General features: G+C 41.2%; 10 protein-coding genes and 1 long non-coding RNA gene across 12 annotated transcripts; 4 read left to right on the forward strand and 7 right to left on the reverse strand.

Annotated features, from left to right (window-relative positions):
- Positions 1-1072: 1072 nt before the first annotated feature.
- LOC103279558 (C-type lectin) lies at positions 1073-8687 on the reverse strand. The gene is made up of 6 exons (XM_008115379.3): positions 8557-8687; positions 7329-7409; positions 5211-5302; positions 4066-4206; positions 2374-2488; positions 1073-1383 (listed from the first exon to the last, which is right to left on the reverse strand). Exons 2-6 carry the CDS (start codon positions 7396-7398, stop codon positions 1316-1318), a joined length of 486 nt encoding a protein of 161 aa, XP_008113586.1. The 5' UTR covers positions 7399-7409; positions 8557-8687; the 3' UTR covers positions 1073-1315.
- A 3119-nt stretch (positions 8688-11806) lies between these two features.
- Positions 11807-18981, reverse strand: LOC103279580 (C-type lectin). 2 transcript variants are annotated; one of them, XM_062956998.1, is made up of 7 exons: positions 18914-18981; positions 18592-18707; positions 17628-17692; positions 16127-16221; positions 15894-16037; positions 15455-15569; positions 11807-12776 (listed from the first exon to the last, which is right to left on the reverse strand). In XM_062956998.1, exons 3-7 carry the CDS (start codon positions 17677-17679, stop codon positions 12709-12711), a joined length of 474 nt encoding a protein of 157 aa, XP_062813068.1. In that variant the 5' UTR covers positions 17680-17692; positions 18592-18707; positions 18914-18981; the 3' UTR covers positions 11807-12708. The 2 variants fall into 2 exon arrangements, with proteins under 2 accessions (XP_062813068.1, XP_062813069.1); XM_062956999.1 differs by lacking the exon at positions 18914-18981 and having other exon boundaries at positions 18592-18873.
- A 3125-nt stretch (positions 18982-22106) lies between these two features.
- Positions 22107-24358, reverse strand: LOC107983147 (C-type lectin Cal). Its single transcript, XM_016995401.2, has 3 exons — positions 24160-24358; positions 23005-23119; positions 22107-22334 (listed from the first exon to the last, which is right to left on the reverse strand). The coding sequence occupies exons 1-3, from the start codon at positions 24334-24336 to the stop codon at positions 22267-22269; spliced, it is 360 nt and encodes a 119-aa protein (XP_016850890.2). The 5' UTR covers positions 24337-24358; the 3' UTR covers positions 22107-22266.
- Positions 24359-31064: 6706 nt separating this feature from the next.
- Positions 31065-34812, forward strand: LOC100568058 (C-type lectin Cal). Its single transcript, XM_016995402.2, has 5 exons — positions 31065-31422; positions 31649-31740; positions 32334-32474; positions 33371-33485; positions 34600-34812. The coding sequence occupies exons 1-5, from the start codon at positions 31293-31295 to the stop codon at positions 34665-34667; spliced, it is 546 nt and encodes a 181-aa protein (XP_016850891.2). The 5' UTR covers positions 31065-31292; the 3' UTR covers positions 34668-34812.
- A 5621-nt stretch (positions 34813-40433) lies between these two features.
- Positions 40434-47970, reverse strand: LOC100568256 (C-type lectin Cal). The gene is made up of 6 exons (XM_008115469.3): positions 47965-47970; positions 42874-42952; positions 42617-42708; positions 41767-41907; positions 40990-41104; positions 40434-40501 (listed from the first exon to the last, which is right to left on the reverse strand). The coding sequence occupies exons 1-6, from the start codon at positions 47968-47970 to the stop codon at positions 40434-40436; spliced, it is 501 nt and encodes a 166-aa protein (XP_008113676.2).
- Positions 47971-50969: 2999 nt separating this feature from the next.
- Positions 50970-54130, reverse strand: LOC100551685 (C-type lectin BpLec-like). The gene is made up of 5 exons (XM_016995361.2): positions 53776-54130; positions 53420-53511; positions 52952-53092; positions 52685-52799; positions 50970-51566 (listed from the first exon to the last, which is right to left on the reverse strand). Exons 1-5 carry the CDS (start codon positions 53828-53830, stop codon positions 51499-51501), a joined length of 471 nt encoding a protein of 156 aa, XP_016850850.2. The 5' UTR covers positions 53831-54130; the 3' UTR covers positions 50970-51498.
- A 19285-nt stretch (positions 54131-73415) lies between these two features.
- Positions 73416-76452, forward strand: LOC100552082 (C-type lectin-like). Its single transcript, XM_003223877.2, has 5 exons — positions 73416-73482; positions 73734-73825; positions 74102-74242; positions 74862-75093; positions 76385-76452. The coding sequence occupies exons 1-5, from the start codon at positions 73416-73418 to the stop codon at positions 76450-76452; spliced, it is 600 nt and encodes a 199-aa protein (XP_003223925.2).
- Positions 76453-97741: 21289 nt separating this feature from the next.
- LOC134292445 (uncharacterized) lies at positions 97742-102008 on the reverse strand. The gene is made up of 3 exons (XR_009999695.1): positions 101796-102008; positions 100123-100168; positions 97742-99557 (listed from the first exon to the last, which is right to left on the reverse strand). It is a non-coding gene; the product is annotated as an uncharacterized LOC134292445 (long non-coding RNA).
- A 6911-nt stretch (positions 102009-108919) lies between these two features.
- On the reverse strand, positions 108920-113442 carry LOC100552276 (angiogenin). Its single transcript, XM_008115380.3, has 2 exons — positions 112051-113442; positions 108920-110272 (listed from the first exon to the last, which is right to left on the reverse strand). Exon 2 carries the CDS (start codon positions 110258-110260, stop codon positions 109817-109819), a length of 444 nt encoding a protein of 147 aa, XP_008113587.1. The 5' UTR covers positions 110261-110272; positions 112051-113442; the 3' UTR covers positions 108920-109816.
- A 2713-nt stretch (positions 113443-116155) lies between these two features.
- Positions 116156-116959, forward strand: LOC103279582 (ribonuclease-like). The gene has a single exon (XM_016995367.2). It carries the CDS (start codon positions 116203-116205, stop codon positions 116641-116643), a length of 441 nt encoding a protein of 146 aa, XP_016850856.1. The 5' UTR covers positions 116156-116202; the 3' UTR covers positions 116644-116959.
- A 4631-nt stretch (positions 116960-121590) lies between these two features.
- LOC103279559 (ribonuclease) lies at positions 121591-123923 on the forward strand. Its single transcript, XM_008115381.2, has 2 exons — positions 121591-121797; positions 123136-123923. The coding sequence occupies exon 2, from the start codon at positions 123165-123167 to the stop codon at positions 123576-123578; it is 414 nt and encodes a 137-aa protein (XP_008113588.1). The 5' UTR covers positions 121591-121797; positions 123136-123164; the 3' UTR covers positions 123579-123923.
- Positions 123924-142808: the final 18885 nt, after the last annotated feature.

The raw sequence follows: 142808 nt of genomic DNA on the forward strand, positions 1-142808 counted from the left end.
GAGGGCTTGCATGTTCCAATGAATCTGAGGGCACAACCACGGGAGTCATACACTCCCAGGAGGGACCGTGGGAGAGGTTCCAGACCAAGCCCAATCCGAAGACCCGAAGACCTCCACAGCGGATCAGGCGAAGGATAACATGGTAATGTTACAATGGCTGTGAAGGCAGAAGAAGGCTTCAACAGACTGGGAAGCCACTGTTGTCGTGTCAACCACGCCCTGGTTGGGACCTCACTCTGTGAAGACTGTGTGTTGATCAGCTGTGCACTGACCTCCACACGTTAAAAAAACTCACACACAGGTGTCTTCAGGTGTCAACTGAAAGAAACAGTTGCTCCATGTGAGGAGGAATCCTGACCCAATTATTGGGGAAAAGTGCGTAAACTAGTGAAATCCTCCACATTGCTTGAGGGATTCAATATCTGAAGATGCCATCTGATCTTGGTAGTTAAACAGGGTCAGGCCTAGATCATACTTGCATGGAAGTGCAGCAAGAGATACCAGGTACTCAGGACAAAATTCCAGGTGATGGCAAACCATGAGGAACTGTATGTCTATCTGTCATTCTGTAAAGGGCTAGAGACACTTCCCATATCAAAAGTACTCCATTCTTCTATATCTGTAGGCCAAAAGGTCCTCCTTGGTCACTGAGTTAAATTTCCCAAGGGACCTTCTAGGAAAAAAAAAACATGGTTAAAAAGGAACACATTGATCACTCTTCAGACTCTGTGGCTGAATTGCCTGAGGAAAATGTAGCTTGCCTGCTGAAGAGGACTAGAGGTTGGGAAAGTTAGTTCTTTGGATGCCAACCCATAGAATCCCCTAGATAGCAAGGCCAGTTAAAAACAACAACAACAAAACAACAACAACAACAACAAAGACAACTTTCCCAAGCTCTGATTCTGACTCCTTGTGTAACTCAGGAGAGACAGCATATGGGGCCTTTGTGGAATTTGAGTGATTGTGCCCATCTTCAGCTGCATTGTGGTTAATGTTTTTTCCAGAAGGCACCAAATCCTGCCAAACCAAAGCTAAGCATAGTCAGATTTGGGTAGGAAAAAGAGACAGGACCTTGTGTGGATATAGCTGTTTATTTAGGGATTCATTAACATTCAGTTGTGCTCTCTGTAGCCATGAAAAAAAAATGAAGGGAAGATGGGAACCAAGTAGGAAGTTGCTTCAGGAAAGAATATGGAGCTCTATGTGGACGATGAGACAATGGCATCAGGAGGGATCTGCTATTTAGCTCATCTCTTGTTTTTTTTTTAAATTTCATTTGCATTCAGGAAGGCATAGCAGGAAGTTGCAGTCTTCTCTAGAGCTGGTACTTGCAAATGTAGGTATTGGGTTTCCGGCACAAAGCATTTTTCCATTTTTTAAATCCTAAAATGGAAAAGGCAAGATAAAATGTAGTTCGCAAGATGGCTTTTTGCAATTATTTCTTCTGGTCTCAATAGGTGTGACATATAACACAACAACAGTGTTTGAAAAATTTCAGGCTTCATTTTCCTTTTTTAAAAGGAAAAAGTAGATATAAACAATGTTAAGTTTCAAAGACAAAACTTTCATGACACATTTTGAGTTTTTATTATCTTAATGATTTTATTAATTTAAGTATATATCAATGCTTCCGTAGTGTCCATGGATAGTTCAATAAGTGTTCAGTTACTGGTTAAAAGGGACCAGGAGAGGACTTGATCTTGTTTGTTTACTTTCCAATGCTGCCCAATTGAATCCACAAAACTTACTCTCTCTCTCTCTCTCTGTGTGTGTGTGTGTGTGTGTATGTATGTATGTGTATTTTAACGCTGATATTAGAAATAATAATAAATAAATAAAAGTCATCAACTGAAACGAACAATTTCCCCTTAAATAGACCCGTAAAGGTGTTAACGTTCCAGCATAATTGTATGTAAAATTGTGGCAATCACATGAAATCAAATTCCAAAGTGTAGCTGTAGGTTACTTGATTATGAAATAGTTTGAAAGTTGTTGTTGAATCTGAAAAATGTTGCATTGGCCTTAATCCTGTTGTTAGTCCTAAACAGATTCAATCTACTGAATCCATAGCTTCAATCAGTCGATTTAAGTTGAGATTAACTAAGGGGATTCAGCAATTGCCTGTAAATTCTTTGGAGGGTTGGGAGCAGATGAGTATTATGCAGCTATCCACATGCTGTTGGATGTCAACTCACTGTGGAACAGTTAAGAGTGAGGAATGTTGGGAGTTGTAGTCCAACAGTATTAGGACAGTGGCATATTCTCACCCTTGCACTTAAGAAATTAATATTAGATTCAGAATTCTAGATTCAGAATGATGGTTTGGAGCATGATGTTTGTAGATAGATGCCATACCCTTTCTTGGTTGTTTACCTGTGGATAAAAGCAATTCTACACAATATTTGCTCCTTCTGGATATATTCGGTTGGGACTGATTCCAGGCCTGGAAGTTGTAGACAGATTCATCAGACCACCTCCATCGTCTATTCTGCAGCAATGGAAGATTTTGGTTAGAATCCTATTGGAGTCCTTCACAAATGTAAGTAAGTTTCTGAGTGAAGCGGTTGGACATGTTTATCTGGTGTGACATGACTACATTGAATTCAAAATTGTGGAAACAAAGCTGTGGTCCCATTGTGCATGTCGGTATGCAACTGCATTCAGTTGTCTATCAGCTATGCATTCAATAGTATAATGTATGTGGAGATGTTTGCTATGCAACCCTAATGCAGGATCTCACCTTTTGTGATTAGTCGGGATATAGGACAGTGCTGTGGATTTTGAAACGTTATGAATAGAGGGTTTTTTTTTTCATGTCAGGAACAACCGGAGTTGCTTCTGGAGTGAGAGAATTGGCCGTCTGCAAGGACGTTGCCCAGGGGACACTGGATGTTTTGATGTTTTTGACCTTCCTTGTGGGAGGCTTCTCTCATGTCCCTGCACGGAGCTGGAGCTGATAGAGGGAGCTCATCCGTGCTCTCCCCGGGTGGGATTCAAACCTGGCAGCCTTCAGGTCAGCAACCCAACCTTCAAGTCACAAGGCTTTTATCCCCTAGGCCACCGGAGGCTCCGCATGAATAGAGGGTGAAAGGGAGAAATGTGCCAAGAGGAAGGCGCCCTAAACAAATCCTTGTCAGAACCACATTCTTTCTAGAAATGTATGTCTGCACTGCGAAAGACTATAAGGATCCAGAATAGGTCTTTGCAATCACTTGCAGGCCTACTTACAACCCATGTAAGATGATCATACACGGGCACAAGTGATCGCCTATGAGGACAGATTTATTAAATTCAAATTACAGAATTATAGGACTGGAAGGGCCCTATAATTTCAGTATTCCTGAAAGACGCCCATCCAACTTCTTTTTAGAAACCTCCAAAGAAAGAGAGTCTACTGCCAACTGAGGAAGTCTATTCCATTGCTGAACACTTCCTTCATTAGTAGTTCTTTCTAAATTTTAGGTGAAATCTCCTTTCTTGTAATTTGTATCTCATGGTTTTCATTCTGCTCTTTCAGTCTGCAGAAAACTAGCTTCTTCAATCTTCTACACAATATTAGGTCCAGATATTTAAAGATGGCTAGCATGTCACCTCTTGGTCAATCAGCCCACTAGATTGTTCCTCAAGACCAGTTGTTCTCAACCTGTGAGTCCCCAGATGTTTTGACCTTCAGCTCCCAGAAATCCTAACAGCTGGTAAACTGGCTGGGATTTCTGGGAGTTGTAGGCCAGAATACCTGGGGACCCACAAGTTGAGAACCACTGCTCAAGAGGCTTTCCTTCTAGAGCTTTGATCAGCTTGGTCACTCTTCTCTGGACACATTCCAGTTTAGTCTTTATGAATTGTGATGCCGAGAACCAGAAACAATATTTTGGATGAGGTCTGATCAACACATAATAGAGTGGGACTATAATCTCAGTTTGGACATTATATTCTGTTGATGCAGCTCCCCAAAAGTATTGGGTTATGGTTAGGGTTTAGGCTTAGGGTTTAGGCTAGAAAACAATGAAATCATTCAGGTGCTTCCACCAATAAGAGGATACGTCCAGGTCTCTTAGAGCTCACCCCACGGGGATCATGCAGTCCAATCCAGACATTATTTGGTATTTGTTGGTGAGAGGAGATGTGATGGGCCAGCAGGTTTGCCTCTGCCTCACTGAGGATGGAGGCAAGATGTGCCCCACGGCCATAGCTCTGGCATTCAATCTGGAAGAGGAGAAAGGAAGAGCGGAAGAGTTTTATTCACAAAAATGTATTCCAACTATGGGAATATTGCAGACCTGAAGCCTCTTGAGTTCTACTTTGTGAAATGTAAAGCTTCTTTGTGATTGTACTTTGCATTCCCATGGAGGTGAAATATCTGAGCCACTTAAATCTATTTAATGTTAGAAAAAAGTGAAGATCTCAAAGGATGGTGACTAATGGGCAGAATCAAGGGAAGTTCCTTTTTTTTGGATTACAGTTTCCATAGGTCCTCCATCATGCTGATTGTGTCTTCCTGGGAACTTGAGAATGAAAGGAGTAACTTTCTCCAATTTTCCCAATGGAAAAGAAATTCTAGGAATAGCAAAAAAGGAAATTTGTGGGGTTGACAGGAGTAGGCTGCAAGATCAAGTGGTAAATTCATAAATGGCATTCTCAATGGCCATGTGACCTTTAACCTCTTTGTTCAATAATCATAAGTAACCGACACCATGTTTCTTTACATACCTACTCAAAAGTAATTACTGTTAGTAATAGTAGAATCTATTCCTAGGAAACTGGGTATTGTATTTGAGGTTATTTGCTGTTTTTGGTTGGCAATAGCAGCAGAAAGCCGGTATTTCTTACTGTCCTTCCTCCCTTCTCTAATTCTGGAATTTAAAATATATCAAATGAGGAGGATGTAAATACATTTTTGTAAAAAACTTAGGCCTTGGTGAAGATGGCTGAAACTTTAAATTCATCATTGTTTGAGCCGAGAGATGAGCTTTCCAGCCAGACTCCTTGTTTTGAATCTTATTGTTTGTCTCAACTAGAATGGAATCCATGGGTCCATCAGGAATCAATTGACACACCATTCACAGTTTATTCAATGGGTCTATCTAAGTTAGAAGTACTAAAAAGAAGTCAGGTATCCTCTTCTATACACCACAAACCAAAATGTAGGCCTGCCATATCAGATTTGGGTTGATGAGCATGCTTTCTTTTTTCTTTTTTCTTTTTTTTACCTCTGCTTGGTGCCATGTCATTTTTGTATCAAAATATGCAGAGCAGTTCCTCTGGTTTTGCAACCAGTTCCTTGCGCAGATACTAGCCTCAGCTGCATGGAAAGAGAAGAATAAGAAAGGAAAAAGTATAGGACAAGATGTTCAGAAGATAATTAAAAATGTTCTGTTGTAAGTAAGGGTATAAATTGGGGTGGCTATTAGCCTCAAACGACTGTCCTTGACCTCTAGCCATGCTGGCCACAATGAACACTCCAGTTGCCAGTTGGTTACTTTCTGGAGGGATAATGAGAGGAGATGTAAATATGTCCTCTCTCTCAAGCATCAAATATCTTTGAATGGCCTGATTTTGGGGCAGACCCTTGTCTAACACTAACCACAACACTTTTCCAGTGGTGCACTGTTGGAACCTGAGTTGGATCAAGATGTTTCATTTCCGAATTTAAAAAAAAAGACTTAGTATGAGCTCATCTACATCATATAGGTTAACCTGGTGTAAATCTGACCCTTCCATTGTGTTGCTGCTATTGCTGCTCCTAGTCAACCATGAAGCTCCATCTGAGCGCCTGGCTGATGTGGTCTCCTCTACTGATGTCCCCTCCTTTTTCCTGCTCACACGGATCCTCCATTCTAACATTAGAAGGGGCAAGCACGACGGCCAGAGCAAAGAATAGTGGTGGCGGTGATATGGGCATGATCCATCCCTTTTCCTTCTACTGATCTGAGCAGGGTAAGGCTAATAATGTCTGTCTGGACAATGGTTTGGACCAAATTGGATCCAATCCTGTTGTCCAGACTGCTTCAAAGCCCCTACATACCAAAAGTAAGGCACAATCAGAGTACAATCAAAAAGGAGATACTCCCCAGAGGCCTCTATACATTGTAAAGACTTCTAAAGATACATTTACAGTGAGCTTGATTTTTTTTGTTGGTGTAGGACAAGCCATTAGTTTACTAGAGGTAGACATCTGTTACTTATCCAGGTCACCTCACTAATTGTGAACATAATCTAAATATTTTTAAGAAGACTGCCCTTCTGGGAAATGACTGAAGATCAGTGTCCCTCTAGTCAAAAGATCTGAATGAATCAGACCTGATCCTACTATAGACTGCTTCAAAGCTCCAATAATTCTGCAGAATATACCCCAGTTTTGACGCAAGTGATCTAAAAGTGGTTTAATCTGAAAATTCCATGATCTTCACTGGAAGCTGCGGTGTGTCATGATAACAAGTATAATTCATTCGTGAGTCTGAGGTTTTTCATTAATGAGTGTGCTGGTACGGCTGTACCAGAAGCTCCGACTTAATTTTCTTGCTGCTAATGTTTGCAATCATAGGACAGGCCGCTTGTCAATCATCATTAAGTTTGGTTCCACCCCTTGTTCAGGGCTCTGGGAGGGAAGGAGCCATTTTTAAGTCAGTCTCACTTAGGAAGCTAAGCTATAGGACATAGACCAGCTCGTCCCATAGAAAAGCTTCATATCTCAAGCATATCCGGGGATATAGAACATCCGAGAAACCAGAAACAGAAATTCCAGGGGAAAATTCCCAAAAGCTTTGGCTGAGAGCTCACAGCCTCTCAGCCTCACACATCCTGAGAGAAACAGCCCTGAAGTTTCCAAAGAAACCTCGGAGAGGGAACAGCATCACAGATCCATGGAACCCCAGCTGAAACATCTGCAAGCCTTGGTTAGTAGGTCCACTCGATACCCAGACGCACTTGGAATCGGTAGTGGGTCCCACATCAGCTAAGCCCACATAATAGACAGCCTGGGAGAGGTTATAAGAGGGTTTTCACAGTTATCCAAAGCCAATTGCCTGTCCCCTGGGGACAAGACTGGAAGGGCCAACAGTTTATTAAGGAAACTTTGAAGTGTTATTTGACTCCTTGACGATTTATTATTTGTTCATCAATAAAGACTTTGTTATCTCATTAAAGACCTACAGGACTATCCTTGTTCAGGAAAATTCTCAACAACCTTTCTTTTGAGGTGCCCTGGACATAAAGTGTATGTCCTATACCAAGACAATAGTGACAGGCCCAGTGTGTGACAGAACAATGAGACTAATGGTACCTGAAAACAGATGTTACCTGTCCAGGTGTTTATTATGAGAACTCACCTTCTGGGAAAGTACTGAAGAGCAGGATGTCAAAAAGACATAGGCTGAAGTAGGCGACACGTCCCATCATCTGGCTAAAATCTAGGGGAGACAGAAAAACAGGAAATTCAAGCTGTCCATTTGGTAGTTATATATTTACGCAAAGTATTTGTCTTTAGTAGACTTAACCTGATGGTAAATAAGGTATCTGGGCTTGGTCCCTTTTTTCAAGTTTTCAGGGCAAAGGGAGAAATCTCAGGGTGAGGGTGCTGCCTTGAAAAATGTGTGAATGGCATTATCCATGCAAATGTGATTGGTGCTTAATGGCATCACTAGGGGCCTCATTACAAAGGCTAGATAAAGCAGGATGAAAGCAGGGGAGAAAAGAGAGGAGCAGCGGGGCAAATCTGTCACCCTGACTGCAGCTCCCTTTCAGCGATGCTTTCCCCATTACAAAGGGGAAGCATCACTCTTCTATGGAGGACCTTTTTGATACAAAAATGACATGGCTCCAATGGAGCCAGCACAACACAGAAAACCTCCTTTGGTGATGCTTTCACCAGGGTTAGGAGCGGGGTCACGGCCAGAAGTCACACAACATCATGTGATGGCTGGTCTGGGGCTTCATCCAGAAGACAGGGTGAAAGTGTCCTAGGATGCTTTTTTAAGATGAGTGTGATAAGGTCATAGGACCTGTCCCTGTGAGATCATCCTTGTAACATCATTATGGGTCATCTCTACTGTGGGGTTTTCAGCCCTGAATTCCCAGATCCTGGGATCGTCCTGATTTGGAAGTCCTCATTGTGCGTATGTTACATTTGGATTTTTTTTAATCTGAATTGCCAATGTTTGACTGTTTTTTTATTTCATTTTAGGAATTCTTGCTTCTGATAGATAAGTCCTTGTCTATTACTTCTATATGGCATTCATCCAATGTAAAATCAGTGCAAAGTAAGTCAACCATTGAGCAATATGCCCTTGGTCTGCCTCAATTCCTTCCTATCAGAAGGAAACCAACAACAAATATGAAGTCAACTTGTTTGAGATATAACACATGGAAAAGCCCACAGAAAATGTAGTTTTAATCTAATAATTATGGTAATTTTGTTTTGAAACTTTTAGTAAACATTTCCACTAGACTTTGATTAATAATCTTTGATTGCTCTAAAAGCTGTTGGAAATACGTCTTTCTGCATCCTGGATGAACCTCTCTTGCTCATATATAGAAGATGTCTCTTCATCCACTTACCTTGCACTGAAGTTCTCCAGGGTGGAGATGTGGTGGGCAGCAGAGATGGGCGTTTCTTTTTCTGAGTGACTGTTATACATTTGCTGGGCAAACATCAATGATGCAATACTAAGCTGAGCTAACTGCTTCAAAGAACCAGGAAATCATGACCCAGATTTGCATAAATGTTGAGACAAGCAGATTAAAAACCATCTGATGGCCCAGCCAAGAAACTGGTAATTTTTAACTCTTTATTTATTTAAGGTAGAAACGGGGAAAGTTCAGATTGCTGGTGGATGTGGCCCTTGAACTCTACTTGTGCTGTCCCTGAAATTGCCCGAAACATTCTCCAAGCTCCCAGAGGCACATTTTGGGTGGGAGAAGGGTAAATTTTAGGAGAGTAAGGTTGAATTGGAGACATCTTTCTCCCCCAGCTGTATCTAAGATGGGGAGGCTCAGTACTGGAATCCTCTTGCTCATCCCAAAGAGGAAATGGATCCCAGTTGGAAGTTGTGGGTTTTTGGGGGTGCTACTCTTCATTGGTGTCCAAAATAGGGTCAATAGATAGCATACAGCTTCTCCACCTATGATTAGGTAAAGGTTTTCCCCTGACATTAAGTCTAGTTGTATCCGATTCTGGGGGTTGGTGCTCCATTTCTAAGCCAAAGAGCCGGCATTGTCTGGAGACACCTCCAAGGTCATGTGGCCAGCATGACTGCATGGAGCACTGTTACCTTTCAGCAGGAGCGGTGCCTATTGATCTATTCACATTTGAATGTTTCCGAATGGCTAGGTTGGCAGAAGCTGGGGCTAACAGTGGGAACTCACTCAGCTCCCCAGATTTGAACCACCAACCTTTTGGTCAACAAGTTCAGCAGCTCTGCAGTTTGACCCACTGCACCACCTATGATTAACTCAAGTTAATCATAGTTCTTTTCCTCGAAAAAGGAGCCCTTGTACATATTCCCTTCCAAGGAATTCAGATTAGACCATATGATGCCCTCTTATCTGTATGTTATTTGTATAGTTTAGATTGTAAAAATAACATGCAGGAATAGTAATAAGCGATAAGATAGGCACCCAGCGTCACACCTTTCTCCATTAATGTAGGGGAAATATTTTTCTGTACTTGAGGTTATTTCTGTGCCAGTTTTTGTGTTCTGCGTCATCTGAATCTCCTCTGCCAAAAAGGGGACGCAGAGGCCAAAGTGTAGAAATGACTCAGGAGGATTCTAATGGATTGATGGCCATTTTAGAATCACAGAAGGACAAGAAAAATGATGCCTGAGAGACCTCCAAAAGATTTTGTTATTAACAGTCCTGCTCTGGTCTTGCAAATGCAGAGTTATAGCTTTGTTTATTGGGTCAACTCCATGCTCCTATTACTATGCAGCTTCAGCCTTTCCTTTTGCAGCTGATGGCATCAGTAGCTGAACACTCACCTACAGTTGCATCATTAGACATATCATTATTTATACTTATCCTTTGCTCTTCCTCAGTGGCTGGTTGAGTACCTTCTAACCCAAGAGGTCTTGTCTTCTAGCAGTGCCTCTTGCTTTATTTTGACGTGTCTCTGCTTTCATAAGATTTGAGGTACTGTTCTGCACAGTACTAACAAAATCTCCACTCTGACAGCCAGCATGGTCCTATGGTGAAGTGATTTGAGTGTTGGGCTGGGACACCAGGAGACAAGGGTCAGACTGCCAAAGGGGGGAAAGGAGCGATTTTGCTCCTGCCCCGGCCCTGCCTCCTTTCTATTCTTCTATAAGAACTGTTGAAACACTTAATGGCAGCCTGACAAATTAATAAAATTAAGGTTAATTTTGAGGGTTTTTGGGGGAGGGCATGGGTGCCATCTCACACTTTTAAGCTCCAAGAGCACAAAAGTGCGAGATGGCTGTGGGGACTGACCCCCGGATAGTCTCAGGACTACCCAGGAGTTCGTCCTCACAAGCCCAACATCACGATTATTCCAAATTAATTTGTGATTATTGGAATTACTCCGGTAAAAGTCAAACAGGTACTGTATTTTGGGGCCTGTCTGGAAGGGCTCTTAGTTGTCATCTGTGAAAAGTTGGAGGGATAACCGAAATGTGGCTGAATTTCCCTCCTGTGAATATTATTTATTATTTATTATTTATTATTTATTTGCAGCATTTATATTCTGCCCTTCTCACCCCGAAGGGGACTCAGGGCGGATCACATTACACATATAGGCAAACATTCAATGCCTTTTAACATAGAACAAAGACAAGCAGAGCCGGCCCTAGGTACTTTTCAAGTGTAGGCGAACAGAATTTTGCCCCCTCCCCCCCGAAAAAAATCACTGAAAAATAAAAGTGTTGGATAAGCGAAAATGTTGGATAATAAGGAGGGATTAAGGAAAAGCCTACTAAACATCAAATTACATTAATATTTTTACAAATTAAGCACCAAAACATAATGTTTTACAACAAATCAACAGAAAAAGCAGTCTTGACTGCGCCCCCGTATGTTTGGCGCCTGAAGCGACCGCTTAATTCGCCTCATTGTTGGACCGGCTCTGAAGACAAGACAAACATAGGCTCTGAGCGGGCCTCGAACTCATGACCTCCTGGTCAGAGTGATTCATTGCAGCTGGTTGCAGCTGGCTTGCTCTCCCACCTGCGCCACAGCTCAGGAGTATTGGGAGACATTTTCGGAGAATTTGGTTCAGACGGCATTTATATAAACTGTTTTGGGGTGTTACTCTCCTTTAGATTCAAAAGACGGCATTAGTAGCAAGCTTCATTTTTCCCACCCCTGATATATAGAGACAGGAACCCATATTAACCACAATTCCTTTCCCCAAAGGCCCTATGTGTATGTCTTTGCCGAATAATTCAAGATAGACCATGTGGTTCTCTGCTTTTTGTGTGGATTAGCACATATAAATAATATGCCTCAATACAAATGCAGTAAGGTAAGCAGAGCAGCTCACACACTTTCCCCTTTAACGTATCGGCAGTGTTTACATGAAATGTCATTCTGTACACAAGGCCACTTGCTCTCTGTGCCAATGTTTGTGTTCTGTGTCGTCAGGCTTTGCTTTGCCAAGAAGGGGACACAGAGGCCAAAGTGTGGGAATGCTTTTAATCATGCAAATCAACAAAATATCTCAGGCTACTTTTAGGTAAATGCTAACAAGAAGCCAAGATCTCATATACCATATTTTTTTAAAACTGAAATAATGACTGAATAGTTAATCAATTTCTTATTGAGAATTTTGATTAAAAATACTTCAAACATAGGAAATCAATCATCGCCTTTAATTTTAGCAGTCTGAAGAAGGGAGAACAACAGTTCCCTTAAGTCCAGTTTTTCTAAAGCATGTTAATCTGAACAGGACTTTATAACCTTGTGTATTTATCTAAAACTCTTGTGACTGGCTATGAAAAACAATGTGAAGACAGCATCACATAATATAGAACAAACTGCACTATGCATACTCATCAGAACAATTTCCAGATAGCAAGAAATTAACATAAAATTACATGTCACTATTACTACATAAAATATGCTCTTTCATTTAGATATTATTATATTTTTGTAATCTTCTGGCAGTGTGTTTTTAAGATGGTTTCTATCAGTCTTGGAGAAAGGAATTCCAATTCTATCTAAAATGTATATTTTTCTTTTTAGTTTTTTTTTTATCATAAGCAGCTGCTTGTCCTAGGTTTTAAATTTGGGTCTCTCAAATAACATAACGTATAACATGCCTCTCTGTGTGTATGTTATGCTTTCAAATCTCTAAAGTATTCTCCAGAAGCACACCCAAAGGATCCTCTAGTTCAGCTCCCATTTTTCCAAGCACAATGCTATCAAATCTGTTAATTGTTACTAGTACGTAGCACTATGTATTTCTCTGTTCCAAACAACACTGTTGTGAATGTTATATATGCCAATTTGCATGTTATGCACAGGACAGAAATTTTATCCTTGTGGTTGAATATTGAAGCTATTTTGAGAGATGAGCTAAAGTTTCTTACAAGGTTGTGGGGAAACGTGTGCTCCTTCCTGTTTTTATTGTAGCTTCAGGGTGAATGAGAACCTCTTTGCAGGTTGATCCCAAACTACTAGGCCACCTTGCCTTGTTTAGGAAAGTTTGGGGTTTTGTGATGTGTGCAAAATGGCCTTTTAAAACTACATCTCTCTCTAGAGTTCATGTTTGCACATGTATGCTTTCGGTTTCTTGCAAACAGCGTCAATCCATCCTTTGTGTTCTGCGATGGGAAAGAAAACACAGGTTCCAATCAAACATCTCAACATATTTCAAGCCATTGTTTGATTCAAAAATTCATTTCTACTTTATAACAGGGTTTCTGTTCATTTTAAAGTAGAATTTTCCAGCTGTCATGGATTTTGTTGTCTTCATTGGAATCCTATGGAAGTGGAATCAAGAAGCTAGGATCTCTAACCTGGTGTGACTCTTGACTGGGTTGTCATATAACCCAGAATATCGGTAGAAAATCCCACATTATCTGCTTTGAACTGGAATATATGTCAGTATGGACTCAGATAACACAAAGCAAATATTGTGGGATTTCCTGCCTTGAAATTCTGGGTTATATGACTGTGTGGAAGGGCCCTAAGAATCAAAGCAATATGGTAGATTAAAAGCATATTAAACAAATTGACAAGTGAAGACACATTTGTTTAAAATCAATATGAACAGTTTAATTCCGTTTACATCAACTGGATCTACAACCTGTAGCAAAATTGGAAGGGCCCTAAGACTCCACCAATTGTAAGATGCATACTTATGTCAGTACCACAAGCAGAAAAAATTGCTTTGTTTGTATATATAACACACGATTCTAAGACGTATCCTGGTTTTACAGGTGTTTGGCGGGGGGTGCATCTTAGAACTGAAGAGATGTAGCATTGATATGATAGTTTTGAATTGTTTTAAACTTTTGCAAATAGAGAGAAACACACACACACACACACATATATAGAGAGAGATAGGACAGAGACAGACAGACCAACTGATTTGGATGTCGTAATAAGCCAAATAAGAACAGAAATACAGTTTAATCGTATTTCTCCTCCTCTTGATCCCAGCCCCATCCCAAGCACGGCTGGTGGGCACGAGAGAGGGCCTTCTCTGTGGTCGCTCCGGCTCTCTGGAACGCCCTCCCTATTGAAGTGAGAACAGCCCCTTTCCTCCCCTCCTTAAAAAAAATATATTAAAGCTCTTCTTTGCTCCATAGCCTATGGAGGAACAGATGAATATTGGGGAAAAAACCTTCCCCTTTCTAACTGCTACTAAGGCATACCTATTTGTTATATCTTTAGATTCCATCTGAACAGTACTTGGTTATTGCACTTTAGGAGGTCCAAAGGTCACCTCTCCCATAGAGTTTATTTTATATGTGCTTTAAATTATGATCTGTATTTTATCTTTTTATCTTGTTAGGTTTTATGTGTATTTGCTTCTGTTTTTATGATTGTATACGGCATCAAATATTTGCCTTTTGTATGTGTAAACCGCCCTAAGTCCTTTTGGGGAGAGAGAGCGGGTTAGAAATAAAAATTCATGTTTATATTATTATTATCCATCATGGGAGAGCACATGTAGCTGCATACTGGGTAAATGTTTACAACAGATTTTTGCAGCTAGGCAAACAGACATGGCAAATGCCATGATAAGCTAAGTAATGCCTAAACAAGCAGTACCCTGATGCATGTTGGCTAATTCCTCCTGCTTGTATTGTGAGTGGCTGAAAAAACTGCAGACCCTCAGGGCCCTTCCACACAGCCATATAACCCAAAATATCAAGGCAGGAAATCCCACAATACCTGCTTTGAACTGGGTTATTTGAGTCCACTTCTATATATCCCAGTTCAAAGCAGAAAATATGGGATTTTATTCAACTGTGTGGAAGAGGCCTCCATTCATGATTTTTGGGACATAGTAACCCAGAAGGCTGCTAGCTCAAAAAGCTGTTTCTTTTCCCATAGCACTATGCAACACATTTTTGTTTCTGGATTATAAATGTTAAGTTTTAATTGGTTCTATCATAAAAACATTGAAAAAGTTTATTAAACCCCAAAAACTTTGTTTTTGCAGGACATCCTGCAAGACATATCATTTTTCAATAAATATCTCATAGAGTCTCAACAAATTCAATAAAGTTTGTGGCAGCCACAAAAACAAAGTTTCTGGAGTATAACAACTACTTTCAAAGTACCACTCAATTAAACAGGAAATAACACTTTCAAACCAGGAACAGATTTTTTTTGAAATTTTGTAACATAGTGTAATCCAGAGAATTAACCATAAAACAAACCCTGCATTAATATCTCAGGGGACACACCAGACAGAGAAGAGTTTCATACCAGGGTGACAAATCAGAAAAACCAGACTCTCTCTTTATTTGCTCAGCTGTTCCAATAGAAATGGGAACATTGCCTGCTTTGCACCAGCATTTTGCTCTATACTTGACAAGACAGCATCCTCTTGAATTCTGGCTTGTTGTGATGTTGGATGTGGCTATAGTAGGCATGTGTACACATCCAGATAATTGTTCACTTCCTTAAAAGATTGGTGCCTTTTGCAAGAGGAAACCCTGGCAGCCACTGCCCCTAATATCAGTTGGGTGCTGTATTTTCTCCTGATTTTAGTCTGAACTTTAAAGAAGTTATCCAGGGTATTTGATCCTACCAATAGACTATATTCAGCACCTTGGACAGATGCTTCATAATTCAGATTAAGTTCCACTAACATTTGCACCATCAATTTATTCTGGGGTGGGGTGGGGGGCAATATTCTTGCAAAATAAATCACTCCCCATTTGGTTTCAACTCTGTCCTTCTCTTTCACCTCTTCTCTTTGCAGAGAATGTCATTGCTATTACTGAATTCCTTAAGACTATGCAGTTTCCTATCAGTGGCTCACCTGTTGAGGCTCTCAGGGCTACACAGTATTCAGATTTCCACAGATTGTTGGGTTCCCGCCGCATCCAGTTGTTGTAGTTATATGTTGATTCATCGGACCACCTCCAGATCCCAGTCTATAATAACCGGGGGAAATAGATTGAAACACAAGATCCATTGAGTGAAGTGTTCTGCTTCCAATGCTACATGCTTTTGATCTTCACACAATTATGAAGATAGCACCATTTTCCTCATTTGCCTCCAAAGTTATTATGCTATATAGAGGCAGACTTTCTTGGGTGCCCACATTCGCTAGTTTCTCTTCCATGGATTTGATTATTTCATGTTTGTAGCTGTTCCTTAATTAACTGGCTTGCCCCATGGCTTCTGCTGTCCCCCTGCCTGTCCTTCCATGTCCTGCCTGGTGCTTGATTTCAATAGCCAGGGAGGGCAAAACTTACATGGCGAGTGTCATGGAGTCCAATCCAGACATCCACGTGTTTTTCTTTCTTGTAAGCAGAGATGTACTTGGACACAATGAGGGTTTCTGTCGGAGTGAGTATAGATGCAAGGTGAGTCCCACGGCCATAGCTTTGGCAGTCAATCTGGGGAAAACAGGAAAAATGTAATACTATCCTTGACTATTCCATTTCACACAAGCCATTAATTCTGGAAGAAAGGAAAACAATCTTACTTCAGCTTCGTGCCAACTCAACAACTTGTGGAAAAACCCATAGCAGTTGCCCTGGTATTGTAGCCATTCCCTTGGGCAAGTATCGGCTTCTGTGGCTATTAGATAGGGAGAAAAGATAGAAAGAAAGAGGGCATCAGGGAGGGTGATATATTTTGGGCAAAGGTTGGGAAAAAAGCATTGTCTCTGGAACCTCTAATAGCTCACAAAGCCGGGCTAGATGTCCTGGCTTGTTAAGTGTAAGTCATGGCAAACTGTAACAAGAGAAATGCTCTTGCTTTCTCTTTCTCTTTTCTCCTCTACTTATCTTCTTCGTTTATTATTTCTGCATCTTACCTTTCCATTTCTTGTAGAGAAAAATAAGGAGACTCAATGGGGGGGGGGGGGAGGGATTACATAGGGGGTTTCCCATTCTTTTCCCTAACCACCATCTGGTCTCTTTTAAACCCTTACCTTTACATCCCTAAAAAAGGTAAGTTTTCTTCTGGCCCAGAAATGCAACAAGAAAACACACTACAGCTATTGGTTTTCTAATTGTTTTGTACAGGAAGCCTGGGCTTATCTGAGGGTTGGGGACTTGACTTAAGTCAGAAAAAGGAATTGGTTGAAAAGTGAAACCCAGGGGTTTTGTTAGCTTGCAAATGCAAAAATAAACACTGGATGGCACCAAGCTGACAAGCACCGTGACAAAGAAGCAACTGAAATGCTTCCTAGAGGACTAAAGGGTGGAACATGGCTATAATACAAATCTGTCAAAAAAGTGGAACACCCAAAAACAAATTGTGAAAAAGAAGGGGATCGCTGTAGTTTAGTAGGAATCATATTGCACACAGTTTCTGTGTGATCTTTCAAGCAAGAAATTAATATTCCATTATTTTATTCTTCTTCGATATCACCACCATTTATAAATGTGAGATCAGTGAAAAGTAACTGAGCTCAGAACCCAGAAATCTGAATAAAACCACTGAGCATTGCATAGCTCACCAAGGTTTTAGACAGAGTACTCTCCTACCAGGTAATGGAGAGGATAAAGGTGGAAGCTGGACCCTTCTGCACACAGAACATGTGTAGTGCTACTGAACTCTGGTCCTTGACAACCTATCGTTTGCATGAGGAATGTTGCATTCAGTAATCACGTACTACTTAGCAGGATATTTTTATGTGCTCTTGTTGCTGATGTGTGCCTTCAAGTCATTTCTGATTTTTGCAGCCCCAAGGTAATGCTCTCATGGTGTATTTTTTGGAAAGATTTGTTTAGAGCAAATTTATCATAGCCTTCCTTTGAGGCTGAGAAAGTGGGATTTGCCCATGATCTCCCATTGAGTTATCATGGCTGAACAGGGGTTCAAACCTTGGTTTCTGAGAGTCTAAGCCCAACACTCATACTATTACACTGCATTGACACTCTTTTATCTGCTTGGCATTTCTGTTTCATATCTGTCTCTATACCAAGGAGGTAAACCATCAGATGAATGCCTTTCCAAAAATCCCAGTGAAAACTCACCTCTCATGAAGATGCCAAGCAGGCAAAGACTGACAGAAATCAAAGCTCTCATTTTCTTTCTTCACCTAAAGAGGCAGAAAAAGAAGAAAAGAAATCAAGTGACGCCATGAAAAGATAGGGAAGTTAACAAGAGTGCTTGGAGCCAAGACAAACATCTTAGATCCTAGAAAGTGAATCAGGCATTCAAAAAATGATGTTCCCATTTCTCTTGTTCAGGGACCAGTACCTACCCAAATACAACAAAAATAGTGTTATCTGTGCACAAGATGGGAGATAATGGCAAGTATATTGCAAACTTTTGGTATAAAAAGCCTTTGTGTGGGGGAAGGAGATATAAAATAGCCTTACTGAGGACTGAATATGTTCACAAGATATTATTCTGACCGTGATAGGGTTGCGAAAAATATGCCAGCACCATCAACATTCTGCCTTTTGCCCAAGATTGGGATTCAAGGCTGCTTACAAACTAAAGTAAATGTAAAAGTTTCCCCTGACGTTAAGTCCAGTCGTATTTGACTCTGGGGGTTGGTACTCATCTCCATTTCTAAGCCGAAGAGCCAGCGTTGTCCGTAGACGCCTCCAAAGTCATGTGGCCGGCATGACTGCATGGAGCACTGTTACCTTCTTGCCAGAGAGGTACCTATTTATCTACTCACATTTGTATGTTTTCGAACAGCTAGGTTGGCAGAAGCTGGGGCTAACATCAGGAGCTCACCCCATCCCATGGATCTGAACCGCCGACCTTCTGGTCAGCAAGTTCTGCAGCTTACCGGTTTAACCCACTGTGCCACTGCGGCCCCTTACAAACTAAAGGCAAACTAAAAATCAACATCAACACAAAATTAAACTCAGAATATGAAAATGTATTCTATTGGCATGGGTTTATAAACCATGTAGAAAGATGAATAATAAGCTCTCTGACCTGTACATTGCATGAAAGCAAACAAATATATTTTGTACTCACCTAAGTCCCAACTACGAAACTTGTCATTTGTTGCTGGCTCTCTTCACTGTGTCCTGCTGAAGATGTCTCTGACAGAACTACATTTATCTGGACTCTGCTTGGATTGTGGCTGAAATCTGGGAAAAGGCAAAGACAGACTGTGATAGATTAGTTCCCTCATTGCACAAGGTAAGGGCAAGTTACAGTTAGCCAGAGGGTGTTTAAAAATAAAACAGAGGGCATGAGAGCAGGCAAATCTGGTTTTAAAAAATATCCCTCAGAATAAGTTTTCAAAAACAACATGAAAATGCTTAAAATGATCCCAAATTGTGGTTTATTTCACTTTAGTACTTTACAAGGACATCCTGAAAATGGCAGATGTGACCCATCTCAACCTTGGGCTTTTCTCCTTGACTAGGTGGGAGGTGTCAACATCACAAGGCATTCTTGTTATGACAGATAACAATCCAGTGCCTCAAAATGTCATTCGGCGCAAGTGTCTCCTTTGGCCTAGTCTGCATCAAGTGGCAAGAGACTGCAGATACAACAAATAGATATAGCCAAGTAAAAAGATGTGTCTGCTGAAAGTCATATGAAATTAAGCCTGTAGTTGTACTGGGACATGATAGCTGAGGAGAAGAACTCTAAACTGGTTTGGAGAGTCCACATTCGCATTCCACAAAGTCACAAGCTTCAACTCCTTTTCAAAGTTCATTGGTGAGCTCTCAAACTGGCCCACCTCACAGAGCTGTTGTAAGAATAAAGCAGGATGGTGGAAGACAGCCAAGGTGATATATAAATGCAATGTGCAAAGAAAGCAATAAATAGCAAGGATGGTGGACACGGCTGTCTCATCCTTCATATGAATGCCTGCAGTCTTGCAAGATCAGGAAGTTTAGGGATGGCTTTACCATTAGACAGTGTGAGGCATGATGACAGGTGCTGGAAAGAAACCTCCTAAAGATCCCGCTGTTAACAGCCCTGCTCTGGTCCTGCAGATTCAAGGCTCTTGCTTCATTTATTGAGTCAACGCCATATTTCTATTATAAGTGTTGTATATCTTCAGTAGCCACAGTAAGAACAGACCACGAAACAACAGACTGGTTCAAAATTGGAAAAGGAGTACGGCAGGGCTGTATACTATCGTCCTACCTATTCAACTTGTATGCAGAACACATCATGTGACATGCAGGGCTTGACGAATCCAAGGCTGGAGTTAAAATTTCTGGAAGAAACATTAACAGCCTTAGGTATGCAGATGATACCACTCTGATGGCTGAAAGTGAGGAAGAGCCTTATCACCAAAGTGAAAGAAGAAAGTGCAAAAGCTGGGTTGCAGTTAAACATCAAGAAAACCAAGATCATGGCAACCAGACCAATTGACAACTGGCAAATAGAGGGAGAAAACGTGGAGGCAGTGACAGACTTTTTATTTCTAGGTGCGAAGATCACTGCAGATGCAGACTGCAGCCAGGAAATCAGAAGACGTCTACTTCTTGAGAGGAGAGCAATGGCCAACCTTGACAAAATAGTGAAGAGCAGAGACATCACACTGGCAACGAAGGTCCTCATAGTGAAAGCAATGGTATTCCTCATAGTAACCTATGGATGTGAGAGCTGGACCATAAGGAAGGCTGAGCGAAGGAAGATAGACGCTTTTGAACTTTGGTTCTGGAGGAAAATCCTGAGAGTGCCTTGGACCGCAAGAAGATCCAACCAGTCCATCCTCCAGGAAATAATGCCCGGCTGCTCACTGGAGGGAAGGATATTAGAAGCAAAGCTGAAGTATTTTGGCCACATCATGAGGAAACAGGAAAGCTTGGAGAAGATCACGATGCTGGGGAAAATGGAAGGAAAAAGGAAGAGAGGCCGACCAAGGGCGAGATGGATGGACGGTATCCTTGAAGTGACGGGCTCGACCTTGAAGGAATTGGGGGCGGTGGCGGCCGACAGGGAGCTCTGGCGTGGACTGGTCCATGAGGTCACGAAGAGTCGGAGATGACTGAATGAGTGAGATGACAATATCTTCAGACCTTCCTTTTGCATATGGTCACATCAGCAGCTGAAAACTCACTTCCATCTTTAGTCCAGTTGCATCCTTGGACATAACACAATAGTTTTGCTTAGCTTTTCACCAGTGACTGGTTTAGTGCCTTCTGACACAGGCATTTTGTCTTCCAGCAGTACCCCTTGCTCTATTTTGGATTGTCTCTTCATAGGCTTTTCGTTATTTGAGGTAATCAAAGGTGGTTTACCAGTGTTACAAGAGTTAGTAGCTAACAAGAATTGTGCTATGAGAGCCATCAGGGTGCAATTTCAAAGTGGCCCTATGGTGTACTGGTTTGAGTGTTGGAATGGGATGCCAGGAGACAGGGGTCTCAATGCCAATTCAGCCATGGAAATCCACTGAGTGCCCCTGGCCAAGTTATATCTTCTTAGGCTAAAAGGAAGGAAATTACCATTTCCTAGTAATTTACTTCACTCTTCAAGACTAGGTTGATAACTATCAACCAAAAGATGTTTCTTTCTTCTACCCTCAATGAAATGACATTGCTGGAACAGATTTGACAGCTGAACACACAGTCTGAATTTAAAACAGTATTCAAAACCACCAGTCCTATCCATATGATTTTTAAAATATGAATTTTAAAGTATGGACTGATTTTTATAATGTTTATTGGTGTTATACATTCTTTTGAACTGATATTTTGTTTTCAGCTGAAGCTATGTCTTGTTTAATAATTTGTTGTTATTCCCAGCCTTGATCCAAGTGAAAGACACTCATGAAATAATGAGTTAATGTTAATAATGTTAATAATAGTCAATGGAAGTGAAAGAAGGTAAAATTTCAATTCCTCTTTCTTCATTTCACTCTTTCTCTTGCAGGTGTGAGTGGATGAATTGATATTATTCATGGTTATGAGTTGGATATGTTATATGTTCTAAATCAGTGTGATGGAGTTGTTTGAATGCTGAACTCCCGGAGAATAGGGTCAAATATCACTCTGTGATCTTGGGCTAGTCCAATTTTCTGAGCATCAGAGGAAGGCAATGGCAAGCCCTCTCTGAACAAATCTTACCAAGAAAATTCTATGATAGTTTTGCCTTAAGCTTGCCCTAAGTCAGATACAACTTGGTGGTACCCAACAATTGTGTGGATATATATGAATGAATGTGCATGTGTGTGTATGGATATATGGGTGTGGGAATGAATGCGGCAGATGGTCCCATCCTCTTTTTACAAAGCTCTGCCCACCTCTGGCATGTGGCCTCTAAAACATTTTCCATAAAAGACTGCAGGCTTTCAGGCCAAGAAAGATTCTGTTCAGCCTTACGGAGATGCATGAAGGCTGGGCAGAAGGAGCAGCTTTTCTTGCAGGGTTAAAAGAGGTTGCAGTTGATGAAAATCCCTTTTGCACTACTATTCACAACAAGCAGCCCCTCCTGGTAACCCTTGTAGGGGTGGATTGATATTTTTAGAATGAGAAAAAGAGAAACAGAATATATGCATAAACAAGAGTTTATTAACTTCACATTGTAGTGTAGTCATTAACAAGGGTCAGAAAATAGAGCAGATGCAAATGGGACATGGTCATCTTTTATAGATTCAGATGGGGGAAAAGCCATAGTGAATTATCAGCCAAAGAACTATCCATCCAGTTTGTCATGGTCGGGTCCAGTTTAATCCAGGTTGCTCTACAGCTCATGTTTGCAGATGTAGGCATTGCGAGTGCTGCACTGGATATCATTCCATTGCTTGAAACCTAAAAAATATGAGACAAAACAGATGCTATTTTGTGTTCATTTTTTTTTGGTGGGGGGACCTTCAGGATATTGTCAACTCGTTACCAATATCAGAGTAAGAGGAGTAAAGCCTCTAGCCCTCAGACTTGTCAATCCTTTTCAGTAGTTGAATGAGAGAAAATATTATAGGGTCCAGAACTTCATGGGGAGGTGACAAGGATATCCTTATATAGATAAGAATATGATATGCACCTGGACCTGCATGACAAATGAAGCTAGAGAGGATGGGGCACTTTTCCTGGCCTCCATGGATAGAGGCCAGAGTCTACTGCATATGATGCAGAGCACCAGAAAGTTGAACATGATAGAGATGAAGCTAGAGGTTGTTTAAGGTTTGACTGCTCCTTTGCAATCCTGGTTTTACTTTCTAGAAAATGGGTGGCCAGGTAGAAACCCAATTCTTGGACTGTTTTTGTGAATCAGGGATTTCACCTAAGGGAAGATTGAGGAGGTAGTCAAATGTTGCCACCTGGCCTCAGCTGAACCGCCATCAGCTCGTGTTACCTCTGCAAGCTGAAAAAATTGGCCATTGCTGGTTTGACTCTTGCTAAAACTGCAACTGATAAAACACTAGGCACCATGGAAGCCAAGTACTCTGGATCTTTCTGAGTTCTTTCTTGGTTTGCTTACCTGTGGAAAGTCGGAGTTCTACACAGTGCTCAGAGTTAAAGTAGTTGTCGGGCTGGTTGGGCATCCATGCATTGTAGTTGAAGACTGATTCATCAGCCCACCTCCATTTCCTGGACTGTAGAAAGGAGATAGTTGATTGAGGAAGTGAAGGGACAATTGGGACTGTGTGGATAGGATACACAGTTCAGTGACATTTCTTTAGATCCATGAAATATTGTCTGGTGGCTAAGAACTCCCCGTCTTTGTAGGTGAATTCTGCCATGTGCGGGTCATCATCAAAACATACATATCAGCAGTGTATATGGAAGTATCCAATTTGTTATTAGATATAGTATAGTTGCTTAGCGGTAAGTACTTTTGACATTAATAAAGATAAAGGTTTTCCCTGACGTTAAGTCCAGTCATATTTGACTCTGGGGGTTGGTGCTCATCTCCATTTCTAAGCCGAAGAGCCGGCATTGTTCGTAGACACCTCCAAGGTCATGCGGCTGGCATGACTGCATGGAGCGCCATTGCTTTCCTGCCGGAGCGGTACCTATTAATCTACTCACATTTGTATGTTTTTCAAACTGCTAGGTTGGCAGAAGCTGGGGCTGACAGCAGGCGCTCATTCCGCTCTCTGGATTTGAACCTGCGACCTTTTGGTCCACAAGTTCAGCAGCTCAGCGCTTTAACACACTTAGCTTGCTTCTAATGTTATATCTAGGGTTAGCAAAGGCTCAGCAGCTATCTGTAAGCTAAACTCTTAGTTAGAAATGGAAAGCTTCTTGCAAATAAAGGTTTCCACTAAATTACTGAGGTGGAAAGCCATCCTTTCGAATGATAAAAAACCAGAAGCATGCACTTTCCATGGGTGACTCCAGTCTAGTTTCTCCAGAAAAGGAATTCCAAAGCCTGGGAGCAGCCACCAAGAAGCCCTGTGTCCCTCAAGACATGGCCCATAGGAGTGCTAAGGTGAGAGGGAGGGCTCTATAGCAAATGCTGAAAAATGGTTACAAAATCTGCCGCACCTCTTCTGTTGCTCACATTGAAAACAGTGGATTTTATCGATATAGGACTCAATCTATGAAATTGCTAAAATGCAGATGAAATACCATCAAGCTGGGGTCTCTACAGAGTGATGAATGCTTGGTATGGTAGAAGAAAGAGACTTACCTGACGAGCAACATGGAGCCCAATCCAGACATTACTTGGTTCTTGTTGGTAAGTGGAGATGTGTTCGGCCACCAGAAGGGTCTCTGCTTTGGTGAGGACAGAGGCAAGATGGGCCCCACGGCCATAGCTCTGGCATTCAATCTGAGAAGGGAAAAGAAGAGTGTCTCCCATTGTCATATTTTACCACCAGGACTGGTGTGGGACCATCTTTTAAAATCATTGAATCCATTAATTGCTATGGGAACATAGTCCATTGGAAATGATCAAGAATCAAGAGATGACTCACACATGTATAACTCCAGCCTGGCTCCCCCAACCCACTTTTCAACCTCCCCAAGTGGCCAGTGGGTAGTCAGAGAAGAGGCCACGGAGAATGGGAAATAGGTGGATACTTCTCCAATGACCAAAAGAGTGTCTTACAATGGAGTAAGCCCAATATATGCCATAGAAACTCAAATATTTAATTATTCTGAAAGGCTTACACCATTGTAACTCACTGTCAGCCCTCATTTAGACTTGTGGTTTTCAACCTTCAGATTATTTGGACTTTGATTTCCTCAAATTCCTTCCCATAAGACCAATGGTGAAAAATTCTGGGAAATGAAGTCCTGAACATTTAGAGGACCAAAGATTGAGAACTACTCTTATGGATGATACATTCATTCATGCCTTGGCTGAACAGAAACACTTCTTACCTCAGCTTCTTGCCATGTCAACTTGTTATCAAAATAGGCATAGCAGTTGCCCTGGTTTTGCAGCCACTCCCTGGCACAAGTGTCAGCTTTGGCTGCATAGAAGCAAGAGGTCAGAAAGGGAAAGAAAAAAGAACCAGGAGTTTAGCAGAATTAATAACAATATCCCTTAGAAGAAAACCCAATCTGACCTGGTAGTATAGACTTGCAGAGTTTCTCCCCAAATTATCCAATTTTGTGAAACAAAAGGATCAGCAACAGTTTGTCCTTATTAAATGTATGGATGCCAGCAATATTTTCTAATGGACTCACTTTCTGGGAAAGAGATGGAGATCAGGAAGCCAAGAATGCAAAGGCTAAAGAATTTGAGGAACCTCATCTTCTCGTTGGCCTTAAAAGTTGAAACAAAAAAAAATTCTATGAAGTTCAAGAGGTATATTCATTGAATCCTTCATCTTATTTCACAGTGTAAAGGAAATAGGTGAGTTAGATTTTGAGTGTCATGATTCAATCATATATGCCATTGAGTGTGTACTTGACAGAACGAGCTGTATTTTGAGCTTTCTAAATTTACCAAGGCTGGATAATTCAGACCTAGAATCTGTTAATCATACAGTTGGAAGAGAATCCAACAGGCATTCAGTCCAAATGCCTGTCTTGCAGGAATACTCATTCAAAGCACTCCTAAAATTTTTACTCTACAAGGCTTTCTATTTCACTGTCTAACAGCTCTTACCATTGGGACAGTCTTCCTAATGTTGCAGTGGAGTTTCTTATCCTATAGTTTGTGTTTCTTTATGTTCTGAAACAGGAGAAAACAAGCTTGTTCCCTCCTTAGTGTGAGATCCTTTCAAATATTTCAACATAGCTAGCATGTCTTTTCTTAACCTTCTCTTCTCCAGGTTAAACATACACAACTCTCAAAGCCGCTTCTTATAAGGCTTCTAGGCTGTTAACCATTTGGGTTACCCTTATCTATTTCTCTGCTCCAGAGACCTTTTTCTTGGCATCAGTTTTAGTTTGAATCCATGCTCCTTATTAGTCCTAGCATATCTTTTCTGGTAACCGTGGGTATAAAACACCATTGCTGGTCTCAAATTCAGATAGCTGTATCAAACCACAAAGATTTCATTCTATAAACTATAGTCTGAACTAACTCCTCATAACAAAACTTGTGGCTCATCCCCTACCCATGGTTCTCCAATACTCATTTTAAGGATCATCATCTTAGCTACTCACCTGGTGGCAGTGTTTTCCTGAGTGGAGAGGTGTGGTGGATACCAGTACTGGAACCTTTTCTCCTGATGGTCTTTCCCTTTCTGGGTGCTTCTTATATACTGTAGTCTCCAGATAGACATGGTGCAATTCAAGGATGCTTCAAGGAAATCCTGGTTCTCGCTCTTCATTTTTTGCACAATCTGAGGTCAAAGTGATTGAACACAGTTTACAACACTGACTATTTTCATTACAGAAAAGAATATCATGTGGTTCTTTACTTCATTGATGAAAGTCATGTCAAACTCTTCTCCTTGTATCCTTGAGTGTGATTGAATGTGGACCAATATTTGATGGTCATTTGCTCTAAAGATATAAAGGGTGATTGGATTCTAGGTGGGAAAACTTTGTCCCTTTGTACAGGCTGTCCCTGAGTTACAAACATCCAATTTACAAATGATTCATAGTTACAACAGGAAGGTGAGAGAAATCTACCCCTCGGAAGGGAAATTCACTCCTGAAAGAGTTATCATGGGAAAAAGGTGTCTCCACTGAAGCTTTAGCACCAATCCTTGTTTTCACAAGAAGCGATTTTTTTTTTAAAAAAAAAATCCATTTATCACAGGGACAGAAAGTGAGGTGGAATCTTCTCAACAAGGGCACAGAAAGCAAACAAACATCACAAGGTGTTAATTCTTCTCTATGCTATACAAAACACATGCGTGCGCACACACATATATCTTGAGTTACACTCAAAAATGTACCTTTTCCAACAAATTCAGCTTAAGAAGAAACCTACAGAATCTTTTTTTGTAACCTGGGAACAACCTGTACATTTTGATACTGCATCACCCATGATCTTTCAACTTTGCTTTTTGCTGGTTGAGGCTTTTGCAAGTTGCAGTTCAACCACGTTTGACGGCACACCAAGGTTGCCCGGACAAAAGCATCCCATGCTCTGAGATTTTGTGGCCAACACTTGAGTCCGAGGGTGCTTCTACATTGTACAATGAATACAGTTTTACCATATTTAATTGTTGTGGTTTAAACCTAATGTAAACTCCCTACCAAAAAGTGCTAGTGCTCTACTAAACTACAACTTCTGGGATTCGCCAAGCCATGGCAGTTTTAGTGATGACAGATGGCATTAATTCTACAGTGTAGATCAGTGGTTCCCACCCTTTGGGCTTCCAGGTGTTTTGGACTCCAATTCCCACAGTTCCTAACAGCTGGTAAGCTGGCTGGGATTTCTGGGAGTTGAAGTCATCATCATCATCATCATCATCATCATCATCATCATCATCATCATCATTTAATTACTTATTAATCGCCCTCCATCCACGATGGAGTCCAAAACACCTGGAGATGCAGCTCAACTGATATCACATTAGCGTTTTAAAGTGGTTGCATCTAATTTGCTATCATATGGCTGCTTTCTGCAGGATCCTGGGAAATATAATTCAGGGAAGCCAAGGCTGAGAGAGAGTGCCAGGATTAAAACACCAATGTGATATTGTCCCAACAGACAGTATCTGATGATGCTATGAAGGCCAATACTCATGATATCATTAAATGTGACACCTTAATTATCAGCTGCAGTTGCTTAGGGCATTGTTTTCAAATGAGGGTCAATTGTAATTGTTTTCCATTTGTAATTTTCCCACGTTTGCAGGGGTCCTGTGCCCCTAATCCCTACAAAAACGAAGTGTCTACGGCTATGAATTTCATTAAAGACTCAACTGTTTTCTGCACAAAAGGTGACCGCATGAACAGGAAAGCAGGGGCAGAATAGGGCACAATTTAGACAGAATGAAAGATGCAATAGAAGATGTTCTCACAAATGTAGGACTTGACATTTCCTCTTAGTTTGTTCTTGAAAAGATGGCATTAGAAGATGTGTGTGATATTTCCTTCTTCTTGAGATCAAGAGTATGCAAAGTACATTAGCACAGCACCGTGATGTAAAGCATACAAATCTAATTTCACTTTTGATTGATTAATCTTTGACGCTGACTTTCAAGAGAGAGCTTTGGGCAATTTGAACCCAGTTCCAGCTGCATGGGCTCAGATCTTTCTAGCTCCAGCCAAATTCTCTTAACTGGGGAAGAGTTCATCGGTGTAACTCACTGAGGAATTCCCTTTATTGCTACTGTCAGGCCATGAAGATTTAGCAATACAGTAGGTAAAGGTAGGTAAAGGTTTTCCCCTGACATTAAGTCTAATCGTGTCCAACTTTTGGAGTTGGTGCTCATCTCCATTTCTAAGCTGAAGAGCCGACGTTGTCCGTAGACACCCCCAAGGTCATGTGGTCAGTATGACTGCATGGAGTGTCGTTACCTTCCCACTGGAGCGGTACCTATTGATCTACTTACATTTGCATGTTTTCGAACTGCTAGGTTGGCAGAAGCTGGAGCTAACAGTGGGAGATCACCCCGCTCCCTTGATTTGAACCACAACTTTTAGTCAGCAAGTTCAGCAGCTCAGCGGTTTAACCCACTGTGCTACCGAGGGCTCCAATATAGTAGCAGCTCCAAAATAGGACACCTTCTCATTTAGGAATGCTGCTGTCCTACTGAATTTTAATGACATGGCAGTGACAGTGAAAATACTTGAATATTGCTTTCATGATGGAAAGGACCAGACGCAGAGCTTTTTCTATTTCTGCCCCTGCCTTATGGAATGCCTTGCCGCCCTACATGAGAGCCATGCGTGAGTTAGGGCCTTTTACCCTAGCACTCAAGACCTGGCTCTTTACTAGAGCTTTTAATCTATGTTAATTTTATTAATATTTGTATGTATGTATTTTTATCTTTTACAATTTTATCTTGTAAATCGCCTAGAGCATCGTGGATGGAGGGCGATTAATAAGTAATTAGATGATGATGATGATGATGTATATTTTGTGCCATAGTACCAAGATCATTAAAAAAAATAATATCCCACATTTGTTTTCTCTGCCAATAACAAAGATAGAAAGTACACTTGTGAATGCTTGAAATCTGATGTTTCTCCCATGTGTGTACCAAATTTCAAGTCATCCCAACAGATAGTGAACTGGCAAAATTATGTTTGTTGCAGACTCCCATTAGAAGCAATGAGCTGTAATTGAATTCTTGGCTAACAAAAATGAAAGTGTGGTGAACATCTCCGAAAGTTTGTGTGCAATGTGTAGGAGTTGTGCAGTCAATAGGAGCATTATTGGGCAGGAGACTAAGAGAGCTTAAACATCAGGAAGTGCAGAAACCGAGTTCTGTGATGTGCTGTGTGCTGGATGTCCTGCCACAGTCAACTCTCCAGACATGTTGAACCATGTGGATGCCATTATTTGTGAAGATTGGCGTATGACAACATTTTGGTAGTCACTGGTGTATGTTCAATTATTGAGGCTCTTGAATATTGGCGCAAAAGATCAACACAACATGGGTTTCACAAATTATCATAGCAGACTACAATATTCAGAGGAAGATTATCACTTCTGTATTGTGAGGGGATTTTGATACTGAGAGGAAGGGCCAAAGTGTCCCCATCTAGAATCAAACCACTCTTTAGATCTAAAATCAAATGGATTATGGAAAAGGAACATTTTCACAGATGACCATCAATAATTGGTCCACATCCAAACACAGAGATGTAGAGTGGGGAGAGTTTGACATTACTTTCTCTAGCGAAGAGAGGAACAAGGTGACCTTTCTGCAATGAAAATGGTTAGTAAGTTTAATCACTTTGACCCCAGATTGTGTAAAAATTGAAGAGAGAGAACCGGGATTTCCTTGAAGCATCCTTGTATTACATCATGTCTATCTGGAAACTACTGTATATAAGAGGCAACCAGAAAGGGAGAGACCACCATCAGAGAAGGTCCCAAGGCTGGTATCCACCACACCTGTCCACTCAGGAGAACATTGCCACCAGGTGAGTAGAACCACAGAGAGTTGACTGACAAGTCTTGAGAATAAGGAGTTACTTCAGGCAATGGTTTGTAGGATGGAAACTCTCTAGTTTGATAAAGCCATCTCAATTTGAGAAAATGAATTATATTTTATACCCAAATTGTCAAGATTACCAGAAAAGATATACTAGCACTAATAAGGAGCATGGATTCAAACTAACCTTCATGCCGAGAAACAAGCCCCTGGAACTCTCTGGAATAGATGGCAATCAAAATTTATTTATTTATTTATTTACAGTATTTATGTTCCACCCTTCACACCCTGAAGGGGACTCAGGCGGATTACAATGAACACATATATGGCAAACATTCAATGCCAACAGACAAACAACATACAGTATAGACAGACACAGAGGCATTTAACATTTTTCCAGCTTCACGATTCCGGCCACAGGGGGAGCTGTTGCTTCACCGTCCACTAGTGGCTGTACTTCCTCATTCCTTTCCTCATGTTTTGCTGGCAGTTTTATAGTGTTGTAAATTAGTTAAATTAGCCTCCCGCATAAAGCGTACCTAAATTTCCCTACTTGACAGATGCAACTGTCTTTCGGGGCTGCATAGGTCAACAGCAAGCTGAGCTATTTAATGGTCGGGGGCTTAACCCGACCCGGGCTTTGAACTCATGACCTTTCAGTCAGTAGTGATTTATTGCAGCTGGTTACTAGCCAGCTGCGCCACAGCCCGGCTACAAAAGGGACATAGTAGCCATGCTGAAATATTTGAAATGATCTTAAAATAAAGTGGGAGCAAGCTTGTTTTCTGCTGCTCCCAGGACTTAGAGCAACATATTCAAACTCAGAGTAAGAGATTCCATTGCAACATTAGGAAGGAAGAACTATTTACGGTAGAATACAAAGTCTTGTAGGGTATTGAAGTCTCTTTCGTTGTAGTTTTTAAATCAGAGCCTGGATTGCCATCTGTGAGGAATGCATCAAGTATGTTTTCCTGCAAGGCATGGTTGGAATGGATATCTCCTGTGGTGTCATCCAATTCTATGATTCATTGATTCTAAGTCTGACTTACCCAGCCTGGGTAAAATTAGAAAATTGCTCAAAATACAGCAATACAGGTTTCTTGAGAATTTAATGGGTGAAGGATCCATAAAGGAACTTGTTGTTGAACTGGACGAAACCAAAATATGGAGAAGGGTTTCTATTACTCGTAGCACAAAATTTGCATTTATTATAGTTTTCCATCCAATAGGAGGTGTTTGAGGTGACTGACATATATGATGCTCAGAATCTAACTCACCTATTGTCTTTACATTGTGAAATAAGATGAAGGATTCAATGAACTTAATAAAACTTCTTTTTCTCTCCACTTTTAAGGCCAACGAGAAGATGAGGTCCCTCAAATTATTAAGTCTTTGCTTTCTTGGCTTCCTGATCTCCAGTTCTTTCCCAGAAAGTGAGTCCCTTTAAACAATATTGCTAACACCATGCATACCTTTAATAAGGATGAATCATTGCTGATCACAAAAAAGGATAATTTGTGGAGAAAAATTAATAATTTGAGTCTATACTATTAGGGGATGGGTCAGATCGGGTTTTCTATTAGATGTTGTTATTAATTCTGGTAAACCCCTGGTTCTTTTTTCTTTCCTTTTTCTTTCTGACCTCTTGCTTCTATGCAGCCAAAGCTGACACCTGTGCCAGGGAATGGCTTCAAAACCAGGGCAACTGCTATGCCTATTTCGATAACAAGTTGACATGGCAAGAGGCTGAGGTAAGAAGTGTTTCTGTTCAGCCAAGGCATGAATGAATGTATCATCCACAACAGTAGTTCTCAATCTTTGATCCTTTAAATGTTCAGGACTATAATTCTCATTGTCCTTTCTGTAAGAAACCCCAGGGAATCGTAGTCCAAAACATCTGAAGGTTGAGACCTAAAAATATTTATTAGGGCTGGCACCTTATTAGGTAGTAACAATTGTGTAAGCCCTTCAGAATTACTAAATATTTGAGTTTCAATGGCATTTGTTGGGCTTACTCCATTACTCTTTTGGTCATTGCAGAAGTATCCACCTATTTACTTATTGGTGGGGCCAAAGCAAATATAATGTTCTCTAGGACCCCTTCTCTCACTCTCCACTAGCCATGGAATAGCTATTTGAGGAGTTTGAAAAGTGGGTTGGGGGAGTTGGATAGGAGATGAGTTTGAGATATACATGTATGAAGCATCTCTTGAGCCTTGACCTTTTCCATTAGACTATGCTCCACACAGAAATTCGTGGATTCAATGAGTTTAAAAGATGGTTCTGTAGTAGTCCTGAAATATGACAATGGTGGACACTTTTGATTTTTTTTCTTCCTCCTCAGATTGAGTGCCAGAGCTATGGCCGTGGGGCCCATCTTGCCTCTGTCCTCACCAAAGCAGAGACCCTTCTGGTGGCTGAACACATCTCCACTTACCAACAAGAACCAAGCAATGTCTGGATTGGGCTCCATGTTGTTCGTCAGGTAAGCCTCTTTCTTCTACTTTTCTGAGGTTTCATTAATGTGTAGCAACCCCCTCATTGATGGAATTCCATTTGCATTTTATAAAGTCCCACATTGATCATCTCCACTGTTTTCAATGAAAGTCTCAGTGTATTAAAGGAGAGATACCAGGATTAGATTCCTGCTCCTCACCCTAGTCCTCCCATGGGTCACATCTTGAGGAACGTAGGGTTATTCCCATGCTTTGGAATTCCTCTACTGGAAAAGCTATACTGGAGCCACCCATAGAAGTTGGATGCTTCTGTTTTTCTCTCCTTTAGCAGGATTCCCCTTCTACACTAGCAATTTTGTGGTGACAGTTCTTTGAAAGAAGATTTCTAACTAAAAGCCTACCTTACTGGTGGCTGCAGAATCAAAAGTGATGGGAATTGTCATACAGTAATGTCTGAGGCACCAAACTGGATAATAATTTTTAAAAAATACAGTTGGCCCTCTGTATCCATGGATTTGACAACCCTTTGAAGACAACCATAAGGCTGATGTGGTCCTCAATGGAAGTGAGTTTGACATCCCTGTTGTAGGTAGTCACACTGAACCAAACAAATGGGAGACTACCATATATTGATATTTATGTTATCATGATGACCTCACACATTACAGAATCCATCTGCACTGCTGGGGAGTTCTTATCCACCAGACAATGTTTCATGCGTCTAAGGAAGTTGTATGTAGTCATGGATTCTACTGCAATATGTGTGATAGTCTTTTAAGATATTACAAATCACTTGACTAGTTCTGTAGCAGCAATAAATAGGGCTTCCTCTCAGGTAACTCACTGGACTTTCCAGCTGAGGTGTGTATTCTACACCATCCCAAATGTCCCTCCACTTTCTCAATCATGTATCTCCTTTCCACAGACCAGGAAATGGAGGTGGGCTGATGAATCTGTATTCAACTACAAGGCATGGAAAAGTGGCCAGCCCGACAACTACCTTAACTCAGAACACTGTGTAGAACTCCGACTTTCCACAGGTAAGCAAATGAAGACAAGACTGAGAAAGACCAAGAGCATCTAGCTTCCATGGTTTGATCAGCTACAGTTCTAGCAAGCGTCAAAACCAGCAATGGCCAACTTGTTCAGTTTGACAAGGTAACATGAGCCTGTGTGCCAAAGTTGACTTGCTTGATGCGCAGGACCAGCCTTTCCATTAGACAGAGTGGAAAAGGCAGTTGTTGGGTGACAGCAGTGCTAATTTTATACATAATATTTTATTAATATTGTACACAAAACAATGTTTGTTTATATAAAAAAGCAAAGGTGACACTCATGTGGACAATTTGAGTTTTTCAGATTCTATTATTCCAGATAAGGGGTACTCAATCTGTAACATTTATTCAATTTAAAACATACACTTAAAATGTTTTTTTAAAAAAACCATTGAGGATATAAAACAATACAGCACCTTCTTTAAAGCTCTATTTACAAATCTTAATTTTGAATAGTCAGTTGGAATAAATGGATCTCTACCTTCTGACTTACTCTTGAAGTTCATTTGACTTTTCATCACTGTACCAGTGTGTGATGGCCAACCCATGGAGGTAACAAGTACAGGAATAGAAAGTTGGGTTAAAAAAAGCCAATGTATTTTACCAATATCCTATATAAATCAGTATAAACCAGGAAAGAAACAAGAGGCCAGTCCAATAATTGGGTGTGCTCCCTGGCCATCCATTCTCTGGAAGGTAAACCCAGGCATTCAAAGAGTTGACCAGATCTTAAATCACTTTTCGTTTATTTTCAACAATGTTTAACAATTTGGTGCTTTGCCCCACACAACAGCCTCTGGCCTCTATCCATGGAGACCATTAAAGTGCCTCATCTTCCACAGCATTGTCTCCATGCAGGTCCAGGTGCATATCATATACTAGGTTATCTTCATTATCTTCCAATGACATTCTAAATTTTACAATCATTTTATAATTTAACCACTAAAATAAATATTTTACAATAATGAGGCCTAGAGGCTTTACTCTTCTTTTAGACATAGGAGGTGACATGGTAACAGGTTGGCAATATCCTGAAGGTCCTCTTCTCAAAATAATAGTCAGAAAATAAATAACATATGTTTTGTCTTTTAATTTTTAGGTTTTAAGGAATGGAATGATATCCAGTGCAGGAATCGCAACGCCTATATCTGCAAACATGAGTTGTAGAACAACCTGTGAAGCACCGTGCTGGGATGAAATTGGACTTCACAGTGATGGATACTTCTTTGATGATAATTCACTATATTTTTTTCCCATATGAATCTGTAAAGATGACCTTGTCCCTTTCAAAAGACTCTGTTTGCAGTCCCCTTCTTCTTCTGACCCTTGTTAACGGCTACACTACAGAGCAAAGTTAATAAACTTTTGTTCAAGCATATATTCTATGGTCTCTCTTTCACTCTAGAGTGTTCTCAGTATACTCCTTCAAGGGTTATCAGGAAGGGCTGCTTGTTGTGAATAGATGGGCAAAAGAGGGAATTCAAAACAATTGCTGCCTCTCTCAACCCTGCATGAAAAGCTGATCCTTCTTCCCAACCTTTGTGCATCTCTGTAAGGCAGAAATAGAGAACTTCACTTGAAAGCTTGCATTCTTTTCTCTGGAAGGTTCTAGAGGCCATATGCCAGAGGCAGAGAGAACTTTGTGAAAAGAGGGTAGGGTGATTTCCAACATCCCCACACCCATTTATTTAAACACACACCTGTCAGAGTAATTTTCAGCGCAGCAGTAGTTGGATGGAATCAGTGGAACGCAGAATGAAGAGACACCCAGAGACGTTGGTAAAACTATATACAAAGTTTTACTGACTTCAGCAATAATCAAGACAAACAGACTTGTAGACAATGGACGAACACAGGACTCTCACTCTCAGCAGACAGCACTCGACTCAACTCAGAACAGAACTGAACAGATCAGTAATGCATACACACTTGTGTCTGGATACTCCCCAGCTCCAGCCACACATCAAGGTCATCACAGCTTCTTAGTAATTAACTCTTTCCAGACTATAGCACACTCTGGATGATGCAATCAGTATGCAATACAGGCAAGACACAAATTTCATTTAAACACTACCAATACACAAACCCCACATTAACAATTCCCCCTCTTTAAATGTAATTTTGTCTTCTTAAATATATACATCACCTAAGCACATATGAATCAACTTATTGTACATTCATTACATTCAATTGTTTTCTTAATTCTACATGTTTGGGGATTGGCAAAGGCTTTGTCAGAAAATCTGCCACATTGGACTCGGTAGGACAATATTGTAACTTCACCATATTGTCATCAATCATTTGCTTTACTATGTGATATCTAACCCCTATATGCTTGGTTTTGTTTTTTAGATTTTCAGTTTCTATCATGGTGATACAAGCTTGTGAATCCTCTTTGATTACAATAGGAGTTTTACATTGCTCTCCTACGTCTGACATTAGCTGTTGCAGCCATTGGATCTCATTTATGACTTCACATAAAGCCGCATATTCTGATTTAGTGGTACTACGTGCTACATTGTTCTGTTTTCGAGATCGCCATACTAACATATCACCAGCAAATTTTACAATTACACCTGATACAGATTTACATTCCTGTTCAGTGGCAAAAGAACTATCAGCATAGCAATCGATGTCTTCCTCATTGTTGCCAAAAACTAGACAATATCCAATAGTACCTTTACCAATACACAAACCCCACATTAACAACACCTTCCTTTGTACACATCCATATTGTCATGTGCAGTCAAATTGTACCTGACTTAGGGCCACCTTAATGTTGAGTGAGTTCAGTAACTACTAAAACCATGGATCCAGAGCTACAACAAATGTCAAATCAGGACACAAACCGTGTTGAAGGTGAAAGAACAAAGGTTTATTCTTTCAGGTCCAAAAGGATGTCAGAATAGAGTTTGTGCTCCCAAAGATCTGACATACGGCATTGGGAAATATAGGGCACATTTATTCATTTTTACAGCTATAAGGCTGAAAAATAGCACAATTAGGACCCAAGCTCCCATTGGATGGGGAGTCCCTCTGATATGATTGCTGGTTGGTGTTGTCCTGTGTAAGCAAAAATAAACAGCTGTCATTTGTTGGTTTGAAGTCTTTGGACATTAATTGTTCTGCCCCTGAGAGAGGCACGAACTCTAGGAATGTGTTGAGATAACATGTAAATGAATTCTTGATTGACTTAACAATTCAGTTTGGGTACATGCAAAGGAGTGGGTCCAGTAAAGAATTTGAGTAATTATGAATGATAAACAGTACAATGGATAAAATCTCTCTTGTGACTTGTGCACTGTTACTCATCAGCAGATATCAATGAAAGCTGGAAAAACTTCTCATTGACAACAGAAAATATATCAGTGAAATGGGAATTTATCAATGGGGAAAAGCTTCAGAGAAATAGTGTTAGTAAAGATCTCGGCTATGGGAATGTTTTGAGTGTGTGTGGGAGCTTCTTCCTTTGTCCCATTACGATGGGATTATGTAAATTATATATACACATACAAGTGCAGCTAGACTGACATTCCGGGATACAATATTGAAAAGAAAGGGTGGACAAACAACCTGTTTGGCCTCTTTGGGATTGTGGGATCTGAAAGGGTTGGCATTGCAAAATTGTGAGAAAAATATTAAATATAAATCTGTTAACGAACCCCTAGAATTTATGAATAAAGTGGACTTCTGGAGGTTCTTGAATGTAAAAATCTTATGAATGGGCTTGGCTCACCCTAATTATATCAGGGGATTGGAAGTGCTTAGCCATTTTCTTCTTAGTTGAATTACCCAAGGCAATATGTTTAGTAAGAAAATTATGCAAATTCCTTTTCCTGCATGGCAAGGGGTTGGACTGGAGAGCCCATGTGGTCTCTTCCAACTCTATTATTCTATGATTCTATTATTCCTTCTGGCGTACAGCCAGTCTGTTTCCCAGGATGAGATTTAGGAAATATAGAAAAAGGCGAAGCAAAGGAAACAGCTCTGAGTCTGTCAGTTCAGGGGGACTGATACAATTTGGTATAATTAATATTTTGGGGGATATGATTTTTTGATAACATTAAGGCAAAGCTATCACGTGGTCTTCTTCACGAGATAGGTTCAGAGGGGGTTTGCTATTGTCTTCCTCTGAGGTTGAAAGAGTGTGACTTACCCAAAGTTTCTATGGGTTTCTATGCCTGAGTGGGATTTGAACCAAGGTCTCCCAGATTTCAGCACTCAGGTAACTGCATCATACCAGCTTATAGAACATGTCACATATCCAACACACATTCACACAAACACATAACTTAAATCCAGTCTTTTCCATGTAGTCATCTACTTACAAGAAAGACTAGAGCATGGGTGCAAGAGAGAATGGGAGATGGATAAAAAGTTGAAATGTAACAATCTTTGCCTTCCATCAGCTGCTGCTGCTATGATGATGATGATGATGATGATAATGATGATGATGATGATAATGATGATGATGATAATGATGATTATTTTAATCATTCATGATCATAGGCCAAGTATAATTTTCTTCCAGAGGTAGAGTCTTGGTAGTGGATCCATAAGTGACTGTGAAGACCTATTCTGGATCCACATGGTTTTTCACATTGAGGAGAGAGATCCCCAGATGAAAGGCCATCACGACAATTATCCTTATTAATATCACCATTAGTGGTTGTTGTATGTCTTTTGGGCTGTATGGCCATGTTCCAGAAGTATTCTCTCCTGACGTTTCGCCCACATCTATGGAAGGCATCCTCAGAGGTTGTGAGGTATGGATAAACTAAGTAAGGAAAGGAAAGAATATCTATCTGTGTAGAGTTCAGGGTGTGGCAAGAGTCCTTTGTCACTGGGAAGCCAGCATTAATGTTTCAGTTAATCACCCTAATTAGCATTGGAAAGATTTTGTCTCTTGCCTGGGGGCATCCTTTGTTCAGTCATTAGCTGTCTTCTGTCCTCAGAATGTTGGTTCTCATCTATTGTTTTTATTTTAGAGTTTTTTAATACTGGTAGCCAGATTTTGTTCATTTTCATGGTTTCTTCCTTTCTGTTGAAGTTGTCCACATGCTTGTGGATTTCAATGGCTTCTCTGTGTAGTCTGACATGATAGTTGTTGGAATGGTCCAACGTTTCTGTGTTCTCAAATAATATCCTGTGTCCAGGCTGGTTCACCTGTGATCCCGGCCATGAAAGCCTTCGACAACATCACCATTAGTATTTTTATTTCTTACTGTTCTCTCCCTATGTAACAGTAACAGATTAAAATACAAACAAAAGTCACCATTGACACTGAAATACAACACCACCTGAGCTCTGTGAGTGCAGCATTTCTCTGAATGAAGCAGAGAGTGCTTGACGATCGGGACATCCATAGAGATACCAAGATGCTTATTTATAAATTGTCCTCCCAACCCTGTCATACAACTGTGAAACATGGACCATCTACAAACGTCACTCTCAACTTCTGGAATAATTTCATCAGTGTTGCCTCTGAAAAATCCAGGAAATCCCTTGGGAAGACAGGTGGACAAATGTCAGTGTTCTGGAAAAGCAAAGACCACCAGTGTTGAAGCAATGATCCTCTGTGATCAATTCAGCTGGACTGTTCATGTTGTCTGAATGCTTGATCACCATCTCTCAAAACAATTACTCTACTCTCAACTCAAGAACGGAAAAAAGAATATTGGTGATCAGAATAAGAGATTTAAAGATGGGCTTAAAGCTAACCTTAAAAACTGTGGGATAGACACCGAGAACTGGGAAGCCTTGGCCCTTGATCATTCTAAGTGGAGGTCAGCTGTGACCAAAAGTGCTGTGGAATTTGAAGAGGCTCGAAAGGGCGAAAGGGAGAAAGGCGAGTCAAGCCAACTCTTGTTGGGACCACCTTCCACCTGGAAATCAATGTCTCCACTGCAAAAGAACGTGCAGATCCAGAATAGGTCTTAACAGTCACCTACGGACCCACTGCCAAGACTCTACACTTGGAAGGTAATTATATTCGTCCACGAATGATAGCCTATGATGATGATGATACATATGATTTTTAAATTATTAATTTCAAAGTATGGACTGATTGTTGTAATATTTAGTGCTCCCACACATTCTTTTAAAATAATGTCCTGTATTTTTAATGTTTAAGTATTGTAGTTCAATCTGTGATGGTTCCCCACATTGAGCATAAGGAGAGGCCAATAAGGAAGAACAATACTACTGGGTTTGAATCTAATTCACTCCTAGAAGTGACCCTGTGCAAGTCACATTCTTTTAATCTTAGAGGAAGCCAATGGAAGACCCACTTTGAACAAATCTTGCCAAGAAAAACCCATGATAGCTTTGTCTTAAGGATGCCATAACTCAGAAACAACATGATGGCACATGATAATGTGAATGTTTTCAAATGATAGTGTATGTGTAAATAATTGGGTGTGGGAATGTTTGAGATCGCCCCACCATCTTTTAATGAAGATCCCTCTGCCTCTGGCATGTGGCTCTAGAACCTCCCCCAGAAAAGAAAGCAAGCTTTCAAGTCAGGTTCTCTATCCCTGCCTTGCAGAGATGCATAGAGGTTGTGTAGAAGGAGCAGCTTTTCATGCTGTTAAGAGGGCTTGCAATTGTTGCACATTTCCTCTTTTGCACCACAATTCACAACAAGCAGCCCCTCCTGATAACCATTGTTGAAGCTGACTGAAAACTTTCTATTGCTGGGAAAAAAAAGAGAGAGAATGGAATATATGCATAAAGAATTTATTAACTTCACACTGTAGTGCAGCCGTTAACAGAGTCAGAAGAAGAGGAAGACTGCAAATGCAGCCATTTGAATGGGACAAGATCATCATTTATAGATTCAGATGAGAAAAAACATAGTAAATGATCAACCAAAGAGGTGTCCACCCAATTTGCCAATCTATTACGGTCAGATCCAATTTCATCCAGGTTTCTCTACAGCTCATGTTTGCAGATGTAGGAGTTGCGGGTGCTGCACTGGATATCATTCCATTGCTTGAAACCTAAAAAGTAGGAGACAAAACAGTGTTATTTTCTTCTCTGTTTGTTAGTTTTGGGGGAGGATCATCAGAGTATTGCCAACTTGTTCCCAATGTCAACCTTCACCTCTAGTAGAAGAGCCTCCAACCCTCAGGCTTGTAAAATACTTATTAGTAGTTAAAGAAAGAAAAAATTATAGAGCACAGAACATTATTAGGAGGTGACAAGGTTCACCTAGAGCTTCATGGTGAACAATGCTGTGAGGGATGGGGCTCTTCTAACGACCTCTGTGATAAAAGCCAAAAGCTGTTGTATATGGTGCAGAATGTTAAACATGATAACGGCAGAACTAGAAGTTGTTTAAAGTCTAGCTGCCCCTTTGCATGCCTGGTTTTACTTTCCTGTAAAAAGGCATCTAGGTTGGAATGCTGTTGTGGATCGGGTGTTTTGCCTAGGTGCAATGTAAGCTAGATAACCTTGATCTTTCTCAGTCCTTTCTTGGTTTGCTTACCTGTGGAAAGTCTGAGTTCTACACAGTGCTCAGAGTTAAAGTAGTTGTCGGGCTGGTTGGGCATCCATGCATTGTAGTTGTAGACTGATTCATCAGCCCACCTCCATTTCCTGGACTGTAGAAAGGAAATAAATGTTTGAGGAATAAGTTCTATTGAACGTAGCAATGCTTGCTTCTAATTCTATATCTGGGTTTAACATAAACTCTGCAGCCATCAGTAAGGTAGCTATGAGTTGGAAGTTGAAATCTTCTTGAAAGAAATGTCACCACTAAATTGCTGGCATGATGGAGGAATCCTGCCAAAAGGGGAAAAAACATAGGCAACCACTCTCCATAGATGGCTCCAATCTAACTTCTACAGGAAAAGAATTCCAGAGCTTGAGAGCAGCCCTGTGTTCCTCAAGAAGTGACCCATGGGAGTGCTAAGGTGAGGAGGAAGGTTCTATAGCAATGGTTCTCAACCGCTGGATCCCCAGATGTTTTGGTATTCGACTCCCAGAAATCTTAACAGCTGGTAAACTGGCTGGGATTTCTGGGAGTTGTAGGCCAAAACACTTGCGGACCCACAGGTTGAGAAACACTGCCTATAGCAAATGTTGGAAAAATGGACTCAAATTCTGCTATCCCTCTCCTGTTTCATTAGGTCTTCCTTTGAAAACAGTAGAAGATCAATGTGGGACTCGGTCTACGGAACTGCTAAAATAAATACGGAATCTCACCAATGGTGGGTCTCTACACAATAATGAAAACTTGGAATGGTAGAAGAAAGAGGCTTACCTGATGAACATTATGGAGCCCAATCCAGACATTACTTGGTTCTTGCTGGTAAGTGGAGATGTGTTCGGCCACCAGAAGGGTCTCTGCTTTAGTGAGGACAGAGGCAAGATGGGCTCCACGGCCGTAGCTCTGGCATTCAATCTGAGAAAGGAGAAGATAATCAAGAGAGTCTCTCATTATCATGTTTCACCACCAGGATTGGTGCAGAACCATTGAATCCATTAATTGCTATGGGGAAAATAATCTAATGGAAAAGATCAAGAACCAGGACATGCCTTACACATGCATAACTCCAGCCCATGTGCTATCCAAGTCCATCAACCCACCTTTTCTCTATTGCGTCTCCCCCTCCTTCAGAGTAGAAAGTAGGAAATGATGTCCTGAATAATCATGTCTTTGTTTTCACTCCAGCATTATGAAAATTGGTGGATATTTCTCCATTGTTTGCTATGTTGTGCATTGGCCAGTAAATCGTAATTTTTGGGGAGTGGGCTAGGGCAGAAAAATGCTGCTCTGTTTGGAGTGGGAGGAATTTGGTTCTTGTATAGTTCTCACTACTGCATGACCCCCCCCCCCCCCCAAAAGAAGTTACCATGGAGGAAAGCCAACATATGCCATTGTAATTCTTGTATTTGATTATCGTGAAAGACCTCCATCATTGCAACTCACTAACAAAAGTCAGCCGTCTTATAGATATATGGTTTTCAACTTTCAGATGATTTGAACTTCTCACTCCTTCCCATAAGGCCAGTGGTGAGAAATTCTGGGAATTGAAATCTTGAACATTTGTAGGACCAACGATTGAGAATTACATTCATTCCTGCCTTGGCTGAACTGAACCACTTCTTACCTCAGCTTCTTGCCATGTCAACTTGTTATCGAAATAGGCATAGCAGTTGCCCTGGTTTTGCAGCCACTCCCTGGCACAAGTGTCAGCTTTGGCTGCATAGAAACAAGAGATCAGAAAGAAAAAAAGCACAGAAGTTTAGCAGAATGAATGACAACAGAATTTCTTCCCAAATAATAATAATTTGTGAAACAAAGGGATCAGCAAAGGGATCTGTATTAATGGTACATAATCAATATTTCCTAAAGGGACTGACTCACTTTCTGGGAAAGAACTGGAAATCAGGAAGCCAAGAAAGCAAAGGCTGAAAATGTTGAGGAATCCCATCTTCAGGTTGGCCTTAAAACATGAAAGAACAAAAAGTTTTATGAAGTTACAGAGGCAGATAAAGAGAATCCTGAATCCTCCATCTTATTTCACAATGTAAAGTTAGTAAACGAGTTAGTTTTTGAGCATCATGGTTGAATCATATATGCCAGTCACCTCAGATAGGCCTGGATAAAAATATTGGAAAACCCTGGCTTCCTGACTTTTGACCATTTTGGTTAATCTACTCCAAAGACTTGCTTTTTTCCTTTGGTGTTAGTTTGAATCCATGCTCTGTTCTAACATATCTTTTCTGTTAAGTTTTACAGCATGGGTACAAAACATAATTCTCACTTTAATATTGTGGTAACACTACGTCAAACCAAAAAGATTCCATCTTGCAAGCTATAGTCTGAAGTAACTCCTCATTGTCAAGACCTATGGCTCATCTCCCCATGATTTTCCAATACTAATCATCACTCCATATACTTACCTGGTGGTAATGTTCTCCTGGGTGGACAGGTATGGTGGACAGCTGAACTGGGACCTTCTCTGAAGATGGTCTCTCCCTTTCTGGGTTCCTCTTATATATGGTAGTCCCCAGACAGACATGGTGCAATTCAAGGATGCTTCAATGAAATCCTGATTCTCTTTCTTCTATTTTTACACAATCTGGGGGCAAAGTTGTGGGTCACAGTTTGCAATGCTGACTATCTGCTTCAAGAAAGGTCATCATGTTGTCCTTTACTTCACTGAGGAATGTCATGTCAAACTCTTCTTGTATTTCTGATATAAGGATGATGCAGACCAATTGGTCATATGTGAAAGGACATGCTCATTTTCCAGATTCCATTTGCTTTCAGATCTAATCAGTGGTTTGGTTCTAGTTGGGGAGGGAGTTTTAAGATTGCATCTACCATGATCCTGGAACTTTGCCTTTTTTGACTAGGCTTTTGTTAATAGTAGTACCATGCTCTGAGTTTTCATGACCAACACCTGAGACTAAGTGTGCACTACACTGTAGACTGGTTGTCAACCTGTGGGTCCCCAGATGTTTTGGCCTTCAACTCCCAGAAATCCTAACAGCTGGTAAACTAGAGTGCAAATTCAGTTTGTAGCAATTGAGATCAGCAGAGGACAAAAGGGGAAAGTGGGAGAAGGAGAAATTGGGACATTTGAACAGCAGCGGAAAAAGTGGGATGACAGAGGATTGATCCAGACAGCCCATGCCAAATTGAGACACCTGGAGAGCATTCAAGGCTTCTTCCTCCTTTTCCTGCAGTACAGGTCAATCGAAGCTTAGTTCGTTGGATCTTTGTTGCTCTGGCACAAAATATATATGAGCAATGGATGAGCAAAATTCAGGCATTTTCACTGGCATTGCCTTGCGACCAAAATTAAACAGGATAGCAGCATTTCTAAAGCCTTCTTTGGGTTGCTACTGTGTTGAAAAATTTTAATGGCATGATTGTAGAAACAAACTGGATCCCCCAGTACACATGTGTCAAGGCAAGGCCCACAGGCCAAATCCAGGCCACCATATCATTCTATGTGGCCTTCCAGATGTTGAACTGCAACTTCTATATTACTCATCATTAGACATCATGACTAAAACTATATCATGATGCATGTGCACTAGTCTGGATCAAAGATTGGATGGATTTAAAAGAGAAAAATTATTATCCCTAGAGAGACATGATCTACAGGTGGGTTGGCACTCGTACGTTTGGTACGAGAGAGGGGGAAAAAAGAGAAAAATTTCAGGAACCATTTTGTAAGAACGTCACTTTTAAGGACATGGCAAAAATATAAAAACTATTTTTACTCAAGGACCCCATTTTGGCTATCCAGTATCCACTATGGAGGCCCATCAAAGAAGGCTATTAGGATGGTCCAAATGGCTAACCTATAAGGACTTATTAATAAAAGGCTCAACCACTTTGAAATCCCTCGAGGAAATTAAACGAAGATTTAGACACATCTCCTGGCTCCATTACTTGCAGATTAAGGAATTCTACAATAAAGATAGAATTATAGGCTTTAACCAGAGTGAGCAATTTTGGGATAAAATCTTAAAAAGTGAAAACAAAACAATCACAAAAGTTTATAACAAATTATTAGAATGGTCAACAGAAGGGGAAACAGTAAAAGACTGTATGATTAAATTGGCTGAAAATTTGAGAAGACCAATTACCCTCTCAGAATGGGAATCAATTTGGAATAAGAAATTAAAATATACATATGCAATGGATTTGAAAGAAAATTGGTTTAAAATGTTCCACCGTTAGTATATCACACCAAGAAAGTTAAGCTTAATGTACAAAAATACACAAAAGAATGGTTGGAAATGTAAGGTTCACGCGGGTAGTTTTTTCCACATGTGGTGGACTTGTAAAGACGCAAAGGTGTTCTGGGAGAAAATCCATGAAATATGCCAGCATATTCTCAAATTAAAATTCCCCATGAAACCAGAATACTTCTTATTAGGTATAACAGATTTGGATATCCAGCTAGACTTTAATGACAGCATTTTGTTCACATATATGATCACTGCCGCCAGAATTAGCTATGTGAAACACTGGAAGCAAAAAGAAACACCAAATATAGATGAATGGCGACAGAAATTGGGAGAGATTAAAGACATGGATAAATTAACCTTTTTTATTAAAGAAAAATATGGGAAATCCAATTAAGTACACAGACTGGTACAAAATAGAGGAATGTAAAAAAAAGGAAAAACGAAAGAAATAATAAAGTGACATTTTTCCTTTCTCAAAGTAGGAAACAAGAAGAGCTGATTCATCTCTGTTTTAGGCTGTTAAGAATGGCTTTACCCTCTGTATATATAGAACATATATACAGAGACAAAGACAAAATCGCAAAAGACTAGATGGAAGTCATCACCAGAACTGTTTTTTTCTTCTATTTTTTTTTAATTCTTATAGATTTCCTACTTTTCTATCATATTATTGTTCCCCCACTTTACCTATATTAGGGAAAAATATTCCCCTTTCCCTTCCTGCCGCATTCCCTATCCCTCCCATTCTCTTTGACTTTTTACGTATCATCAATAAAAATACATTTAAAAAAATAACAACTGGGGACGTAAACTGGGTAAAAACTAAACAGCATCAACTACTAGATTAAAAATTATAGCTGTCTCTCTGTATCCACAGATTCTCCATCCTTGAATTCAATGGCCCTTTGAAGGCAACCATAAGGTTGATGTGACTCTTGATGGGAATGAATTTGACACCTCTGCCCTAGTGCCTTCCATCAATGAATTCTGCCCCAATCTGAGTCTGTGCAGCTGGATCTGAATTCGGACTGCCCAGAGCTCTCTCTAGGAGGTCAGCTTTGAAGGCTGATCAATCAAAAATGCTTCATACCATAGCTATCTGGGCTAATGTTATTTTTGCATACCATTGACAGGGACACAGCTACAGATCTCCCATCATCACAAAGAAGGAAATATCACACACACCACCTGACTCTATTTTTTTAAAGAAGCAAACCAAGAGGAAATGTCAACTCCTAATTTTGTGTGAACATCCCCTATTGCATCTCTCTCGGTCTCTATTTTGCCCTTGCTTTCTTGTTCAGATGGACATCTTTTGTGTGGAAAACAGTTGAGGTCTTTAATGAAATTATCTATGGTAGACACACCATTTTTTTTTCATGTCAGGAGCAACCGGAATTGCTTCTGGAGTGAGAGAATTGGCCGTCTGCAAGGATGTTGCCCAAGGGACGCCTGGATATTTTGATGTTTTTACCATCCTTGTGGGAGGCTTCTCTCATGTCCCCACATGGAGCTGGAGCTAATAGAGGGAGCTCATCCGCGCTCTCCCCATTTATGTAGGGGCAGTGGTGGCGCAATGGGCTAGACCCTTGTACCAGCCGAACTGCTGACCTGAAGCTGGGTGGTTCAAATCCGAGAGACGGGGTGTGCTCCCATCTGTCAGCCCTAGCTTCCCATGTGGGGACATGAGAGAAACCTCCCAGCAGGATGGTAACACATCTGGGCATCGCCTGGTCAACATCCTTGCAGATGGACGATTCTCTCACACCAGAAGCGACTTGTCTTAATTCGCTTCTGACACAATAAAAAAGGGCAAAGGACCTCTCAAAAGTAGAAAAAAATATGAATAAATCACTACAGTTGCCCCTCCACATTTGTGCTTTTGACCATTGAGGACCTGATTATTCAATGATTCGATTGAAGTGTTCTCTCTAATCGTTTTTAGGTCCTCCAGTACGACTCTACAAGCAGCTTCCAACAAATATTCACCATAAAGTTATATTGTATGGTTAAAATTAATTTTTAAATTATATATACAGTAGAGTCTCACTTATCCAAACCTCGCTTATCCAAGTTTCTGGATTATCCAAGCCATTTTTGTAGTCAATGTTTTCAATATATCGTGATATTTTGGTGCTAAATTCGTAAATACAGTAATTACAACATAACATTACTGCATATTGAACTACTTTTTCTGTCAAATTTGTTGTAAAACATGGTGTTTTGGTGCTTAATTTGTAAAATCATAACCTAATTTGATGTTTAATAGGCTTTTCCTTAATCCCTCCTTATTATCCAAGATATTCGCTTATCCAAGCTTCTGCTGGCCCGTTTAGCTTGGATAAGTGAGACTCTAGTGTATATTGAAAACCTTATAATACCACCAGAAGAGAAACACAATAAAACTAGTTTTTTTTTTGTTTTTTTTGCATTTCATGGGTTTTCTCTGATTCTGACCCCAACAAATGTGGTGAGCTGACTGTATTTTTTACCTACAAAATCCCTAGGTCCCTTGGTCTCTATTTGCTGGATACAAATAATATAATCCCATATTTGGCAGGGAACAAAACATACGTTTGAGTGCACAACTGGTGGCAAACTGAAGTTTGTTGGAATGCAATACTGTGGCTGTTAAAAGAAATTTCTGCTTTATGATAAATTGCTTTTTGAGACATTATTCTAGATGAAAACAAAATATTCATTGACATTCCCTACAAGGTTGTCTCAGAATTAGCACAGAATTCACCTTCATGGCAGCTTTTCTTGTACCTGGGAGGACATGAAGTACCTGGGGCTCAGTCATTTCCTTCTTTAGCACTTTGGCAACTGATGAGTGTCACTCACTGAACTGACCTCTTGAATGTCATGTTCTTCCCCCAGAAAGGTTAGAGGAAGAGTGGGATTCCCCACATATTCCAGGCTTTGCCTTCTGGACTTCTTGGTCTTCAGTTTTCTCTATGGCACAGCTACACATTTATACTAATGTAGTTCGCCCCCACTTTAACTGCAATGGGTCAATGCTATGGTATCCTGGGAGTTATATTTATTTATTTAGGATATTTCTACCCTGCTTTTCTTTGCACTGAGGACCCAAGGTGGCTTATAGCATATCATCGGGAGACACGGTGCTCCAGGTAGGCTGTACCAAAACTGTTGTAGGTAGCTTCATAAGGCCTTTAGCCTTCTCTACCAAAGAGCGTTGATGCTTCAGCAACCTACAATTCCCATGACTTCATAGCACTGAGCCATGACAATGAAAGTGCACTGATTCTACTGTGTAAATGCATCTTAAGGGAGAGGACCAAATTGTGAATATCAGTCTGAATCTTGATGCTGTCCCAGCTACAAAATAATAGAATGTACTTACCAAGTTACTAGTCATTTGACAGCTCTACTCATCTTAGAACTAACAATAGCCCATAATGATGTTAGGCTATGTTAGTGGTCCCCAAGACAACATCTAATAGATCAAGGGATCGAGGGTTGTGGGGATGGTTCTTGCCAGGGGATTGTCTACTGGTGAGACAAAAACTCCCTAATATCAGTTGATTGTACCATGCTGATAAAGCTTCACCATGGATCTACCAATTATGCCCTAGTCGTCAAACTCCTTCAACCATCAGATCCTGAGACACATAGCCTTTCTAAAAAAAAATAGTAAAAAAAGGTAAAGGTTTCCCCTGACGTTAAGTGCAGTCATGACTGACTGGGTGTTGGTGCTCATCTCCATTTCTAAGCCGAAGAGCCAGCATTGTCCATAGACATCTTCAGGTCATGTGGCCAGCATGACTGCATGGAGTGCCGTTACCTTCCCGCCGGAGCGGTACCTATTGATCTACTCACATTTGCATGTTTTCGAACTGCTAGGTTGGCAGGAACTGGGGCTAACAGTGGGTACTCATTCTGCTCCCGGGATTTGAACCTGGGACCTTTTGGTCCGCAAGTTCAGCAGCTCAGCGCTTTAACACACTGTGCCACCAGGGTCCCCCTGGTATGCTAGTATGCTACCAATTATCCAGCATCCGTGTATGTCCTTCTGGATAACTACTATATTTCCTATCATCCTCAACCATTATAAGTGAACTAGTGCCGATAGGAGATATAACCCAGTAACTGCAGCTTCCCCATATGCACGCTTCATGAAAAATGTCCTAGCTCAGGACTGAGTAATATTTGGCCCTCTTGGGACTCCACCAACCCCACACAACTTGGGTAGTGGTTAAGGATAGATCTAGAGTTCAACTTCTTGAAAGTTAGTTTCCACACCTAGTAAAATAAGAAGATGTTGATAACTTTTGATGAACTGGTCCCTCTCTGTTTACTTTCTCATCCTTCTCCTTGCAGGTGAGACTGGTTCCTACTGTTTGTGTTTGATAGTAAGATGGTGTGTCAAGAAGCTGAAGTAAGAAGCATTTCTTCACAGACCAAGGTGATTTATAATACTACAAAATTGTCCATGTAGATGTTTGAGATAGAAACTCCTCTAGTTTTGATAATTCAATGTACCAAAACCTTGTCTCATGCACTCAATTATTAATAATATTGTGTATAAAATGACCTTCAGGCTATGTAAATAAACTGTATATGAAACATAAATGAAATTTGTGTTTAAACTTCTGTCCCATCTCCAAGATATCTCAATATATATTTGTAAATGTTTCAAAATCTGAAAACATTTGAAATGCAAAATATTTCTGGTCCAAAGCATTTTGGATAAGGGATGTCCAGCCTATATTGATTCACAAACCTAGCCTACATTCATATCCTCTCCCCTTCCAATTATCTTTATAAACTTATTGCAAAAAAACAGAATTAGGAAACAGAAATTCTTACTAGCTACTGCAAATCAGCCAAGGGTTTTGTGGCAACCCTTATCCTAATCTGCCCTGAGCTTCCCTAGCCTATGGATCTTGGCTGGAGGCAAATAATGAGTTGTTGAGGAGTTGTCAAGAGTTAATTAAGAGTCTTTGCATAAGAAAGCCATTGGTGCCTATGGTGTGTACTTTCACACCAATTTCCTAATGCATTTGTGTGTGTGTGTGTGTGTGTGTGTCCTAATTTTTGAAGTCTTTTCCGCTGGACATGGGGTTTTTAAAAGGCCTTCTCAAGCTATTGCATTTTGTCCAGCCTGTAACAATTCACCCTTCATCTTTTTTCCTGTTGTGATTCATCATTAGTGGAAGAAAGAAAAAAGATAGAATTGATGAGAAACCCCTGGATCTCACTAATTCATATATCTTGCTTCCTAATGATCATTTATACATGTTTCAGGATGGGGCACTTTCTGTCTAGCAGTGATCATGTAATAGAAAACAAGGGATGATTACAAGCAGAAGATTGCATTGCATAGATACTGCCCCTCACTTGGTAGCAATGGTAGAGTAAAATCTGGAAATACATGTAGTCAGTCACCAGGATGAGAGAAAGATAGAGAAAGGAATAAATGCCCATCATTTATTCTGACCACTAATTGGCAGGGGAAGAGGAAAAGAGGGGAGATAAAATAGGGCAAGGAGGTAGATTTGGACCTAGATATCTGGATGATTGCTGGAGGAATAGCAAAGGTCTCCAGCTTTCATCGTAACAGCACTTTTTAGCTCTGCAAACGAAACTTGGACTCCATCTTCTGTAGTAACTCTAGTTGTTAGTAGTAACTCTAGTAACTCTAGTTTTGTGTTTTAGATCTGCCCCTTCCAAGCAAGTTGGTCACCTTGAGGTTCAACAGGTAATGATCTACTATTTTCATTTGCCTCCAGTTAGGGGACTTTGGAGTTCTGATGAAAGACCACAGTCTGCCCTTTGTTGTAAAACAGTGGCTGATAGATTTTGGTTTTCTCGATGTCCCAGATCAACTCTCAGAAGTTTCACCCAACTTTGCCACTGTTTTAAAGACAATGTAAATGTATTATGCAATAAAATGATCCCACACAAAGGCTTTGAGAAAGCATATGTTGCCTGCCTAATGAGAAGGGATCATTGTCAACGTGCCAAAAAAGGGTCTGGTTGTCTTCCTTTGCATCCAGACAGGCTATAGGAATTGGTTGTGCTGATTGAGGACGAATACTCCAGGAAATATATGCATCAGAAAGAATTTATTAACATTAAACGATGACATAGCTACAAACAACAACAACAGGAGATGAAGGAGACCAGTCAAGAAGCTCTTCAGAAATGCTGTTTTGAAATGGACAGGTGAGGATTGATCTTTTCCAAAGAAGAGAAGAGGGAGTGACATCCAAGAAGACATTCATGCAATTGTAGCTGGCAGCCACAAAGGTCTTTAGAGCTCATGCTTGCAGATGTAGGCATTGCGTCTCTGGCACCGAGCATCATTCCACAGAGTAAAACCTGAAATGCAGAAGACATGTCAAAACGTTATTTTTCCTCCCTCTTGCCTGTTTGTCTCAATGAGTCGAGACTTAAGCAAAGTGGGAGGAGTGGGTGGAGAATGGAAGCAATCCTGTTGTTATGTGCTTTTGTGTTCTTTCTGACTTATGGCAATTCTAAGGTGATCTATTATGAGGTTTTCTTGTCAGGATTTGTTCAGAAGGTATTTGCCTTTGTTTTTCTTTGAGGCTGAAAATGTTTGGTGTGCCCAAAATCATTTATGGCCAGCCACAGGTCTGAACTCTAGTCTCCAGAATCATAACTCTTTGCTGGCTCAGAAATCATGAACCACATTAAAAACTGTTTTTGTGTTATTTTATATACAGTAGAGTCTTGCTTATCCAACATAAACGCGCCAGCAGAATGTTGGATAAGCGAAAATGTTGGATGATAAGGAGGGATTAAAGAAAAGCCTATTAAACATCAAATTACATTATGATTTTACAAATTAAGTACCAAAACATCATGTTGTATGAAAAATTGACAAAAAAAGCAGTTCAATACATGGTAACATTATGCAGTAATTACTGTATTTATGAATTTAGCACCAAAACATCACAATGTATTGAAAACACTGACTACAAAAACACAGACTACTAAAAGGCAGACTGCGTAGGATAATACAGAATGTTGGATAAGCGACGGTTGGATAAGCGAGACTCTACTGTACTCATTTTTCTTTTAGTATTTTCGTCAATGTTTCACTTATTCTCCCAAATCTGAGCCTGACAATTTCCCTATAAGAATATTACAGAAAAGAGGCCTAGTTTAACAGTTCTCATTTTCAGAAAAATAGATATATAAATTAATGCAGTTCAAATGCAATTACATATTCTGTATGCAGTTTGACTGCAGGCCAAAGCTCTGAATTGTAGCTGCAGTTGTTATATGATACTCCTAAGTAACTTGTCAACCTTCCCCAAAAACTGTCTGAGAAAAGCCTAACAGCTGAAGAGGTATGCCATGGCTGGGCTTATATGGAGCATCCAATGTGGGAACCTGGCCAAAGCCTTGCTAAGAAAAGTTGTACATTCATGGAGAACTAGGTGCCTTTGATGACATTTTTGATCCTTTCTTACCTGAGGAAAACACCAGTTCCACACAATGTTCACTATTGAGATAATTGTCTGGCTGGTGGGTCATCCAGGACTTGTAGTTGTAAGTTGACTCATCAGCCCACCTCCATCTCCCGGTCTGTGGAAATGAAACAGAACAGGATGCTTAAGGAAATGAAGACCCTTAGACAGCTTGGTCATTAAAATGGTTGAGTTGGGGTCATGGTGGGTCCTTGGCTAGAGCTACAAATTTGTGATCAAAACCAGGAATGGAGGAAGGGAGGGGCTTACCTGACGAACATCTTGGAGTCCAATCCAGACATGGCTTGGTTCTTGTTGGTAAGTGGAAATGTGTTCAGCCACCAGAAGGGTCTCTGCCTTGGTGAGGACAGAGGCAAGATGGGCCCCACGGCCGTAGCTCTGGCACTCAATCTGAGGAGGAAGAAAGGGGAAAGGGACTGTCATTTCCATCAATTGAATTAAGTTCCCCAGAAGATAGTGGGTTCTCCTTTGCTGGAACTTTTAAAATAGACTTTGGGTTAGAATTTCTTGATGGTGCTTTAGCAGATATGACAGGACAGTGGACTAGGTAGGCCTTGGGTTCCTTTGAATTTTGCAATTCCATAATTCTATTATTCTGCTTTCATTTTGACTCTATCTCCATGTTTCTGATGACCAAGCCACCTGTCTGAGGATCATGAAACTAACTTGTACATTGTATGGTATGTCAATTCTGTGATGGTGACAAAGGTTTCTTACCTCAGCCTCTTGCCATGTTAATTTATTATCAAAATAAGCATAGCAGTTCCCTTGGTTTTGCAGCCATTCCCTTGCACAGGTGTCAGCTTCGGCTGCTGGAGAAAAGGAGAATAAGGGCAAAAAAGAAAAAAAGAAAACAAGAAAAAAGGTAGGACAATTAGAGGAGAATATTACTTTTACCATGCTCTCCACAACCCAGCTTTCCCACAGGTAGCATGGATTTACATGCTGAAAAATCTATATGGATGACCTGGGGATCAAAATTTCTTCACTGTTTCCAAAACAGGATGATATTTTATTCCAGGTCATCCTGTTTTCCCCATAACAGAGATGTCAATATTTGTTCAGAAGCTCACCTCCCAAAAAGAAGATTCCAAGAAGACAAAGAGTGAGGTAAGTGAAGAGACCCATCTTTTGGTTGACCTTTGAGGAGGAAAAATAGGATAAATCCAAGAGGTATAATTAGTGGTTGTCAATCATCCAAACTGGTGAAGAAAGGAAGAAAACATCTTATTTCTGTGCTTCTTTGATTTCTAAAAACTGGGAAAATTAGAGGGAGCCTCAAATTTAAATTTATGGAGCTAGCTCATTACAGCAAAGACAGCAAACGAGATGTTCTGTTACCTTAAAGACTGACACATTTATTACGGTGTTAGGTTTCAAGGACAACAGAAGTGGGCTCCATTCCATGAAAGCTTATGCTGTAAGATATTTGTGACATTTTCAGAGTTGATGGTCAAGCTACAGTAGAGTCTCACTTATCCAACATTCGCTTATCCAACGTTCTGGATTATCCAACGCATTTTGTAGTCAATGTTTTCAATACATCATGATATTTTGGTGCTAAATTCGTAAATACAGTAATTACTACGTAGCATTACTGCATATTGAACTACGTTTTCTGCCAAATTTGTTGTATAACATGATGTTTTGGTGCTTAATTTGTAAAATCATAAGCTAATTTGATGTTTAACAGGCTTCTCCTTAATCTCTCCTTGTTATCCAACATATTCGCTTATCCAACGTTCTGCCGGCCCGTTTATGTTGGATAAGTGAGACTCTACTGTATATATAGCTGCCCTCAAATGATTTCTCTTACTATTTGAGATTTCATAAGTGAGTAATCTTCCTCAATTTGGTACCCTTATTGCTGAATTGGATTACATCTCCCAGATTTCCCTAGCCAGCAATAGAAAGTAGGGGATTCTAGAACTTCCAGCCCAAAACTTATAGAAGGAACTAAGAGGGAGAGATACATTAAAACCTATAAACACCTTGACCTGAATTCTATTGATAGTCCCAACTAGAACATAACAATTGCATTAATTATTGAAGGTGAGTCAACATATTGATTTAATGACCGTACTTTAGCTAAACAACAAATAGAAGTGAGGCCTCTCTGATGAACAACGTCCTTCCTTCCTAGATATTGCTATTCAACCCATCAATTCACTGGAAATCAAATTTCTGCCTGTCCACTGATGGATCAGCTAAAGTTTTCAATTCTGAATTCCACATCAGTTCTCTAACAGGTCAATAACAGCTTGTTTAGTGATAATATTGTAAACTATGGTTCCTGTTTTGTAAATGTAAAGGTTTCCACCTGTTACATTTACAGCTTGTCTTTGTTGATTAGCTCTTTTCTCATTTCTATCTTAAAGCCTCTAGAAATAGTTTCCCATAGTCTAATCTACAGCCTGGAAGAGCCTGAAACACACACGCAATATCTTTTCAGCCACTCACCTTTCGTCGATGTTCTCCTGAGCAGACCGTTGTAGTGGACAGTTGAGCCGGGAGCTTCTTGACTGGTGATCTCTCCCTTTCTGGACGACTGTTATATAGTCCTTGGGTGGACATGCTGCAATCCAAAATGAACAGAATGCTTCAAGGAAATCCTGGTCCAACATTTTCAAGATTTGCATAAACTTGGACCAAGCTAGTAGAAAGCAGCTCACATGCTGCAGGTCACCTATACTGCAGAAAGGGCAACATATTGCCCTGAGGTAGGGAAATATATATGTAAAAAAATTAGCATTTCAAAACTTTGCAAGAAGACGGGGAGAATCTTAATTTATTATTATTTTAAAGGCATACGCTCATTCTCTTAACCCCTTGGGTTTGAAAGTTTAGGGGACTGTTTGATACTTGCTCAGACATTAACTATCCATTACAGCTACACTGCACTGTCTCAGATCCATCCCTTGGTCCTTTGCCACTACACAGTTATCACAATTTGATTCCTCTTTAACTGCCATGGCTACATCCTCTGGAAGCCTGAGATTTTCAGTTTCACAAGGTATCTAGATTTCACTTCTAGAGGGCAATAATGCACCCCAAACTACACATCCTGGAGTTCCATAGGATGAAGCCATGGAAGTAAAAGTGGAATTAAAGTTTTATAAATACGTAATGTGAGCAGCTTTTGATGCCTTTCTCTCACCCTCTGCCAGCAGATGCAGTTGGCTTTCATGTCAGTGGGGAGCTGAATTCACTATAAGTTTCAACCAATACTTTCAAGGTTGCCAATCCTTGTCCCCCAAATAGATTTAAAATAGGTAACGCTTTTGTGTTTACCTATGAAACACGGCAGATTTTCAGTTTTGCTAGTGCTAGGATGATACTTTTTCCCTTCAACATTGTTGAGGAAATGGAAGGTATAACAGATATGGAAATAGAAAATGTTCACCGGACAGAGTTAGGGATCACTATTTGAAAGCAAATGATGCCCTGTTGATACATGGCAACCGACATGCAGACATATCCGAATTTTTCTGAATTGCTGACAATGTGTAATAAAATCCCATCAAAATATGTAGTCATTTGCCAGCCCATTTCCATGTATCCCCCTAAATCCTGGGATTGAAGACTCAAGACAACAGTAAGGACTTAATCAGACCACATCTTTATGAGCAAGACTCCTAAAATAACAATTGTAGAGGTAATATATGCATTTTGTGGTGTGTTTTTCCCTAATGCACATGTATGGTTGAAAAGTCAATTGTAAAATACAGAGACATCTAGTTTTACAGAATAATGAAAATGAATTTTGGTTTCTGTTTCAATGGGAAAGCATGGCATTAGGTGTATTAACTTCAAAATATGAACCAGTTGAATTTTTCCTTCATTCATAGCCCAAAATCTCCTTAATAATAAACCATTTTACTTATTCTCTTTCCACTCTATCCATTGCCAAGATTTTTCATTGACCATTGATATGACCAAATATTTGCACGTACCTCTTCTGAGTTTTGAAACAACTATGTAGACATTATTATGTCCTGAACAACACTTTGTGAGTGCATTTTTCAACAAGCGTCAAAGGAGTCCACCCCAGGCTTAAAGATTTCCTTGTGGCCTAAAAGAGAGACGGAAAGGGGGAGAAGGCAAGTTACACGGATCCAAGAATTTGCATAGACATCTAGATTTTTGACAACTCATCCTTCAGACTCTCTGGCTAAATTTAACTTCTTTGCCATTGGTTCATGCCATGGGGAGCCCATCCAGGCTTATAGGCAGGCAACATGGAAGGGGGATAAGGCAACGTACTCCATGGCATCCCCTTCCAACCTCAGCTTCACTGCATTGATATGGAAAGTGAGGAATAATGCTCTGAAAGAGTTTAAGTGAATGAACCTGTCATCCGTGGTTTGATCAAGAATGATAATTGTGTAGACCAGAGGTGTACAACTGTAGGTTGCATGTGCCCCTAGCATCATTTTTGTGGGTCCCAGGACTTCCAGAGCTAATATCTAGGGTACTTGGAGAGGACTTTTTGTTATGTTCAGGGGCAGGGGGACCTTTGTTTAAAACTGGAGAAGGCCTCTCCTGGCCCTCAATGCCCGAATGAAGGCTGAAAACATGGGGAAAATACCTCCTCTTTTTGTATATTATAGTGGGGTGATGTAAATGAGAGTGTGGCCTCTCAAGGCCTCCAAAGGGGTTACTGTGGTTCCCTAGCTTCACACAATTATCTATTCTTGGTATGGATTGAGAATAAAACTACATATATAATTGGTGTGGTTGACATTGCCAGCATTGAAACCAAAATTTCCTAACTTGGCTTTGAGGATTTGCTAAATTTATCTCTTTCTCTCGTTGATTCTAACTCTCCTATACATCCATGGCATGAAATGATGGACCAGTATAATGTAGTGGTTATAGAGCTAGAGACAAAATTTGGAGTTCCAGTTTCTAGTATTGGGGATATCCAATTTCTAATCTACACTGAGATATAGTATTCATTGGTTGACCTTGATTCAGTCACCCACCTTAACCTGATTCAACTCATAGGCTAAAACATGGAGGAGAGAAATAAACATCACTTCTGTTATATAGTTTTTTAAAGGAAAGGTGCCATCTAACTAGATAATCATAAATATATGGGAACTCTAGATTCACTTCCTTTCTTCTTCACTTGGGTAGCCTGTTATTTTGGATAGCTGACTAGTACCCAAGCAATTTTTAAAATTTAAATATTCTGATTTATTCCTGTTATGTCAGACTCTGTGTTTATTAATACTGAATACCTAAAATGGTCACTTTTTCATATAAGAAACATCTGATAACTGTAATTTTGTGAACAGGGAGACTTTTGTTATTTTGATTACCATGGAAAAAGTTGTGAGCTAACAACGTGATGTAGTTGGAGAGCTGGACTACAACTCTGAAGACCAAAATGTAAATGCCTGAACAGCCATGGAAACCCACTAGGTGACTGCAGATGTTATACTCTCCCAGCCTTGTATAATAGTGATTGTGTTGATGATATTCACCTATCTTCCTCCTAGTCAATAAGATAGTGCTGATATTACATGGCATATCGCGTCTAATACTTGATAGTATGTTAAATCATCCTACGATGCTCTGCCTTTGTGCGTCAGTATTTTCGCCATTTTGGTGTGGAAGGAATACACTTCATATTGGTCATAGACCTTATCCTTATGAATAATCTGTGACAGAGGCCAACACCTTGGGGTTTGTGACACAGTCCTGTTGTGCGGCATTGCCAAAACCTGCTACCCATGTTATTTCGTCATATTCACCTGAGGCCTATATAACAACCTCTAGTAGAGTAGGAGACCATCTGAAAAGAACCAGACTCTACCCCAGCATATCTTCTAACAACAGAGAAATACTCAGGTGAGGATTTTTCAGTATCTATTTTGCCACTTTAAGATTCTGTTATTATATATTATGCTTATGAGGTTGCCTTATACAGAGTCAGGTAATTGGCCTGTCAACCCCAGCGTTATCACTAGCCCTACTTGGGATTGATCCTAGGACCTTCTGCTTTCAAGACATGTGCATTATGATTGAGTGATGTTCCCTCCTTGATCGTGGTGATCACTCCTCCTATTTATGATGTCCAGAATAGCACCACCCCTGATCCAAAGGGGAGGGATCTAGCAGAGTAGCATAATTCTCAAGCTTTCCAGAAATGTGAAGATTCTTTGCAATGGATGAGGATATTATAAAATCTTTGAAAGAAGACAAATCAATGTGGTGGTCAGGAAAGCTGGGCTAATGCTAAAAATTAAAATGGGAAGTTGGGAGAGAGGAGGAATCAAATGGAGGATACTGAAGAAAGGCAGTTTATGCTTCAACAACCTTGTTCTCCTCTTCTTTGTCTTCTTCCTCCTACCCTTCTGTACTATGACTGTTACCAGTGTGACTAATGTTGGTAGTGATAGGAAAACAAACAGGATTAGTAGAAACAGACATTGTTAACATCATTGTCTCCTTGGGCCAGAGTGTCATTTGGACAGATGACGGAGCCTCCGGGGCCTAGGGGATAAAAGCCTTGTGACTTAAAGGTTGGGTTGCTGACCTGAAGGCTGCCAGGTTCGAATCCCACCCGGGGAGAGTGCGGATGAGCTCCCTCTATCAGCTCCAGCTCCATGCGGGGACATGAGAGAAGCTTCCCACAAGGATGGTAAAACATCAAAACATCCGGGCGTCCCCTGGGCAACGTCCTTGCAGACGGCCAATTCTCTCACTCCAGAAGCAACTCAGGTTGCTCCTGACATGAAAAAAAAATTGGACAGATAAGGATTCAGATGTTAGAAATTTACCATTCAGATCCAGTTGTTATAACCCTCAACTGTTGATATATTACTGTTTTTTTAAACTGTAGCAATCTGTCTGTAAAATGGGAATAATGAGGATCTTTTGTTGATGTTAAATGCCATCAAGTTAACTTCAACTTGAGCTATTTTCAATATGTTGAGTTCTAGCTCAGGTGCATTAATGACACTTGAGGTCTGTGAGAAGAATACATCAAATGGGATATTCTCTAGTGAGCTCTTGGTGACTGTGTAGCCTCAGACACAAGGGAAAGTAAAATGATTTAAAGAAGGTGCTAATTCATCCTGGAAATAACTTCTATGGAAAAAAAGGAGTCTGATTTATGGTCATGCTAGCTGGGGAGTTTTTGGAATTGTTATACAACAAAATAATTCTCCCATATACAGTATTTCTCCCCACTGAAGGGTTTTATTTTTGCAGATTAGACTATTTGAGGAATTGATTAATATGATCTCTGTTGAGATTTCTAGATCCGGCTGTTGACTATAGACTTGTGTTGGACGACCTGAAGATTTCTAGAGAGGGGTTATCTGAAGTTTAAAAAACAGCACTTTTAAATCTTCTTTATTTTTGCACTTGCATGGGTGTCCTGCTCACCCAACCCCAAAAAATATAAAAGGCTAGCTGTACTGCAAACTTGAATTACTATTTGACTGTCCTTGACATCCACTCTTTGTTTCATGTACTCTCTTGTACCTTACTGCATTTTGTATTCTTTTAGGCAGACCAAAGAATGGGATCTTTAGCTTACTTGTTTGCCTTCCTGCTCAGTTTCCTGATTTCAGGCCCCTTCGAGGGAGGTGAGTTTCTCCTCAATTGTTGAAGAGATATATTTCAGCAGGTTATAGTTATAGGCTTAGTTAGATAGTTACAACTACAATAGACCAGTTGATTCAGTGGAACTTGCATAAATGTTGGATTTTCAAATCCCCCGTGTTTCAATATGGTTGGGACTCCAGCATGGATTGAAATCACCTTGGGCTGAGAGCAGCCTTTTCATATCTAAAATATGTTTGATCTATTTTGGGTCTGCATATAAGAGTAATGAATCCTACCAAGATATTTTGGCTTATAGGAAAATATTCTCCTCCAAAGTATTTATTTTACCAAGTAGCAGGAACCTGGGAGAGAGGTGTAGTGGTTTCCGTGTTGGACTATGACTCTGAAGACCACAGGAAAAATTTGAACAAATCATACTCTCTCAACCTCAGAGCAAGGCAAAACTGATCTCCATGGAAAGCTCATGGAAGCCTCCTTAGGGTTGTCATAAGTTGGAAATGACTTGAAGAACCACAGGAAATGGGAATTTGAGGATAGCTTTATAAACTGAGGTCACAATCCAATGTAGTGCCTGAAGTTGTATTGGAATTGTTAACTCCTTTTCCCTGAAGCCCTCCATGGAAACATATTTCAGAGGGGATTCCAGGCTTCAAGAGCTGGGTTTTGTGTTACATGGATGTTGGAAAGGGAGAGAAGACAATGCCCCAAACACCAAATTTTACTCTCACGTGAGCAGAAGATCATAGCTGAATAGACTCCTAGGGCCCCTTCTACGCAGTTGAATAAAATCCCACATTATCTGCTTTGAACTGGAATATATGGCTGTGTGGACTCAGATATCTCAGTTCAAAGGAGATATTGTGGGATTTTCTGCCGATATTCTGGGTTATATGGCTGAGTGGAATGGCCATAGGTTTCCATTGGAAAGCAGCACGCAGAATCTTGCCAGTAAAATAGAAAGGCTTGGGACAGCTCTGCACGCTATTTAGATCTCTCTCTCCATCTTTTCTTTCCTTCCCTCCTCTCTTTTGAGCAGTTAAGGCAGATACGTGTGCCAGGGAGTGGCTGCAGTACCAGGGCAACTGCTATGGATATTTTGAGCAGAAGATGACATGGGAAGAAGCAGAGGTAAGACGTCAGAAGATTATGGATCTAACTTGGATCATCACTAGGTATACAGTTGGCCTTCCCTATCCATGGGTTCTGCAATGACACATTCAACCAATCATAGCTCAAAATTATTCAGAAAAATATGCAAAAAGCAAAACTTGATTTTGCTGTACATGTCTAGGAATATATTGTTTTAGCTTCCCACCATCTTATGGATCTTCAGGATCTTTCCAGCATTCATTTGAGTTGCTGACCATTTTATATAAGGGCACCATTTTACTACACCATTGTATGTAAAGGGACTTTAACATCCATGGATTTTGGTACCCATGGGAGATGCTGGAGCTAAATCCCAGTGGATACCAAAGGTTCAGGGTACCTCCCAACTTGTCAAACTTCAAAATGAACCATGTTTCTCCTACATACATCTCTGCTCCTCCTGACATGATAAGTGACCCAAGGAAGCCAAACTGGAGTCTGACTCTACTACTGAGCAGGCAGAATAGACTGCTTCAGTCAGCTCATTTAGGGAGTCATAAATAGACAGTAAACTGGATAATTAATTTTTAAGTAGCAGTATCATATTTTATCTCCTGCCAACCTAGCAGCTCGAAAACATGCCAATGTGAGTAGATCAATAGGTACCGCTCCAGCGGGAAGGTAACGGCGCTCCATGCAGTCATGCCGGCCACATGACCTTGGAGGTGTCTACGGACAATGCCGGCTCTTTGGCTTAGAAATGGAGATGAGCACCAACCCCCAGAGTCAGACATGAAAGGGGAAAACCTTTACCTTTTATCATATTTTATCTTTATTGCCAAGCTTTAAATGCTTTTTAAACTGTTCTAACATTTTTTTCAACATTAGCTACTTTGCCTCAGGTAGCAAAATGTCAAGGGCTAGTCTTGCGAAGTTGAAGTATGGCCAGAGATCTCAATCTTAGTGAGAGAATAATTTGTCTCCAGCTCAGGAGCCATTCCAGAATCAAGAATCTAGGTAGAATCCCATTGGCCATTTGGGTCAGCTGATTCCTCCTGGATTGACATTGGCCATACAATCCTTTGGCTAGCTATCTACCATGGAAGGGAACATGACATTGAAAACCTTTATTTTTCTGTGCTTTTGTAGATTGACTGCCAGAGCTACCACCGCGGAGCACATCTTGCCTCCATTCTCACTGTCTCTGAGGCTCTTGTAGCTGCCAATCATATCGCTGCTTACCAGATTGAGCCCAGCAACGTATGGATTGGACTGCATGACATCCGACATGTAAGTGTGTAAATACTGCCATTATGTACCTGCTCAGCCAAAGTCACCAATAAAACCACAGGTCTGCAATGAAGAAACAACAACCAATATTGGAGACTGTTTGTAGTGTATTTTTGCCTGCTGGATTTGAAAAGCACTATGATAATGCCATGGAAGCTGTACTTTTACAAGGTCACCAAAATATAGATCTCAGGAATCCAAGGCACTGAGCCATGGTAGTTACAGTTTTGTCAAATTATATTAATTTTACAGTATGGAGGCATTCTTGGGCCCTTCCAGACAGACCCTATATCCCAGGATCTGATCCCAGGTTTTCTGCTTTAAACTGGATTATATGTGTCCGGATTGCCAGATAATCTAGGATAAACAGAAAACCTGGAATCGGATCCTGGGACATCAATTGTATGTCACTCTGTCTTGATGTAGGCAAATCCCCATCGATTCAGTGGATCTACGTGAGTTAGGACTACCAATAACGTTCAGGCTTGTGTATGTGTAGATTCAAAATATCTCAAAGGCGAAACACCATTCTTGGACCCCTTTCACATCACACAATACTATGGTTCTGCTTTAACTGTCATAGCTACATCCTATGGAATCCAGTGTTCATAGTTTAGGGTGAGGCACTAGAAATTACTATGAATTCTAAATATGTTATCCTATATTGTAACTCTCAGGAACCTATACAGCCATGGCAGATAAGTGGAATCATAATGCAATCATTATGTGATGTGAAAGGGCTCCTGGAAGCTTCCAGGACTTGCAATCCACCTTTGATTTCAGAAAAAAAATGTGATCAGGGGTGACATACAGCTTTAGGACAGATGCGCCCACCCCTGATAAAAGTCCACTAAGGATTACACTTCTCATCCTCCACTTGCAGGATGGCATCCATCACTTTCTTCTCATGATGGTGCAACTATTAACCAGTGGTCTCGTGTTCCTTTGTCTTGGTCTCCTGCTGCTCTCTCTTTACCTCTGGTGCAAAGATGGAAGATTTGCATTTCGGCTTCACTTCACTCCCCATTTCCTGTCACTTGGCCTCCAGCTCCTTGCTTTGATCCTCAAGCTGCTGCTGTGCACTTTCATTCTTCTGGGTGTTGCTTCGCTCTACGTTCAGGTCTGTGCTTTTCTTGTTGGGCTAAAGGCTTTCTTTCAAGAAGTCATCATTTCCCACTCTGTATCTCATGGTTCTTCCTCCATTTCTTCCTTCGGTGACCTGTCTGAGATTTTTAGCATTGGTTTATGTTTAGGGCCAGGAAGATCATTAGGGGCCAGAAATCTCATGAAATCTTATAGCTGACCCATCCCACCTTGAACCCAGTGCTTGTTGTGTTCAGTTGCTTCAGGTTTGTCCTATGTAAGAGCCTCTAAGTTCTTTAGCTTTTTTCCATTATCTTTGGCTTGTACCAGTATTTCTTCCTCAAAGAAATAGATGCCATCTAGTGCTTGAATTTGGAATTGCAATATTTTAAGCTGTTTTTGATTGCTTCATCATACGTTGCGTTTGCAAAGTTGTATTGATCTCCAGACTCTTTATGCATATTTTGGACAACCATAGCAGTGGACGAATAGTTTCTCTCATGTATATGATTTACCTGAAACTCTTTCATCACCTGTTTTGATCATGGGTACATGAGATCCCATTCAAAATTTGCCTTCAAAGCTCCTGATTTATTTCCAAGCCAGAGGAAAGAGGTTATTTTAAAAAATAAAATTACTTGCAGTCCTATTTCTAAGGCTAATAATAATAATAATAATAATAATAATCATCATCATCATCATCATATTTACTTGTATCCCATCCCCTCTCCCAAAAAAGACTTGGGAGGCTTACAACAAAAATACAATATACATAGCAACCAAAACAACACAGAACAACAAATCATAATACCTAAAAAATACATTCTTCCCTCTCCCCTCTACCAAATCATCACCAGAAAACACTGGAGCATGATGAGGAACATAATGGAGCAATCCCTGAACTATGGGGGATTTCTCCTCTGTGATTTAGTGAGGCCACATCCTCTAACTAAAAATGTAACTAACCATGAGAGCTACACTACAATCATAATCTCATGTAGTTCCTTCAATCCTTTGTTGCTGACTTCTCTTGTGGTGATCCATTTTTTATTTCCTTGATAAAAGCTGCATTGCTTGCCTCCACACCTTCTTTCCACTCTGTTGTTGTCCCTCATCTCTCTTTTCATCTGTTCTGGAAGTAGGTATGTTTGGCCTGGAGAAAAAGAAGTTAGGATGGGATATTAAAGCTCCATGATTTTCTTCAGCTTTTCCTTAACTTTAAACAATATACTAGTATCTCTTCTCTATATTTCTTGTGTCTCTTCTTTCTTCCCTCCTTCCACCCTCCTTCCCTCTTTTCCTTGGCACTTGAGTAAGAATTACAGATCCAGCATTGAGTAATACTTTTTTCCCTTTATTTTTTTCATCTGAAGAATGGAAAGTGGAGATGGTCAGATGAGTCTACTTACAATTACAAAGCATGGATGATGGGCAGGCCAGACAACAATGGGAAAAATGAATATTGCGTTGAGCTGGTATACTCAGCGAACAAGGCAGCTCTTCCTGATGGTGAGGCACAACAAGTAGCTCCAGGACGTGTCAGCCCTCTTAGCTTTTCACATCATATCAAGCTTCAAGGTAACAAAACAAAATTTTAAGAAACTGTCTGAATGGAGATCTTCCAAGTAAATGACATCTACATAGTAATAAATGTCCAAGAAAGATATGCCTTACAGTTGTGACACATAAGAAGACTATAGGTGGGTGCCAAAGGGACAAGGAACCCAGCTCTAGCCTCAACATCTCTTGACTAACAAGGCCTGATCCAGGTCTTGATAGTCAAGAGATGCCGAAAACGTAGACTCTGAAAATGTTGGGGGTTTTGGATGCAGTCTCCATGAACTACCCTCTACTTCCACTTCTTAGTACTTACTCCTTAGCAAACTCATACTAAAACAAGAGTTTATTTTGTTGACTGAAGCAAAGATGTTGTCTATCATTACTACACCATGAGGGAAAGGCAATTTATCTTACTTAAAAAAAATGTGTTCAGAAGTGACTTGAGAACATACTTCAAGTAGCTTCTGATGTGAGAGAATTGGCCATCTACAGAGGCGTTACCCAGGGAATGCCCAGATGTGTTAGTTGGGAGGCTTCTCTCATGTCCCACTTTCTTACTGATACCCTGGCATTGGGATTGAATGTTCTACCATACATAGGTCACAATGTAGCCTGCAGAAGAGAAGGCTGAGAGGAGACATGATAGCCATGTACAAATATGTGAGGGGAAGTCATAGGGAGGAGGAAGCAAGCTTGTTTTCTGCTGCCCTGGAGACTAGGACACGGAACAATGGCTTCAAACTACAGGAAAGGAGATTCCACCTGAACATCAGGAAGAACTTCCTCACTGTGAGGGCTGTTCGGCAGTGGAACTCTCTCCCCCAGACTGTGGTAGAGGCTCCTTCTTTGGAGGCTTTTAAGCAGAGGCTGGATGGCCATCTGTCAGGGGTGCTTTGAATGCGATTTCCTGCTTCTTGGCAGTGGGTTGGACTGGATGGCCCATGAGGTCTCTTCCAACTCTACTATTCTATGATTCTATGAATGGTCACACTTGAGATACATCACATTGGCCTCCAATAGAAGGGAACATCCGGAGTACTATGGAGGAACAGCCTAATGGTTGCTGCTGTTGTCCTACAGCATCTTCCACTGAAGATTGTTGATTTACTCTGCCCAACACTAGGGCTGACCTGCAGACTGAGAGGCAATGGAACACTCAGCTCCATGTCAGAAGACAACTCCTTCAAAACTTCTCTAGTCTTTTGAAAGGAGGCAAAGTTTGCATAAAAAGAGCCTGACCCAGGAGGAGAGCTGATCAAATCTCAGAGCATATAGTCAGGCTGCAATTGCGGGACCTTGGATAGCATCAAGCAGCAAGCAGGACACAACTTTAGCGGAAGAGTTCTTTGTGTAATTTTTTCTGCTTGGTGCTGTCCAAGGTACATAAACTCTAGCCTGACTGTGCATGTCATCTGACAGTCTAATACACCCTCAAGTCTGTTGAAACGTAACAGTCATTTTCAGTATTAAAAAAGGACACTCTTGTGCTTTATTTGGTCCTTATTCCAGTTTTTCTGTTCACAGATAAGAGTACAGTTCCTAGATTGAAACATCTACTTGATGTGGTTTGGGTGATTTGAGTGGCAGAATGATTTGGATTTCATTTATCGTGTTGGAAGTTAATTTAAAAATACAGTTATAATGTATAGAAAAACCCCAAACAACAAATTTGGATTAGGGAATGGAACTATATGGTGTAAGCACTATGTTATTTGATTTGAGTGTGTGTGTGTTTCTTTACCTGGCTCAGTTAATTGGTTTCTGATTCTGTGAAAGTATTGTAATCCCGGCCCATAAAAGATTTTTTTTCCTTTTGTTCATACAGGTTTCACAAAATGGAATGATGCCCCATGCCACAGACCGAATGCCTACATCTGCAAGCATGAGCTGTAGAAGAAATCATTGATTTATCTGTGCCTGAAAGATACAATGGATGGAAATGAATGGGACACCATATGGATATTTTGCATTCCCAGCACATCTTGTAGGCCTGCCTTTTGAAAAGAAGGAGCATTCAATCCTTAAAAAGTCTCCAGGCATAAATAGCAATGTTTTAAACAATTTCCTTGGAACTTTGTGAGAATTATAGATATAGCGTTTTTAACATCCTTATTAAACTGCAATGCCCCATATAAATTTGGGGCAAAGGTGATGGTGAAGGGCCAATTTAAAAATGGTGCTACACTATATGACTATAAAATTATATGTAATATGGATGTGTCAGCTGAAATGAAGCCTTTCTCTTCTCTCTCTATAAAAATATATAAATATACGTTTAGCCCTACATTATTTTAATTGTTGTAGAGCTATTGAACTTGCAAATAAAATAGCTGATGAGCATGGTGTTTCTAATGTGCTTTCTCCCTTTTCTTTGGAATCCATTTGGATTGGATGGCCCTGTGGTCTCTCCTAACTCAATGACTGATCTCTCACAAACTTTTCCTGATATGCGTTTCAGTGTTCTGTGCTTTAAGTCTAAAAACTGGGGCAGGAATCCTTCATTCTGAGAATATTAGTTGCCTTTGCCAAAAAAAAATACAATTATAGAAATGACTTTTTAAGATGCAAAAATCCACAAAGAAGGCAGTGGGGTCATTAGGGTTGGTGTCACCCACTGTAGTAACTGAAGGTGCTACCCCTATGGACCTCCTCCTGTTACCAGACCATACCACAATACTCTAGCTAAAATACCAGATCTTCATGTATCTATACTATCTCTCCACCTGCATCCTGGTGTTGTATATATGTATGCATGCACATATGAATACATGTAGCATCCAGTTCCTTGCCCTTAATGCTGCTCGGGGACCACAGCAGGAGAAACAGTAGCAAAGTGAGGTCAGCCTGCAAGAGAGCAGGAAAAGGTCCAGAAATTCAAAATTTATGGTTAACTCATTCAGCTTCTAGAAATGTGTCTCTTAGCATCTGGAAATGCATATTAGATCAACCTTAACAAATCAAAGAAAACCACACAAATACATGGACTTTGGCGTAAGGTAAAGGTTTTCCCCTGACGTTAAGTCCAGTCGTCACCAACTCTGGGGGTTGGTGCTCATCTCCATTTCTAAGCTGAAGAGCCAGCATTGTCCATAGACACCTCCAAGGTCACGTGGCCGGCATGACTGCATGGAGTGCCGTTGCCTTCCCACCAGAGCGGTACCTATTGATCTACTCACATTTGCATGTTTTCGAACTGCTAGGTTGGCAGGAGCTGGGGCTAACAGCGGGTGCTCATTCCGCTCCCGGGATTTGAACCTGGCACCTTTTGGTCTGCAAGTTCAGCAGCTCAGCTCTTTAACACACTGTGCCACCAGGGACCTTGGCATACAGTTAAAAAAGTACAAACAGGTGCTGCTGGAGAAGGATTTTAAAAATATCTGTCATTTAAAGAAAAGTGGGAAAAACCAAGGCACCTAAGTCTTGGAACATAGGTGTCCTCTAACAACCTGCTGTGAGCAAAAATGTCAATCAGCATTACTCCATTGCTTTCCCTCTCACCTCTCTCCCAACTCCACGGTTGGTATCAGCTCCTCTGATGATGTTATCTGGTGTGGCCCACACTCTTTTTAGCCCACCAGTGACACTATTGGAGGCAAGTACTGGTAAAATCCCAGAAGTACAGCATCTCAACAAAGTTTGCTTCCTCATGCAGTAGAATGAGCCAGGGATAATATGGTAGAACTGCCCAATTGTATCATTGATCCATCTAGTCTAGTTACTGTCTGCTGAGAAGATGGGCAGCTTTCAGGTTTTCCTATATTTTGAACTACAGCTAACCCAGTCCCATATCATGTTCTTTGATTGGATTAGACTTTTGGGAGATGAAGTTTACAACAGTTGGAGGGCCAAGCTCTGCACTTGTAATCTACTGTGAATGGCAGGAGTCATGGGGTCTTTTGAATTAGACATCACTTTCAGCTACTTAAATGCACTTTATTTAAATGCTTCTATAAAAACAATGCATCCACGGCTTCCAGCAAGTGAAAAACATGCAGGTAGTATGTGTGCCCCCCATTAAATTAATTATTCTTGAGAAATTGCATTGTGAGCATTTTTAAAAAACTGTTATAATCCATTCTAACTAAAGTCCCATGACTTTGCCACTCTGTTTTTCTGTAAGAGGCCTAGGAACCTAAGGGAGGGGTGGCCGATCAGTTCCCCATAGCTCTTGCTAGCTATGCAAATAAAACACAGAAATGGAATCAACTTCAGAAAGCAGAAAATGGAAGGATGAGGACTATAGCAGAGGACTATAGTGTGGATTGCATGGAGATACTCAGACCCCTTTTCTTGGTGACTCAGTTTCACTTTCCTATCCATGTGATTTCCTTTCCTTACCTCTCAAGAACCAATAAGCATTTCATGGTCATTGAGCATTCTCAATTCTCGCTGTGCTCTTTTAGGTTGCCCTCCTTTTGTTGATACTTCTTTCTTAAAGGTTTTTTGCTACTTCTGCAAACCTTCACATGTTTGTGAGTGGAAACCTGTGTGGGAATGGTAGTGTTCTAAAAAGCCCTACATGGTTTGAGTCCAGGTTACCTACAGGATCACTTTCTCCTGCACAATCCTTGAGTCTCCACAGGGAGAAAGGTGGGGTATAAATCATCATCATCATCATCATCATCATCATCATCATCATCTGCCCTTTAGAGTACTGAGGTCCTCTGGTGGGCAGCTACTCCAACCAGCCAGAACCTGACTGGCGACTGTCACCCAGGGGACCTTTTCATCGGTCACCCCTTAACTGTGGGATGACCTGCTGGAAGAGTTCCAACAGCTAAACAAGCTGTGTTTGGTGTAAGTTTTCATATATATATGAAATATATATGTATATATATGTTAAAGCGCTGAGCTGCTGAACTTGCAGACTGAAAGGAGCGAGCGCCCGCTGTTAGCCCCAGCTCCTACCAACCTAGAAGTTCAAAAACATAAAATTGTGAGTAGGTCAATAGGTACAATTCCGGCGGGAAGGTAACTGCACTCCATGCAGTCATGCTGGCCACATGACCTTGGAGGTGTCTACAGACAATGCTGGCTCTTCGGCTTAAAAATGGAGCCGGACACAACTAGACTTATTGTCAGTGGAAAACCTTTACCCTTTCTTATATCAATGAAATTAACTTAGCCTTCAGGCTGCTGAATTTAAAAAGCATTGTGAAAATTGTGAACTTTCATAACTCAGTAAGCATTGCAATGCACTAAAAGTCAAATAAAGGCTAAGCCTAAGGCCTGGGATTAGGAATGAGAGCCAATGCAGTCTAGCAACCTGAGCATTGAATACCGCACTGGGGAGTAGAGTGTAAATCTTCTCTTGGTCATAGAAACCCACTGGACAACTTTGGCCAAGTCACATTTGCTCAGCCTCAGAGGAATGCAAAGGAAAAACCCCTCTGAACAAATCTTGTCAAAAAAAAACCCTTGATTGGCCCAGCCTAAGGTTGTCATTTGTCAGAAATGGCTTGGAGGCACGTATCAACAACAATTCACATTTTAAATGAGTATTCCGTTGTTCCTCAAAAGACGGAAACTCAGTTTCCCTTGCATGAGTCCAACCTATTCACAAGCAGAGCATATCATTGGTGCTTTGCTGTGTCATAATTCATTGAAAAGCAGCATAGGGAACATCCTCCTCCATATGGTACAACTGTTTTAAAATGAGAACATTCATTTCAAAACTCAGTATACTTACCAGGGAATTTTTGGTTTTGTTTTTAAAAAATCCCCATGATACAGCATGTGGCTGAAATTTGGAATAAAGGTGACAATACTGCCGACTCATTGCTTTTGGGCAGATTCTACAATGAAAGAAGTGGAAGCAAAATGAATAACAGTCTAGGCAAGGGATAACAAAATTTGACTGTTTTGCCACAAAGTTACAGCTCTCAATCACTGTAGACTCCCCTGGACCATCATTTGTCTCTGGGAAACAGTTGAATTGCCTCTTCTGAATGTTGGCAGATGTTCCCCATACTATTCAACATGAAAATATGCTTTTTCCAAAACCTCTTACTGTTCAAGGTGCTGGAAATCATATAGTATGGCATTATTATTATTATTATTATTATTATTATTATTATTATTATTATTATTATTATTACAGTAGAGTCTCGCTTATCCAACCTTCGCTTATCCAATGTTCTGTATTATCCAACACAGTTTGCCTTTTAGTAGTCAATGTTTTTATAATCAATGTTTTCAATATATTTTGATGTTTTGGTGCTAAATTCGTAAATACCATAATTTCTACATAGCATTACCGTGTATTGAACTGCTTTTTCTGTCGATCTGTTGTAAAACATGATATTTTGGTGCTTAACTTGTAAAATCATGACATAATTTGACATTTAATAGGCTTTTCCTTAATTCATCCTTATTAGCCAACGTTTTGCTTATCCAACGTTCTGCTGGCCTGTTTATGTTGGATTAGCAAGACTCTACTGTATTATTACTATTACTATTATTATTATTATTATTATTATTATTATTATTATTATTATTATTATTTCTATCCCACTTTATCTCTCTAAAATGAGACCCAAAGTGGCTAACACTAAAAACAATACAGTGTTTGTCCTAAGTCGGTAACCATAGGCATGAATAAAGAAAAAAAAATGCCACCAGCGAGGTCAGAGATAAATGAAATGAAAAAATAAAATAAAAAATAACATCCAAACAACAACAAAAATCAGATTGTGACAACTTCATAAACCTTACATTTATTCCATATGAATACAGTGAGCAACCACAAAGGAATGTTGATAAAAACACAAACACTGGTAAATCATTTTCTATCTATAATAGTTGATTATTTTTGGAAAGACAGCCTGAAAAATATGTACTTTCAGTAATGTGTCAATGGAACCATGATAAAAATCAACTATTCTGTTGGCTGGCCCACCTGTTGTGCAATTTTGCCAATAGCAGAACAAGACATTTCCTTATACCTCTTGCCTTGAATGTTTCATAATGTCCACCTGCAGTCTATATTACAAACCATGGATCAGGAGATTATCCAAGAGCTCACCAAACTCATCCAGCAGTCTTTGCCCATTTTCCAGGGAGTGAAGACCAGCTGAAGGACTCAAATGAGCAGGTAATTTTGGCCCAAGGGCTTGGCATTGCTCAATGAGATGTGGTTGGGTTTCAGCCTTGGAAAGATGGTTTCTAGATGTACCATGTGATGTCAGTGTTAGTAGGACACGTTTATGTTGTCTTTTCTTTCTCATCTGCAAATTGCAAAGTAATATTATTTGACATCCATCCCAAATTAAGACATGCCAGTTGATTTGACCAAGACAAAGTGTATTAACAAACATTTAGGTGTGCAGTCAGGATGAGAAACAGAGAAGTATGATAGGTATAGGTTTCAAATCTTATATCCTAGCTGATGTACTATATAGATATAGATATATAGATATACACATGTGCAATCTATGTAGCTATGGGAGATCCATACCAAAAATCAGTAGGTCTCAGCCAGAAATCAAAAATTTCACTCTCCCTTAGGGAAAGGTGGCACATAGCTAGATGGCGTAAGAACACAGAAAGGCTCCTAATAGTAAATGAGACTAGAAATGGAGGACCTAAGCCTCTCCAGCTGTTGATGGGCTACAGCTCCTATGATCACTGACCTTTAAATAATGCTGGTTTGAGCTGATGTGGGACTGAAAATACCTGACTTCAGAAGTCTGGTCATTTTCTGAATTTAGCTCAAGTGCTTATTCAATATTCAGAATGCAAGCCGTTCCTCAGAATGTTCTTATGCTTTGTATCTGTTCTAATTTTGTGAGATTATGTGGCATCCCCATGGGCATAAGAATGCCATGCCTCATGGTTGAGTGGAAGGAGTAGACTTTTGATTGCTTAGGCTTGCCTTAGCATGTAAAAATTAAACTCTTGGGGCCAAGTCTTCTTTCTCTCTCTGGTCATCAGTACATCACCATCTGTTTGCTGCATTTCTAGCTCTTGCAATAAGCTCCTGGTCTGACTGGGCAATAACATTTAATTATGGATGCCTCTGTAGATTGCTTCTCCCTGACTTTGCATCTTCTGATACTTATGTTCTCCTGATTTCTTCTGTTTGTGTCCTCCTTCCAGCTGAACCAGGAAAATGAGGCATTTCACTTACCTGAGTTCCTTTCTGATCAGCTTTCTGGTTTCCAGCTTCTTACCAGGAGGTGAGTACATCTGGAAATTCCCAGTAGAAATGAAGAAGGACATTAGAGCAAATACAATATTATGATATATTATAAGGACATTGTTAAGGTGGTCACGGACCAAAAGTGCCCAGACTCCAGGTCTGTAGTTGGATGGATATAAGAGATAGTTGGGTCAGTCAAACAGAGATGCTGGACCTAGAAACACGAGGCCATTCATGACTGTGGTTTGGAGAAGAAACCAAACTTTCTTTTTGTTTTGTTTTGAACAGGTCAGGCTGACATCTGTGCCAGGGAATGGCTACAATACCAGGGCAACTGCTATGGATACTTTGACACTAAGATGACCTGGCCAGAGGCTGAGGTGAGATACTAGTTCTCATGAGGCCTTGCCTACCACAGCCCACACTCAGTTCTGACAAATCCAAATTGGAGACCCTTTCCCTGCTTCCTGTCTCTCAGTTAGCTTTGATGGCAATGAGCCAAGAGGATAAGAAGTTAATTCTTATGAAGTCCAGACAGGGCTGAGATTTCTCCTTAAGGATGCCTTTCTCCTTTACCTGTAGAAACAAAATTACCTCTTTAAACAAGTGAAAGGTAGGCCATTTCCAAACACTTCAATTTTTTTGTCCATGCCCAGATTGAGTGCCAAAGTTACCGGCGTGGAGCCCACCTTGCCTCTCTTCTCAGCCATGCTGAGATCCTGGTGGTGGCCAACCATATCTCTGCTTACCAGACTGAAGTCAGTGATGTCTGGATTGGACTGCATGATATTCGACATGTGAGTATGCCACCTCTCTTTTTACCTTTGTGACTCTGTCAAAATCCTCAGTGTACAACCAATACCATCTCCACAAGTGCCCTTTCTTCCATCTGGCACTTTGAGCATAGGCACCATTTTACCTGGCATGGCTTAACACTAGGGAATAGTATATTTTTTCAAAGTCTTTATCCTTCTTCGCTGGGGCTTCATTTCCCAGGATTCCATAGCATTGCGCCATGGCAGTTAAATTGGGTTCAAATTCCCCAGCCTTTGTATAGGTTACAACTTACTATTCCTTCAGCCCAAACTAGGAAGGCGCAGTGGGTTAAACCCAAACTGGTGGCGCAGTGGGTTAAACCCTTGTGCCAGCAGGATTGATGACCTGAAGGCTGTTGGTTCAAATCCATCAGTGCAGATGAGCTCCCTCTATCAGTTCCAGCTCCATGCAGGGACATGAGAGAAGCCTCCCACAAGGATGGCTAACACATCAAAGCATCCAAGCATTCCCTGGGTAACATCCTTGCAGACAGCCAATTCTCTCACACCAGAAACTACTTACAGTTTCTCAAGTCTCTCCTGACACAGAAAAAAAGCCCGAAACTTTGCCTCTGTTTTAATTTCTCTTTCCACTCTACAGAATGGGAGGTGGAGATGGTCAGATGAATCCACCTACAACTACAAAGCGTGGATGATGGGTGCACTGAACAACCTGGAGACAAATGAGTACTGTGTTGAGCTGAAGCATTCTGTAGCAGGGACCCCTGCCCCTGTCCTTGGCATACTGGAACAAAGAGAAATAAGAGACCGCCACCTCAATTTACTACGTCGAAATTGCCTTTCAGAAGAAAGACTCCGCAATGAGCCAACAGGTGAAAGTTCTTTAAGACCAACCAGAAAGATGCCCCCCTCAATTATATTTTGGGCACTCTGTCGTAGGGTGGCTCTACAGGGCCTCTTTATAACAGGGCTGATCCAGAGTGGCAAATATTGGATAGGACCTGGGATGGTTTTGACCATCAGCCCCCTGGCCACTAGAGGTGGGAGGGAGACCTGACCATCCAGTGGTGCTGAATCTGGTTCAGCATTGCTGGATGGCTACCCTTACCATCCCTCTCCCATTCTTGTTGTAGCAGCGGCCAGTGGGCACAAATGGCTTGTAATGTCTCCTTGGGCACCAGAGAGGTAGAGAGGGAGGAATTGTCTCCTCTTCCCGCTTTCCTTTTCCAATCACCTCATCCATTTGGCTAGTGTCACTGTAGGCAATGAGCCATGGACACTGACCATGTCATGCCTGATGACCACCATGACGACAAGAATGGGAGAGGAATCCTTTGTCTCTGGCTGCCTAGACTCGGTGAATATGGGATGGCCATGTTAACAGTCTTGGACAATTCCATTTTGTGAACAGGCCAACTGCTTACAGGGGTCAAAAATCATAGTTTGCTCTGGATTCTCAGAATATGGAGCACCAGCAACTTTTGTTAATGTGGTCCAAGACTGCACTAACTCGAATCAGCTCCATGCATTGTTCAGTTGCCACAGAGCTGATTCATACACCACCACCCCTCCCCAAAACACACACACACACACACACACACACTTTTTGGAATAAAGAAACAGTATAGATGTGCCTATAGATTTATGAGAAATAGAACCCTGCTCTGCTCATGCAATTTGGCACCACTTTCATTGCCATGGCTCAATGCCATGACATTCTGGGAATTGCAGTTTGTTAAAGCACCAGCACTCATCTACAGTGTAGATGCACTTTTGGAGATTTCTCCTGATGAAATAAGTTTCTCACATGTTTCAACATCTATCTTTATTGTACTGAGAGACAGGGAGAAGCTTAATTTTTCAAAGCTGTGACTTCCAGAGTACTAAGTTATTTTCTGAAAGCTAGACTTTGAATTCCTGTGTTAAAACAGAAGTGGGAAATGATTAATTTGGGGTCTAGAGCAGGCCTGCAGAACCTACGACCCTCCAGCTGTTTTGGCCTCCAACTCCTAGAATTCCTAACCATTGGACAAACTAGCTAGGGCTTCTGGGAGTTGGAGTCCAAAACAGCTGGAGAGTTGCAAGTTGTGCAGGCCTGCTCTAGAGGGAAGATGTTAATATTCTCTCTATGACAACCACCTGACATTTTTTTTTGTTTCATAGACTTCACACAATGGAGTGATGCCAAGTGCCACAAACTCAATGCTTACATCTGCAAGCATGAACTGTAGACTCAACTGAGCCTACAAGAAACATAGGACTGAAATGAACAGGAATCTTTGAGAAGGGGCTGAATTGATTCTCCAGGACATCTTGAAAGCTTGCATTTTAAAGGAACAGATGTTCTGGAACAACTGGTGCAGATCCCACCCAATCCCAACAATTTTTCTCATCCCAAAAGATTCCTACTATAATTTATATAACAGTTTTGGCAGGTCACCACATGTGAAATATCTTTCTGTGAACTTCACATTGACAGAGTTCTTTCGATGTGTACCAATTATATGATTGTGGAGAAGAGATGTTGAATGTTTATTTTATTATATTATTATATTATAACCGCTGCCACCAGTGTAAAGATGTTTATAATGCGGCCACCAGATGTAAAGGGGATTATCCACGCTTGCCACCACTATGGGAAGATATAGCCACTAGCTACTTAGAGAGGAGACCTTTAAAATTTTGTTTTTCTTCTTTCTTCTTGTTTGTTTTTGATGGTAATATATATGACAGAAGCTGAGATGTTTAAAAGAACAATAACACGTTTATTCTGGCACAAAGCTTAATGGTTACAGTAACTTTCTCTTTAGAGGCACTTTGGTTAACAGTTGCAAGGCTAGAATGAGGTGTTTCAAACTTCTTAAAATGTCACTTCTTTCTTTACTGCTCTAAACTGCAGTCACCCTGTGAATTACAATCACAGATTATCTGTTCCTCATCAGGAGACAGACTACCTTAAAATAAGTCACCAAACGTATTTTAAATTGACTCAAAAATAAGCATTTGAGTCTCCCTGATCCCTTTAACTGAGGATCAGTCTTCACTGTATCTCATCAGGGCACAGACTACTGTTTCCTTTTCAAACCTGCACTTCTCCACCAAAACAGCAGTTGGCTCCACCCCCTTCTCCATGGCAACCAACTCATGAGTACAGAGTAACTGAAATATTGACCTTTTTAAAACGCAATTAAACATGACATCTGTAAACAAACAAATTCACACTTCGTTACAATGATATTACCCAAGAATCCTTGTGGGGATGCCATGAGATTTGCAGTGGTTATATAACCCATATAATGTTGTGTAGCATCAACATACTTTTGAAATTAAGCCTTATCAACTGTACATTTTCTGTGCACCCACTTTGGTATAGTTTATAAAATAAATGCTCATAAAACTCCCTTATATATATGAAATTTGGGTGGGATTCATACATTGAGATTGCATACATTAATTTAATTTTAGCCTTCAAAGCTTGTAAGCTTTGAGTGATTATTTATTAGTTTTTGTACATATATCCCCTGCTGAAGCTGAATCTTCACTGCCCCATATCCCAGAATCTGATCCCTGATTACTTGCTTGGACCAGATTATCTGGCAGTGTAAACTCACAGTGTAAAATCCAAGCAAATAAGACTTGCAATAAGAAGTTGTGAGAGCCAACGTGGTGTAGTGGTTTGAGATTTGACAATGACTCTGGAGACCAGGGTTCCACTCAGATGTGGAAACCCATTGGGTGACCTTGAGTAAGTCACATATTTTAAGCCCTAGAAAAATAGGTTCACTTTATGGTCACCACAAATTAGAAACATAGGTTCACCATAGGTCAGAAACAACCTGAAGGCACATAACAATGAACAAGAACTGAAAACTGCAGTGTGGAATGCAGTCATTCACCCTTTCAGAATACACTATTTTCCCCCTTCTCCTCCCCGTTTTCTGTTTCTCCTTCCAACAAAGTTCATTCTGTGGGAAGTAAACATGCTCGGTTTCCCACGTATTATTTGTTCACATTCCGTTTTTCCACCCTTGAAGATCCCTCCCTCTTGGATAAAAAATTGTACTAGTTTGGATTCATCTGTGTTCCCTGATAATATATACCAGGGTTACTGGCAAGCTGCATGTAGTTCCTAAGTCATTGTTTTTGAGTCTCAGTGGACCTCTCCCTACATCAAAACACAGAATTTTTTTTGGATTAATCTTAGAGAACTGTATTCTCTAACAGTATTTCCTGGGTTTGAAGAAAGTGCAGGCAAGTTTCTCCTGAGCTCTGCATGTGCAGCATTCTTCTAAATGAAGCAGAGAATGTTTGAGGATTGGGACATTCGTAGAGATACCAAGGTGCTTGTTTATAAAGCTATTGTCATAGAATCATAGAATCAAAGAGTTGAAAAAGACCTCGTGGGCCATCCAGTCCAACTCCCAGCCAAGAAGCAGGGTCCTCCCAACCATGAAACATGGACAGTCTACAGACATCACACTCAACTGCTGGAACAATTCCAACAGTGTTGTTCCCAAAAGATCCTGCAAATCTTTTGGGAAGACAGGCAGACAAATGTCAATGTACTGGAAGAAGCAAAGACCACCAGCGTTGAAGTGATGATCCTCTGCCATCAACTCTGCTGGAATGGCTACGTTGTCTGAATACTCAACCACTATCTCCCAAAGCAGCTACTCAGCTTCCAACTGATGAACAGAAAGCAGAATGTTGGTGGACAGGAAAAGAGATTTAAAGATGGGCTTAAAGATAACCTTAAAAACTGTGGCACAGACACTGAGAACTGTGAAGCGCTCTGACTGGAGGTCAGCTGTTACCAACAGTGCTGTGGAATTCAAAGAGGCATGAATAGAAGCGAAAGGGAGAAATGCGTCAAGAGGAAAAAATATCAAGACAACCCTGTCCGGGACCTCCTTCCATCTGAAAACTGATGTCTTCACATACAGGTCAAGAATAGGTTTCCACAGCCATCCACGAAGACCCTATGCTTGGAAGGCCATCTTACTCAGACACGAGTGATCGCTGATTATGATGAGCCTGTTCCCACACCAACATACAAGAGCTTTTTTTGCTAAAACATGGGGGGGTTTTTTCATTTCTGAGTGGTCACGAAGAATGTTGGTCTTTGCATATTGGTGGGATGGTCACAAGAGCCAACAATGGCTATTGTCTCAAAATGCTGTGCTCTCAATCTCAATCTGAAGACAAGAATTAAATTCCTCATTTAATAACTGAGAAATTGAACTCTTGTTTTCGGAATCCAATTGCATCAACAAATCCTTGGACATTTTCACCATAATGGAACCCACTGAGCAGTTCCAGCCAAAAATGGCAGAAGTTTAAAAACAAAATTTTAATTATAATAATGATGGCAACAACCTGGCAGTCACATTCTTAAACAAGATGAATGTGGAGGTAATACCTTTATTTAGAGAAGAACCATGCTTTTGAAGGATTCCAGGAGTGTGATTATTCTCTAAAACAGGCTTGGGCAAACTTCAGCCCTCCGGGTGTTTTGGACTTCCAACTCCCACAATTCCTAATAGCCTACCGGCTTGTGGGAATTATGGGAGTTGAAGTCCAAAACACCTGGAGGGCCGAAGTTTTCCCAAGCCTGCACTAATGTAAACTAAGCTACACCTTGTAAGTTGCCCTTGCCATGCTGAAAGGCTTATCAGGGCTCTAGGATGGCCACAGTCAAGGGGTCACATGAGGTATAGGTTGCCCAGCCCTATTCTAAATATTTCAAGACTATATGACCCCAGTAGCTGCAGAGAATATGTTGTTCGACTTTGTGTGCATATGCAAGATCATAGATAATGGCAAACCCTATTTAAATGAAGGACATTCACCACAGGAATATCGTAGAATCATGCTGGAGGACCTAGAAAATGCCTAGAGGGAAAATATTTTATCAGATGTGGATAAATGAAAATATGAATACCAGTTCTGCAGATACATGGGACATAATGCACATTTTGAAAATATCATCGGTATTCACAATTTTATGTGGGGGAAAACAAGCTATTTTAAGTCTGTTCACCTCTAAATTCCTTCCTTCCAGAGACTGTAATTATGTTTATGCCTTCTGGCGGATTAAGGCTTAACTGGAGCAAGTTTGTCAACTCTACCTGGAAGGAAAGAGAGGTAAAAATAAATCCAGCACTTCACGTATTGGATAATCAGGTTCATGCCCTGTAGCCAAATACACATTGTACCTCACAACCTCTGAGGATGCCTGCCATAGATGTGGGTAAAATGTCAGGAGAAAATGCTTCTGGAATATGGCCATACAGCCCAGAAAACTCACAAGTGTAGCTTCAGACTGTGATGTTGAACCACCATATTTTTGACACTGAAATCTCTGGCATATCTCCACTCATCCCTATGAACTTTTAATTATTCTGTCTAGTGGGCTTTCTGCTACCACACCTTTTTTTGTGATCAACAGTAGCTGGTACTTAAATCTATAATACTTAAAACTACTTCATCACCAGATAACATCCCCGGGTCTCAGGTTTTGGGACAATCCTCAACTTGCAGTCCTACTTGTAACCCAGAAAGATTAGATCATCATCTTTGCCATCTTTCCACAAGCAGACCTTTGAGGACTTTGATGAAATACTGGATAAGATTGTCTCTTTGTTATTTCTTTTTAGTGTTTAAATTGCATTTAAAACTTTTGTATTTTAGGTATTTTCAACTATTTTTTGTTTCAACAGGTATAAATAAGCAGACCTGAGTACTGAACCTGGGAAGAAGACAAAATATAAATAAGTATAATAATAAAAATAGTCCAAAGAGTAAGAAAAATAGCTCTCACATTGTTCTTTTTGAAATAATGCTTTAATAAATGTTTAATTGATATAGGAGCGCATTTTTTTGCAAGGAATTGAGCAAGCACAGTCAGTAGACATTTGACATTTGAAATGTATATTTTCCTCCCTTATACTGGATTAAAGGCTAACATGCCTGAATCAGACTCTTCATGTTGTAAATGGGAACCTTTGAAAAGCTCAAATTCAAGGAACACGTTTCTTTGTGAATCAGGCCTGGGGCTTTCAGGCTTTAGCAAGAAACACCTTGCCTTATCCATATTTTCCAACTGTCCTGAATGGTCAGAGACAGTGCTGGTTTAGGGCCCTTCCACAAAGCCACATAACCCAAAATAACAAGGTAGAAAATCCCACAATTTCTGCTTTGAACTGGGTTATCTGAGTCCACACTGCCATATATTCCAGTTCAAAGCAGAACTGGAGAGATTTTATTTAGTAGTGTGGAAGGGGCCTAAGTTTATTAAACCACAAGGTTTTGTGGTTTAATAAACATTTTCAATGTTTTTTTTATGATAGAACCAATTGGGACATAACATTTATAACCCAGCAACAAAAATTGTGTTACACCAATAAGGTCCCTTCCACACAGCTATATAAATCCCACATTGAACCGGATTATATGGCAGTGTGGTCTCAGATAATCCAGTCCAAAGCAGATATTGTGGATTATCTGCCTTGATATTCTGAGTTACATGGCTGTGTGGAAGGGCCATAAGATGAGAAGAGAAGATGCAGGGATGGGATCTTACTCTTTCCAGTTGTCTTGGGGTAAAGCAAACAGCGATAGTCTCTCCTAGCTTATGTGTTTCCCCCCCTTATTACAACCCAGGCCACAGTTTCCAGCAGGAATTGAAGAAAGTGCAGATGGTTACATAGCAGTGTCTGGCCTGAATGGTGATGGCACAAACTTCAGAGCACTCATGCACATTAAGAGTTTGTTTTGTTTTTTGCACACTTATGTGATTGTTTGTTGTCTTCCCACTACAGTTTGGGGCTAGTTTTGAACTGCAATAAACAGTCAGGATAGACGGGGCCACATGTATCCTGCTTTCTACCAGTGAAATATTGGTGGGTCTGCAAACCCCTTTGAAAGAGTGTAGCTTGGTGCCACTCCTCATAAGAGGGGTAACCAGTGAAAAGAAGAGAGAGTAACTTGGAAAGAAGAAATAAAGAAAAAATGAAGGAAGGAAGAGATGAGGCCACAAACTATTTCGGCACCATCTTTTCTCTCCAAACCATAATCTCTAGATATCAAGTTGCAAAAGCTTGAAGATGCATTGCTGAGATACAGCACCAGGAGTATTAAGCACATTAGTACACAAATGGTGTTGACGTTGTCTGAGACTCCATGGCTTAGCGGCTGGTAAGTGAATGGCATCACCCTCTGGTCAGCTTCTCCAAGTGAATAGGTTGCCTCTCGGCATTACAGGCCACACGGATGCGGCTGGACTTCAGGCTGCCATGGTAACGACACTTATGTGGAGGACGACCACCAGGAATCAAATGACAATCAACGACATTAAAACGTTTCCTGCTGTCATAGTAACCATTTCGCCAGACAGATTGACATCTTCTATTGCTGCAGATGGCCAGGATGTTTGAGATGTTGTCATTAATGAAAGTATGGGTTGGTTTGCATCTATGTCTAGTCATTCCTCTTCTTATCATCATTGCATAACAGTAGGTGTTAGGTTTTTCAATTCGTATCTTTGGGTAACTGATATGGTTGTTTTTAAATGCCGCCCAGGTCTGTCCTTCGCAGGTTTGCATCAGAAGATAGGCCAAAGAGATCAGTAACAAGCAGGAAACTTTGGGGATCATTGTGGCAAGTCCTTGGAAATTATAGAAAGAAGGGGAGAATGGAATAAGAAATGAGAGATATTGGTTTCCTAGGTGTACATTTGATAGCTATTTTGTGCAGTTGACCAGGACCAGGCAGACACCAATGATTATATCAGAGGTGGGCATGGGTCTCACTTTTCTGGCCCCCAAACCTCCACCACATCCCATTTTAAAAAATTCATGTGCTTCTGAAGCAATTTTTGCCCCCCAATTGTGCGGAACCCGGGTGCAAAAGCACACCACCAATCCCAGAACCTGCCCCACTCCCAAATACATCTACTTTTCTTCATGGTCCCTCTTAAAGTAATGTCAGGAAATGATGTGACATCAATCTGGTAAATATTTGGGTGGTGGTTATGGTACACAGTAGGCTTCTGGGGAGATTATGGGTATGCTATGTCACATACCTGGCAAGTCTTTACAATCTTATGAGCTTCTATTTGCATATATAGATTAGATGCACATTTTTCGGCCCGGGGACCACCTGAGAACATTGCTATCTAATGACATTGTTGGCAAAAAATGGAAGAAGTCACATACCTAATACTTCCAGCTGGGTCCAAACAGGTAGCAGTGTATGTTGTAGCTAAAAGAAAAAGATAAAAAGAGTCACATGACACCTCTAAGTCAGACAGATGTATTGTTAATGAGCTTTTGTGGTGAATGGCAATGAAATATCACGACTGTGTATGAAATAGCTGGAACATTTCTACTTTCAGAAGTCTGACAAAATGTGTCATATACTAAAAACCATTACATATATGCAAGTAAACAAACTAATGGTGCGTCTACTTCCACTTAGGTCAGTAAGAAACCAGCAGAGAAAGAAATGAATTCACAGTGTGGATGATTACATGTGAAGTCATGAAGCTGATTCGAAGCTGGTATGGTGCTCACAGAGATTTTCCGCAAACAGGTTTTAAGATCTGCAGTATCTGCAGCTTCATGACCATGGGAGAATTGCGTTTCCTTTCTCACCTCCCCTACTGTAAGTTGCATTTCTGGATTACTGGACTGCCTGTCCATTAGTTGGTTTCACCATGCAATGTGGTTTACACTAAGGTAGGTTGATGCGCTTCAAAGGCTCCATTTCAGAGTATCCCCTACATTGTATATCCTAGTTTAAAGACCTTAATGTATGTTTCTATGCACATTTGCTGTCAAGCTGCCTTCAAACTGCATTAAGTGGTCAGTGTAGATGTGCCCTAAGTGTTTGTTTATGTAGGAGAGTCCATGGTTATGCTCAGCAGAATATCTGCAGCACTGTGGTTTTTATCAGAGTTATTCAAACTCTTTCAGCAGGTGAGCAAAGATTAAATTTTAAGAAAGGGAGTTTTGTGAGTGCTCTTGAATCAATGCCCACCATCAATGGTGGGTGTAACCACATTAAAAAATCTATTTCTCTGAAGGTAAAGTAAAAAGGCTAATATAAAATGAACTTTCCAAAATTTAAGGATGCATGCCTGGTCTCAAGTGGGTCTCTGAGCGTTCAAACATAAACATATTCTTTTAAACCCGTAATTTTATACCCTAGCAAAATTAAGATTAAGGAGATTATCACACTACACTGTTAAAACACTTCTCCACTTCAAATCCTATGGCAACTTCCTGTGCAATTCTTGGGTCTGTAGTTTAGTGAGATCTAGGGCCTCTCTGGTTCCTCCCTAAACTTCAAATCTAAAGATTCCACAAAAGGCTACCATAACAATTAAAGTGGAATAGCAGTACTTTAACAGTATAGTGTGATGATCTCTGAGACTCAGGGATAGACAATGTTGTCCAAGAAACTGAATGCAAGACAGTGATGGAGACTTATCTTTGCCATCACTGCAAAACATTAATGCCACAGAAATCACAGATGCTCAGAGGAATACACATATAGGTCAAAATTAGATAGCTTTAAATACCTCCCAGTGCTCCCTTCACCCTACATAGTCCTCTATAGGATGCATCTAATTCAAATGAAAGACAAACTAACCCTGTTAGTTCCAACCTTCTGGTAGAAGCTATGAAAGCATAGAATAAGGCAATTCCTTTATTTTGGTCTTGCCCTTTCCCTCCAAACTTGAATTGTTTTGTTCAACATTGTTAAGCAATATTAGACTTCTTACATTTAGGCTTTGGCTTTTCTGCACTGATTGACCTTTTCTTTTCAAAATGTGCTGCTGAGAACCTTGTTAAACCTATGATGAAAATCATGATGGGTTTAGGAAATGTCCTGGCCTCTAATTTTGCATGAAATAAGTCCCGAATGACAATTATTCAGGCCTTAGGATTCTTCTCATCATGGTTTTCCAACATGGATTTTTTATTATTTTTTGGAAATACTTTCAAATAGTCTTTCCATCCCTGTATGAGAGTGATTCTGAAGAAAAATGACAGATTTGGGATGGGTGAGAGTGGTTTCTAGGGAGTTGATATTATTTTCATGCGCTGGGAAGCTTTCTGCACTACTTACATGAGAAATATTCCCCAAAATTGCACTGATTTTTTTGTTTGAAGAATTTGGGAAGTATCAGAAAACTCTGAGAGACTGATGGAAAGGTTGCAGAGTTACATAAATAGAGTCTACTGGGCTGCATAAGGCTTGCAGTCTTCACTTTTTCTCTTAATAAATAAATAAATAAATAACTCTATAACCCACCCTATCTCCCTTAAGAGACCCAGGGAGGTTTCCAAATATTCAATGCCATAAAATAATGCAAACATATCAAATCAAACAGTAAATAAAACAACATCAAAACTCATAATAACAACCAAATAATGAAAGAATTATTAAATAAACATTGAAAATTTAAACAGCTAAAATGCAATTGAGTTATAAAAGTCTGCAGAGCCGGGGTGGGTTACTAGTTTCCAGATGAGGTTGTATCCAGATGATCTAGTCCTCCTCCTCTCCATAAGCTAAAGTGCAGAGGTTCATTTTAAAACGTTTTTTTAAAGGAGAGGAGGAAAGAGGCCATTTTTATTTCTTTGGTAAGGGGTTCCAGAGATGGGAGCGATCATGGAGAAGGCCCCCTCTCTCATTCCCACCAACCATGCTTGGGACGGGGGTGGGATCAAGAGCAGGGTCTACTCCACTGATCACAGTGTGCCAGGTGGTTTATAGAGGGAGATGCAGTTTTTCAAATAGCCTGGACCCAAACTGTTTAGAGCTTTATAGGTAATAACCAGCACTTTGTGTTTAGCCCCGGATGCAGACCAACTCCCTGTATGGCGCTCCAATTAGTAACCTGGCTATCGATCTCTGAACCAATTGGAGCTTCCAAACTATCTTCAAAGGCAGCACAACTTTGAGAGTGTTGCAGTAGTCCAAATGGAATGTGACTAAGGCGTGGACTACCATGGCCAGATCTGGTATCTCAAGATATCAGCGTAGCTGGAGCACATGTTTTAACTGTGCAAAGGCACTCCTGGCCACCACCGACACCTGGGGTTTCAGGATCAGCGATGTGTCCAGGATCACCCCCAGACTGTGAACCTGGGTCTTCAGGGGAGTGTAACCCCATCCAGCACAAGCTGTAACCCTATACCCTGTTTGCCTTATGACTGACCAAGAGTACCTCTGTCTTGTCTGGATTTCCTTCCAGCTTCCTTGGGTTTAGGTGGAAAGGAGTAATAGAGTTGTGTGTCGTCCGCATAAATTTGACACCAAACTCCAAAATTGCAGATGATATATCCCAGCGGTTTCATGTAAATGTTGTACAGCACGGGGGACAAAAATGAACCCTGAGGGACCCCACAGGCCCCAGCCAGGGAGTTGAACAGGAGTCCCTCAGCTCCATCATCTGGGACTGGCCCTCCAGGAAGGACTGGAGCCACTGTAAAACAGTGCCCCCAAGGCCCCATCCCAGGGAGATGACCCAGAAGGATACTGTGGTTGATGGTATCAAAAGTCGCTGAGAGGTCCAGGAGAACCAACAGGGACACACTCCCCCTAAATAGCTCTCTTCGTTGATTGAACTTCTAGTTTCCCCTCAATGCAATTGAGACCCTTCCAAACCAGACTATGGGTCCCACCCAGTTTACCTGTGTTCAATCCTTAATTCAGTAATGGATGTCAATCTCTGCTGGGATGCCTTCTCTGCCCAACCTGACATCTGGGAGAGTTATATATAGACAGAAATGGGGCAGAAAGAGGAAGAATAGTCACCACTTGCAAAGATAGTGCAAATTTAAAACACAGAGAAAAGAGGAAGGAGATAAGTTCCATAGAAAATGTTGGAAAAGTTCATGATGGCCACACAGAAAGAGCTGATTTGGGAAATAATATATTGTAACTGACTTTCTGCTTTCTGATAAGGCTTTATTTTAGAGTGTCCATTTCTTTTATAGTTTACAGTCCAGGTCTAGAATGTATCTAGAGGTCTTTTGGTGGCATTTTAAGTTCCTTTGTTGTTGGACAAAAAGTGTAGTTTCCAGGTAGTCTCTTGATTAAAGTCTAGTCACTGCAACTTAGGTCTTTCAGTTATTTGCATCTTAAAAGGAGGAAAAGCAAGGCTTCATTTTCATCAGGGGTTGGTCTCTCGTAGTCTGTTTTATTGTGGGCTTCCAAATACTCCCTGGAATTGTAGTGGTGATAGTTGGTTAGTTTCATCTGGATGTCTTCTGTAGTTCATTTCTCCACGACTTCTTCCACCATCATTTTGAGGACATTTTTCATGCCAATGTACATCCCTCTCTTGTCGCAATATCTATCGTTAGGTCTGAGGAATGCTCTTGCCAATGTTCTCAAATCTACTAGGGTGGACTTCTGGCTTTCCATTAGGTCAGATAAAAAGTCTGTATAACTTGAAGGAGTCTCTCTAAATGGTAGAAGACCTTTCTTCTAATTTAAAATGCCTGTTGTACTAAAGGGTATGTGAATCCATGTTTCTTAACTGCCTTGAAATGGCACTTCACGAATAATAATAATAATAATAATAATAATAATAATAATAATAATAATAATTGAAGAAGCTTTGGAAATCGTGAAAGAATAAATTACAGCAACAGCCAGAAAAATTGAAAGATATGAAGCCAGAATCATCCAGTACAGACAAAATCAACTGTTTCGATCAGACCAAAGACCAGAGTCTGAACCAAACAACAGACACAGTAACCATAAAGCCAGAGTAAACTACAAAAAAGAAGTTCTGGAAAGAGCTTTGGGAAAATAATAAGAACTACAACAAAAACGCTGGGTGGATAAAGGAGTTTGAAGGAAAATTCTCACAGAACAAAATGGAACAGATGGAAATAACAACTGAAATGATCAGCAAACGAGTGCAAAAAGTCAAGAACTGGACATCGCCTGGTAGTGATCAACTTCATGGATTTTGGTTCAAACATCTGATTACTTTACATGGAAAAATGCCCCAACAATTCAATGAGATGCTGCAGAAATAATAATAATAAAACTTTATTTATATACCGCCCTATCTCCCGGAAGGGATTCAGGGTGGTTTCCAATCATAAAAACAACACAAACTTTACATAACAACATAATAACACATTATTAAGCAAAGTAAAAATACAATTATATAAATAAATAACACTTACATGACCTGATCAAGGGGACGGGAACCATAAACCCAATATATTTAAATGTATCATTTTAAGTTAGGGAAATCTTGTGCAATATATTTAGGACCAGAAATTGGCGGTATTCCAATTTAATTACTGAAACACCTGCCGACACCACCAGGTCTTCAGTTCCTTACAGAAATTGGATAATGTAGGGGATTGCCTGATCTCTTTTGGCAGTGCATTCCAGAACCGGGGGGCCACTGCCGAGAAGGCTCGTTCCCTCGTCCCCACCAGCCGCACTTGAGACGGTGGTGGGAGCGCGAGAAGAGCCTCCCCGGATGATCTCAAGGTCCGCACTGGCTCATAGGAGGAGATGCGATCACTGAGATAGGTAGGGCCTGAGCCGTATAGGGCTTTATAGGTCAAAACCTGCACCTTGATTTGGGCCCGGCAGTTTATTGGCAGCCAGTGGAGCTGCTTTAATAGGGACATTGTGCGCTCCCTATAGCCGGCTCCAGTTAGAAATCTGGCTGCTGATCTTTGAACCAGTTGGAGTATCGTAGAGAGCATTGCAGTAATCCAGTCTGGATGTAACTAGGGCATGGGCCACCATGGCCAAGTCAGACTTCTCGAGGTATGGTCGCAGCTGGCACACAAGTTTTAAATGTGCAAAGGCCCTCCCAGCCACCACCGACACCTGGGCATCAAGCGTCAGAGATGAATCCAGGAGGACCCCCAGACTGCGGACCTGCGCCTTTAGGGGGAGTGCAACCCCGTCGAGCACAGGTTGCCACCCAATACCTCGATTGGTCCCACAACTGACCAGGAAGGCCTCTGTCTTGTCTGGATTAAGCTTCAACTTGTTAGCCCTGATCCAGTTCAACACAGCTGCCAGGCACCGGTTTAGGGTCTGAGCGCCTTCCTTGGAGTTAGGTGGAAAAGAGTAGTAGAGTTGAGTGTCATCTGCATAAAGACGGCACCGAACTCCAAAACCCCAGATGACCTCTCCCAGCGGTTTCATGTAGATGTTGAAAAGCATGGGGGAGAGAATGGAACCTTGCGGGACCCCACAGGTCAAAGGCCAGGGGTCTGAGCAGGTGTCCCCCAGCTTCACCATCTGGGTCCGATCCCCCAGGAAGGAGCGGAGCCACTGCAAAGCAATGCCCCCAAGACCCATTCCCGAGAGCCGACCCAGAAGGATACCATGGTTGATGGTATCAAAAGCCGCTGAGATATCCAGGAGAACCAGAAGGGTTGCACTCCCCCTGTCTAGTTCTCTGCGGAGGTCATCCACCAAGGCGACCAAAGCCGTTTCAGTCCCATGACCAGACCTGAAGCCAGACTGTGACAAATCCAGATAATCGGTCTCATCCAAGAATTCCTGGAGCTGTGAAGCAACCACTCTCTCCAGGACCTTGCCCAAAAATGGGAGGTTAGAGATTGGCCGGTAGTTGTTCAATAATAATGAAGCTAAAGTCGCTTTCTTTAATATGGGCTTTACAATTGCCTTTTTAAGCCAAGATGGAACATGCCCTTGCTGTAAAGAGGCATTAATGATACCAGTAAACCAATCAGCCAGCCCCCCCACCGGCAAGTTTGATAAGCCAAGATGGGCAAGGATCTAGGATGCAAGTGGTCGCCCTCACCGCTCCAAGAACCTTGTCAACATCATCAGGTTGAACAAGTTGGAACGAATCCAATAAAATCTGACAGACAGGTGCCTCAGTTACATCCCCTGGTTCTGCACTAATGTCAGCATCCAAGTCGGAGCGAATTTGAGCGACTTTGTCTGCAAAATGATGTGCGAACTCTCCACATCGGGTTGTCAGGTGATCAGAAGGCCCCTCCCCCTCAGGGGGATGGAGGAGCTCCCTGACCACCTGAAACAACTCTCTAGGTCTATTAGTTGCAGATGCAATGCGCGCAGTCGAGAAAGTCTTACTGACTGAGTGCATTGCCACTGAGTATGCCTTAAGAGAGGCTTTAGCCTGTGTTCGGTCGGATACACTTCGAGTCCTCCGCCAACGGCTCTCTAGCCCCCGCCTCGTACGCTTCATCACTGCCAGCTCCCCAGTAAACCAGGGGGCTGGTTTGGACCAATGCGACATGAGAGGACACTCAGGGGCGATCGTGTCTATTGCCCTAGAGACCTCCGTGTTATAGAGATCTACCAGGACATTGACAGGATTGTCAGCCAGCATGGCAGGAAGTATCAGTGAATGGTTAACAACTGGAAGAACATACCTGATACAAAAGGATCCAGCAAAAGGAGCAGCACCAGGAAACTACAGGCCAATAATGTGTCTGCCCAGTATGTTTAAACTACTGACTGGCATCATAGCTGACAAAATTCAACACTATCTTGAAGAAAAAACATCTTGCCAGATGAACAGAAAGGCAACAAACAGAAAAGCAGGGGCACAAAAGACCAGTTATTAATTGACAAAATGATTCTAGGGAACTGTAAAAGCCGTAAAGCTAATCTTCACATGACGTGGATTGACTACAAAAAGGCCTTTGACTCACTCCCATACAGCTGGATCATCAAGTGCCTGGACGCCATCGGGATTAGTAAAAACGTTGGCACCTTTATTGAAAACATGATGGAGCACTGGAAAACTGAACTGTTTGTTGGAAATGAAAGCTATGGACTTGTCAACATCAGAAGAGGAATTTTCCAGGGAGATTCATTGTCCCCTCTGCTTTTCATTATTGCCATGATCCCTCTGTCAACAATCTTACAAAAAACAAATCTCGGCTATCAAACATCTAAGAATTTACATTTGATGTACATGGATGACCTGAAGCTGTATGGGAAAACGCAAACTGAAATCCAGTCCCTGACCAACACTGTCCGAATGTTTAGCACTGATATCAACATGGAGTTTGGTTTGGACAAATGTTCGACAGTGGCATTGAAGAAGGGAAAAATCATTGAAAATGATGGCATAAATATGCCCAATGGCCAAACAATAAAGTGTCACCAGCCAGAGGCCTATAAATATCTGGGCATATTACAGCTGGACAACATCAAGCATGAACATGTGAAAACTGTGGTCAGCAAAGAATACACACAAAGGGTCAGAAAAATTCTCAAAAGCAAGCTCAATGGAGGCAACACCATCAAGGCCATAAACACCTGGGCCATACCTGTCATAAGATATACTGCTGGCATCATAAACTGGACACAGATGGAACTGGACAATTTGGACAGAAAAACAAGAAAACTCATGACCATTCATCATTCATTGCACCCTCGCAGTGATGTTGACCGGCTATATCTGCCTAGAAGATCAGGGGGCAGAGGACTCTTACAAGTAAAACAAGCAGTCAAAGAAGAAGAACATGCCCTGGCAGAATATGTAAAGCAAAGTGAAGAACCTGCTTTGATTGAAGTCAAAAATCAGAAACTCCTCAAAGCACAGCAGACAAAAAACCAGTATAAGAAAGCCACACTACAAACTAGAGCTGACAGCTGGCACAACAAAACACTGCATTGAAAGTTCCTTGACAAAATTGAAGGAAAAACTGATAAGGAGAAGACCTGGCTCTGGCTCACGAATGGGACCCTGAAGAAGGAGACAGAAGGCCTGATCCTTGCAGCCCAGGAGCAAGCCATCAGAACAAATGCAATTAAGGCCAAGATCGAAAAATCAGCTGATGACCCAAAATGCAGACTGTGCAAGGAAGCTGACGAAACCATTGATCATATCCTCAGCTACTGTAAGAAAATTGCACAGACTGACTACAAACAGAGGCACAACTGTGTGGCCCAAATGATCCATTGGAACTTATGCCTCAAGTACCACCTCCCAGCAGCAAAGAACTGGTGGGATCACAAACCAGCAAAGGTCGTGGAAAATGAACACGCAAAGATACTGTGGGACTTCCGAATCCAGACTGACAAAGTTCTGGAACACAACACACCAGACATCACAGTTGTGGAAAAGAACAAGGTTTGGATCATTGATGTCTCCATCCCAGGTGACAGTCGCATTGACGAAAAACAACAGGAAAAACTCAGCCGCTATCAGGACCTCAAGATTGAACTTTAAAAACTCTGGCAGAAACCAGTACAGGTGGTCCCGGTGGTGATGGGCACATTGGGTGCCGTGCCAAAAGATCTCAGCCGGCATTTGGAAACAATAGACATTGACAAAATTACGATCTGCCAACTGCAAAAGGCCACCCTGCTGGGATCTGCGCGCATCATCCGAAAATACATCACACAGTCCTAGACACTTGGGAAGTGTTCGACTTTTGATTTTGTGATACGAAATCCAGCATACCTATCTTGTTTGCTGTGACATAAAATAATAATAATAATAATAATAATAATAATAATAATAATAATAATAATAATAATTTTATTTTTGTACCCCATCTCCATCTCCCCGAAGGGACCAGGGGCTGCTAACATGGGGCCACGCCCAAACAATTATAATAAAACAAAATAAAATACATACAGGACACACAACAACATCCAGTAATAATGCTTATAAAATAACATAGTAAAACAAAACGTAATAACAGTAACATAATAAAACAGAGCATGAAAACACTACAAAATTTAAACAAGGGCAAGCTGGGCCATAGTGCGAGGTGTGGCAATTGTAAAACCCATGGGTGAGGTAGATAGATAAAGTGCTGCATATAATGGGAAACTCGGGTGGGATAAACAATGAAGTTATACTCAACTGATGGATGAGATAAAGTGCATCAGAAAAACAGTTGAAACTGGGACGGAACCTGACACAGGAATTAGTTATTCAATCTTCAAAAGCAAATTGGAAAAGCCAAGTTTTTAAACTTTTGCCAGAGTGGCTGCTTGTCTGATCTCTCTGGGAGCGAGTTCCAGAGCCAAAGGGCCACCATGGAGAAGGTCCTCTCCCTCGTCCCCACAAGCTGTGCTTGTGACGGAGGGGGGAACGAGAGGAGGGCCTCCCCCGAAGAACGAAGGGATCATGCAGGTTTGTAGGGGAAATGCGATTATGAAGGTAGGCAGGTCCCAAACTGTTCAGGGATTTGTAGGTGATAACCTGCACCTTGAATTGGGACCGGAAAATGAACGGCAGCCAATGGAGTTCCTTAAACAGCGGGGTTGACCGCTCCCTGTAATTTGCTCCAGTTAGTAATCTGGCTGCCGATCCCTAGACCAAATGAAGTTTCCAGGCCATCTTCAAGGGCAGCCCCATGTAGAGTGTAATGCAATAGTTCAATCTAGAGGTAACTAAGGCATGGAATGCCATGCCCAGGTCGGACTTCATGAGGTACGGTTGCAGTTGGTGCATGAGTTTTTGTTGTGCAAAGGCCCTGCCAGTCACCGCTGACACCTGAGCATCAAGTGTCAGTGCTGAATCCAGGAGGACTCCCGGACTGTGGACCTGTGTCTTCAGGGAGAGTGCGACACTGTCAAGCACATGGCACCGAACTCCAAAACTCCGGATGACCTCTCCCAGCGGTTTCATGTAGATGTTAAAAAGCATGGGGGACAGAATGGAACCTTGTGGGACCCCACAGGTCAATGGCCAGGGGTCCAAGCAGATGTCCCCCAACTTCACCAACTGGGAATGGCCCTCCAGGAAGGGCCGGAGCCACAGCAAAGCAGTGCCATCAAGGCCCATACCAGAGAGCCGACCCAGAAGGATACCATGATTGATGGTACTGAAAGCTTCTGAGATGTCCAAGAGACCCAGCAGGGTCACACTCTCCCTGTCTAGTTCCCTTTGAAGGCCATCCACTAAGGCAACCAAAGTCGTCTCGGTACTGTGCCTAGGTCTGAAACCAGACTGCGATTGGTCTAGAACAGGGGTCCCCAAACTACATCTATCTATCTATCTATCTATCTATCTATCTATCTATCTATCTAAAACACCCATTTCCAGCAGCCCTCTGTCAGTACCTGTTTATTGTTACGGGGCAGAAACTAAAGGAAAATGAAAGCAAGCATGATGACTGCACGGCTTTCATTTTTGTGTCACCTCTCGTTTCCTACAAAAATGTCATCATTCGTTTTGTGTAGATGAACAGTCAAAACAAAATGACAGCACTAAGGAAATGAAGGAAATTTTTTCACGCACATCTCTACTTCCAAGTCCACCCAAGCCTTTGTGAGCATCCTCACTTTCTCACTTTCACTTAACCAGAGCTTTGCAGGAACTGCTTTCCGTTAATGTAGCACTCTCTGGCATTTGGTTCTTGGGAAACCTCCTCTTACGTCCTCTGTGATCTTCCCTCCCTGGCTCAGCCTGCCTTCCTCGTTATCTGAGTGCTGAAATCAACAGGTGCACACTTCCGAAGTTCCCAGTTCTTGCAGTCAAAGCAAGCCAATGAATGTCCTTACAGCAGGATTATTTTTAAAAAGGAAATACTGAGCATAGGTTGCCATTGGCTGGTATTGGGTGGAGGAAAAGAATAAGAATCAATGTGAGCCTCTGGAATGGTTCTTTTTAGCTTTGTGTAGCTTATGAGGCTGTGAAAGAGTCTGCCCTTGTGACTAATCTGAGGGTTTGCTCTCTCTTATAAAATCCTGGAAGAGTGGGCTTGGGCTGGAATTTCCAGCAAATGACTGGCTGGGATACGTTTGGATTGCCCTAAGGGCCAGGTGTTTCACTCAACGGTGAGCTAAGGAGATGGACATGGGTTGATACTTGTCCATTGGTTCAGAACCACATTCAACCTTAGCAAGTATCCCAGGAATTAACCAATAAAATAGATATAGGCCAACAAGATGGCCTTTATTTTATCCAGGCATTTTGTTGGGCCTCTTTATTTCACAGTTCATATTAACACTGGAGACTTCAAATGAACTGTCCAAAGTGCTGAAATTATTTTGTGGATCAAGATCAACCATGTAGAAAACTCTTGTAGAGTTCAGAGAAATAATCTCAAATTCCAGTAAAGTAGTTTGCATTATAGTAGCATTTGGGCAAGTTAGCTACTGTATTTATACATCTTTTTCTTTCAACCAGCAATAAGTTAGAGATCATCACAGTTGACTTAGCCAGTGGAACAGTCTTTTATGCAAGAAAACCTGTTTGAGAAGAAAAGGAGTTCCAATCTCCTGACGAAGCTTTTTTTTTTTTTAAACCAAACAAACTTAGAAGTGAAACTTCTGTGGTTTCACCAAATCTTATCTGACAACGTTTATCGAGGAAGTTGTTCTCTGCCTAGAAATGTCCTTTTGGCTCTTATCCTATAGCAACAAGCTTTTTGATGCAATCTGAAAATTTGACCACAGTGTTCCTGATAACTTCACCACAGATCTTCTGCAGAACTGAGAAATAGCTACTGTACTAAAATAGCTACTGTACTGAAGTACAGTAGCTATTTTAAATTTAGTTGAGACAAGACATTGACTTTCTAAAGAACTTCATAAGCTACTTAACACATTTCCGCGGTGTCCTTTCTTTCTGATGCTCATGTTTTGCTGACCATGGGACCTTTTTACTAGTTCAGATCTTGTTTCTGTATCCTTTATTTTTAAGTAAGTTGTTGATTTTTGAAAAATCTTTCCCCTTCTTTGCTTGTTCAGGGCTAGATTTCTTTGAAAATTGGGAGGAGAGTTCTGTGGAAGTACTAGCCAACAATCTCCATAAGTAAACTATGCCAAATCTGAAAACTGATAAAGCACATATTTGTAATTATTGTTTCAATAAGCCAGAATCCCTTTGCATAGTTAAAGCAGCTACATATGCCCCTTCTGTTCCTGTGTTCTGGGACATTTTATTCTTGGCAAATCAGGGGCTGATAGTATTGGGTAGTTGTGAGGGTGGTTGGAGTATTGGACTAGATGTAAGATCATGTTCAGCCAGGAACTTCCCAGCCTAACCAACATCAGAGGCATTGTCTTTCAATTTCCCTGACCCTGCAAGATTGTTGTCAGCAGAGAGCAAAAGACCCATATACAGACTTCATGAACTCCCTGAATAAAATATGGGAGACATATGCAGCAAATGCCTCACTGGACCTGCAGGATTGCAAAATATCTCTGCATCACCAAGCTAAGTCAATAACAGTCCCAGATTGGATATGTTTTAGCAGAGATGGGCCACCTGCAATCCATGGGCAGCTGGCATGCATGTCCAGTAATTTTTGTAGCCTTCAACAGTCATATTAGCAAAAAAAGCATAATTTCCAAGTATTTAAAATATTTATTATAAAAGCATGTCTTTTCTCTCAAGCCAAATGGAGAGCTTTCCAGAAGTGCTGCTCAACTTCAGAACAAGATGCCCACTTGCCATGAGGTTTGATTTCAAAAGAAATTGGATGTGCATGTAGTGGTTACCACTGAATTCTGCATGAAAGTACAGTTTATATCTAAATGAACATTTAGAGAACATGTGGGGAGTGATCAGGAAGCAGAATCTAGCCTGAAAAGAATGCAAGCTCCCCACAGTGTTCCTTCCAGAGACTGTAATTATGTTTATGCCTTCTGGCTGAGGATGTCTGCCATAGATGAGGGCAAAACGTCAGGAGAGAATGCTTCTGGAACATGGCCATACAGCCCAGAAAACTCACAAGTGTAGCTTCAGACTGTGAAGTTGAACCACCATATTTTTGAAACTGAAATCTTTGGCATATCTCCACTCATCTCTATGAACTTTTAATTATTCTGTCTAGTGGGCTTTCTGCTACCACTTTTTTTTTTTTTTTAAAGTCACAGAATAGCAGCACTGGAGTAAGGTGGACTTACAAGGTTAACCAGAAGTAAAGATGAAAGACCATGGATCGGCAAATAGTTGCAGTTACATGACTACAGAAAGATAAAACACTGAAGATACCATCCCAGCATTTTGTCACTATCCATGATCATGTGTGACAGCAGCTTTTTGCAATAAAGTCCAAAGATTCCTGTCTTAAATTCTAAACAAGATATTGTGTTCTCTCTGTGTATGAATGACATATTGTGATCAACAGTAGCTGGTACTTAATCTATAATACTTAAAACTACTTCATCACCAGATAACATCCCCAGGTCTCTAGTTTTGGGACAATCCTCAACTTGCAGACCTACTTGTAACCCAGAAAGATTAGATCATCATCTTTGCCATCTTTCCACAAGCAGACCTTTGAGGACTAATTGCTTTGAGGAAATCCTGGATAAGATTGTCTCTTTGTTGTTTCTTTTTCATGTTTTCATGTTTTAAACAAGTTTTAATCCTCTGATAGCTTAAGTGCATTTAAAACTTTGTATTTTAGGAATTTTCAGCTATGGTTGTTTCAACAGGTATAAATAAGCAGACCTGAGTACTGAACCTGGGAAGAAGACAAGATATAAATAAGTATAATAATAACAATAGTCCAAAGAGTAAGAAAAATAGCTCTCACATTGTTCTTTTTGAAATAATGCTTTAATAAATGTTTAATGAGCATAGAAGCACATTTTTGCAAGGAATTGAGCAAGCACAGTCAGTAGACATTTGACATTTGAAATGTATATTTTCCTCCCTTATACTGGATTAAAGGCTAACATGCCTGAATCAGACTCTTCATGTTGTAAATGGGAACCTTTGAAAAGCTCAAATTCAAGGAACACGTTTCTTTGTGAATCAGGCCTGGGGCTTTCAGGCTTTAGCAAGAAACACCTTGCCTTATCCATATTTTCCAACTGTCCTGAATGGTCAGGGACAGTACTGGTTTAGGGCCCTTCCACAAAGCCACATAACCCAAAATAACAAGGTAGAAAATCCCACAATATCTGCTTTGAACTGGGTTATTTGAGTCCACACTGCCATATATTCCAGTTTAAAGCAGAACTGGAGAGATTTTATTTAGTAGTGTGGAAGGGGCCTAAGTTTATTAAACCACAAGGTTTTGTGGTTTAATAAACCTTTTCAATGTTTTTTTTATGATAGAACCAATTGGGACATAACATTTTTAACCCAGCAACAAAAATAAGGTCCCTTCCACACAGCTATATAAATCCCACATTGAACCAGATAATATAGCAGTGCGGTCTCAGATAATCCAGTTCAAAGCAGATATTGTGGATTATCTGCCTTGATATTCTGAGTTACATGGCTGTGTGGAAGGGCCCTAAGATGCAGGAGGAAGAGAAGATGCAGGGATGGGATCTTACTCTTTCCAGTTGTCTTGGGGAAAAGCATACAGCGATAGCCTCTCCTAGCTTATGTGTTCCCCCCGCTAATAAAATCCAGGCCACAGTTTCCAACAGGAATTGAAGAAAGTGCAGATGGTTACATAGCAGTTCCTGGCCTGAATGGTGATGGCACAAACCACAGAGCACTCATGCACATTAAGGGGTTTTTTTCACACTTATGTGATTGTTTGTTGTCTTCCCACTACAGTTTGAGGCTAGTTTTGAACTGCATTAAATAGTCAGGATAGACGGGGCCACATGTATCCTGCTTTCCACCTGTGAAGTGTTGGTGGGTCTGCAAACCCCTTTGAAAGAGTGTAGCTTGGTGACACTTCTCAGAGGAGGGGTAACCAGTGAAAGGAAGAGAAAATAACTTGGAAAGAAGAAATAAAGGAAAAATGAAGGAGGGAAAAGATGAGGCCACAAACTATTTCCCACCACCTTTTCTCTCCAAACCATAATCTCTAGGTATCAAGTTGCAAAAGCTTGAAAATGCATTGCTGAGATACAGCACCAGGAGTATTAAGCACATTAGTACACAAATGGTGTTGACGTTGTCTGAGACTCCATGGCTTAGCGGCTGGTAAGTGAATAGTATCACCCTCTGGTCAGGGCAGAACCGGCTCCAAGTGAGTAGGTCTGTGCTGGGCATCACAGGCCACACGGAGGCGATTGGATTGCAGTCTGCCACGGTATTGACAGTTATTTGGAGGCTTACCACTAGGTCTATCGCACTGAAGGACATTAAAATGATTCGTGCTATCGAAGAAACCAGGTATGACAACAGTTCCTCCACTTCTGCAGATGTTCAGGATGTTTGGGATGGTGTCATTAATGAAAGTATTGACTGGTTTGCATTTATTGGTAGTCATTCCCCTACTCCTCATCATTTGGCTACAGTAGGCATTAGGGTTTGTAATTGGTGGCATTGGGTAGTCGATGTGCTTGTTTTGAAAAAGCGCCCAGGTCTGTCCTTCGCAGGTTTGCATCAGAAGATAGGCCAAAGAGATCAGTAACAAGCAGGAGACTTTGGGGATCATTGTGGCAAGTCCTTGGAAATTATAAAGAAGGGGAAAATGGAATGAGAAAGAAGAGTTATTGGTTTCCTAGGTGTACATTTGACAGCTATTTTGTGCAGTAGACCAGGACCAGGCAGATAGCAATGGTTAGATCAGAGGTGGGCATAGATTTCACTTTTTTGGGCCCCAAACTGCCACCACATCCCATTTTCAAAAATTCATGTGCTTCTGAAGCAATTTTTGCCCCCAAATTGTGCAGAACCTCCGTGCAAAAGCACACCACCAATCCCAGAATCTGCCCCACTCCCAAATACATCTACTTTCCTTTGTAGTCCCTCCCAAAATAATGACAGGAAATTATGTGACATCAATCCGGTAAATATTTGAATGGTGGCTATGGTACACAGTAGGCTTCTGGGGAGATTATGGGTATTACTTTGAGATTCACATGCTATGTCACATACCTGGCAAGTCTTTACAATCTTATGAGCTTCTATTTGCTTATATAGATTAGATGCACATTTTTCGGCCCGGGGACCACCTGAGAACATTGCTATCTAATGACATTATTGGCAAAAAATGGAAGAAGTCACATACCTAATACTTCCAGCTGGGTCCAAACAGGTAGCAGTGTATGTTGTAGCTAAAAGAAAAAGATAAAAAGAGTCACATGACACCTCTAAGTCAGACAGATGTATTGTTAATGAGCTTTTGTGGTGAATGGCAATGAAATATCACGACTGTGTATGAAATAGCTGGAACATTTCTACTTTCAGAAGTCTGACAAAATGTGTCATATACTAAAAACCATTACATATATGCAAGTAAACAAACTAATGGTGCGTCTACTTCCACTTAGGTCAGTAGGAAACCAGCAGAGAAAGAAATGAATTCACAGTGTGGATGATTACATGTGAAGTCATGAAGCTGATTCGAAGCCTGGATGGTGCTTACAGAGGTTTTCCTCAAACAGGTTTCAAGATCTGCAGTATCTGCAGCTTCATGACTATGGGAGAACTGGGTTTCCTTTCTCACCTCCCCTACTGCAAGTTGCATTTGTGGATTACTGGATTGCCTGTCCATTAGTTGGTTTACGCTAAGGTAGGCTGATGCGCTTCACAGTCTCCATTTCAGAGTATCCCCAAATTGTATATCCTGGTTTAAAGACCTTAATGTATGTTTCTATGCACATTTGCACCATCACACTGTCAAACTGTCTTCAAACTGCATTAAGTGGTCAGTGTAGATGTGCCCTAAGTGTTCGTGTGTGTAGGAGAGTCCATGGTTATGCTCAGCAGAATATCTGCAGCACTGTGGTTTTTTATCAGAGTTATTCAAACTCTTTGAGTGGGTGAGCAAATGCGAAATTTTAAGAAAGGGAGTTTTGTGAGTGCTCTTGAAACAATGTCCACCATTTATGGTGGGTGCAACCACTTTAAGAAATCTATCTCTCTGAAGGTAAAGTAAAAAGGCTAATCTAAAATGAATTTTCCAAAATTTAAGGATGCATGCCTGGTCTCAGGTGGGTCTCTGAGCTCCCAAACACAAACATATTCTTTTAAACCCGTAATTTTATACTCTAGCAAAAATAAGACTAAGGAGATTATCACACTACACTGTTAAAACACTTCCACTTCAAATCCTATGGCAGATTCCTGTGGAATTCTTGGGTTTGTAGTTTAGTGAGATCCAGGACCTCTCTGGTCCCTCCCTAAACTTTAAATCCCAGGATTCCACAAAAGGCTACCATAACAATTAAAGTGGAATAGCAGCACTTTAAAAGTATAGTGTGATGATCTCTGAGACTCAGGGATAGATAACTTTGCCAAGAAACTGAATGCAAGGCAGTGATGGAGACTTATCTTCGTCATCACAAAACACTGTAAAACATTAATGTCACAGAAATCACAGATGCTCAGAGGAATACACATATGTGTCAAAATTACATAGCTTTAACTACCTCCCAGTGCTCCTTTCACCCTACATAGTCCTCTATAGGATGTACATGTTAAACTGCATGGGGGGACAGAATTGAACCCTGGCAGCCACCAGCCAGGGAGTTGAACAGGAGTCCTCCTGCTCCACCATCTGGGACCGACCCTCCAGACCCCCTAAGACCATCCCAGAGAGGTGGCCCAGAAGGACACTGTGGTCAATGGTATCGAAAGTCACTGAGAGGTCCAGAAAAACCAACAGGGACTAGCTCTCTAATTTCCCCTCAGTGCCATTGAGATCCTTCAAAATCAGACTGTGAGCCTCACCCAGCTTACCTGTGTTCAGTCCTTAATTCAGTAATGGATGTCAGTCTCTGCTGGGATACCTTCTGTGCGCAGCCTGACACCTGAGAGAGTTATATATAGACAGAAATGGGACAGAAAGAGGAAGAATCACTTGCAAAAATAGTGCAAATTAAAAATACGGAGAAAAGAGGAAGGATATGATTCAAATTCAACTGAAAATGTAGGAAAAGTTCATGATGGCCACACAGGAAGAGCGGCTTTTGGGAAATAATGATTATAACTGATTTTATGCTTTATTTTAGCATGTCAATTTCATGTATAGTTGACAGTCCAGGTCTAGAATGTATCTAGAGGTCTTTTGGTGGCATTTTAAGTTCCTTTGAGATGTTGTTGGACAAAAAGTGTAGTTTCCAAGAAGTCTCTTGATTTAAGTCCAGTCATTGCAACTTAGGTCTTTCAATTATTTTTATTTTAAAAGGAGGAAAGGTAAGACTTCATTTTCACCAGAAGTTAGTCTCTCATAGCCTCTTTTATCATGGGCTTCTGAATACTCCCTGGAATTGTAGTGGCGGTTGTTGGTTAGCTTCATCTGGATGTCCACTGTAGTACATTTCTCCATGACTTCTTCCACCATCATTTTGAGGACATTTTTTCCACCAATGTCCATTCCTCTCTTACCGCAAGCAACACCTGATATCTATCGTTAGGTCTGAAGAATACTCTTGGCAATGTTCTCAAATCTACTAGGGTGGACTTCTGGCTTTCCATTAGGTCAGATAAAAAGTCTGTATAACTTGAAGAACTCTCTCTAAATGGTGGAAGACCTTCCTTCTAATTTAAAATGTCTGCTGTACTAAAGGGTATGTTAATCCATTTTTCTTCACTGCCTTGAGATGGCACTTCACGAAGTGGGGCTAATTTGACATTTGACCATTCCTTCTTCATACTGGATCTTAACTTGTTTCCAAATGGGGAATCTTGGTATTTTTCAAATTGTAATATCTTAAAATCCTTAAAATCTACTTTTCTGCCTTGAAAATCATTTGATGGTGGAAGTCAAAATACAAGAAACTGGTGTGAGGCTGAATTGGCTTTGTTTGGATTTTCTCTGCCCCATTCCTCCCAACATCTCCCTACCTGCCTATCAAAGCAGCTCAAAGTGCACACACACAACAGAATTTTTGAGGTGCAGGTTTCTTTGCTTCAGGGTAAGGGGTCCCTTTAGCTGACACAAAGGGTTAAAACAACACACGCTTTGCTGATGAACTGACCATTCCTCTTGTGCAGAAAACAGAAATGCAGTTTTGTTCAGCTCCACCATTACTTCGCTTGCAACCAGAGCTAGACCTCCCCAGGGGGTCCAAATGCCTCTTTGGCATCTTATTCACACATCACTCAAGCCATTTCTAGAACACATGCCTCCCCCAAATGTCAATATTTTCCTCCCCTTTTCCCCAGAGTGTGGATTCTCAAAAGATCCCTTCCCTTTTCGTACTGGTGAGTACTTGGGTCTGTTGGACGTTTTAGATGTAAATAAATAGAAGCTTTACTACTGTTTCTGAACCAAAATATATCCTGCAGTATAATAATGTGTCACTCAGGTTTTGTATAACAAGTAATAGTAACTTTACTTCAGTTCAAAAGCTCAAACAGAGCAACAATATATATAGCAGTCTCTCTGAATTCTTATAGAGAATTTTTAAACAGTCTTTAAAATAAGCCTCATTGCCTAAAAATGATCAAGCTTCAGAGAGTTGGCAGCCATTTCTTTCCTGACTATTTCCAGTCAGCACTCTCTTCACTCTCTGAGGTGAAATGGCAGTTAAAACCGTTTCTCTCAGTCCTTTTAAACAGTCTTTAAATATGCCTCATTTGCCTTAGAAATAATCAGGCTTCAGAGAGTTAGCAGCCATTTTCCTTCCTGACTGTTTCCAGTTAGCGCTTCTTCACTCTCTGAGGTGAAAATGGCAGTTAAAAACATTTTTCTCAGCAGCAAGCCAGAGGCAATAGCCAATCGGAATGTTGGCTCCTGGCTGGCTCAACCAATCAGCTGCTGACACATGCCTTTTCAGTCAACCCATTTACATCATGGTGCCTTTTTACAAATCCCCACAGGGCACTCTCTTTCCTCTTTCCGAGTTCTCCCAGCCTTTGTGAGCAACGTTACTTTCCCTCTTTCGCTTAACCAGAGCTTTGCAGGAACTGCCTTCTGTTAATGTAGTAGCACTCTCTGGCATTTGGTTCTTGGGAAATCGCCTCTTATATCCTTTGTGATCTTCCATCCCTGGCTCAGTCTCTCTTCTGCGTAATCTCAGCGCTGAAATCAACAGGTGCATACTTCCGAAGCCCCCGGTTCTTGCAGTCAAAACAAGCCAATGGAGGTCCATACAACAGAAGGGTTTTTAAAAGGAAACACTGAGCATAGGTTGCCATTGGCTGGTATTGGGTGGGGGGGAGAGAGAATAAGAAACAATGTGAGCCTCTGGAATGGTTCTTTTTAGGTTTCTGTAGCTTATGAGGCTATGAAGGAGTCTGCCCTTGTGACTAATCTAAGGGTTTGCTCTCTCTTATAAAATCCTGGCCAAGAGGGATTGGGCTGGATTTCCAGTAAATGACTGGCTGGGATACGTAACCATGGATTTGGATTGCCCTAAGGGCCAGGTGTTTCACTCAACGGTGAGCTGAGGAGGTGGGCATGGGTTGATACTTGTCCATTGGTGAAGACCCACATAGCTTTGCTCCTTCAGCCTTAGCAAGTATCCAAGGAATTAACCAGTAAAATAGATATAGGCCAGCAAGATGGCCTTTATTTTATCCAGGCCTTTTGTCAGGCCTCTTTATTTCATAGCTCATATTGACACTGGAGACTTCAAAGGAATTGTCCAATGTGCTGAAATTATTTTGTGGATTTGTAGAAAACTCTTGTTGAGTTCAGAGAAATAATCTCAAATCCCAGGAAAGTAGTTGGCATTATAGTAGCATTTGTGCAAGTTAGCTATTCATACGTCTTTTTCTTTCAACCAGCTCTACGTTAGAGATCATCACAGTTGACTTAGCCAGTGGAACAGTCTTTGATGCAAGAAAACTGTATTTGAGAAGAGAAGAAGTTCCAATTTCCTGACAAAACTTTTTTTTAAAAAACTTAGAAGTGAAACTTCTGTGGTTTTCCCAAATCTTATTTGACCAATCACATTTACTGAGGAAGATGTTCTCTGCCTAGCAATGTCCTTTTGACTTTTATTCTATAACAACAAGCTTTTTTTTAGATTTTTTTATTATTTTAGAAATTATAACAGATATTCATGAACAACAAGCTTTTTGATGCAATCTAAAAATTTGACCCTGTGGTGAAGTTCCTGATAACTTCACCACAGATCTTCTGCAGAATTGAGGTTGCGTAAAGTACAGTAGCTATTTTCCATTTAGTTGAGGCAAGACATTGACCTTCTAGACCTTAGCTACTTAACACATTTCTGCTGTGGCCTTTCTTTCTGATGCCCATGTTTTGTTGACCATGGGACCTTTTTTCTAGTTCAGATCTTGTTTCTGTATCCTTTACTCCTTTATTTTTAAGTAAATTGTTGATTTTTGAAAAATCTTTCCCTTTGTTTGCTTGTTCAGAGCTAGATTTCTTTGAAAATTGGGAGGAGAGTTCTGTGGAAGTACTAGCCAACAATCTCCATAAGTAAACTATGCCAAATTTGAAAAAGGATAAAGCACATCTTTGTAATGATTGTTTCAATAAGCCAGAATCCTTTTGCATAGTTAGGGTTACAGCACAGAAGCTACATATGCCCCTTCTGTTCCTGTGTTCTGGCACATTTTATTCTTGGCAAATCAGGGGCTAACTGATAGTATTGGGTAGTTGTGAGGGTGGTTGGAGTATTGGACGAGATGTAAGATCATGTTCAGCCAGGAACTTCCCAGCCTAACCAACATCAGAGGCATTGTCTTTCCATTTCCCTGACCCTGCAAGATTGTTGTCAGCAGAGAGCAAAAGACCCATATACAGACTTCATGAACTCCCTGAATAAAATATGGGAGACATATGCAGCAAATGCCTCACTGGACCTGCAGGATTGCAAAATATCTCTGCATCACCAAGCCAAGTCAATAACAGTCCCAGATTGGATATGTTTTAGCAGAGATGGGCCACCTGCAATCCATGGGCAGTCATAGTAGCAAAAAAACGTAATTTCAAAGCATTTAAAAATATTTATTATAAAAGCATGTCTTTTCTGTCAAGCCAAATGGAGAGCTTTCCAGAAGTGCTGCTCAACTTCAGAACAAGATGCCCACTTGCCATGTGGTTTGATTTCAAAAGAAATTGGATGTGCATGTAGCGGTTATCACTGAATTCTGCATGAAAGTACAGTTTATATCTAAATGAATATTTAGAGAACATGTGGGGAGTGATCAGAAAGCAGAATCTAGCCTGAAAAGAATGCAAGCTCCCCACAGTGTTTGTTTTACATGTGAGTCTCCGTATTTGTATTTGTGAATCTCTGTGAGGGAGCCTGTCACTGAATTCTGCCTAGAAATTGCCTGGAAGCCAGTGAAACCATTACAATGGAGGAGTTGAGTATCCCTTGTAGACTACAGCCAATTTGGCTTCCTATTCAACATTCTGTTTTGAGTCGTGTGCTTGTGTTTCCTGATTTCCAGCGTGCAGCATTCTTCTACACAGACATATTGGCCTTGGTGCACCAAAGCCCACTTTCAAAGATCATGTTTTACTCTCCTGTCCCCATCCCTCCCAATTTCATCCCCTCAGTCAACTCATATGCCCCAAGTCACAGGCTAGCCTATGTTTTCTTCTTGTCAGATATATAACAACTAGCACTTAAGAGAAACTATTCTGCACCTAGAAGAATTATCATCATGGACAGTCCCTCATGGCCGAGCATGATTGCTTTCCAGAGATAGAGTCTTGGTGGTGGATCCGTAAATGACTGCGAAGACCTATTTTGGATCCACATGATTTTTCACATTGAGGACATAAATTTTCAGATGGAAAGCAGTCATGATAAGGGTTCACTTGATGCACCTTCCTCTTGGCACTTTTCTTTCTTTTGCTTTGTATTCATGCCTCTTCAAAGTCCATACCACTGTCGGTAACAGTTGAATTCCAGTACCGGAGCTTAAGTGCCAGGCCTTCCCAATTCTTGGTGTTTATGCCACACTCTTTTAGATTAGCTTTAAGACCATCTTTAAAACTCTTTAGTAGTCCACTGACATACCTTTTCTTGATTTTGGTTTGTTTGGAGGACGTCAATGCATACATTGGTTTTATGTGCAGGGATCAGTGCACAGCAATGAGCACATGTTCTTCATAGCAAAAGGTTCTAATCCAGTGGCATGGATACCATGATGATTGATGGCATGTGATCTTTTGCAGCTTTCATCCATCTTCTCAGCCGTTGTAACATGCACTATGTTATCATCCACCTGGAGCCTCCGGTGGCGCAGTGGGTTAAAGCCTCGTAACTTGAAGGTTGGGTTGCTGACCTGAAGGCTGCCAGGTTCAAATCCCACCCGGGGAGAGTGTGGATGAGCTCCCTCTACCAGCTCCATCCAGGCGTCCCCTGGGCAAAGTCCTTGCAGATGGCCAATTGTCTCACTCCAGAATCGACTCAAGTTGCTCCTGACACGAAAAAAAAATCATCCACCTGTTTCGCCATTGAGGACTTTCTTGGATTGTTCTATATCTAGTTCCTCCTTTATGACCATGCCACCATGGAAGACCCTGCTGAGAGTACATGACTCATAACCACTTCGCTCATATGTAAGCACTTTCCAATATAAACATTAAAACTTGTTAAAAATTTAAAACTAGCTCTTTAAAATTATGATAGCAGCAACATAACAATGGCAGTGTCTGATTTGTATCATCCCAAACCATCACCATTTCCATTTCTGTCCTCAAGTCTGGATTTTGCTACTTTAGCTCTGATCTTTTGGGCTGCAATTGCAAATGTGGCAACCTTTAGTGTTATATTTTTGGAATAATCTGCTAGCAAGTCACAGATCACAGCAGATTGTTGCCATGCTGCCCTTTCTTCCAAGAGTGTTCCCAGGAGATTTTTCCTAGGATCATTATACAGATCTTCTTTTTCCCCCGCTCCCCTGCTAGAACCTCCAAACAAGCTCATATGTAGTTTCACTGGAACACACAAGCCCACTAACCATGGCAAGGTGATCATTCAGATGACCATCTGTAAAGAACAATAGTATCAATTTCTTTGTTTTGAGCACTGGGGGGCAGTGTAATTCTATGTGTGTGTTTGTGTATGTGTCCTCGGGTTCCCTGTTGATTTATGGTGATCCCACGAACATCATTGGGTTTTCTTGGGCAAGATAAACTCAGAGGTGGTTTTTCCAGCTCCCTTCTCTGAAATATAGCCTCTGGCACCTGATATTAGCTGGTTGATTGCCACCCAAGTACTCACCACAACTTACTCTCTTTAGCTTCCATGATCAGATGGATCTGGTGCCTTCAGGGTTTTTAGTGTGATTCGATGGTATCTAAAGACTTCTCTATACCTATAGAAAGATCATTATCCACACTGTATTTTCCTGATTGGATCTCACCTTTGCCTCATTAGTCTCACCTGCAGGACACACATCATGATGATTTTTGTCTTAAATGTCCACATGTGTCCCGTGTCACCAAAGTCATATTTAGCAATCTTGTCATGTGGAGGTGTGCTCACATTGATATACAAGTATACTGATCTGTGATACTCCATATACACATGACTTTAAGAAAAATACATCAGCACTGAATTTAAAATGTGGCCAATACAGATGCGTACAATTTTATTTGTACAGCGAAGAGAAAGAAAAAGGAATACCAAGGAGCTTTGCTTGGAAAAGCTATTCACTGACCATGAGAGCCAGAGTGTCCTGAAAGCTGTCAAGAGAGAGAGAGAGAGAAACTTTCCATGCTAAGAACAGCATGGAAATTTATCTAATAGAGATAAATATGATACAGGAAAATGTTGGAAAATATGGCACAACTTCAGGCTTCTGTACCCTTCTGCTGGTGGGAATGATTTCATACAGTACATCCCAGTTTCATTGTCAAATTTTCAGTTGATAGCAAATAATACGATATGGATTAAAAACATGTTACATAATAAAATATCAGGAAATGCATTTTTGAGAGCCTTTAATTGCTTAATGTACAAAGTTTCATTAGATGCTACTATAAGCACAAGAGAACCTGAAATGCAGGAACTTGCTTGATAAAAAAAGGAAAATCCCTCCCCCACTCACAATAGAATACATCAGTTTGAAGACATACTGGCAGGGAAGATAAAAATCGAAAATCTTTTTGTTGTTTTTAATAGTAGTGGTAATAGAAATGTATGCCATCTGGGGTCACCGAACAAATTTTGAGTTTGTTGTTACTTGCTGTCAAGTTGACTTTGACTTATGGTAACTCTACAAATTAGCGATGTCTAAGATCCCCTGTCAGCAACTGTTCTGCTCAGATATTGCAAATGGGAGACAGCTATGGGCTTTTAAAATTATTATGGTCTTTCTTTTTTCCTCTGTCATTGCCTGCTTTTTTGCCTGCTTTCTAGTAGCAAACTGCATTAAAAATAAGATCCCATTCCAATGAGATTATAATCTATGCTTTGATTTGGGGAGGCAGAAATAATACAAACTGGCATGTGTACTAAAATGAAAGGAAGGGGGTTATATAAGAAGTGTGTGACATAGCAATTACATATACTTATGATGCATAATATATACAGTAGGCCCTTGGTATCTGCTGGGGTTTGGTTCAAGGACCTGCCATGGATACCAAAATCCATGGATGCTCAAGTCCCATTGTATATAGTGGCATAGCAAAACCTTATATACAATTGATTTTCTTTTGTAATATTTTCAAGCTGTAGATGATTGATTGAGAACCAGTAGATACAGAGGGCTGACTGTAAAGGTCTACTTAGGCACTATTTTCATTGGCGTATAAGAGGACTAGAAGTGAAGAGGAAGATCAATGCGGTCCAGACATTGCACTGCTGTGTCTCCTTGCTTGGTCACGCTGTGGTCACAATCTGGCTTTCGTCATAGTGAACAGGCCAGCCTTCTTCGCAGCCAATGACGATGTACCGAGGAGAGGTGTTCTCTTTGTACTCACAAGGCGGGTGAGTCGAACCTCCCCGGAGGGTGCAAGTGGTGACCCGGAAGGGCCGCCAGCTACGCCGCAGGTCTCCCAAGGCCACCCCACCATCTGCACACACTGCACGAATCTGCCTTTTGGAGCCATGAATAAAGGTGTTGACTTCTTTGCATTCGGGCTTGGTCAGACCTCGGCTGCCCATGAGGGTGTTGCAGTAGCGGCCATGGAAACTGCTCCTCGGATCATCGCGGTGTTGATTCAGGAACTTCTCATAGCGAGGGTTGTTTCCTGACAGTGAACCAGGCAGCAACTCGGCCACAAGCAGGATGAGGAGAAGATAGCAGAAGATCTCAGACTTCATTCTGTCCAACACCTATAAGGAAAATAGTGCCATCAATCTCCCTTTAGCCACAAGGAAGCCATGTGGCTACTTGGCATCTTTCTGCACCCTTAATAAACCTCCATCTCAGAGCCAGAACATAATGTTTGGTCCCTTTCTTCTACGCAGTTCACCTGAATCAATCATTTTTGGTATTACTATTTAGTATTTTAGTAACTGCATATGATTTAGTACCTATTTAGTTCTGACTACATTGTTTAAAAATAAGAATCTTGGTTAGAGCTGTAAGCCCGGGGTTGGGCTGTGGCATAGCTGGTTAGTAGCCAGCAGCAGTAAATCACCACTGACCGAGAAGTTGGTTCAAAGCCTGGGTCAGGGTTGAGTTCCCAACCATTCATAACCCTAGCTCGCTGTCCACCTGAGCAGCTCGAAAACAGCTGTGTTTGTGATTAGAGAATTCTAAAAAGGTAAAGGTAAAGGTTTCCCCTGACGTTAAGTCCAGTCATGTCTGACTCTGGGGGTTGATGCTCATCTCCATTTCTAAGCCGAAGAACCGGCGTTGTCCGTAGACGCCTCCAAGGTCATGTGGCCGACATGACTGCATAGAGAATTCTAGGTACCGCTTAATGTGGGGAAGCTAATTTAACTTATGACACCATAAAAACTGCCAGCGGCATGCAAAGAACATGAGGAAGTACTATCATCAAAAAGGACTCGGCCTCACAGTGAATGATGAAGTGGCAGCTCTCCCTGTAGCCAAAATTGAGCATACCCTCATGAAGCTGGAAGCTAGAAAATACTAATAGACTCTACTGACTGTCTATGTGATATGTCTGATAATGGCATTGAATGCTGTTCTGTTCCGTCCTGTTTGTCCAAAAAAAGGACATGAATGTTTGCCATGTATGTGTACTGTGATCCGCCCTGAGTCCCCTTGGTGAGATAAAGCAGAATATAAATAAAATTTTGTTGTTGTTGTTGTTGCTGTTGTTGTTATTATTATTATTATTAAGCTTGGAACACTATATAAATCTAGAGTAGATATGTCTCCTACCCAAAGAACAGGAACTACATGGTTCAAGGAGGATCAGAACATAAGGATCTCAAATTGCAGTCCAATCCCCAAATCCATTCACTACACACAGTATCCATTTTCCTGAGCTGTTATCAGACCTGCTTTGTTAAGGAGAAGTAGAGAAAAACTTTATCAGTATCTATTATATCTGTTTCAAAAGTGTATCTATAGGTACTCCAGAGAAGGTGATGTAGGTTGAAGAAATGTGCCACGTGCAAAAATCCCCACAACTAACCAAATCTACAGGCAGAAAGTCCAGGAGCCAGCTGAAGAAGTGGCAATGCTATGAGCCAAACCACATTTGCCATTTGCCCATTGGCCCCATTCTTGGCTCAAACCAAACTAATTGGCAGAAATGTGCAACCAAAGAACATTATGGGCCTAGCCCACAGAAGCAGTGTTGGCATTCCTGTTGCGTAATGTCTGGAAATAAAATAGCACAGCATACGGGAAAAAAATGCCGTAGAAAATTGCACAAAATATCTTTATGGTAGAGGTCTTACAGCTAGTGCTCTGTCCAAACTTTTTGTGGTGGTCTTAGGCCACATTTTCATTTCTGTTCTGCTTTTTCAAAATTTAGCAATGGAAAAAACAGCTGGGTGTGGCATGAGAAAGCAATCCAAGAATGATCGTACATGAAATTGGAAAAGGGGGAAGCAGTGGCCCTGCTTTTATAGTTTAAGAACAAGCAGCAGCAACAAAACAAAAGAGAAAAGGAAGGGGAAGGAAAACCCACCTTTTCCAGAGAAGACAATCTTTTGCTCAGGATCTCAGCCGATCACGTTGGGAACTGCCAGTTCTTTGAGGCTATTGAACCAATTGAAAGTCAGTAAAAAGTTTCATCATGGATCACTGGGCAGAAATCCCTGGATCGTCCCACATAGTTTCCCCAAAAAGCTGCATCTCTCATTCCCTTGTAGAAAGAAGGCTGGGTTTTTTTTTTTGGTTTTTTTTTTTGTTTTTTGGAAATGTTAGACAAGTTAGCTTTGGGCAACTGCACCTTCAGAGTCTCCTGGCCAGAATGAAAAGTTGTTCTTTTTTCCTGGTTGGAGTATTCTGAAAGAAGCAGCCCCTAAAAGTAACTTTTCTTGGTTTCATGTTTTACCCAACAGCAATAACAAAATATAATTAAAACAACCCTCCCTCCCTCCATTCCTAACTCTTTCCCTTACACATCAAAATAAATTCCAGAATGTACTCTGCTCTCTGAAGCAACATTCTGAAACCTTGATTGTTTTCCACATCTTCTGCCAGAAAACATCTGTTTTCTCCATTGATCTTTTTGGTTCACATGGGGCTGGAGGCATATTCTTTCCACGAATGTCAAAAAAACATGATTTTTAAGAACAATTTTTAATATGAACTGACATGTAAAAATTCTATATGAATCTTTAGGTCTTCCAGTCTCACTCTGTGGTCCACTTCCACTGGATGACAACCACAGAATTGTGTTGAGGATCTACAAATACCTAGAGAGGTAATCTCTCTAAGACTCTCCAGTTTGTTTGTTTTTTTGTGTCAGGAGTGACTTGAATAGTCAAAGCCGCAAAAGTGAAATCCACAAATATGGAGGACTGACTGCAATTTATTTGGGATTTTGATTATTTTTAATGAGAGTGTAATGAATTTGCATTGCAAAGGGAATGTTATTAGTGGGAATAACAGTCATTTTAGGTGTAACAAGTAACTGTAACTATTGCCAAAGGGCTTGTCTACACTGATGAAAAAAAAGATCTGTTTTGCATTGCATTTTTCCATTCCATAGTTACTTTGTTAATGCCACACATCGTGGTGAGATCAAAATTACCAATGTAAGGGAATGGTCCACATCTCCAACCCGTCACATTATTGCTGAAGTCCAAAATAAATGGAAAACAAAAATTTGAAAACTCTAGCTTCTTGGAATTTTGCAGGGACATTTTTAAGTCATCTTATTTACTGATCTATTTTTTAAAATGTGATTTGTATTCTCATTTGTCAGCCATTTGAAATTTAATACCCTATTCATTCAGTTCTAAGGCGCCATCAATTGTAAAACACACACTAATTTCAGTACAATCACCACCAACAAAAGGCTTTATTTATATATGAGAAGCTGATCTGCAATTTTAAGATGCATCCCATTTTATGTGGAGGGGAATGCTTCTTAAATTTCAAAAAATAGGGTAATTAAAATGGTGGTGTGTATACAAAATAAATAAGAGAGAAAGGCCTCTAACTCTCTGTTCACATCTGTGCGGTGGCCCTGGTGAATCCTGTCCTCTTACAAGATATGGGTCTTGTCCTTCAACTATCTCACATGTATCTTTGAGGGAACCTGGCCTCACCACATGTCTGTCTCAATTGAAGTCTGCTGGTGGTTTAGCTGCCCAAATTGGTGAGCATTGCAATACTATGGAAGAACCAAGGCAGCCTAGTAGGAGAACCAAAGGAATTGGGACATCTCCTAGCATTGTTTTAAAAAGTTTCTTCCAACAAAATGTTCAGTCTACTAGAGAACAATAATATAATTAGTAAAACACTAATTGTATCATGTTCAGGAGCATAAGCTTGGATTAGGTTCCTACTGGTAGTATTTTGACCCAAATACAACAAACTAGCCAACCAGTCTGAACATCCAACCAATTAAAGTGTGCAAAGTCTTCTTCTGATGGTACTTCTCATTCAAAAATGCTCGAGGTAAAGAAATTCAGCTGGGAAACTAAACAGAGATGAAAGAAATCAGAAGGGATGAAGCTAATTCGTATCTACATATCAAACCCATAGATAAAACAAAGAAGTAAGCGGGACGCTGGGCTTTCCCATTTTGCTACCATAAATTTAGCAACCCAACCAGACTGGACATGGTTTGCAATGGATTCTACTTGTTTCCATGTTGATGAGGAAGTGAATGAGCCTTGCTGCTCAAACATAGAATTATAGAGTTGTAAGAGACCACACGACCCATCCAGTCCAATTCTTGGCATGCAGGGAAATCTACTCAACACTTTGGGTAGCTTTTATAAAGTTCAGAGTAAAACCCAGTGTAGTAGTACTACTCCATAGACTTCCAAGACCCCATCCACATTTCCATATAATGCAGTTTGAGTTGGATTATATGGGTCAGTGTAGACTCATATAATGCCAATTAAACTGCATTGAACTGGATTATGTGAGTCTACACTGCCATATAATCCAATGCAGTTAATCTGCACTCTGAAACTGTATTATATAGCACTGTAGATGCAGCCCAAGACACTCAGTCCTGTACACATCCCTAGTTGCTGGAGATCTTAAACATTAAAAGGTACAGGTAAAGGTTTCCCCCTGACATTAAGTCTAGTTGTGTCCGATTCTGGGGGTTGGTGCTCATCTCCATTTCTAAGACGAAGAGCCGGCGTTGTCCGTAGACACCTCCAAGGTCATGTGGCTGGAGAAGTACCTATTGATCTACTCAACATTTGTATGTTTTCGAACTGCTAGGTTGGCAGAAGCTGGGGCTAACAGTGAGAGCTCACCCTGCTCCTCGGATTCGAACCATCGACTGTTCATTCAGCAAACTCAGCAGCTCAGCAGTTTAATTCGCTGTGCCACTGGGTTACATTTCTTTAAAAGCAGTATAGGCCTGGGGAGTCTGAATCAGATGTTGACATAGGAATGGTTATTCCTTTTCCTATTGAGATATTTAAAAATACAGTATGACCCCCCTTATACACAAATTTTATGTCCATAGTTTCCTTCATACACCTCCCTCCAAAATATATCTTTCCCCAAAAGTGTTTGTGGGCCTCTCTGTGTGTGTAGAATTAATGCAATTTGACACCACGTTAACTGCCATGGCTCAATGCTATGGAAACTATGGGAGATGTGGTTTTACAATGTCTTTAGCCTTCTCTGCCAAAGAGTACTATTGTCTCATCAAACTATAAATTCCTGGATTCTATAGCCTTGCAGGGTAACAGTTGGAAGTGCTCTCAAACTTCATTATACACCGGAGACACAACCTGGGAGAGAGCAAAGGTAAAAAGTTATTCGAATGAAAGATTTTGACTGAAGCTAACATTTCTCAAAAATGGCATGGTGGTCTTTCTTGCAATCCCTAGAAGGAGAGGTTGAAAACTTTATTCATTTTCATGAATGCTTTTTGTATTTTAAAATTGCCCACCTAGTAGCAGATCAACAGCTCCCACCAGAAAGTTACAACATGAAGGGTTGCTGAATTGAGGAAGACTTGGGAAGTCTAGAAGTTCTTCATAGAACCACAGGCTCACCACTGTTCCCAGGCAAGTAGTATATAAGAGGAATCCTGGAAGAAGGAAATGTGGTCCATCTCTGGTCTTCAGATCTGTCAGAAGAAGGAGCCAGTCTTCTTGAAGTGAGACACAAGGAACGAACATCTTTTAAACCAAAATTTTGGGTGAGTTGAACATGATGGACCATGTCCAGTTTCTATATAAACTACCCTAAAAGGAAAGTAGGGAATATGGGAATGGGTTAAACATTTGGGTATCTAGTGTTACCAGTTATCAAGACGACGCAACCTATGCCAGCCCCATGAATTAGAGACCACCAAGATCCCATTTCCTCAACAACTCTGTTCAAGTCTTGTAAACTCTTCTTTGATTGAATTTATCCATCTGTATGCATATCTCTTTCCCTACTGCCTTCTACCTTAGTAAAGCATGGCTATGTTTCCTAGTGAGCCATGCCTTCTCAGGATATGTCCCAAGAGCCGTGGTGGTGAAATGGGTTAACTCTTCTGTGCCGCAAGCATTGCAAACAGTCAAAAGGAGAGTAGATTTTCCTGTACAGCTTTTTGTAGCCATTGGGAAAAAGTCAGAATTGGTGGGTCTGGAGCAGGGATTGAAATAATATTCAAATTATACTCGTGTTTCTTGCCTTTTCAGTTATGCATCCAGCAGCCAAGGGTCCAGTCATGTCCCTCAAGGTGTGCCTTCTCCTCGCCTTCCTCATGGCCACCACTCTATTCCCAGGGAGCAAAGGCACTCCCTACAGCGACTTCCTGAAAAGAAATCTGGACAACCCTAAGTCTGACTACCGGAACGATGAGACTTACTGTGACCAGATGATGCGTCGCCGGAACCTGAATTGCCAGCGGGACAACACCTTCATCCATACCGTTGAACAACATCTGATTTCCATCTGCAGTTGCAGAGGGGAAGTCCTGAATGGGAAGCAGACCAGCAAAACCCTCTTCCCCATCACAGTCTGCACCCTGAAGAAGGGCCCTAGAGAGCAGTCCTGTAGTTACAAGGGGGAGATTAAAATCAGGAAGATCCAGGTTGCCTGCCAGAAGGGCCTGCCTGTCAAATATATTGCTCATATTTAAGCCTAGAAGGAAATATAGTTCTGGAAGAGAGGGGGCTGATGATATGACCCCACCTTCCCATCACTTTCTAAAGCTCCTTTGGCTCCTTTTGCTTCTATAGAACTAGTTGCAATTCTGTGCCCAGCTCGAAATGTAACTTCAGTGGCTTATGATGTTTCTCACCTGATTTATGTCTATGTAGCACATTGCAGAATGCAGATGCTAAATTAATATTAAAACGGCAGTAATGGTTGTTTCTTGCAAGTACATGTCTGTCAAAGCCACTACACAGTTTTTAAGTCAGTTTCTGTAAAACAATAAACTTGACTACTAATAACCTGCTTTTTCATTTTTCTTTGTGCTCTTTTGCCATTGCGTCCTCTGTACGCAGTAAGGTGTGTTCTTCTCTCTCTAAGGGATGAGAGAAATAATGAAAAATGGTCAAACAGCTTGTTTTCCACACATTAAGAAATCCTGATACAAATTTTGGACCAATGGGAATATTCCCAGTTCAGGACTTGTTCTGCACAAAGTTTGCACATGGTTGGATTACGCAGCAAACAGCAATTTCTAAACAAGAAACAGCTCTCTCTACACAAAAAATATATATTTCTGTATAAAGTATTTTATGCACAAAAAAGGAGGAAGGAAGAGGGGAAAAACAAATGTGACAGCACCCTTAATACTACTGTAACTGGTTTTTAATTTTCAAATGAACATTTGTGGATATAAACCTACTCTTCCATTTGGAACCCATGAAAAGGGCTTCTATCTATGAAGGGTCACAAACAATTAGAACCAATTTCTGAGTAAAGCTGAGTGATACTCCAGAATTTGTGGAAAACTGGAGAATCATTTTTGATGGATTTTTTTTGTATTTTTAAAATTGGGTTGTATAAGTAGAGTATAACTGTCTCCATTATATTACAGCAGTATTAAAGAAAAAAAAATCAATGCATATATGTAAAGGAGATTACATTCCTTTCTGATACAGTTCAATTTCTACTCCTATCTAATTCCATTTAATGAAACCCCTGGTGGTACAGTGAGTTAAACCACTGAGCTGCTGAACTTGTTGACCGAAAGGTTGTAAGTTCAAATCTGAGGAGCGGGGTGAGCTCCCAATGTTAGCCCCAGCTTCTGCAAACCTAGCAGTTCGAAAACATGCAAATGCAAGTAGATGAATAGGTACCGCTCTGGTGGGAAGGTAACAGCACTCCATGCAGTCATACTGGCCATATGACCTTGGAGGTGTCTACTGACAATGCCAGCTCTTCGGCTTAGAAATGGAGATGAGCACCAACCCCCAGTCGGACACAACTAGAATTAATGTCAGGGTAAAACCTTTACCTTTACTTAATTCCATCTTAGTCTCCTACTTATACCTTTCTCCTTATTTCCTGCCTGTCTACCTATTCCTCTCCACCCCACCACCTTCCGGGAACATTTGTGATTCAATTTTGGATTTTTCAATTAGAATAGAATACAGAATAAAATCCAGAATCTGAAAACTGGAGGATCTCATGGCTTTGAGGCAGTTTGGATAGCAGTACTGGGTCTGATTTAGCCTGGTCCACTGTCTGGACTGTACAGTGATAACAACATCCTTTCCTTGTGACCATCATCATAAGGAAAGTGGATGGGTTATGCCCATGTCACCATTCCTAGTGAGCTACATTTCTCCATCCAAACCCCTTGCTGTCATGGGTGGCTCTACTGACTTCGGAACAGGGTGCCCAAACTGGACTCAATAAGCTGCAGAGACTGGAGTTTCATGCACACACTTGAGAGTATCTCTGACTTTGCCTAAAATGGGGCAAAGCTGGTTCAAATCCACAAAATCTTGGAATAAACTCCACTGTGTTTATGCCACTGTGCATCATGAAAACTGCCAGCAATCCATTTGGAGTGAATATAGGTTTCCTTCAGCCTCTGGTGCCCTACATCCAGATCATCACAGATGTGTGTTCCCCATGACACTATTGACACTCCATACTGTCCACATGTATTCCTGAATCTAGTAGATTCCAGATATTCTGCATATGAAATCATGGAAATCAATGCTAAGAAGAGAACTTGCTGTGGACATGAGTTCTTAGAGAAGCCTCAAAATTCCTAATGGTTTATTATTGGTAAATTGCTTTTCCCAAACTAGGTTCACTTCAGCCCTAAGTAATACAAGTAATGAGGACAACCAACAAACTTCAGTCCCTTCAGTCTGTAACACAAGCACAGTCCATCAAAGTTACAACTTAGCTGCCGCATCATGACAAGATCATTAGATAGTGCAGGCATCTTAGCAGTATCATTACTTTTATACCCTTTTCTCTTGAAAGCCAGCTGTTTCTACTTAGACTGGAACTACACTGCCCTATATGCCAGGATCTGATCTCAGATTATCTGGCAGTGTAGAGTTAGGACCTTCCAGACAGGCCCTATATCCCAGGATCTGATCCCAGGTTTTCTGCTTCAAACTGGATTGTATGAGTCTGCACTGCCAGATAATCTGGGATAAACAGAAAATCTGGGATCATATCCTGGGATACAGAGCCTGTCTGAAAGGGCCCTCATATAATCCAGTTCAAAGCAGATAATCTGGAATCAGATCCTGGGATGTAAGGACACTGTAGAAGGAGCCTCATATAATAAGGTTCAAAGAAGATAATCTGAGATCAGATCCTGGAATATAGATCCGGCCTCATTCTGCCTTGACCCTAACTTGTTGTTGAGTCCTGCCAATGTTGAGCTTGGTCCTTGTACCTGTACCTGTTTCCACACAATCCGCCTATGAACCCTCCTGTCTCTGCTTTCCAATATTTCCCTCCTGTCTCATACCTTCCTACCCATTCTGTTCTAGAAGCTATGTTTCCAATCCTTTTGCTCCTGTGTCTTGTTAATTCCAAACCACTAATTTAGATAAACATGTTCTATATTATGAACATCCAAAATGCTGGAAGGTACTGCTATTTTTATTTGATACTAGGTGAGACAAAAATAGTTTTTTTTCTGCTGGGGTTTAGTGTCCAGGACCAATGGTGGTCCAAACTATATGACTGCTCAGTAAAAGGTAAAGGTTTCCCCTGACGTTAAGTCCAGTCATATCTGACTCTGGGAGTTGGTGCTGATCTCCATTTCTAAGCCGAAGAGCTGGCGTTGTCCATGGACACCTCCAAGGTCATGTGGCTGGCATGACTGCATGGAACGCCATTATGGACTGCTCAAGTCCTATTATATTCTATGAGGTAGCAAAATAATGTGCTTTGATTGTGTGCTCCTGCCTGGCAGAGGATTGGACTGGATGGTTCTTGTGGTCTCTTCTAACTCTTTTATTCTATGATTTTATGTCCCTTATCTAGAACCAAGGTTTGTGTTTTTGGGATATTTCAAAGCCATGGATTGTTGAATTCATACACAACCAATGGATATAGAGGACTGATTGTAAATGTCTACTTAGGCTTTGTTTTGTTTGGGATACAAGAGGCCTGAAAGGAAGCAGAACCCTTAACAGGAAGAACAATATAGACCAGACATTGTGTTGATATTCCTTCTGGCTTGGTCATGGCATGGTCAGGATCTGGCTTTCATCATAGTGAATGCAGCCAATAATGATGTACCAAGGAGAGCTGTTTTCTTTGTACAGTAGAGTCTCACTTATTCAACTTAAACAGGCCGGCAGAATGTTGGATAAGCGAATATGTTGGATAATTAGGAGGGATTAAGGAAAAGCCTATTAAATATCAAATTAGGTTATGATTTTACAAATTAAGTACCAAAACATCATGTTATACAACAAATTTGACAGAAAAAGTAGTTCAATACGCAGTAATGCTATGTAGTAATTACTGTATTTACGAATTTAGCACCAAAATATCACGATGTATTGAAAACATTGACTACAAAAATGTGTTGGATAATCCAGAACGTTGGATAAGTGGGTGTTGGATAAGTGAGACTCTACTGTACTTGCAAGGCAGGCGAGTTGAACCCTCCTGCCTTGTAGGTAGTGACCCAGAAGGGTCTCCAGCTATGCCACAGGTCTTCCAAGGCCACTCAGCCTTCAGCATACACTGCCTGGAGCTGCCTTTTGGAACCATGGCTTTGAACTGCATTATATGTCTACACTGCTATATAATTAGGTTCAAAGCAAATAATCTGGATTTTATATGGCAGTGTGGAAGGGGCCCCAGTCTGCAGTGCTACACGCATCATAGTGAGATCAAGATAACCCTCCACACATCTCCCACATGAGACCTCACTTTGGCGCAATGGGATGGTCCATGTCTCCAATCCATCCCATTATCACTGAAGTTTGAAACACCCGGAAGACCAAAGTTTGGAAACACTGGCTTATAAGAATTTTATAGGGACATTTTTCAATTGCCCTATTTACTGATCTTTTTAATAAAAAGGTTGTTAAGCTTTTTAATGTGATTTTTATTCTCATTTGTTAAATGAATAGAAAGAAAGACAGAAAAGGCCTCTGGTCTCATCTGTAAACCATCCAGTTGAATGCTGCCCTATTGTAAGATAGTTTCCATTCTCTCATGCTGTTGTAATGTATCTATGAAGGAACATGGCCTCTCCACAGGTCTGTCTCAACTGAAGTCGGTTGGTGGTTTGGCTGTCCAAACAGGTGAGGATTACAACACTATTGAAGGAAGTAGGGCAGCCTTGCCTGGTTGCCCAAGATGAAAGAACAAAAAAAATTGAGACATCTCCTGATATCTTTTCAAAATTTCTTCCAAAAAATGTTCAGTCTATCAGAGAACAACCACATAAGCTGAAAAACCCCCTCTAATTTTCTTTTATGTTCGAGAGCATGTGCCTTGATTAGCTTTCAACAGTTGGTATTTTGACACAAACAAGGCAAACCATATTCATTTCATGAAGCTCATTTTTAATTTTAAAACTGCCCAGTTATTAACATGATATAGCTCAGTAACCCTAACCAGAAAGTTACCACATGAAAAGTTACTAAATTGAGGAAGATACAGTAAGGCTGAAAGTTCTTCATACAGCCACAGGCTCACCGCTGTTCCCAGGAAAGTGGTATATAATAGGAACCCTGGAAGAAGGAAACTAGGTCCTTTTCTGGGTCTTCGGCTCTGTCAGCAGAAAGAGCCAGTCTTCCTGAAGGAATCCAGAAGGAAAGGATTTTTTAAACCAAAAAGTTGGGTGAGTTGAGAAGCATGGGCCATGTCCAGTTTCTACATAAACTACTATAAAAGGAAGTTAATGTGTATGATAGTGGAATGAGTGTAGCTTTTGGGTACTTGTTGTTAACTGTCATAATCAACTCCACAGTCCCCATGAATTAGAGACCTCCAAGATAGCCTATGCTCAACAGCCCTGCTCAGGTCTTGAAAACACTTTTTTGATTGAATCTATCCAACTATAATGCAGTTTTCCTCTTTCCCTGCTGCCTTCTAATTTAGCCAGCATAACTCGTCTTTTCTAGTGAGTTATGCTTTCTCGTGATATTTTCAAAGTATGACAATTTAAGTTATCTTGGTTTCTAAAGGCTTGATTTGCTGTACATACCATTTATTTTTTCAGTCCTCGTTTAGAAATATGTATCTACTAGCAGCCAGAATCCCTCAACCAGGTATATAGGGATTAAAAATCAAACATTTATGGATAATGATTTAGTTTTGCAAGGATGGCTAAAAAGGCTGATTTTCCTCTTTATGAAGTACAGTTGATGCATTTTCTTCAGTGATCACTGTAAACACTGTTTTTTTTTTGTTGCTAACAGATTTGTTTAAGTGTCTAGGTGGCTTTCAGAAATCTTTAACTGTTGGTAGTTTTTTCACATTGAGCTAGAGGACTCCATTTGGGGCCAGAACCCATAGTTTAAGAAGCACTGCTATAGAATGATGGGATTTGTAGTTTATGAAATATTTGGAATTTTCTGCTTGTCAGCTCAAGGCAAGCAATCATTGCCTTGAACTACAGCGGCAAACTTTAAGTGCCTCAGCAATCTACAAATCTCAGGACATTCTAGGGGAAAATTAATTTCTTGAGTCTACTTTGCCTATTATGAGCAATCAAAAAGAGGATAGATTTTCATGTAGTGTTTACTTTTTTCATCTAGTTTGGTGTAGCCATTATGGTTCTGGGGTAGAAGTGAATAGAATATTCAGATAGCGTATTAAAATGTGTTGGGAAAGTTTGATAAAGGAGATCCTGGATTAAGACTATTCTATTATGTTCCAGAGTTATTTTATCCATTCTTTCTTCTCCTCTCCATTTCATCATTGCATCAGACCTATGAGGCAGGACATGCACAGTCAGAGCAAGAGGGGGATTTCACCCAGGGGCTTCATTGCATATAACCTGGATCTCTTAGGTTGAACTCCAATTTTCTAACACAACATGCCCGGAAAGTTCCATGGTTTCTCCAATTCCGATTTTACTCCACTGCTTTAACCACTGCTTTCATGGCTCAATAGATACTAGAACCTATGTTTCTCAAATGTTCTCACTACAACCTCAATTTTTTTGTCTTTTCAGGTACACATCCAGCACCCAAGGAATCAGTCATGTCTTTCAAGGTGTGTCTTCTCCTTTCCTTCCTCGTGGCCACTGCTCTGTTCCAAGGAAGTGAAGGCACATCCTACAGCGACTTCTTGAAAAGGCACCTGGACAACCCGAAGTCTGACTATCAGAATGACGAGACTTATTGCAACCTGATGATGAGTCGCAGGAACCTGAACTGCCAGCAGGGCAACACTTTCATCCATGCTATTGAACAGCAGCTGGTTGACATCTGCAATTCCACAGGGAAAGTCCTGGATGGGAACCAGACCAGCAAAACCCTTTTCCCCATCACAGTCTGCACCCTGCAGAATGGCTCCAACAAGCTCTCCTGCAAGTACAAAGGGGAGACAAAAATCAAGAAGATTCGGGTTACCTGCCAGAAAGGCCTCCCTGTTCATTATATTGCCCATACCTAAGTGTGGAGGGAAAGGAAATGTGGAGCTGGAAGAGATAGGGCTTATGATGTGATCCCACCTTCTCAACAGCTCTTTTGCAAAGCACCTCTTACTCATACAGAGCTCATTATAATTCTGTGCCTAGTAGCAACTGGTCTCCTTAGCTTGAAATCTAATTTTGGTGACTGATGATGTTTCATTTCTGATTTAAGTCTATGCAGCACATTGCCAAATGTTGATTTTAAATTAGTGTTAAAACAGCAATAATAATTGTTTATTTGAATACAAGAATATACCTTTCAAAGTGAGTTTGCAGTTTCCTGGCCAGTTTCTGTAATACAATAAACAAAAACTATTACCAATCTACTTCATTGTTGTTTCCTGTGTTCTTCTGTCTCCATGTGTTTTTTATGTAACATGGTACACTCTGCTCTCACCTAAAAATTGAAATAACATTTGAAAATATTTGAAAAATAGTAAAAAAAAAACACACACACACACATGTTTTCGCATAATAAGAATCTTAATGAGAAGAATTCTGGACTAAGGAGAATCTTCACGCAATTTGCACAACATTAGCACATGCATGTTTTGCACAGAAAGCAGCATTTTTTGCACAAAAACAGCTTTTTCTACAAAAGAAAATTAATGACTATATAAAGTATTTCACGCATAAAAAAGGAGGAAGGAAGGGGAGGAAACAAGTAATGTGCCATGACCTTTATATAGGGTTGGGGTTTTTTTTGCATGTGCTTTCATGGATATGGGGCCCCTGGTGGCACAGTGTGTTAAAAGCACTGAGCTGCTGAACTTGCGGACCAAAAGGTCCCAGGTTCAAATCCCGGGAGCAGAATGAGCACCCGCTGTTAGCCCCAGCTCCTGCCAACCTAGCAGTTCGAAAATATGCAAATCTGAGTAGATTAATAGGTACCGCTCTGGTGGGAAGGTAACGGCGCTCCATGCAGTCATGCCAGCCACATGACCTTGGACAATGCCGACTCTTCGGTTTAGAAATGGAGATGAGCACCAACCCCCAGAGTCGGTCACGATTGGACTTAATGTCAGGGGAAACCTTTATCTTTCTTTTACCTTTCTTTACCTTTCTTTCTTCATGGATATAAACCCACTCTTCTATCTGATACTACTTCAAAAGAAAAGATTTTACATCCATGAAATGCCATAAGAAAATAAAAAGCAGTCTTTGGGCAAAAGTCAGGGAATACTTTGGAGACCGCAGAAAATTCTGGAGTATCCCACAGCTTTGGGACTGTCTGGACAGTGGGCTCCAGATCTGATTTGGCCTTATCCACTGTCTAGCCTGGACATATCTCTTTCCTTGCATTCATCATTAGCACAAGGATAGATAAGTAGTTCTCAACCTGTGGGTCCCCAGATGTTTTGGCCTTCAACTTCTAGAAATCCTAACAGCTGGCAAACTGGCTGGGGTTTTTGGGAGTTGTAGGCAAAACACCTGGTGACCCACAGGTTGAGAGCCACTGGGATAGATTGTGCCTGTGTAGCTGCTGCCACATTTCCTAGCCAACTATAGAGCACCACCTGAGCTCCTGGACCTTGTAGGCACCTCTGGTGATATATGAGAATGGGGCACCCAAATTGGACCAATCCAACTGTCTAGAATGCCCAAAATTTCAAGCAAACCCCAGAGTATCTCCTAACTTTGGTTGAAATTGTGCAAAGCTGGTTTAAAGTCACAAAACCTTGAGATACTCACTAGAAGCTGCTGTGTGTTCCACATGACACTAGTGACTACCGACACTTCGTACTATCCCCATTCCGTCCTGAATCTAGTACCATCCAGATATTTTGTATATGAAATTATAGATTCATAGAGCTGGAAGAGACCAGAAGAGATATCTAGTCCAATCCCATTCTCCATGCAGGAACACAGAATGAAAACACCCCCAACAAATGTCCACCCAACCTCTGCCTTAAAATCTCCAAAGGAGACTCCACCATGTTCCAAGACAACTTATTCCACTGCAAAGAGCTCTTACCATCAAAGCTCAGAAGACTGGATTTTGTATTGCGCTGTTTACTTTTGTTTGTTTGTAGATTTGTTGGTTTGTTTTCTGGAAAAATTAACTAATTAAAAGAAAAGTATTTGCTTTCTCAGACAAACCTCAAAATACGTACCTGAAAGCACAGCTCACTCCTAATTTATCAGAAATAAATTATCCTTTCCCCAATTCTTCTCTTCCTATTTTGTCCCAGAAAAGAGAGCGGTAACTGCTCTCTTCCAGTCTTCGCAAGGAGAGAGATGTCAAAACCCCCAACCTGCATGTTGTGCACAAAACCATGGACCACTCTTGATAGTGAATTATATGGTTTGTTAGTGGTTTATCACTTTCCCCAGTCCGAGTTCACTTCAGCACTATGTAACACAACAAGAGAACCAACAGACTTCAGTCTATTTAATACAAGCTCAGCTCATCCGTTATAACTGAGCTGTTACAACAGGATGGCATCAGTAGATGGTGCTAGCATCTTAGAAATTCTATTGCTTCTTAATAGTCCTTTGCCTTGAAATGGAGTTGTATTTGCTCATTTTGCCTTGGCCCCAAGCCTTCCTAATGCCACTATCCCTTAATTCAGTTCCTCATGTTGTGGTGACCCCCAACCATAAAATTATTTTCGTTGCTACTTCATAACTGTAATTTTGCTACTGTTATAAATCGTAATGTAAATATCCAATATGCAGGATGGATTTTCATTCATTCAACTAAATTTGACACGAATACCCAATATGCCCAAATTTGAATACTGGTGGGGTTGAGGGGGATTGATTTTGCCATTTGGGAATTGTAGTTGCTGGGATTTATTGTTCACATACAATCAAACAGCATTCTGAAATCCATCAACAATGGAATTGAACCAAACTTGGCACACAGACCTCCCATGACCAACAGAAAATATTAGAAGGGTTTGGTGGGCATTGACTTTGAGTTTGAGTTTTAGTTCACTTACATCCAGAGAGCACTGTGGACTCAAACAATAATGGATCTGGACCAAACTTGGCACAAATACTCAATATGCCCATATGTGAACACTGGTGGAGTTTGGGGAAAATAGATTTTGACATTTGGGAGTTGTAGTTGCTGGGATTTACAGTTCACCGCCAATCAAAAAGCCCCTTGAACCCCACCAACGATAGAATTAGGCCAAAGGACAGGTGGAGAGATCATCAGCCTTCTCTGCCAAAGGGGTCACCTAAGACCATCAGAAATATGTCTTTTCTGATGGTCTTTGGTGACTCCTCTGAAGCCCCTCGAGACCCCCCCCCAGGGGTCCCGACCCCCAGGTTGAGAAACACTTACTTCTTAGGCGATCCCTCGTAGTTCGAGGATGATGGTCCTCCATTTCTTGGAAGACGCCTGTGCGTGATTTTTTTTAATGTGTGGAGGTCAGTGCATGGCCGGTCAACACACAGTCTTCACAAATTGAGGTCCCAGCAGTGGTGTGATTAACACAATGAGAGTGGCTTCTCAGTCTGTTGCAGCCTTCTTCCGCCTTAACAGCCATTGTAACATGTACCATGTTATCTTCCGCCTGCTCCGCCATTGAGGTCTTTGGGTCTTCGGATTGTTCTTGGTCTGGATCCCCCCCTGTGGCCACTTCTGGGAGTGCATGACTCCAGTGGTTGTGCACGCAGGTTCATTGGAACACACAAGCCCCCTCACCACGTCAAGGTGACAATCCATCGAGGGGGTGAGAAACCTCCTGTTGCTGTGTCCTGCCAATATTGAGCTTGTCCTCCCACTCTTCTCCTTAGAATCTGTAACTGTCCACTCTGGCCTACTTGCTCTGCTTTCCAGTGTTCTTCTCCCCACTCTGTTCTGGAAGCTGTTTCCAGGTCTTTTACTCATACCTCCTGTTAATTCTAAACCATTAATTTAGATTAACATGTTCTCTATTATGAACATCCAAAATGCTGGAAGTGACTAAAGCTATTGCTACGCTTGTGCCCCTGGTGGCAGAGTGTGTTAAAGCGCTGAGGTACTGAACTTGTGGACCCAAAAAGGTCCCAGGTTCAAATCCCGGGAGCGGAATGAGCGCCCACTGTTAGCCCCAGCTCCTCCCAACCTAGCAGTTCAAAAACATGCAAATGTGAGTAGATCAACAGGTACCGCTCCGGCAGAAAGGTAACAGCGCTCCATGCAGTCATGCCGGCCACATGACCTTGGAGGTGTCTATGGACAACGCCGGCTCTTCAGCTTAGAAATGGAGATGAGCACCAACCCCCAGAGTCGATCACGACTGGACTTAACATCAGTATTTCCCCCCAAAAATGTATCTATCCTTAACGGCTTGGATGTCTGGAAAAACATTTTTAGGCATTTTATATAAAGCACACACCATTACTAGGATTAAAGATTCTGATAGTAGATAATTATTCTAAAACTTTAAGAGAACCTTTAAGTGAGGTTTGAAACTGTGCTTCGACAATGTTACATAAACTTTGACCACTTTACATAAACAAATAATGTAACTTTGGAAATTTGTAACTCTGGTGAAATCATAATCATTCTTCAATGTTATTCTTTAAGATGAAAGTATTTACTTAGCCTTCAAGTAATAATAACCATATCTATTATATTAGCTGTTCAAGGGTGTGTATGTGTACATTCTTGGGACACTTTGCGTATGTACATTATGCAGATTATTTCCTCATTCAGCAAAATGTGTTATGAACGAATTGATCAGCAACCATATACACCAGGCATGGGCTAACTTCGTCCCTCCATGTGTTTTGGCTGTTAGGAATTATGGGAGTTGAAATCCAAAACTATTGGAGGGCCGAAGTTTGCCCATGCCTGATATACACCCACTGATTTCACATTCAGGAAAAAAAACTGCTTTTGAAGATTTTCTTAGACCCAATGGATGGAATAGAGGTGTTATGTGTAAACCCTGTAGGCCAGTGGCTCTGAGTCTGGGATCCGGGGACCCCTGAGGTCACTATGTCTTCACAGGGATCCCTGAAGGATTAAATAAACAAATAATTAACTATTATTACTGTTGATAGTATTATTTTATATTTGTATGGCTTTATTATAATCAAAATATATTTTGACAGGGATGTGTGCATTAACAGATTCACTTCTTCTCTCTAAATGTGAAAGACATCCATGAGAAAATTGAAATAATTCTTTGATGGGACATCCTGTAGCACATTTTGCTATAGCTTTTAAATGAATATATCATAGAGTCTTAACCAATTCAACCTAGTATGTGGCAGCCACAAAAACAAAGCTTCTGGAATATAGCAACTGTTTTCAAAGTAAGTACCACATAATTAAACAGGAAAAAACACTTTCAAACCAAGAACAGGAAAAATGTCAAATTTTGTTACATAGTGTAAATAATAGCCCTCTCTCCATCTGAATTCCAAATGATGTGGCATTGGAAGGAGAGAAGAAAACCCAGAATGAATTCATTTCCTCACAAAGCTATGTAGGCAGTGTGCTGTCATTTGCAGAGATGGTTTGCAGAGAGGGCTTGAATCCTGATTCACCTGTTTCATTCATGGTTTTGTACCATTTCGTCAATTTGGATTGCATAGAACAGTACAATCCCATGGAAACAAAAGAAACAGTGAAATGAATGGCAGAGGGGAACAGTAGCCATTCCCCTCTGCTGATTCGTCACCAGGCTGCAGGCTTGCAGGGGCTACAGTCGAGCACCAAATGCCGCCCAATGCCTGAAATTGTTTTGTTTTGTTTTTTACCTTAATAATAATAATAATAATAATAATAATAATAATAATAATAATAATAATTTTATTCTTATATCCCGCCCCATCTCCCCGGAGGGACTCGGGGCGGCTTACATGGGGCCATGCCCAGACACGACAGCACAAATCAGATAAAACATTAAACCGAGCAGTAAAACTTCAACATGATTAAAAACAGTCATAAAAGTCAATATACACAATAATATTAAAATCCCGATTTGGGTCAAAAGATCCAGGCCAAGGTGCAAAGCAATATCAAGTTATCAGGGAGGGATAATTATACAGCAGGTGTAATACTTAAAGTGCTGAATGAATCCTAAAAACAATCCAGAGGGTCTACTGCTTAATAGGTAAATAACATGATCCCACAAGGATCAGTCAACGAAGGCCTTCTGGAATAGCCAAGTTTTCAGGCTCTTCCTGAAAGAAAGTAGGGTAGGGGCCTGCCTAATCTCCCTGGGGAGCGAGTTCCACAGCCGGGGGGCCACGGCGGAGAAGGCCCTCTCCCTCGTCCCCACCAACCGCAACTGCGAAGTTGGTGGAAGCGAGAGGAGGGCCTCCCCCGACGAGCGAAGAGGTCGTGCGGGTTCATAGGGGGAAATGCGGTCTCGAAGGTAGGTGGGTCCCAAACCGTTTAGGGCTTTGTAGGTGATAACCTGCACCTTGAATTGGGCTCGGAAAATAAATGGCAGCCAGTGGAGCTCTTTAAACAGCGGCGTTGAGCGCGCCCTGTAATCTGCCCCAGTTAGAAACCTGGCTGCCGATCGTTGTACTAGTTGTAGTTTCCGAGCCGTCTTCAAAGGCAGCCCCACGTAGAGCGCATTGCAGTAATCCAGTCTAGAGGTAACTAAGGCATGGACCACCATGGTCAGATCTGACTTCTCGAGGTATGGTCGCAGCTGGCGCACAAGTTTTAGTTGTGCAAAGGCCCTCCCAGCCACGGCCGACACCTGGGCCTCAAGTGTCAGCGCAGAGTCCAGGAGGACCCCCAAGCTGCGGACCTGCGCCTTCAGGGGGAGTACAACCCCGTCAAGCACAGGTTGCCACCCAATACCCCGATCAGACGTACGACTGACCTGGAGGACCTCTGTCTTGTCAGGATTGAGCTTCAGCTTGTTCGCCCTCATCCAGGCCAATACAGCGGCCAGACACTGGTCCAGTATCCGAGGGGCTTCCTTGGAATTAGGTGGAAAGGAGTAGTAGAGTTGGGTGTCATCCGCGTAGAGATGGCATTGCACTCCAAAACTCTGGATGACCTCACCCAGCGGTTTCATGTAGATATTAAAAAGCATGGGGGACAAAATGGAACCTTGCGGGACCCCACAGGTCAAAGGCCAGGGGTCCGAGCAGGTGTCCCCCAGCTTCACCAACTGGGAACGGCCCTCTAGGAAGGACTGGAGCCACTGCAGAACAGTACCCCCAAGGCCCATCCCGGAGAGACGTCCCAGAAGGATACCATGGTCGATGGTATCGAAAGCCGCTGAGATGTCCAAGAGAACCAGCAGGGTCACACCCCCCTGTCCAGCTCTCTGCGGAGGTCATCCACCAAGGCGACCAAAGCCGTCTCAGTACTGTAGCCAGGTCTGAAACCAGACTGTGATTGGTCCAGAAAATCCGTATCTTCCAAGAATCCCTGGAGCTGAGAGGCAACCACCCGCTCCAAGACCTTGCCCAAGAATGGAAGGTTAGAGATTGGTCTGTAGTTACTGAGGTTAGCCGGATCCAAGGAGGCTTTCTTCAAAACAGGCCTCACCACAGCTTGTTTTAGGCCAGATGGAAATATGCCCTGCTCCAAAGAGGCATTGATTATTCTCACAAACCAATCAACTAGCCCTCCACTGGCTTGTTTTAAGAGCCAAGATGGGCAAGGGTCAAGGGCACAGGTGGTCGCCCTCACCGCTCCAAGAATCTTGTCCACATCATCAGGCTGCACAAGCCGAAACGAATCCCACAAGATCGAACAGACAGATGCCTCGGTTACCTCACCTGGCAATGCATCAGGGCCGGCGTCTAAGTCGGAACGAATCTGAGCGACTTTGTCTGCAAAATGGTGAGCGAACTCGCTACACCGAGTTGACGAGATGTCGGGTGCTCCCCCGACCTGAGGAGGGTGGAGGAGCTCCCCAACAACTCGAAACAACTCTGAAGATCTATTTGTTGCAGACGCGATGCGGGCAGTCGAGAAAACTTTCCTGGCTGCCTGCAATGCCGCGGAATAGGCCCTAATAGCGGCTCTAGACCGTGCTCGGTCAGATACGTCACGAGTTGTCCGCCAGCGGCACTCTAGTCTCCTTCTTGCACGTTTCATCTCTGCCAGCTCCCCAGTAAACCAGGGAGCTGGGGCAACTCCACGCAGCGAGAGGGGACGCTCAGGAGCGATCGTGTCTATTGCCCTGGACAACTCGCCATTATAACGAGTGACCAGGGCATTGACAGGATCGTCAGCTTCCATGGTAGACAGATCCCCAAGAGACCTCAGGAATCTCTCAGGATCCATAAGTCTCCTGGGGCGGACCATCTTAATTGGTCCACCACCCCTGCGGAGGTTGGAAGAGACGGTTAGTCTTAAACTGATCAGATAGTGGTCGGACCATGACAATGGAAGAATAATTTGCTCTTCCACTCCGACCAAACCGTCGCCCGCAACAAAAACCAGGTCGAGTGTATGTCCAGCTTGATGAGTGGGACCCGATATTATTTGGGACAGACCCATGGTCGTCATGGCGGCCATGAATTCCTGAGCTGCACCTGTCAAGGTGGTCTCAGCGTGAATGTTGAAGTCGCCCAGCACCAACAGGCGCTGGGAACCCAACACCACACTAGAAACCACCTCTGCTAGCTCAGGCAGGGAGACTGCTGTGTCGCGGGGTGGACGGTACACCAGCAGAATCCCCAAACTGTCCCGGGTACCCACCTTCAAGTGGAGACACTCAAACCCGACCGATTGCAAAGCCACGCATCTGACCAGGGCGATGGACTGCCTAAAGACCACCGCAACCCCACCTCCCCGCCCTCCTGGCCTGGCCTGCTGATGCACCCCGAAACCCGGAGGACAAAGCTGGGTAAGACTAACCCCACCCAGATCATCCAACCAGGTTTCGGTGATGCAGGCCAGATCCGCATGTTCATCCATGATTAGATCCTGGATAATAGATGATTTACCTTTGACGGATCTGGCATTAAACAGCAGGACCTTCAGCCGGGAGGGGCTACCATGGAGGCTACCACACCTATCCTTCTCCAGGGTCGCAAGAACCCTGTTGCGCTTCTCCCTGGAAATTCGTTGACAGCAATTCCCCCTCCTCCCCCACACGACCTCGATGGAGCCACCCCCCGCCTGTTCCCCACCCTCCAAGGAGTCTGGCTCAATTGGAGCATCCTTAAGAGAATCTAGTCAGCTCCCTGGATCCAAAAGGTTACTAGACACACCATCTAACTTTACTTCAAAAGAAGGGGATAAATGGGGCCTACTGGAAAAACGTAGTGAGGTTGAAGAGGGTGAAAGTTGCTGGTCTGGTACGGAAAATGATTGGGCCAGAGTCTCTAATTGAGACTTTTCTAAAGGGGGGAGCCTATGCTGAGGACTACACATCCTATTATCTCTGGGCCTAACAGATGGTTGAGTGTGTAAAGATAGGTTGGCCACCAAAGGGCGAATCACGGGGTCCACAAATACTCTTCTAATGGTAATGCCCCATGAGAGCAGCCGGAATCTAAGGGCCCATAATTCCTCTGTTATAGACTTATCCTCAAAAGTGAAGATAAGGCGTAAAGAGCGATCATGTGATTGGTAGCCCTTATGGAGCCAAGTGATCATCTTTATCTTGACTGTCGTCAGGCTCCTTGAAAGAATTTGACCCAAGGACCTCTGGATCACTCTTTCCGAGGTCCATCTACCCCTGTTCAATATAGAGTCTTCAATTTGAAAAGCCAGCTGTTTCGTCTGTACAAGATGTTCATAGTAATCCTCTACGTATGGAGGAGAGAAATCCCCCTCCAACGGAGAATTAGTTATCAGCTTCACCGCTGCCAAATCTAGATCCATACCTTCCCTCCTTTGAACAGTTTGACCAACAAACAAATCATTCCCTCCCTCAACCTCGTCATTTTCTAATCTTAGCTCCTTACTACCCTTTTGGAGCCCAAGTTCTACCTCTCTCACCAAATCTGAAGGACAACTGGCCTCCTTTAGATCATAACCAGTATTATTATTATCCTCCCCAGGAACATCCTGTAGTCTAGTGGTGTTTACCAGTAACAAAATTCCTTTGAGGAGATGATCTAATTTCTCATTCACTGTTACGAGCTGAGAGAGGACGAGGCTAAACGATCTACCCATGAGGTGGCATAACTGGGATAGATCGTGGTTCCCATGTGCATCTGTCTGACTCATTCTTTACTACAACTCTACTACTCTACTCTTCTAGCCAGACCCTCCTTCTTCTACACAACCCAGTCCTGAATAAAGGCACCAAGGCACTAATTACTCAGAGCAATTAAAACAATGTGAGTTAAGTATACTCAATTGACTCACACTGCTCAATTGACTCACACTGCTAAACAAAAATGGGGAGAAAGCCAAGTGGCGGCGACACATTAAATCTAATAAGGGACACTCTTTAGACAAGTACAGCAATATCCATATGCGAATCTAAAAAACTCCAATGGGGAGCATTCAATCCGACGAAAGCTGTCCAAGCGGAGGTGGCAAGGCGATGACTCCAGTGAAGGCAGCCTCCCGGTCCGATGGCTTCCTCCACTCTCTTTCTTTCCTCCTACCCCAGAGTAGCAGGGCCAGAAGTGGGCCAGCAGGACTCCCTTCTCCTGTGCTGGCAGGCAGCAGATGGAAACAACAAGAAGTGTCCAGACGCAGATGTTTTTAAGGGCTTCTTCCACTCTCTCCCTTTCCTGCTTACCCCGGAGTAGCAGGGCCAGAGTAGCAGGGCCAGAGGTGGGCCAGCAGGACTCCCTTCTCCTGTGCTGGCAGGCAGCAGATGGAAACAGCAAGAAGAGTCCAGAAGCAGGAGTTTTTAAGGGCTTCCTCCACTCTCTTCCTTTCCTCCTTACCCCAGAGTAGCAGGGCCAGAGTAGCAGGGCCAGAGGTGGGTCAGCAGGACTCCCTTCTCCTGTGCTGGCAGGCAGCAGATGGAAACAGCAAGAAGAGTCCAGAAGCAGGAGTTTTTAAGGGCTTCCTCCACTCTCTTCCTTTCCTCCTTACCCCAGAGTAGCAGGGCCAGAGTAGCAGGGCCAGAGGTGGGTCAGCAGGACTCCCTTCTCCTGTGCTGGCAGGCAGCAGATGGAAACAGCCCATTTGTACCTTGGCTGGAAAAGCCCATTTGTATAGGTGCCCATTTCCATCAGTGGCAGACAGAAACAGAAATGGGGCCATACGAATGGAACAAGCAGAAACAGTAAGTAATTTTATACAAATGCACAACCCTAATTTCTATTGCCCTTCTCCAGTGTGATCAGTTGGTGGCTCATTGAAAACGGAGATCATAGATGAACAGTGGGCAACCCAGTTTCATGCCACAGTAAAGTTAAATTAGTGCCGAATCTAGCCTCGTTATTTTAATAAAAGGGGTTCAGCACTGTAACAAGCACTTCACCCATCTCTAAACTTTCACATACTTTGAGTATGAAGAACAATTTTAATTTGTCAAAGTAATGGCATAGGAGAAAGATTTATTTTAGAGCAGTGAGGTCAGTCACTATTACTATATAAACCAGTGGTTCCCTACCTGTGGTCCATGGATCTCCAGTGGTCTGCAAGAACTAAAATATGGTCCACTCCCTCACCGTTACTACTACGGATAATAACACAGCCTAACAAAAAAAAATTTTTTTTTCTTGGTATCTTCGTTTTCAGGCGTGTTCCTGGAGTTATTTGGGGTGCTGATTCAGAAAATTGCATTAGACAGACTACATCAGCTCTAGATTATTAAATATGGTTTTCTGTGGGCCAAGCAGATGGCAACTACAGGATGGCATATGTTCTGTATCAGAACCTTGAGCTGATGTGGTATAGCCAATGAGATTTTCTCAATCAGCACTCCAGATAACCAAACCGAATCTAAAGTTGACCAAAAAATGATTCATAACCCTTTTAGTACTAATTTTGGAGAGTGGTTCCTGGTCAAAGTGGTCCCTGGTAAAAAAAAAAAATGATTGGGAACCACTGATATAAACAGTTGAGGGAGCTGGGCCAAAACTATCAAAATGCATTTCTCTCTAGGAATCAATAAATCCTTCAGTGCAATTCTTCTGGTTTAAGTTGACTATAGAGCAGGCATGGGAAATCGTGGGCCCTCCAGATGTTTTGGACTGTCAGAAATTGTGGGAGTTGAAGTCCAAAACACCTGGAGGGCCCAAGTTTGCCCATGCCTGGTATAGAGTCACCTTAAAGGACTGAGAAATTTCAAGAGAGGTGTCCAGTTTTTTCACTTTCATGGTGGTGCTGTGCCCCTAACTCCAGTTACAGTAGTCCTCAGTGGTAGATATATATATTAAAGTTATCCAGTGTCTCATTCAGCCATGCAACTTATAAAAACAGCATAATCATTATCATTTGAAAGCATATCTAGACATATAGAACAGAAATAAAAATATTCATTACTTAGCAATTTTACAAGAGTAACCTTATGCTCAATAAATCAGCACTAACATCTTTTATTTCCTTCTTACAGTCTGTTAGGGATATATAAAAGTTATGTTTATATAGTGATGCTGTCTCTACATCTGCCTTCACTCATCTGTTTTAAATTATAATGTGTTGGAACAGGGCCAAGTCTCATGTTGATATATGATCAAACATCAAAAGATCCTCCCATCCATTCATATCACTGAAACCAATCTAAGCATTTGATATCGATCACGAAAAATACAATATTAAAGCATCAATAGAAATGTAGTTTTTTAAAAAAAAACAACAACAACAATGGTAGCAAACCTTTAACATAAAAGGAAAGGATCAATTGTTCTGGCATGAAACTGTAATTATTTAATCTTCCTTCCTTTGATCAGATGACATTGCATTCCTAACAGCCTAACATCAAGAGCTTGTATATGGGAACTATGTCCCTAAAGAAAAGAAAAAAATAGGGTTTAAAACCCTGAGTTTATTTGCACCAGGCAGTTTAGTCTGGTGCAAATGTGCCTCTGAGTAGACACAGATCTGTCACATATGTGTCAAATCTGAGAACATTGTTCACATGGATAGGGTGCAAAGCTGACCCACAATCACAGCTCCATGCAATCTCTTGGCCATTGCAGATGCCTTTGCTGATTTTGGAATGAATATCAACATGAAAGAGAGGGTAATCCCATTCTGACATTGGCAGAAATGACCACACGGCCAGGAAGAAGAAGAGGAAATTGCCTGGTAATGCTGGCACCTCTGCCAACGTCAAAACAGGGCATCCTGATATCTGATAGAAGGAGGGATTGTCCCCAAACCTGTAGCCAAGGGGGTGGTTTAGGGGTTCAACCCTCCCACCCAGAAAATTTTCAGGGAAAAAAAACCCTGGTTTACACATGAATTTTAACTACTTAACTAAATCTCCATGCCAAGTCTATGAGAAGAAAAAAATAGAGTCCCTCCAGAAGTACAAGCACTATTTCAACCAATTTTTGGTTACTCACACTATCATTACCTAACTTTCTACCAATTTACAGTGCAATAGCTGCAATAGCCAAGGCCGGACCAAGGTAATTTTCAAGTGTAGGCGAACAGAATTTTGCCCCCCCCCCCCCCAAACTAATCACTGAAAAATAAAAGCGTTGGATAAGCAAAAATGTTGGATAATAAGGAGGGGTTACGGAAAAGTCTATTAAACATCAAATTACATTATGATTTTCCAAATTAAGCACCAAAACATCATGTTGTACAACAAATCGTCAGAAAACGCAGTTCAATACACTGTAAGGTTATGTAGTAATTACTGTATTTATGAATTTAGCACCAATGTATTGAAAACATTGACTACAAAAACATTACTTTTTTAAAAAATTGACTACAAGATAGAATTGCGTAAAATGAACTTATACTAACAACATTATTGGAAGTTAAATCTGTAAAAGGTTCAGTCCTTGCTGCCTAGAGAAACAGCTGTGGATCCAGGCGGGAAGCAGACTACGCTGGATAATCCAGAAAGCTGGATAAGTGAGACTCTACTGTATATATACAGAGGATCCCTATATATGTATGGCTTCTTCCTTTCCCTGCAGTGGGAGGCGGGGAGGGCTCTTGTGACTCTGGGGTGGGGTGAGCTCCCGCTGTTAGCTCCAGCTTCTGCCAACCTAGCAGTTTGAAAACATGCAAATGTGGGTAGATCAATAGGTACTGCTCCAGCTGGAAGGTAACAGAAATCCATGCAGTCAAGCTGGCCACATGACCTTGAAGGTGTCTATGGACAAGGCCGGCACTTTGGCTTAGAAATGGAGATGAGCACCAACCCCCAGATTTGGACATGACTGGACTCAATGTCAGGGGAAAACCTTTATCTTTATGTAAAATAAAAAAACATGGATGCAATGAAAGAAAACATGAAAAAGGTTAAAAGGAGCAGGAAGCTAAACTAGGGAAAGACAGAAGTTTGAGCAAAACTAGCTCAGCTTATTTTTTTTCCTATGGAAGGAAAAGCTAATTCAGTTTAAATTGTAAAATTAATCTGCAGAGTGAAAATATTTTGACACGTAAGAAGCAGGAATCTATTAATCCACAGCGAGTTCAGTAAAATTAAAAATGGCGTAAGAGTTCTAGCTTGCAAAATGTTGGGTGGATGTTCCAATACCTAATAGCTTAATTGACCGCTAAGAGCATGTTTACAGTCAGTTGCAGTGATTCATAAGGGAGCATTTACCTTCCAGGACTCTGAAATAACTAACCCATTATCTTTCTTGAGCAATTTGGAAATTGTTTTTGTTGTGTGCCTTCAAGTTGTTTCTGAATGATGGCAATCCTAAAATGAAATTATAGAGATGTTGTGGATTTCTTTTTGCAAGATTTGTTCAGAAAATGTTTGCCATGGCCTTGCTCTGAGGCTGAAATAGCATGACATGCCCAAGCTCACCCAATAGGTTTCATGGCCAAGCTGTTATTCAAACTCTGGTCTCCAGAGTCATAGTCCAGTGCTCAAACCAATATGTCACATTAGCTCAGTGCTGCAATGGTGTAGGTAATTTGGGATGTTGATTAAGAAATCTGAGAGACATTTACAGGTTCTAGACTTAACACCCTTGGCATACCCATGGAGTTGTTCCTGGCAATATAATAATGATCAGAAAGCCAAGGAAGCAGCTGTTGAGCCATGCCTGATCTTTAGTCCTTGTTACGTCGCCTTCTAAAATAAAATAAAATGGAGATTTCAGAGTCAAGGTCATATATAAAAAACTAGCTTTGCCCGGCCACGCGTTGCTGTGGCTTATGGGAATCATTTGTTGGCCAGGTGGAATAGCAGTGAATAGCTTTCCAGCCTCAAAGCCTGGCCGTTTTCTGGAGTAGCCGGAGTAGCACCCTCAATCAAAGACCAGCTTTGAAACCTGGCTACTTCCTCAGTAGGGGAATCCTTGTTTGGCCAGCTTGAACTGCACTGAATAGTCTTGCAGCTTAAAGGCCTGACCGCTTTCTACATAGGGCATCCTTGCTAGGCCAGGTTCAATGGGACGGAGTAGCCTTGTGGCTTCAGAGCTTGGGAGTTTTCTATCTAGGGGAAATCTTGGTTGGCCAGGTTGAATAGCACTGTATAGCCTTGAAGTGGGCGGAGCTTAGCCTTCTAACTGGCAGCAATTGGATAAAAACAATTATTCCTTTCCCTCTAATTAGGACTTTATTTTTCTTTTCTTTTTGTTGTATGAACGTAGAGGCATGGATGAGGGATTGTGCTGCCAAGTTTAGTGTTTCTGGGATGTGTAGTTTTGTTGTTTTGTCCTAGGCCGAAATTTCATTACCCTTTTATATATATAGATAACAGGATAACAATGCCCATAAGACCAACTAACACAGAGAATATGTTCTAAGAAAAGGGGAAAAGGCTTCACAATCAACTCAGTGCTTACTTTATTAGATACAACAGAATTTAGTATTTTCATTCATTAAAGAGTGACAGGTTTAAGATTCAAATGTATGTAATTCCTGGTTCAGTGAGAGCCATGCTTGGAAAGTCAGTGTAGTATAGAGGTTCAGATTTTATATGGAGGGGATCCAAGTTCAAGTCCCTATGGGCCCTTAGAATTCACTTGCTGATTCAATTTCTCTTTGTGATCTAAGATTAAGATTACTGCAAGGATAAAAATGGCAAGAAGTGAAATCATGCACACTACCTGAATGGCAGGATGTAAAATTAACTAATATAAAATTTTAAAATAGAAGCATATCTATTGCTGTGGCTATTCTTTACTACATAAAGATCCCTATCAAAAAGGTTAAATTCTTAATATTAAAAAAATGTAATGACCAATGTGGAGCCAGAATGGTGTGGAGTGGTACTCCAGGATACCAAAAGTGTGAATTCCCATTCAGCCATGGAAACCAGGATATCATATAAAACAGCTTTGTATTTAAGCAAAACAATACATTTGAGAACCACATATGTGGGGCTGATCGGGGTAAATTGTAGGGGTGATAAGGAAATATGATGTATATATTCAGTTTTATCAGTGTCTTATTTTAACTTGCTACATTGAGTGTAATCAAATCTTATCAAATGTTGTTTGGTTTGGTATTGTGATATGGCCTAAGGGCTAATCAATAAATTGATTGAATGATTAATTTATTGATTGATTGATATCAGTGTGTGGATTTTGTCTTAGCGAAGGAAACCAAATGCATGACCTTAAGTGAGTCACAGTTTCTCAAACTCAGAAGAAAGCAATGGCCAACCTCTTAAGAATAGATCACCAAATACAAACCTAAAAGAAGGAGAAAAGAGAGAAGAAGTTTTCATTTTACCTTTTAAAACAATCAAAAATATTTTGGATACTTGCTAAAATCTGTTGTAAAGCAAGGAGTTATATTTGTGACAAACCAGAATGTCTGTTCTCACATTCTTTTGAGATGTGCCATTGGATGGACTGGGGCCTTCAGGCAAAGCAACGCACTGTGTCCTGCCTACGCAACCAACCACTCATGGGGAAAAATGTAAATTATTGATAAAATATGTGAAATATGTCAGTTTCTTTTTCATCACTCCACTTTCTTGCTCTTCCTCTAACCCTTCATTCACCATGCAAATAGAATAGAACACAAACAGAGAAGCTCTGCTTCTAATAATGGAAATGCATAGTCAGGAGTTGTCCCTCACCATTAATTGCCTCCCATGAATCCATTATAATATTCTGCTTCCATAACAATTAAAGCAATGGTTCCCAGCCTGTGGTCTATGGACCACCAGTGGTACCCAAGAATGAAAATATGGTCCACGGCCTCATCATTACTACACTGTTGCAACGAGAGTGACTGGTCTCGCCAAAACCTCTAATAGTGCTGATGCAATGGGGATGCCAGGAGGGGAGAGGCTGACTACCCACAAAAGTCACAACAAGCCTCCTGACTGCTGCTTCTCCTCCTCTTCCCTCCCCCTGAGCAGAGCCATTCCATGTTGTGCCTGGAAGCGGGGTACCTTGGTGCCTTATTTTTAAGGCCTGATCCTGGGTTTTTTGGGGGTACTGATTCAGAAAATTACATTGAATAGACCACATCATCTCTATATTATTAAATATGGTTTTCTGTGGGCAAGCAGATGGCGACTACTGGATGGCATATGTTCTGTATCAGAAACTAGAGCTGATGTGGTCTATCCAATGCAGTTTTCTGAATCAACATCCCAAATAACCAAACCAAATCTAAAGTTGAATAAAAACTGATTTGTAACCATTTTGGTACTAATGTTGGAGAGTGGTCCCTGGTCAAAGTGGTCCCTGGTCAAAAAAAAGGTTGGGAACCACTGATTTAAAGCAATAAAAATGGTAATATTTTTCTCACAAATGCAGATGAATGAATAATAATAATGAACTTCATTGAAATGCATGACTTTTAGACAAAGCTATCATGGAGAAGACTTATACATAAGAATATAATGTAATATTTTTAATTCAATTCAAAGATTCAACAGATCCTCCAGTCTCCTGATGTCTTCTGTAACTCTGAAGATCCCACAAAATGTTATGGAAAAACACATTTCCTGTGATGAATGCCAGTGTTTTCCAGTCATGACATTTCCTCAGAGATGTGTGGCTCAACAGCTAGGCTTACAAAGAAAGCTTATGTTTATTTTGTGATGTTCAGTCACAAAGCTGATCATAGATAAAAGCAATTATGGACATGCGGGAAGCCGTGTGCTATGTCAGATAGATATCTCTCACTGCTTGAAAAACAATCGCTTCAAGACCAGTGCTATGCAGTTTATCTAGTTTGAACCTCTTTCAGTCCAGGAAGGTTAAACATATGCAAATGTTGGTGCCTCAAATACTGTGACATAGCCAGGTGGGGTGCTTTATTGGGATGTTTCCAGAATAGAAACGGAGGGAAAGGTTGAATTTCATACAGGTGTATGTGGAGGCATAGGTCCCTTCTCATTCTTTCTGGTTGCATAAAGAGAGATATATCTAGGCAAGATCTCAGTAGTTTTCACATTTTTGAGCAGAGCTTTTCACTTTGAGACATTCTGAAAAATTTCAGTGTTTTCTGCTGAGATCCTGCATCAAATGCATTACTACCATCAGTGCAGGAAAAGGGGGAGAAATTGGGCCCATGTGGCCACTGTGACCATTTCTTGCTGATTATATGGATGCCTTGGTTGATATAAGTACCAAGATTCCACCATGGTAAATAACTACCATGGAGCTCTGTCATCATGTGGCAGTTGTGATAGTGGCAGGTGATGGTCCAGCAGGGCCAAAGTGATCTTGACCTGACTGGACACCATGCTGCCACCACCAAGGGTTGGGAATAGATTGTGTGGCCATTTCTGGGGCCAGTCCAGAGCAGTAATGTGGTCAGTCTAGATGAACCCCAAGTGTGGTTTGTGTGTTGTTTGCTGGTGGGAGAGGCCTGGTCCCATTATCCTGCAGCAACCACATGTCAACAGCAAAGACTTCTGCCACTCTGACTGGTTAACTAGCTTCTAAGATGGATTGCTGGGGCATTCATGACAATAAGGCCACAATGAAAGATGGGAATACAAAGTGGTTCCAATGTTCAATTTAGGACATCATAACCAACTAACAAGATGCCAGGCATTTGATTTTTGAGTTTTAAAAGTGTAGACGCAGTGGTTTATTCATTGGTTTGCAAAATATACCGTACTTTCAGAGCACTGTATCCAAAACTAATACTGAAAAAGGCTGCAAATGCAAAATATCTGAAACATCTCATGGAACTTGGCAGTTTGTTTGGAGGGAGAACTGGTACCACTTTAAAGAAAGCTGTTCTCATTGGCCTCACGTGACACCTTCTCCTATTTATAAGACCCAGTCAAAGGTCCCTCAGACCGACCTTTGCT

Source organism: Anolis carolinensis, chromosome 6 (assembly GCF_035594765.1).
Source record: "Anolis carolinensis isolate JA03-04 chromosome 6, rAnoCar3.1.pri, whole genome shotgun sequence".
Taxonomy (NCBI): Eukaryota; Metazoa; Chordata; class Lepidosauria; order Squamata; family Dactyloidae; genus Anolis; species Anolis carolinensis.

Bases quoted from the DNA above. Each gene is read 5' to 3' on its own strand.
- LOC103279558 (XM_008115379.3), bottom strand. From the start codon at position 7,398: ATGATGGGACGTGTCGCCTACTTCAGCCTATGTCTTTTTGACATCCTG. The intron at 5,303-7,328 runs GTGAGTTCTCAT...CTTTCCATGCAG, and splicing joins CTTCAGTACTTTCCCAGAAG to CTGAGGCTAGTATCTGCGCA. The intron at 1,384-2,373 runs GTAAACAACCAA...TTTCCATTTTAG, and splicing joins AGAATTGCTTTTATCCACAG to GATTTAAAAAATGGAAAAAT.
- LOC103279580 (XM_062956998.1), bottom strand. From the start codon at position 17,679: ATGAGAGCTTTGATTTCTGTCAGTCTTTGCCTGCTTGGCATCTTCATG. The intron at 16,222-17,627 runs GTGAGTTTTCAC...CCTATCTAATAG, and splicing joins GCTTGGCATCTTCATGAGAG to CCACAGAAGCCGATACTTGC. The intron at 12,777-15,454 runs GTGAGCCACTGA...TTCCCATCGCAG, and splicing joins AGCCCTGAGAGCCTCAACAG to AACACAAAGGATGGATTGAC.
- LOC107983147 (XM_016995401.2), bottom strand. From the start codon at position 24,336: ATGACAATGGGAGACACTCTTCTTTTCCCTTCTCAGATTGAATGCCAG. The intron at 23,120-24,159 runs GTAAGTCTCTTT...TCCTTTCTACAG, and splicing joins GGCTCCATGTTGCTCGTCAG to TCCAGGAAATGGAGGTGGGC. The intron at 22,335-23,004 runs GTAAGCAAACCA...CATATTTTTTAG, and splicing joins AGAACTCCGACTTTCCACAG to GTTTCAAGCAATGGAATGAT.
- LOC100568058 (XM_016995402.2), top strand. From the start codon at position 31,293: ATGAAGGATTCAATGAACTTAATAAAACTTCTTTTTCTCTCCACTTTT. The intron at 32,475-33,370 runs GTAAGCCTCTTT...TCCTTTCCACAG, and splicing joins GGCTCCATGTTGTTCGTCAG to ACCAGGAAATGGAGGTGGGC. The intron at 33,486-34,599 runs GTAAGCAAATGA...TTTAATTTTTAG, and splicing joins AGAACTCCGACTTTCCACAG to GTTTTAAGGAATGGAATGAT.
- LOC100568256 (XM_008115469.3), bottom strand. The intron at 42,709-42,873 runs GTGAGTCAGTCC...GTTTCTATGCAG, and splicing joins TTCCAGTTCTTTCCCAGAAA to CCAAAGCTGACACTTGTGCC. The intron at 40,502-40,989 runs GTAAGCAAACCA...CCTACTTTTTAG, and splicing joins AGAACTCAGACTTTCCACAG to GTTTCAAGCAATGGAATGAT.
- LOC100551685 (XM_016995361.2), bottom strand. From the start codon at position 53,830: ATGGGTCTCTTCACTTACCTCACTCTTTGTCTTCTTGGAATCTTCTTT. The intron at 52,800-52,951 runs GTAAGCCCCTCC...TCATTTCCACAG, and splicing joins GACTCCAAGATGTTCGTCAG to ACCGGGAGATGGAGGTGGGC. The intron at 51,567-52,684 runs GTAAGAAAGGAT...TCTGCATTTCAG, and splicing joins GGAACTGGTGTTTTCCTCAG to GTTTTACTCTGTGGAATGAT.
- LOC100552082 (XM_003223877.2), top strand. From the start codon at position 73,416: ATGAGGCATTTCACTTACCTGAGTTCCTTTCTGATCAGCTTTCTGGTT. The intron at 73,483-73,733 runs GTGAGTACATCT...TGTTTTGAACAG, and splicing joins TTCCAGCTTCTTACCAGGAG to GTCAGGCTGACATCTGTGCC. The intron at 75,094-76,384 runs GTGAAAGTTCTT...TTTGTTTCATAG, and splicing joins ACTCCGCAATGAGCCAACAG to ACTTCACACAATGGAGTGAT.
- LOC100552276 (XM_008115380.3), bottom strand. From the start codon at position 110,260: ATGAAGTCTGAGATCTTCTGCTATCTTCTCCTCATCCTGCTTGTGGCC.
- LOC103279582 (XM_016995367.2), top strand. From the start codon at position 116,203: ATGCATCCAGCAGCCAAGGGTCCAGTCATGTCCCTCAAGGTGTGCCTT.
- LOC103279559 (XM_008115381.2), top strand. From the start codon at position 123,165: ATGTCTTTCAAGGTGTGTCTTCTCCTTTCCTTCCTCGTGGCCACTGCT.